Source organism: Ochotona curzoniae, unplaced genomic scaffold (genome assembly GCF_017591425.1).
Source record: "Ochotona curzoniae isolate NIBS_2020 unplaced genomic scaffold, NIBS_Ocur_1.0 contig_3498, whole genome shotgun sequence".
In the NCBI taxonomy this organism is placed as follows: Eukaryota; Metazoa; Chordata; class Mammalia; order Lagomorpha; family Ochotonidae; genus Ochotona; species Ochotona curzoniae.
The window spans coordinates 38,123,567-38,267,745 of record NW_024465885.1 but is presented as its reverse complement, the minus strand read 5'-3'; the positions used below and the strand labels follow the sequence as shown (position 1 = coordinate 38,267,745).

The 144,179-nt window shown below is 39.2% G+C and overlaps 1 protein-coding gene and 1 non-coding gene across 2 annotated transcripts; both read left to right on the top strand.

Moving 5' to 3' along the window:
* Positions 1 to 48,818: 48,818 nt before the first annotated feature.
* Positions 48,819 to 48,923, top strand: LOC121156977. The gene has a single exon (XR_005883958.1). It is a non-coding gene; the product is annotated as a U6 spliceosomal RNA (small nuclear RNA).
* A 17,760-nt stretch (positions 48,924 to 66,683) lies between these two features.
* On the top strand, positions 66,684 to 107,299 carry ADAMTS5 (ADAM metallopeptidase with thrombospondin type 1 motif 5). Its single transcript, XM_040980868.1, has 8 exons — positions 66,684 to 67,879; positions 79,180 to 79,312; positions 88,906 to 89,073; positions 98,451 to 98,734; positions 100,948 to 101,131; positions 101,486 to 101,661; positions 103,115 to 103,290; positions 106,712 to 107,299. The coding sequence occupies exons 1-8, from the start codon at positions 66,767 to 66,769 to the stop codon at positions 107,277 to 107,279; spliced, it is 2,802 nt and encodes a 933-aa protein (XP_040836802.1). The 5' UTR covers positions 66,684 to 66,766; the 3' UTR covers positions 107,280 to 107,299.
* The last annotated feature ends 36,880 nt before the right edge of the window (positions 107,300 to 144,179 follow it).

Below are 144,179 nucleotides of genomic sequence, written 5' to 3'. Positions count from 1 at the left end.
AAATATAAGCAAATCTTTAAAAAATACATAAAGACTTAAGAAAAACAGTTTGTCAGCACACTCCTGTTGCAATTCAGGAATCTAGCTTTAGCTTACTACAGAACTCTGGCACAATGTTTTCCATGAAGCTACATTCAAAACCTGGTTAAGTTTCCAAGTTCACTTTTGTAGCTGTTGACAGAATGCGGTTCCCTGAGGACTGGGAACCGAAGGCCTACGCTGTTTGCTGGAGTACAGCCTTTCACACATATATACAAATTATTTTCTTAGCATTAATTAGTTTGTTTCAATTATAGAGTTTTTACTTAATACTTTGTATATTCTTCACTCTGCTAAACTGCCCTCTCTCCTACTTCCTTTAAGTGCCATTGGTGGATATTTGTTTGTTGTAATTGTAAGCCAAATGATCTTAAAAGTCTGACATTCCAAATGGATGACGGTCCAGCTGTCCTGTTCCCTTCCAGGTGAAGTTCCCAACATATGGCCTGGGAAAGCAGCAGAGGATGGCGCAAGTTCTTGGGCCATTGCACCCAAATGGGAGACCTAGAAGCAACTACTGGCTCCTGGCTTCAGATCAGCTCACCTCTGGCCATTCTGGTCATTTAGGGAGTGAACCAGAAGATGAAAAATATGTCTCTCTATTGCTCCATCACTTTGACAATCAAGTTAAAGAAAATCTTTTTCAAAAACTTTTTTCAAGACCTGTAATAAAATACATAAAAAAATTGTAAAATAATGTATAAAAATATGTAGTTAAATATAGAATCTAAGAATATTTTAGAGCAACCTAATACAATCACAAAATAGTATGAAGACGATAATATTTCATTATGCTTCCCTTTACTCAGTCATAAATATCTTAAGAATTTTAAGTGGTGAAAGAATTAAAAACATTACTTTTTGCTAATTAGGTGATTCAATTTTTTATTTTTTTCTTATTTATTTATTTTTTAAATGATTTAACTTAGTTGATTAGGATACAAAGGGTTAAGGGCTACAGGAAAGTGGGTAATACCATTGTTTCCACACTAATTTTTTTTTCCCTGTATCTGGGATCAGGGGAAAAACAAAAGGGAAAAGCCCCACCCAGCCTCCCACCCATCCCAGGTCCCTGATGTGAGGAATGCTCCGAGGGTCCTGCTCAAGCAGTTTTGATAGTTCAATGTTTCTGAATTGCTGCCAATCTCGCCGTTCCAATCATAATGAAACCTATTCAGAATCCACTGGCTGTCTCTTTGTGGTTGGGGTTCTGAGATCAGCAATTCAGTTGGAGGGATCTCCAAAGAAACTTCATCTGAGATGATCCCAAACCTGATTCTTGTGTGAATTTGCCAGTACAGGGTCTGGCACAGTCCGTCTCCCCAATCAGCTTATGCACATGCTGGTCGTTGCAATTGCTGGGTCAGTTCTGTTTCCAGCCCTGTCATCCACTTGAACCAATGGGTGTTGTAATCCAACTCAATTCTACATGATTCAATCTTAAAATGGAAAATATTTCACACCTTCCCTCAGATGTTGGAATAATAACGCACTTGAAAGATCATCCTTTGATTGAAACTAAGGAAATGTCCACATTTGATAATGAGAGTTCATTATCTCATGGAATAGTTAAATTCCTGAGCTTGTTTCTGAAACACTTATTTGGAAGAATAAAATGTTCTTTGACAAACTCACAACAAAATTGGCACATTAAAGATGACAGCTCCCACACAAAACATTTCTGCAGGAATTTCAAAGGCTCTGTTGAAATGTCTGGCATTTCTATAAAACTATACTAGATATTCTTGGTATGATATAACATTACTTCAAAGAATTCCACAGGCTGCACCTCCCCACAATTGTCATGCCGGTAAGTTCCTGTCAAACATGGGTGGTAAAATACTGCTATGAGTGAACCAGCACTAGGTCAAAACTGATGAGGTGGGCCAGGCATCGTAGTCAGGTGGCTGAAGTCCTCCCTCTGCTGCATCTGGATTCCGTACAGGTGTTGGTTCTATCTTGGCATCCCACTTCCCATCCAGCTCCCTGCTTGTGGCCTGGGACAGCAGTCAAGGATGGCCCAAAGCCTCGGGACTCTGCACCTTCATGGGAGATCTGGAGGAAGCTCCTGGCTCCTGACTTCAGACTGACTCGTTTCCAACTGTTGTGGCCATTTGAAGAGTAAATCATCGGATGGAAGATCTTTTCTGTTTTTTCCTAGTTTCTGTATATCTCACTTTCTAATAAAAATAAATCAATCTTTTTTAAAAAAACTGATGAGGTAAAGTAGGCATTGCATATTACACTTGAGTCTCCACAAAGGAGCAGGGAAGGTACTGTTTCAGTTTCTTAGCATTCAGATACCAAATAAATTTGGGAAAGTGAGACAAGATACTACAAGATTTACAAAGCCAGTTAGTGTTACAACTTGTTTCAAAACCATGCTGTTCAGGCAGCTGAACAATCTTCCCCAGAGATGCTCATTTTTAAAACACAAAAGAATGTTACATACTGCAGGTCCAGGGACATAAATTCTAATGATTCACAAGAAACAGAACATTATTTGGAAGTGTCTTCAACTGTGTGAATTTTCCAACCTGTACACAATATCCAGATGTCTGCAAGTATAAATATGCCTTATAATAACATGACCATATAAAAAGGAAAGGGGGCTATAACAATATAGCCTGCATAGGCTGCACACATAGCTTTCAGTCTTGGTAGACTGAGGTATCCTCCTGATTAAACTTGTATCTAAGTTTTAGAAGCAAAAAGGACAGCAACCTCTGTGCTGTGTTCTTTCCTAAATCAAGCAGGAATGTGTGATCAGGTTTGAGTGACGGGAGGGACAGGCAAATCTAAATCTAAAATGCCATGCTTTTTGAAAAGAATCTTTACCAAGGAAAATAAGTATTTAACTCATAAACTAAGTTACTCAGCAAATTTTTTTTCCAACCATATAGGCAGCAAGCTGTGAGAATAGAAACCTTAGAAAGCCCTAGGCAAACCTGTTGAATTCTTTACCTCCTGACACCACAATGCATTTTTAAAGATTCATTTATTTTATTGGAAAGTAAGCTATACAGAGAGGAGGAGAGACAAAGACAATCTTTTGTCCAATGATACACTCCCTAAGTGGCCGCGATGACTGGAGCTGAGTCGATCGATAGCCAGGAGCCAAGAGCCTCTTCCACGTCTCCTGCATGGGTGCAGAGTCCCAAGGCTTTGGGCCATCCTTGACTGCTTTCCTTGGCCACAAGCAGGGAGTTGGATAGGACATGGGGCTACTCGGACATGAACCCAGGGCCCATATGGGATCCTGGTACATGCAAGTTAGGGGCTTTGGCCATTAGGCTACAGCATTGGGCCCTTAATCTTTCTTTAATATAACAAGGTTTGACGTTGACATGAGGCACCAAAGTTTTCTTCTGTAACTCTACGTGGTTGGAATTACTTTTATGCCTCCTTTCTCTATCAAAACGTCTTTATTATCTCGTTACTTCTAAACAAATACTAGAAAGAAAGCAATCTGACTGAATTTCAGAGCATAAACAAAGCCTTTGTGACAAACACGCCAGAATTGGTTTATCCCTACCCCAAACACATTTGTAATTGCAGAGACTATGAAACTTCCAACAATACAGGTTAGCATTTCTAATCTTAAAATATGAAATGCTCCAAAATTTAAAAAAGAAGTGCTCTGAGCACTAGTGTGATGTTTTAGGTGGAAAATTTTACACACTTGATCTCTTGTGATGGGTCACATTCAAAAGGCAGGCACACTGGGAATACTGCACGGACTTACCTGGAGACTACACGTCTAAGGCATGCATGAAACATATTTGTCATAACAATACTTGCATTACATTCCTTATATCTCTCATTACGTACATGCAAATACACCAAAATCTTAAAACCGAAATATTTCTGGTTCCAAGCACTTTGAAAAAGTGTTATTCATCCCATGGTGGTGGGAAGGGCCTTGAGATTACAGTTGACCACATGCTTGCTCTCCCACACAGCTGTTTCGAATCACTTCCCTTGTGGCCTTCAGAGCTGTCCTCCTTAATGCTAGGTTTCACGTCAGCCAAGGAAAGCCAGATAGCAGGAATACTTCCTGTTCTGTTTTTCCTCTTAGGCGTTTCCTCCTTTCCAGGCATGGTTTGCTTCTGCATGTTCGTGGTGGTTACCTGCTTGCCAGCCTTGTGTCTCCTGTGTTGTTCTGGACCAGTCATCTGAGCAGATGTCTTCACGTTGGAATCTGGCAGCGCTGCCCACTCTTAAAAGTGATAGCATTATACAGAGTTTCACTGTTGTAACCTTAAGCTGCTTATAAGAAACGACAGCGATTAATCAATTTTGTTTGGAAGATAAGGCAGCTGAGAGGATTCACTTGTCAGGATATAGATTTTCTCAAAAGAAAAGTAGTTAATGAAAATTGCTTCTTTGAGTCCACATGTTTCTCTAGGAAAGTTAAGCAATTTTATCTGTTAACTTGCCAATATAGACATGGCTAATTAAAAGCAGTCATCTCATGAAATATTAACAACTATCAACTTGAAAACTATGAGGGTGTTGACCTATCCTCAGAGTGTTTCCTCCCCTTGGATATCCTGGAGAAATTAAGAAGAAATATCAGTTCTTACTGTTACTCGCTGTGGAGAGCAACTTATGTTGGATAGTCAGCCAAGAATGTGTTGTTTTAAGCAAGTCACAAGGAAAGCCAAATTGATGTGCATTCTCCCTAGTTAAGTATTTCTGGTTCAAATTATTCCTTGCAACAACCCATACTGACGGAAGGGTGGGATTCTATTGTACTGGCATTAGATGTTGGGAATTGGGGACTGTTTTTAATTCCAGCTGTACTTAGGAGTAATTAGGTTCAGTGGAATGGATCTTTTCAGAGATAAGGCAAATGACTTACCCTTCAAAACATTTTTAATCAGCAAGACTGTCTCCATCACCCATCTCATTTGTGTGTGTGTGTACAATTGTGTGTGTGTTTTCCACTTCCCAAACTGTAATAAATAGTATTTGAAAGCTACATTTAAAATAGACATTTCTTTATATGTGAAAAAAGGTGTATACTTTTTGTTTATAAATCAATGTTCCAATGGAAAGAAGATTCTAGAATTTTGGGGAAAAGCCAGTTCAGTTGTAAAATGACACATAAAATAACCCATATTTATGTGATTCTTCATGATCTTTTACACATACAAATTGTGTAATCTTCAACACAGAATCAACAAATCTATCTCCTCACATGTTCCAACTTTGTTTTGGAAGTGTAGAACACCCTTTCTACATTTGTTTTTCACTTGTTAAAAAAATATACACCATACCATCAAATCTCTCATTCCTTCACAAGGCAGTGAAACACCAGAGTCTTACTGCTGTGCAATTTGTAAACCTTTCTTACTCTCTATCTTGCTTCCCAGTTTTGGGTAACCACATTCTAATCTCAACTTTCATGATATCAGACTTATTGCTTTGTTTCATTTTGTTTTGTTTTGTTCAGTATTATTCGTAAGTTCCCTACATAACAGTAGTTCCAAAAGTGCTTGGAAAGTATGGTGCAAAAACTTTTTTTTTTTAATCCATGCCATATTCAAGATCCAACATTTGTTCTTTGTAACATGAGGGGGCGTGAGGCTATGAAAATGGAGTCAGATGAATGGTGTGTGACCCAACATGTGCCATGAATGTTAGAGCGATAGGAGGAAATGCACTGGAAAGGAAGAAGCAAAAGTTCAGCAGTTGTTGTTCACAGCCAGTATGGTCCAAATGTTCATATCACCCCAACTGCCTATTTTGAAGCATAAACTTAGTTGTGGAGGTGTCATGTGGCGGGACCTGTTGTGATTAGGTCAAAAAGTTCACCTGTCGTGGGTGACTTCATATTCATTAATATAAAAGCCAGAAGTAGCTTATTCCCCCTTCTACTACAGAAAGAGGCAGCCTGGATTGGCCACATTCCCTCACTAGACACTGAATATGTTGGTAATTTGATCTCAAATTTCCCAGCCTTTAAAACTGTGAGAAATGAATTATTGTCTTTGATAAGCCACATGGTTTACTGTATTTTATAACAGCAGTCAGAATTAACTGAGGGCCACAGTATAAACACATAGGAAATAGAAAAAAAAAAGAAAAAAACGAGAAAAGTCTATGAACAGGAACCTCCCCACCAAGTATTATTATTCACAAGTACTATGGGAAGAATTACTTGGAAGAAGTGTCAATATGATTAAAAAGCAAAGTCTTAGATTCAGTAGGCCCTTGTCTATGGAAGGATAGGAAATTCAATGATTAGAAGACAAGACTTTAACATGGAGGCGCATAGCTCCCCTCATGACCTGGACTTGAGGACACTGGTTCTGCAGCGTTGTTTTCTGGTCTCCTGCACTTCCCTCCACAGGTCGCTCACTTTTAGGGTTTTACTTGTGTTTATTTTATTAAAATTTATTTATTTATTTATTTATTAGAAAGTCAGATACAGAGAGAGAAGGAAAGACAGAGGAAAATATTCCATAGATTTTTTAACTCCCCAAGTGCCTACAATGGCCAGAACCCAGCTGATCTGATGCCAGATCTGACACAGAGCCTCTTCAGCATCTCCCACATGCAGTGTCCCAAGTGTTTGGCCATCCTCAGATGCTTTCCCAGGCCACAAGCAGGGAGCTGGATGGAAAGTGTGTCCACTGGGATTAGAACTGGTGCCTCTATGGGATCCTCGTGCATGCAAGGTGAGGACTTCAGCGGCTAGGCTATCTGGGGTTTGACTTCTTCCAGGTCCTTTCCATATAGTTGGTGCCTCAGAAGTAGGTCCCTGGTGACAATTTTTTATTTCTGAACCACTTTTAACTTTTCACTTTTCATCTGCTTGGTTACCAACCCAAGTTGTGGCCAGGGCTGATGGCCTCTCTCAAAATTCTAACTGAAAAACAGCTTTGTTGTGATTCTTGTGGTGAGTCTGGCAAAGCAGCATAGCACGCTAAACCTTCATCTACAGTATCAGCATCCCATATGGACAGCAGTTTGAGTCCTGGTGGCTCCAATTCCAATCCAGCTTCCTGCTAACAATCTTTGAAGGCACTGGAGGACAGCTCAAATCCTTGTACCTCTGCACTCATGTGGGAGACCTAGAAGCTCCTGGCTCCTGGATTTGGATTGCTTCAACTCTTGCCATTATAGCCTTTTCAAGAGTGAAAAAGTGGATTTCTCTCTCTCCCCCTTTATCTCTCTGTCTCCCTCCCTCCCATTTTCCCTCTCTCCCTTTATATCTTTCTCTGTCACCCTCTTTCCATAACTCTGCCTCCCAAATAAAAAGAAGCAATAAATATATCTTTTAAAAAAGATTCTTCTTGGGCCCGGCGCGGTGGCGCAAGTGGTTAAAGGTCCTCGCCTTGCACGCCCGGGATCCCATATGGGCGCTGGTTCTAATCCCGGCAGCCCCGCTTCCCTTCCAGCTCCCTGCCTGTGGCCTGGGAAAGCAGTCGAGGACAGCCCAAAGCTTTGGGAACCTGCACCCGCGTGGGAGACCCGGAAGAGGCTCCTGGCTTCGGATCGGCATAGTATCGGCCCGTTGCGCTCACTTGGGGAGTGAATCATCGGACGGAAGATCTTCCTCTCTGTCTCTCCTCTCTGTATATCTGCCTTTCCAATGAAAAAATAATAAAAATAAAATCTTTAACAAAAAAGATTCTTCTTGTGGAAGTATATTTTCAAATTCAGGCCTACTAGATGAGACTCAAAGTTCAGAGGTACGGGACACACTCCCTCTGTATGCTGTCCTGGTTACAGAAGTGAAAGTCTGAGTGAGTGTGGGAAATGACTTGCTGGTCACCTACACCTTCTGCCCTTCCCTGTAAATGTCATTACCTGTCTGGACACCATAGTCAATGGGGAAGTTTGAGATACCTCAAATTCAAGAGATACAAATGCCGAGGGATGGATGTATTTTTATCCTCTTGCTGCACATAGGAAACAGACCATTTTTAGCAGGTACTTCTTCGAGATACATCGAGAAATTTTTCATCCCAGTGCTTAAAGAAAAAAATGCCTGACTTTTTTTCTGCACCACTTCCTGGCTTAGTCAAAGAATAAATGATGGAGAAATTTGACCTCAGTGGGTTGAGCTTTCTATGCCCGGGCTATCTTTGTATTGAAGAACTTCATGTTTGGGACCAGCGCTGTAGTCCTTGGCTTGCACTCACGAGGATCCCATATTAGTGCCAGTTTTAATCCTGGCAGTCCCACTTCTCATCCAGCCCCCTACTTGTGGCCTGGGAAATCATTTGAGGATGGCCCAAAGTCTTGGGACCCTGCACTGGGCTCCTGCCTTTGCCTCAGCATACCTCTGGCTGTTGCAATCATTGGGGAGTAAATCAATGGACAGAGATCTTCCTCTCTGTCTTTCTTCCTCTCTGTATATCTGACTTTCAAATAAAATGAAAATCTTTTTTTAAAAATCTGAGATTTATCAAGAGTCATAGGAAAATTCTTCATTTCTGAAATGCTTGATGGAGATATTAAACAAGTATACATCACTAGAACCTGATTCTGTAGATGGACAGTTGAATAAATCACACATTGGAAAATATGCATAATGCCACTGCTACTGGCTTGCCAAATATTAATGACAGACTGAAATTTTTAGAAGTGACTTCACAAAGCCATGCATTCATTGATCACTTATTACCCAACTGAATGTTGGCAATTGTTGGGAATGTGCTGAATAAATTTGACCAGCAACTCAAATGTAATTCATAGGGAAATTGACAAGTCATACAAGATGTGAATAAAATGCATGTTTATAGGTAATGTCTTTAAAAATTGAGAAATTTTTTTTTCTAAAACTTTGAAGCAGTTATCTTAACTACCACCTTTCCTGGAACCAATATGTTCCGTCCATTCTATCTTTGACATAATAAATGGTCGCATACACTTTGTGTACTCCAGGATTAAATACCTAGAAGCCATCAGTCTCCGGGTTGCACTCCAGATAAGCCCCCAAGGAAATGTGCATTCCACCAGTGGCCATTATTTCAGTCCTCAGAGAAATATCCTGCTGTTGTTCCAGTTCTTTGTCTCTTGTCAGCAATCATTGACCCATACCAATAACATCTACCTCAGTTAGATAGAGCACATTCTTTTTGTTTTAATTTTCTTTTTATTATCATTTTATGATACAGTTCCATAAGCCCTGTGACTTCCTTTATTCCCTCCCCCCTCCCTGAGTTTCCCTATATCATTGCTATACTATAGTTCTTCAGTATAACTTCATGGTGGTTTTTTTTTTTAAGATTTATTTTTATTATTTTTTTATTGGAAAGGCGGATATACAGAGAGGAGAGACAGAGAGGAAGATCTTCCATCCGATGATTCACTCCCCAAGTGAGCACAACGGCCAATGCTATGCCAATCCGAAGCCAGGAGCCTCTTCTGGGTCTTCCACATGGGTGCAGGGTCCCAGAGCTTTGGGCCGTCCTCCACTGCTTTCCCGGGCCACAGGCAGGGAGCTGAATGGGAAGCAGGGCTGCCGGAATAGAACCGGCGCCCATATGGGATCCCAGGCATGCAAAGCAAGGACCTTAACCACTGCGCCACCGTGCCGGGCCCTCATGGTGTTTTTAATTTCTTTTTTTCTTCCTGATGTTGATTTTGTTTTGTGGCTTTTCATTTAAGGGGATGTACTGTAACTGTGTAATGGAGACTATCATCTGGCAGCATGTTATTTAACTTCATGGCATTGTAAATGTCTATTTTTCTTCCTGTTGTGAATTTTGTATTGCGGCTTCTCATTTAAGAGGATGTATCGTAACTGTATAATAGAGACTATCATACCCAGATGTGAGGATACAATGCAGTGTGCATCTCTATTTCCAGACAAAGATGGACTCCCAATGAATCTCTTTACTATATCTTAACAACAGGGTGCTGTACTCTCTGCTCTTGTCCATGCCCACTATGATGGACATATGACCATGTATGAAGAGCCCATTCTTCAGAGGGATAATGTGAGTCAGGCAGGCTAACCAGGAGTTAAGTCAAGTCCCTGTCCAACAAGAAAAGAAGCAGAATCAAGAGTGGACAAAGTGCTTGCTTCCCCCAGAAGAGCTTTAACGTTTAGCTTTATCTTGAGAATAGAATAGATGAGACGATCAATTTCAGCACTCTGATGGATTTTATCCTTGCCTCTGATTAGTTCATTTCCCTGTCCACTGGTTGCTATTCTAGCCTCTGATTGGTTGCTCTTCCTGCTTTCTGAGTAGCTGTTGATTGGTGTTTCTATTTTGTGAGTAGTCCATATGCTCTCCCCTCTCCATTGTTTAAATCTGTGTAGCCATTTGAATCAGCAGCTAAGTCAGGTCCCTGTCAACTGACAGAAGAGGCAGAATCTTTTGAACCCTAACGCTAACTTTTCTTGGAAAATTCTTCCGTTGGAGCTCCCACTACTGACTTCTACGGCTAAAATATTACTCAGTTCAATAAATCTTGTTTGCTCACTGTTAAAATTACAAAGAGGGTGGGGGAGGCCTGATGGTGCTTTGGTTCAACTGGCAACAGTGATGCCTGCATCCCGTATGGACACCACTTCCTGGCTAGGCTGCTCCACTTCTGATCCAAGTCTCTTGATGGTCTGGGAAAGGAGCAGAGAATGGCCCAAGTCCTCGGGGACCTGCATCCTAATAGAAACCCAGAGGAAGCTCCTGGCTCTGATTCAAATCAGCCCATCTCTGACCACTGTGGCCATTTGGGGAGTGAACCAGCAAATGAAAGTCTTTCTCTCTCTGCTTTTCCTTCTCAATCTGTAAAATCTGTCTTTCAGATTAAAAAAAAAGAAGAAAAAAAGTAAACATGGTGGGAAACAAAATTTTAAGCTATCTCTACCACAGGAGTAGTATTCTGCATAATTTGTGGCTTTGAATTTTTTCAGTGTCATCTGTGGTTGTCTGATCATTTCTCCTTGAACTGTAGACAGTGAATTTGAATTATTGTTTTAGAGTTCATATCCTATTAGAGAAAAAACTTAACAGATTTACAAATGAACCTGGGATCATCTAATAGGCCATGATCTTTTCAACATTCCACCATATTCTCTGACATCAAACCAATGGCCCACATTAATTTCTGAATAGGTCATGTTGGAATTTCTGTGTAGACCATCTACATTCTGGTATGCTCTGTATCTTATAGAAGACAGATCCAGGAGATCTTCACTAGGCATCATTTGAGTAAGAAACTTTTGATGCATTATTTCTCTGAAACATTGGGCACTTTTTTTTAACCAAAAATACTCAAAGATAAACCTTGGCTATCCTCAGTAACACATAGCATTGTACAAAGAGGAGGATGTAGAAAAAAATGAATAAAATTCTCACTTGCTTTTTGATCTTTATAGTCTTACTTTCATTGTTTAGTATTCTTGATCCAAAGAAAATAATAAGAGTTTCATCACACTTGACTTGCTATATATTTAGTTAAGAATTTCTTAACAGTTTTGCAATTTTTCCTTCTTATTCATTAGGCTGTGACGTAAGAATTAAATGGATCCATTACAAGAAGAGGGAACGTGTCTAATCCTTCTCTATTTTCTGAAAGAACACATAATTGTATTAATAATTCTTATTAAGTGTTCAATAGAATACATTGGCATTCCATTATCTCTAGAGAAATACTGCAGAGATAAATTTAAGTTGTCAAATTTATACTGGATTATTGAGAATTACTTTTTCCAAGATAATTTTCTAAGTTTGTGCTTTTGAAGATGTGCATCTCACATAAGTTCCTAAAATTTTTCCCATAAAATACCTTTATGTCTGGACCTGGCAGAATGGCTCAGTGGCTAGAACCTTGCCTTAAAAGCACCAGGATCCTATATGGGCACTAGTTCATGCTCCAGCTGCTTAAGGTGCCATCTAGGTCCATATTTGTGGCCTGGGAAATCTGTAGAGAATGTCCCAAAACCTTGCAACCCTACACCCTTATGGAAGACCAAGAGGAGACTCCTGCTCTTGGCTTTAGTTGCAGCCACTTGGGGGAGGACCCAGCAGGATGGAGGTGACCCAGCAGAGTTGGTGACCCAGTAGGCGGGTGACCCAGCAGGTTGGGGGGTGACCCAACAGATGGAGGATCTTTATGTCTGCATCTCCTTCTCTCTCCAAATCGACCTTTCCAATGAAAAATGAATTAATCTTTAAAAAATATCTTTACATCTTTTAAAAATTAATTAAGAATAGAGGTATCTCATGATGCCAAAAGCCTGCTAGTTTTGTAATAATTGAAAGGAAATGAATTTTGTCAGGTTTCATCAATACTATTTATAATAATTAAGATGCAGAATTAATTTAAGTGTTCAAAAGTTGAGTAAAAAAATAAAATGGGATAAACTTACATAATGAAGTGTTATTCAGCCATATAGAAAGGTCAAAATCCCATCATTTATGACAACACGAATGAACCTAAAGGATATCACATTAGGGAAAAGGAATCATGCAGGGAAAGACCGATATCATATAATCTTACTTGAAGGTAAACAATAAAATACTAGATTTCACAGAAATTGATAGAATTCAATTCTGTAGATTCTAGAATTCAATTCATAGAAATTGATTACCAAGCAAATGGAGGGGTGAGGAGTTGCAGAAATTAGTCAGGTTTATTCAACTTATTTGATGTTATAACTGGATAGAAAGATCAAATGATGGCATTCTGTTACACAATAGGATGACTACAGTTTTTAGCTACATATTGCATATTTCAAAATAGCTAGGAAATGATTTTTTTAAATTTTCAAAAATATGCTTTTTGGGAAAGCAAAACAAGAGAGACAGACATATAGAGAAAGAGGGATATGGCCAGGATTGGGAAGGACCAAGATGGAAGCACGGAATACAACACACATTCCCCATGATGTTGCTGCTTCCTCCTGGAAGAACCAAAGTTGGGAATTGAAACAAGGCATTTCAATGAAGGATTCAAGCATCTTACTTGACATTTTTAACCTGTAGGCTAAATGCCTTCCCAGAAAAGGAGTTTTAATGTCCTCACCCTAAAAAATAAAAACTGTGATGGATTGCTAATTATTCTAGTTCGCTTGTTATGCAACGTAAACATGAAGCAAAACATCCAACACATCTTATCCTGCAAATCAATTGTGCAATTCTGTGTCAACAAAAACAAAAATTATCAAAACTTACATAATCCTGAGAAAACATTAGATATTATAATATAAATTACATATTACAATACACTAATGCAATTTATAATAATTAAAAGTATTTTTATATTTTAAGAAAATATTAAAGCTTTTTATATTTTTAATCTAAGTAAATAACATTTTAACATGTCCAATATTATGAAGTATTTAATTTATTATGAAACATTTACTTTTTAGAAGACAGTATAATTAGTAAATACATCAACAGTTATCAATATATACTATTTCATGACAAGTTACTTTTAATTTAAGAATCTGTCAATACCCAATAGCTAACTTATTTTAGCGTTTTGGATGTTATTTAACTAAAACCCTAACTCAATAAGAGGATAAATATTTGGATGACTAAGCAAAGCAAAAGTTTAGTTTAGTTACCTTTGGGGTTTTTTTTCTCATATATTTAGACATGGTGAATAACAAAAATAATATTCTGTCTGTACATATGTAGTGTTACTTAGTCTTTTATTTACTCTTTGAAGTACGTGTTTTTTTTCTTCCTTTTGAATTTACATGAAGAGAAAAAAGGAAGGGACAATTTCAAATTTTGGCAACTAATGAAAAAACAAAGCTCATAGTAGTTAAAAATCCATGCATTGGACATATAATGTGTCTGGTGATTCCTCATTTTGACATGGCTTTCCCCTGCTGCTTTCACCCTTGATTCTATTTATGACTCAGTTGTTCAAATGTTACTGTTTTCACAGATCTTCTTAATTTCCTTCATTCTAAGAGCACTCAGATCCAAAATTATGTTTGTGGTATAATACTTGTTACAATGGAAATTAATATGAAACACTAGGCATGCATATATGTATGGTTTCATCACATTCCAAAGAACAAACTCACTGTCCTAATGTGTTATGTGGAGGGATATTCAAACACCTCCATTGAATAAATACTCGTTTTAAAAAAAATGTTGTATTTTACTTTGAAGAGTAGAAGGTCTGTCTTGTGCCGCCCCAGTCTGAATGCCAATAGGAACTGACTGTGGCTGAGGCATCCCTTCCCACACAAGCCTCAAATATTGGGGCAGCTGTCTCCACGGGAAGTTCCCGTGTCCCTGAAAAAGTCCGCCGGTTCTGCTGGCCAATGTGAAGGGCTGTAGGTTGTGGGAACAAAAAGGCGCCAGGGGCACACAAGTCAGGAAATGGCTTGGGTTCCATCCAATTTGGAATGTCCCACTCTAATTCTCTCAATCTTTCACAATCCTGAGCAGAGAGAAGGAAATCTGACATCAGTGAGATTCTTTCAAGGCATTGTATAAAAATATTCCTCCTGGTCACTTCAGATATGACATTCTTTTAAATGTATGATTTGCATAGGGAGTTAAAATCCATCTGCATAATAGCAAGAGGACATTTGCTCTAGATGTGCATGCCCACACCCACACCCACAGAAAGACGTAAAGCGAAAATGTATTCCATAAAGTTTGTAGGGATTTCGTCTTCTCAGTTAAGAACCAGCAGGATTTTATTACTTTTAAATTGTACTAATATACAAGGAACAGATTTCATGTATTTCATAGGTAAAGCTCTAAGAAAAGCATGTTTCTTGTTCCCCAGCTCCCTCCCTGAATTCCAATGCTTCCTTCCATTATTTTTTTCTTTAATTTTCTCAGACACAATTTTACTGCCTAAGTTGCCTTGTGCAGTTGTTACACTGCTGGATAAAAAGCAGCCAAGAGATTGCAACTATCCTGAACTTGGTTAATGCCAGCTCTGTGTTAACTAAACCAGTGTTCCACAATAGTTGCCAATTCTGTTTATTATTATTATTATTTCAAGATCTGTGAGGAAGTGAAAGGAGCACCCACCATGCCACAGTGAGTACTCTCCAGTCAGTGCCATCCCACTGCCATCCCCACATGGAGCACAGAGCCACAGAAGGGAATAGGGGGTGGAGGGGGGAATGTGTCCATAAACCAGGCCACTGTACACACAGGAAATCCAGGGAGCTGAAATGCGTGGATAAAAAGCAGGATTTAGGAGAGCCTCCCTGGGTCAGAAAAAAAGCACTCTCCCATGTGTGCAAGAGCTGGGACTGAGGGTGGAATAGGCCAGGTTAGGTTGTAGCACCCTCCAGTACTCACTAGAGCCATATAGAAGCAAGTCTGGTATGGGATTCTTGGGGACGCCCTTATAAGCGACAGAGCCCATCAGTGCACAGGAAAGCTAGGGCTGTGGCTGAGCCAGACCAGTCTATGCTACTGACACATGCAAAAACTGGGGCCAAGTAGAATTCTTTGGAGTCACCCAAACTAGGAGACAATACCTGCTGGAGCATGTGAGAGCCAGGCCTGAGAATAGTCCGAGCTGTGGTAAGCTGCAGCACCCATCATTTCACATCACGGCTAGAGGGGGACTGACCAGGCAGTTGCTACATGAAATGAACTGTAGCACAATACCCATCCTAGATTTTTGTGTTTTATATTGCCTCTAACCGCACCCCCCATTCTTGTTACTTATTTACATTTGAATGTACAGATTTAAGTATACTTTCAGTTTTTCTAAAAATCCTGAGCCGTCACTTAGTCACTCAATAAACATATTTATTAAGGCACATATTATATGTTAAAAAAAAAAACTCTCCTAGGTATAAAATAGTGTCTCATCAATTTTCTGTCAAATTGAAAGCATGACAAAGATTAATTAAGGAATTTTAGATATTACAGAAAATAAATTAATCCTCAAGATATCCAATGGCAGAAAGTCAAGAATTTATTCAATCTTACAGTCATGGTTTCCCCAAACCCTAATTTCTCACACCCAATTATCACTGGTAACTACATCTTAACATTCCAAAGGGGTTAATTCTTTGAAGAACAGGCTCCACAAGAGTGCTTTCCAAGCATCCATGGAGTATCTGTGGGCCAAATGTCAGAGATTTTCTGACTTGAATTATGTTAAAGACTTTGAGCAAATATGGTGCAGAAGTAGGAGTGGAGAAGATCTACTAGAACCGATGCTCCCATTTTGCTTTGCTGTTATCTACAGCAGTTTAAGCAAACTGCTCTTCAAAGGGCACACTGGGAAGGGATTCCAGTGAAACACAGGAAGGACAGGAATCAGGCAAGGGAAAGGAGAGCAGCCATCAAATACCGAAGAAGAAGGAAGACAAAGGAGGAAGAAGGAGGAAGAAGAAGAGGAAGAAGAAGAAGAGGAGGAAGAAGAAGAGGAAGAAGAGGAAGAAGAGGAAGAAGAAGAAGTACAGCAATGGTATAGAGATAGTAGCAAGAAGGAACTCTCTGACCCTCATAACAACTGTTATCCAAGCAGTCAAGAAAATCCAATGCCTACTCAAAGAGCAAATAGCTAATGATCCCCTCTTGGGAAAAGCTGAACTTCCAAGGTGAACATGAAGTGACTGATACTCAAAACAATGGTGAATAGCTGGCTACATGCTGACTGAAGGCTATGCATATTCTAGGAAAAAGCACCTTGCAGCTCTTGCTTGCATATATTCCTGTTTCAACTTCAAGACAGAAAGTCTCTGATAAGTGCCATTTTGCCACCAGATCTCACCTTAGCTAATCAACAACACATGATTTCCTGCAAGCCTGTATTTCTTGTTTGCATAGCAACCTGGAGCAGGAATCTGGGCAGGAGGTCTTTCTTTGTAAGATAGCCTTTCTCTGTGTTACTTGGGAAAACCAAGCTCTGTGCATTCCTAACTGCTTCTGAGATAAAGCTGCCTTTTATGTTAAGATAGCTCTCATGAATCACCACTGACATTAGCAAGCATCTATATGAAACATATGCTTAGTATTGAAATTTTTTGCATTTACTGTGAAAAGTCTGGCACCTTCAAAATGTTAACTGTGACAGAAACTATTCCATTCTTTAGGAAAGATTTTAACAGGGCCTAATTATCTAAATCCATTTTATATAACCAGTTCCAATACAAGATAATGTTTCCAAATATGAATAACACTGAAAAAGCAAAGGCTATTCTAAGATGGAACTCTGAGAGCCTTGAAGGAAACTAGAATGAAAGTAATTAATAAAGGTCTGTCCTGAGTTCTCAAGGGTAAAAGGTTAAGGTGCGCCTCTGGTGTGGTGTGTAAGATGTCATTTGAAACACCTGCAGCCTGCTGGGGTCCGCGCAGTGGGTGTGGATGACACGAGGGTGTGATGAGAACAGCTCCCCTGTGCGGCAAGGCCCGGGGGAGTTTCCAGCTGTTTGGCAAGGCCCGGCAGAAGTCTCTCCGACCACCTTGATGCTGTGTTACCCCCTGGCAGCATGGACACTCAAGCACCCCACTAAGAATTCTGGTGTGGTGTGTAAGATGCCATTTGAAACACCTGCAGCCCACGTTGGAGCATCTTGAGTTGAGTCCGAGCTCTGCTCCTGACTCCAGATCTCACTAAAAAGCACCTCGGCAAACAGCAGGAAATGGAGTGTATTTGCAGAGTAAATCAGTAGATGAGACCTCACTCTCCATTTCATTCTCTCTTTCTGTCTCTCTCTGTCCCTGTCACAGTCAAATAAAATAAAGGAATATACCAATTTAAAAAGAAATGTTAAAAAACGGCAAGTGCATGGAGCCTCAGTGCATGCATAACCTTTAGCCAGCAATGCCTCACGCATACAATGGTGGTCCCATCTAGTTAAGCGACAACATTAAAATATTGCAGCACAATACATTACTCATGTTTTCGTGGATAATGGAGAAGTAATTAAATCGACACCACTTATATAAGTTGTAGCACATATAATTATATATGTAGTAACTGATATTGGAAAATGATAAAAAAAAACTTGTAATATTAATTTGTGTTTACTATACATGGTATCATTAGATTTTATTCATTCGATTTAGAAAAGTAAAGAAGAAAATTGTGTGGCTAATCTTCCACCTATCATCACAGGCATCTCACTGGGCCACCAGTTTATATCCGGTTGCTCCACATCCTATCCAGCCCCATACTTGCAATGTGGAAAAGTGGTGGAGGATGTCCCAAAGCCTTGAGGCTATGTATCCATGTGGGAGACCCAGAAGGAGCTCCTGGCTGTTTTGGATCGGCCCAGCTCTAGCCATTATGGCCATTTGAGGAGTGAACCAGTGGATGAAAAATATTTGCTGTATCTCTCCTTCTCTCTGTAATTCTGACTCTCCAATAGAAATAATTTTTTTAAAGATTTATTTTTATTATATTTTTTATTGGAAAGGCGGATATACAGAGAGGAGAGACAGAGAGGAAGATCTTCTGTCCGATGACTCACTCCCCAAGTGAGCGCAACGGGCCGATACTATGCCGATCCGAAGCCAGGAGCCTCTTCCGGGTCTCCCACGCGGGTGCAGGTTCCCAAAGCTTTGGGCCGTCCTCGACTGCTTTCCCAGGCCACAGGCAGGGAGCTGGAAGGGAAGCAGGGCTGCTGGGATTAGAACCAGTGCCCATATGGGATCCTGGACGTGCAAGGCGAGGACTTAACCACTTGAGCCACCACGCCGGGCCCAATAAATGTTTTTAAAAAGGAAAATTGTAATTCATACTCAGTGATGCCCTTCAGGACATCTGCTACCAGGTACTATTATCCTAAGAGATGTCAGCTCCATAAATGCTTTTGTCCCTGCGACATTCCAGTGCAAGGAAATGTGCAGGAGAAAAATATAGAATCAACATGATTTTAGTTATAGTTAGGTGTCGGCTAATGTATGTGCTTCAATCTTAGGTTTGTTTTTTAACAAAAAAGCTTTCAATTAAGAAAAACTTTAAGTAGGAAAAACAAAGCTTTATGAAGAAATATATATTGATACAGCTGCATTAAGTATTTGTACTTAAAGAGCTATAAGGTTATAAAATTTGTGAAGTATATACAATAGAGTATGTAGAATGAGAATGTTGAAGTTTATGCACTAAAATGTTCCAGTGAGGCAAGGTAATTTATTGTTGAAGAAACTTTTGTGTAAATTTAGTGTAACTTGAGTGTGTTGTGTTGATAAAATATATACTTCTGCAGATTCCTGTTCTATAAACCATCACACACACTCTCCTCTCATGGACTCATCTCAAGCAATTTCTACTCCCACGAGCACCCTGTACAGGTGAGCCAGTTTTTATCTTTTGTACTATAACTCACTGCATTTTATCTGTATAAGTATATTTGTACACACAAATACTGAGCACTGTGTTGCAACTTACATTATTGGAAGCAAAACGTACTGTGAAAATTTATAGGCTGGAAGCAATGGACTGCATCATAAAGCTTAGACTTGTGGTAGGCTGTATGATCCAGGTTTGTATAAACACATTATGATGTTGACACAACGATGAAATCACCTAGTGACATATTTCTCAGAATGTATCCCTGCTGTTAAATAGCACGTGACCGTGCTTGACTAAGTGTTGCCAAATTGTTCTGCAAACTGAATTCCGTGTGGTGACAGACACATGGATACTCCAGCCAATTAATTATGCACAGAAGTGACACATCTGAGCTTGCCAGGACATGTGCAGTTTCTGCAGCCCCAATTTAAATCCCTACCCTCACTCTCTACTCACGTACTCTGCTGATCTTGCTTTTGTCAGGTGCTTTTCCTCTCCAGGAGCTTAATCTGGCACGGACATAGCTATTTACAGGATTTTGCATTCTGGGATTGCCAGTGTCCACCACAAAGAACTGAGAATGATGCAGTTTAATGCAAACACTTCTTCCTTTTCATGTAATCAAGATCCTTACTTTACGGGCCTGACACGGTGGCCTGGGGGCTGGAATCCTTGCCTTGGGTGCACCAGGATCCCATATTGGCACCTCATTCTAATCCTGGTGGCCCTGCTTCCCATCCAGCTCCATGCTTGTGGCCTGGGAATGCAGTCAAGGATGGGCCAGAGCCTTGGGATCCTGAACCCACATGGGAGGCCTGGAGCAGGCTCCTGGCTCCTGGGTTTTGATTGGTGCAGCTCTGGCTGTTGCAGTCGCTTGAGGAGTGAATCATAGGACGGAGGATCTTTTCCTGTGTATATCTGACTTTGCAATAATTTTTTGTTTGTTTTAAAAATCCTTACCTGCTATTCCTTTCATACTTTTAAATAGATCAAATTGCACAATCACACAAATGTTACATGTCATTTTGGCGAATGGTGTGGATAAGCGATCCTACAAAGGGTATCTGTACTCTTCAGGAACAGACTCCTACAGCTTCTTGTAGGAACAGACCATAAAGCAAGATTACATATGGGAGCTGTTTACAACAGTTAAAAGGATTCTTGTAGAGAAATGGGAATCAACATCCAAAGAGAAGGCAACCAATAAAAGATGGTACTGTAGATGAACCCCATTGAGAATACTCCTGGATTCACTGTGGGTTCACATTTACAGTCATCAGATGAGTGGTGTGGTAGATGTGACATTCACAGACAGAATCAATGTTTCAGCACATTATTCCTGGTCTTCAGTGGCATAACAGAACTCCAGCATCAGAACAAAGCCTGGGCTGGAATGCAGGCACGGTACATTGGTAGCACACAGGTGCATCGTTAGTAATGAGGAGGCAAGGGTTCTCAGAATCTGGCGAACAGCAACTGATTCTCAAGGTGAACAGGAATCTAGGAGGCTCTGTTCAAAAGCAAACAACGTGGCAAGATCAATGACAGTTCAGAACTATCAAAACCACTTGAGCAGAACCCTCAGAGTATGTTCCACATGGGGGACCCTAGGATGACATTAGGTGGCTGTTCTCCATCCCTGTGTAATTAAGCGATTGGGAGATTGGGTGTGGCTGTTCCCCTTTCTCTCCCCTCGCTTCAGAAACAGGAAGAAGAAAAAGGAAAAAGAGTGGTCTCACCCGCTTTCCCCTAATCCTCCACCCTTCCCACCCTAATCAACTATGTAAACATCATCTCAAAGAAAATTCAAAGAAATTAATAAATAAAAGCAAAGGAAACAAGGACTGTTGAGTAGAGTTTCTTTTTTTTAAGATTTTTTTTATGTTTTTATCACTAAGCCAGATATACAGAGATGAGAGGAGTCAGAGAGGAAGGTCTTCCATCCGATGATTCACTCCCCAAGTGACAGCAACGGCTGATTAGCTGCTAGGCCACCAAGCCGGACCCTAAGCAGAGTTTCTTAAGTTCCATTAATGAATAACAACATTGAAATGCTGGCAAAATCCCCACAAAAATGGATAATGTTAATTTTCTTACTTTACATGTGAAAATACTAAAGCATAAAAAGTAGCAATTACTATGCCAAGATTCCACAACAAGATTTTTTCAATTTTTCTTTCTTTCTTCCTGCCTTTCTTTCTTTCTTTTTTTATTTATTTATTTTTTTAATTTTAGGAAATCGGATCACCAGGGCACTGAGACATGATATTCAAGCTTCATTGTTGATTTTCTCACTATATTTTAAAAGGTATCTTTGTGGGGAACAAATATTTAAGCCTATGTATCCTGTGGTCATGAGAACGTTTGGCTTTTGCAAAGTTATAGAAACAAGTAAAACTGAAAATCCAAATGCTGGAGTATTTTATGGTGGGAATATAGTAACCCAAACAGGAAGCATTATCCAAGCAGTGAGCTGACTTATTTAGTATGCTCCTTTCCTATTTTCTCACATTACCCGCAATGAAAATAATATTGCAGGACTCCGACCTTAGAGAATATTTGCCATGGACTGTCCTTAAAAAATTTCCTGTCTAAACCTTACTTTGTCAGTCTAACTATAAAAGTTCCAGTGAATCAGGGGTTCTGTTTTCCCACTCTAAAACTTAATCCAATTATTCACTCATCTTTCTTTTAAAAAGAGACAATGTGAGCTTCTGTTTCCCAGGTTCTTTGGTGTGGCTTTTAAAATATTCTATTTTGCAACCACTGCCAGCCTGTTTGCACAACAGCTCATGGGAGGCAGCTTTTGGCTGCCCTTTTCCTCTGGTATTGACAGTTTATTCCAAAATCTGTTTATAGGATGTGCTATTTTAAATATGATTTAAAGATGATATTCATTATTCATAGTTATAAAATAACTTTAGAGCAGAAAAATTCCAAAATGTTGCAGATTGTTCTTTTTAATAATTATTTTATTTTTGATAATCTTTACATACTTGATCAGGGTACAAAGGGTCAAGGGCTACAGGAAAGTGGGTGAGACTATTGTTTCCACATTATTTTTTTTTTCCTATATCTGGGGTAAGGAGGGGAGATGAAGTGAGAAGTCCCACGCAGCTTCCCACCCATCCCAGGTCCCCAATGTGGGGCATGTTCTGAGGGCACTGCTCAAGTTTCTATAGTTCAACAATTCTGAATTACTGCCAGTCTCACCATTCTGAGCACGATGAAATCTCTCCAGAATCCACTGGTTGACATAGCTTACCTTAGAGTCTCCATTTGCCCAGATATTCACTGCCAACACATGGTTGGGGGAGTTGATTGATTTGTTCTGTCCTCTATCCTCTGTTGTGGTACCAGGAGTACTCTGCAGGTTCTGATGGACTGCATATCCTCCATGTGCACCTGGATATGCTGTCCACTGCTCCATCTGAGCCTCAAATGAGGCTCAGCTTTGACACATACACTCCATGGTCAGACCATAGAACCTGCACTTCTCTTCATGGTCGGGGTTATGAGTCTGGCAGTTCAATTGGAGAGATCCCCGAAGAAATTTCATCTGAAGTGATACCAGACCTGAATCTTGTATGTGCATGCCAGTACAGGGTCCTGCACATCCTGTTGCCCCCTGATCAGCTGCTGGTTGCAATTGCTGGGTAAGTTCTGTTTCCAGCCCTATCTTCCACATAAACCAGTGGGTGTTGCAGTCCAGCCTGACTCTACCCACCACACACTCAGCCCTCACACAAACCAGTGGGCGCTACAGCCTAGTTGGTGCAACCCACAATAACCCCCACCAGGTCGGCCCCTTGCCCTGGTTCCCGTGCTTGCCAGTACATATAACAGAGCACTCCAGTCTGTCCCACATCCCATTCAGCTCTACTATGTGTCGATGGGCACTGGAGCCTAGTTCAACCCAACGAGGCCCACTATTCATCCCACACACATGCTGTCCAACCACATCTGCCCCAGACATTTTCATGCCCTTGTTTTTGTGCTTTCCTGTGGGAGTGGTAACCCAAGAGGGAGGAACCCACTATTTTCCTGCTGGGTCCACTTCCACTCCCGGATCATGCACTTTCCAGGAGGTTCTGCTGTTTTATTTGACAGAATTAATCCCCAGTGCCATCATCTGCCAGCTTATGCTACAGCAAAGCCCAATCAATCCTCACCCATTCTGATTTTTGCTTGCACCAGTAGGGACAGTCAACCAAGCCTGGCTTTTCCCTGATCTAGCTCACATGACTACCACAGGTGTTGTAGCCTTGCCCTGTCTGGTCTGCCCCCATGCCAACTCAAGCTCTCCGGTAGGAGTGGTGTTCCAACAGGGGGACCCTCCACATTCCTCTAACAGCTTTACTCCCGCCCTCCCTGGTTTCTACATGTGCTGGTTGGGCACTGCGGTCCAGTCTGGCATGGCCCCCCTTGCCTCAGCATTTGCCAGTAGGTGCTGTAGCCTGGCTCTGCCTGGCCCACCCCAATTCCAGCTGACGCTTGTGAGAGTTGCAACCTAGCCCAGCCCAGCAGGGACCCAATCCCAGTAATGTGTACTGGTATGTGCTGTGACTGAACCTGGCCTGACCCACCCTCTGTTCTGGTGCTTGGATTTGCCAGCTGGTGATGCGAACTGGCTCAGCCTGGTCCACCCCCGACCTATGCCAAATGTATGCTGGTGGGTGCCTTTCCTTGGCCTGGTCTGGGCTGCTCCCTATTATAATTCTTGGGCTTGCAGGGAATATGTGCTGCCAGAGGGATTTCCCAGGCTGTTCCATCAGAACTTCTCCCAATGCCATATCTCACACATACCAGTGAGTCCATGGGCTAGCCCTACTTGGTCTACCTTCTGTCCTGGCAAGAGCAGTGGCCTCTCCTCACTGGCCTTCAACCCATATTGGTTCTTACTGTTGGATGTCTCAGCCCAGCCAAGGCTTGTCCATAATCAGACACAGTTCACATGGCTCAGTAAGGGCAGAGACCTAACCTAGTCCAACTTACATCTACCCTGGTTCTCCAGAGCCCAGATGGTGCTGGAGTCTAGCCCAGCTTGGTGTGTCCAGTCCCAGTCCACACTTATGCGAAGGGAGGCTGCACCCATATCCAGACCAGAATGTAGCCCCCGCTCCAGCCCCCGCACTTGCCAGTGGGAACCCCAACCCAGCCAGGGTGTCCTCTTAGCTCCCCATCCAGACCTGTTCCCAGCCATTTGGGCCTTGTATGAGCTGGTGAACATTACAGCCTGGCCCACCCCACACACTGTTCCGAGACGCACATTTGGGTGCTGCTGCCTTGACCTACCCAGACTGCTGTTGGTTCCTTTACCCATGAGTGACGGCAGGTTGCATGGTCACACCTAGCTCAGCTCATCACCATCCCAAATCTTGAGCTAACCAGCAGGACTAGCATTTCCATAGGGCTTGGCCCACACATCTCCCCCAGAATCCACTCCTGGACATGGTTCTCTTGTGTGCTGGTTAGCGTAATGTGACCTGTCCCTGATCTAACATTCAGTCAGGTACTAGAATTCAGCCCTGCTAGACCAGCTCATAGCCTTAGCTTTTGCATGGGCTGGTGTGCGGTAGTCAGGGTTGTTTGGTGGTAACAAGTTCTACAGAGGGCTCACAAGTGGGCTAATGTATCAATCTGTCTCATACAGATTGTCCGGTCTTTCTCCTCAAAACCACCAGGTCTCGGTACCCTCACTTACCTTCAAGGAAAAGTCACCCTGTTGTTGAAGTCCCTCAGAATTTGTTCCTCACCCTCAGGCACAGTGGCCTCAACATGGAAGTACCTAAGCAGCAATTTAACATCCCCCAGACCTCACAGCTGGGCAGCCAGCAGGTGAAGGCTAGCGCCAAATGGAGCACTGTTTGCCCAGACCCAGCTCACCTCACGGTTGTGGTGGCTGGAATCAGGGACCCAAGCATGGAATCCCATCTGGCCAGTGGCTGCTGGAGGTTCTGTCCATTCAGACCCCAAGGTCTCACTCCTCTGGAGTTTCCCACCATAGGATATTAAAAATGTTGCAGATTGTTAAAGACATTTTCTGATAAGGCAAATATATGAAATATATGTATTTGTCGTATTTTCCCATAACTGCATCTACACTCACGTGACACAGCCTCCAATCTGGGGCACTCCATATTGACAGCATCAAAAAGCAATTCATCTTTCTTTTTAATTTTTTAATTAAAAAGATTTATTTATTTCAATTGGAAAGACAAATTTACAGACAAAAGGGGAGACAAAGGGAAAGATCTTTCATCCACTGATTCATTCAAGTGGCCATAACAGCAGGAACTGAACCATTGCAAAGCCAAGAGCCAGCAGACTCAAGTCTCCTCCGGGTCCCAAGGCTTCAGCCAGTTCTCTGCTGCTTTCTCAGGCCACCAGCAGGGAGCTGGATGGGAAATACATCAACCAGACTATGACTCAGTGTCCATATAGGATCTCAGCTCTTGTAAGGCAAGGATTTGGCCACTGAGCCATCACACCAGGCCTATATATTTATCTTTTGAAACATCTTAAATTTCATTTCGGTGAAAATATCTCAAATTCTATCTTACTTAAAATGTTGGTTTAATAGAGAAATATTAATGATAGTAATATTTTCTATGATCTCAAATTACAGGCTTTATGTACACGTATGTGACAATGATTTTGTCTTTAAAAAATATCTTATTTCTTTACCCAAAAATGTTAACTAATGTTACTCTATGCCATAGACCTTAGGAAATAAGAAAGTGAAGGGGTCAAGCATTTGGCCTGGTAATAAAGGTTCCCACATGCTACAGTAGAGTGCCCAGGTTCAGTACATGGCTCCAGTTCCTGGATCCCTCTTCTTGCTAATGTCAGCCATCAGAAATACTAGCCTAACTAAAATAATCAGCTTCTGCGACTCATCTTGAAGACGTGGATAAAGTTTTTGGTTCCCACTTTTACCTTACAGTCCATTCATAACCATTACAATAGTTTGGTGGATGAAATGGTGAATAGACACTTGCTCTCTTTTCTCTTTCGCTCCAAAATCAATAAGAAAATCAAAAGAACTGGAATTAAGGTATTCAACCCCAAATCAAATTCTAGTAAATATCAGATGGATAAGTTGAATCTAGGGCTGCTAACTCTAATATTCACATACCTTTTCCCATCTTCCCTATATGCAGAGCTTTAAGACAAGTAAAACATAGACATCAGCCTGACTTTGCAATCTCATGGAAGTTCTTCACAGGGACTGTTTCGTGCCCATTAGCCCATGAGTACTTACGCCTCAAATCTTTCCACCAAGTGACTCATGAGATAACATTTTTTAGATGGGAAAATGTTTTGATAATTAGCAGAAAGAATTTCTGCAGGGGTTCTTACTAATGAGGTGGAAACAGAGTAAGAATGCCAACAAGGCTGACAGCTAGAGGAACATATGAAAGTGATAATCTGTCTCAAAAAGGACGTAGTGGTGGGAGTGACTCAGGAACCAATATTTCTTGTTTATCACCATTTTTCAAGCCATACTGTTAGGATACAGAAAACATAAAAAGGACTAAAACAATATTATCTCTGGTTTCAAGAACACACAGAATTCACACAAACATATTGTGTGGGCATAGTGTTTGATTAATGCATATTTGGCATAGATGAATTTTAAAAATTCAAAACATACTTTTAGATTATTAAACAATAATGGTAATAGACATTGATAAAGATATTTTTATAGATTGCTTTTTTTATACAATATACTTTTAACAAGCAGTGGAAATTAGAAGTTTTGCAGATTTCTGTTCAGTAAAACCTTTTCTAAATGATTCAGAAAACCACAGGGTTCTTAGGTAAGAAGGAGGAAGAAAAAAAATGTCATGTTAATAATGTGGTTATTTTGTGACTTAACCCTAGAAATAGAGTACTGAGCACTCGCAGTGCTCTATGGAAAAAGCTCGCCATCAGTGGACTATACTTCTGCAGGACAAATCATTCAAACACATTTGAAAATCTCATATAATTTTCCAACACCAGTCTTCCATTTGCAATTTGAGGTTCTCCAATTTTCTTCTGACTTTTTTTTAAACAAATGAAGCTATAATAAAATTTTACATTACACAAACCAAGCAAGCCTTGATATTGATACCTAAATTTGATGAGTAGAATGTATTGAATCATGAGTGAAAGTTATTTAAAATCAGGCTTCATCTATTCTTTTTAAAAAAGATTTATTATTTGTTTTCCTGGAAAGGCAGATTTCTGGAGAGAAGGAGAAATCATCTGTCCTCTGCTCTATTCACCATGTAGCCGGAACGGCCAGAGCTGAGCCGATCCGAAACCAGGAGCCAGAGGCTTCTTCCAGGTCTCCCTCACAGATCCCAAGGATTTTGGACCACAAGCAGGGAGTTGGATGGGATGTGGAGCAGCTGGGTCACAAACTGGTACCAACATGGAATCCTGGTGGTTACAAGGTGAGGATTTAGGCACTAGACTACCAAGCTGGACCCATCTATTCTTTTATTTTACATTTTGTGTTAATTCTGTTTATTGTGTTTATTTATATTTTGTATTAATTCTGTCTATTTAAGTGATTTATTTTGTATATGTGAACAATTCCTTGCTTGGTTGTTTGCTTTCCCTAAAAGTCAATGTAATGAGATGATTTCATCAAAGCAGACTTAAAAAAAAATGCTAATCTAAAGGAAACTAACAGTTCTGCTCACCAGAACTGACCGAAAAATCTGAAAAGCATCTAAGAGTTAGGCTCCCCCACATAATTGCATTCATATGCACTAAATGTTTACAAGACACTCTCACCAACAAATAATGCTATAAAATTCCTGCAATATGGTTAATAATGGTAACAGATACATGTTAAGAATAAATTATGAATATTCATATTCTATTGTACAAATAAAAGAACAAAATGCTTATTTGGTTTTATGAAAAATATACATTGAAATTACTGTATCAAAATATTCAATAAGAGGGCCCAGCGCTATCCCATATGAGCACTGGTTCTAATCCCAGCAGCTCCACAGCCCATCCAGCTCCCTGCTCCTGGCCTGGGAAAGCAGTCAAGGATGGCCCAAAACCTTGGGACCTTGCACCTGTATGGGAGACATGGAAAGAAGTTCCTGGCTCCTGGCTTCGGATTGATGCAGCACCAATCATTGCGGCGACTTGGGGAGTGGGTCATCGGACGGAAGATCTTCTTCTCTGTCTCTCCTCCTCTTTGCACATCAGCCTTTCCAATAAATAAATAAATAAATGTTTACAGAAACATTCTAGAAAAAATATAGTATAGAATTGATTCAATAATTACAAAAGTATTTAATAATTTAAGTAGCTATTCTTGCTTTAAAAAATCTTTCTAGAAACACAAATATGTTTGAAAATCATACACTTATCAAAAGTTCATATTAGAAAGAATAATTACCAGGAGCACATGAAGGATGTGACAGCCCTTTAGAACCTGCAGAGGACACCTGGTACCACAACAGAGGAAGGAGGACAGAAAAAAACTGATTGCTCAACTACCCCAGCCAAGTGTTGCCAGTGAATACCTGAGCAAACAAGCTCTAAGTTGGACTATGTCAACCAGTGCATTCTGGAGAGATTTCATCTTGCTTGGAGTGGTAAGATCAACAGTTATTTGAACTAGCAAAACTTCTTGAGCAAGACCCTCAGAGCAGGACCTGATACCTCCAGGAGGCATAAAGAGACTTCCTCCATCCCGGGGTACAGAGGCATTTGGAAGGTTGGGTGTGGATTCTCTCCTTGTCTTCTCCCTCCCCCCAGATACAGAGAGGAAAAAACAGAATGGGAAAATGGTGATCTCACCCTCCCTCCGGTAGCCCTTGTCCTTCTCACCATGTAAAAGTCATCAAGATTATCAATAAGTAATAATTTTTAAAAAGAAACAATTATTCATGCACATGATACAGAAGCGATTTAAGTTAGAAATGCAACAAATTATTAGAATTTTTGGACAAGAAATTCATAAGATCAAATAAATAAAAAATTTACATATAAAGATATATTGTAACATAATTTTCTGCTTAATAGAATATTATCAATTGTTTCAAAAATGTATTAGAAGAAAACATAAAAATATTTGGACAAATTACTAACTGCATGTTGAGTACATATTGTGGTGACAGAAATTATCATTTCTAAAATACAGGGCATGAAGTACTCTTAAGGGTAAATCAAATTAAAAGAAAAAAGTTAAATTACTTGAATTCAAGAAAAATATTGAAATGGCTGACAGAACAAAAAATTGTGACTACCTGGGGAGTGAACCAGTGGATTGAAGATCTCACCCTCTCTTTGTCTCTCTCTTCCTTTCCCTTTCTGTATCTCTGAAATTCAAGGAAAAAATACATCTTATAAAAATATATATGAGCAAGCCCAGCACAGTAGCCTAGTGACTAAAGTCTTCATTTTGCACTCACCGGAATCCCATACGGGCACTGGCTCTAATTCAGCTGCCCTGCTTCCCATCCAGCTACCTGCTTGTGGCCTAGGAAAGCAGTCGAGGATGGTCCAAAGCCTTGGGACCCTGCACCTGCATGGGAGACATGGAAGAGTCTCCTACCTCCTGGCTTTGGATCAGCTCAGCTCCAGCCATTGGGGCCACTTGGGTAGTGAATCATCGGACAGAAAAGCTTCCTCTCTGTCTCTTTCCCTCTCTGTATATCTGCCTTTCCAATAACAAATAAATAAATCTTTTTTTAAAAAATATGTGCAATTTCATGATTAATTGGAGAATTATAAATTATAGCAATAAGATACCAATTCTTTTTCCCTGCTTTATCTTTAAGATTACTACAGTATGAATAGAAGCAGAACAAATTCCATGTAGTTCATAGACACAATTATAAGAATGTAATGGTCTTTTCTTCCTCCACCCAATATTTTCTTAATTTTTTGATGAACAAAAGTCTAAATGATCCACGGTATACACTATCAAAACTAGATAGGAAATCGCATTGCAGTTGGGAAAATGTAAATTGTTATACCTATCCGAAGAATTCCTTGACAATGTATTTCAAACTTCAAAAAATATAAATCCTGGGGCCCAGTGCGGTGGCGCAAGTGGTTAAGTCCTCACCTTGCACGCCCCGGATCCCATATGGGTGCCAGTTCTAATCCCAGCAGCCCCGCTTCCCTTCCAGCTCCCTGCCTGTGGCCCAGGAAAGCAGTCGAGGACGGCCCAAAGCTTTGGGACCCTGCACCCGCGTGGGAGACCCGGAAGAGGCTCCTGGCTTCAGATTGGCATAGCATCGGCCGTTGCAATCACTTGGGGAGCGAATCATCGGACAGAAGATCTTCCTCTCTGTCTCTCCTCTCTGTATATCCGCCTTTCCAATAAAAACATAATAAAAATAAATCTTAAAAAAATATATATAGATCCTTTAACCCGAGGATTTTACTTCCAACATATATTTAATAATTTGCATGAAAGGCACTGTGGGACATATAGGAAGAAAGTGAGAAAGATTTTCCATCCCTGATCTCATTGCTTGCAGTGGATGCAATAGGCCTGGCTCTACCAGCCTAAACCAGGAGCCAGGAACCTCATGCTAGTCTCCCACATGGGTGGCAGGAGTTCGAGTGTGAGAGCCAGCATTTGCTACCTTCCTGGGTATATCAACATAAAGCTAGATTCTAAACAGAGCAGCAGAGTACAAAGTGGCTCTCTTGTGTATGAAGCCTGCATTTCAAGAGGTGGCTTAATGTTCTCTACCCACAGTGCTGATCCCCTTCTAAGCATCTGTCCAACCAAAGCACACAAAGTGATTTATGATGTTCATTGTACTATTACTAACAGCAAGAGAGAGACATGCTGTTAACGCTACTGAGCTCGAGAGGTCCCAGGATGGTTTTGTTGATGAGATGAAATATGTGTGTTGTATTAAGTTTGTGGAAATTTCTGACAGCGTAGTAAAATAATACTTCCTGTCTTTTGCTCAAATTGGTCACTAGAGTTTTTATAAGAAAAATATAAAACACATGCCAGGGTGAGATGACCACTTAATAATACAATTATCTTACAGTATTCGACTGATCTGTATATTCTGGCCCATATTGGTGTAGAAAAAGGCAAAAACTGAGATACAGTTGCCTTGGAAAATCCTCATGAGCAGAATCTCCATTCAGTGTCATAGCTGGATCCCCCACGTTGTCTTTATTATACAGAATTCCTTCCCCCATGTCCAAGGGTGTATCTCAGCCAGGCTGGTTGTGGTGGCCTTGCCAGGTCAATGCTGTCCTCTTGGCTCCATGCCCTAGGTCTCAGGCCCTCAGACCTCAGGCTAGGGGACCAGCAGTGCTGCACGAACACCACATTATACAATAAGTGATGATTTTTATGAGGAAATTCAACATGATATGCTCATGGCTTTTTCTATAACAATATTTTCATGGGTCCCCAAATTCTAAGTGTTCTGTTGAGTGGCATGCATAATATTTGAGCTCTGTTAGTTAAAAATTCTTCTCATGTGTCCCATTCCTATTACAGAATGACTTTAGCCATCCCTCAAAATGTTTTAGCATAGGATTTTAGAACTCTAGCCATATTTCTTTGTCTAAAACCATGTATTTGACATTTAGGTACTGTGGGATTTGCCTAACAGCACATAACAGCCCAGCTCCCTGGAAGGTAGCCTGCAGGTGATGCGTGCTGACTCACCTGCAGAAGCATGTGAGGATAGAAACCTGGCCCGCCACACAGACTGCTGTCTCATAGCCAACAGCTCACTAAACACGGACGTAAAAGTCCAGCCCTCTTGCTTCTAGGCAGAACAGTCTCTACGTTGGACACAATTTCTAGAACATCCAGTGGGGAAATACCAAACATTTTGCTTGCCAGCATCTTTCCTTAGTCCAGATAATTTTTCTTTATTTCCTTCAAAGTTTTTTAAGGATATCCATCAATCATTTTAATTTCAGCTTTCTTCCCAGGAGAATATCATGAAGTAATTTAAAAAGTTCATATAGCATGGATGCCTTGAAAGGATGTAAGGAAAAAAAACGAAAGAAATTGGCAATCACAATGCAAAAACCTAAATGCTATTAGACAAAAAAGTAGATATTAAACACTGAAGTGTAACTATTGAGTATAAGAATCTCTAAAATCTTTTCATAATTTTGATTCTTATCCCTGCCAATATGCGTGGACTATGGCAGTATTTAATTAGGAAATCAGGCATCCACCAACTATATAGGGAATACAGTTCTGAGATAGAAATGGGAAAATAAAATTTATTTTGGAATGAAAAACTCTAATTATGGCCACAGAGCTAAATCAGCCACACATATATATTCATTCCTCTTACACATATATATGACATGAGTTCCAATCAATAGAGACCTGCATTAATCATTATTCACTGATGCTTTATTTTACGATGGAAATAGCTTACAAAATCTCCTTCATAAAATCTTTATAATCTACAATCAGATAAAAGTAATATTTACTGCTGTGAGTTTGATGTTCAAACACTCAAAAATATAAAAGGAAATGTTTGTTTTGAAGTTTATTTACTTAAGACTCATTATTGCTGTATCTTACTTGTATGAAATCTTAAAAATAACTGCTGAATTGTGTCAATGGGATGTTGTCATGGCTAACATTGTGGCAGGATGGGTAAGCTTCTGCTGTAATACCAGTATCCCGTATGCGTGCAGGTTTCAGCCCTGTTGCTCCCCTTCTCATTCAGTTCTCTGATAATCCTCAGGGAAAAACAAAAAATGACCCAAGTCTTTGGGTCCCTGTACCCACATAGGAGATGTGGATGATGCTCCTGGCTCCTAGCTTTGACCTGACTCATCCCTGACCATTGTAGCTGTTTGGAGAGCGAATTGTCAGATGGAATATATATCTTTCTTACTGTTTCTTCCTCTCTCTCTGCAACTGTGACTCTCATATAAATATATACATGTTTGGGGAAAGAATAAAAATAAACTATGAAATTACCAGTTACTAAGCCAGCAACATTTAGTTATGACTGGATTTTCATCAAGTAAATGCTCATTTCGCTCTTCCACAGAATTGGAAAGATCATGTCTTATTTTATTTAAACAGATCTACACCAAACATGTATCAGAAAATAAAGTAAAACTAAAAGTCTTAGTTGACTATATCTGTATTAATCATTTGAATTTATATAAAGATGCAACAGAATAAAGATTTTTTCTCAGTTATATTCCTACTTCCACTCCACCCTACACAAAATCTATGTGTGTAGTATTCAAGATAATGACTTGCTGAAATCCTGAAAGTCAACATCATTAGTGAGCTGAATTTGAGGACAATGGCTTTTATGGTAAATGTTATTCAAGTATACTATATTTTGTACTTTATATTAATATTTGTATTCTTTTATAATACTTGTATATGCTATATTTACATTATATACATATATTTGTGTGACAATGTATACATATACATACATGTGCAAAATATAATGTTGCATACTGTCAATGTGTGCCTCTGTTATTTTTATTACTAAATAAAAATAACGCACACGTGTATCTAATTGTAATTTAAACAATTTATAGAAAATCAGTAGCCTCTCTGTTGAAACTTTGTTGAACACAGTTTGGAGAATATTATGTAAGAAAAAAAGTCTGTTCTAACTGTTAAATCTGTCCAATGCTCTTTGTTCCCTTCATTTGTTTAGCAATATGTTGTGCTCACCAAAAGTCATGATGTCGAGGGCGTACATTTAGCAACAAAGCAACAGTGACCAAGACGCCTGGAGCGGAATACTTTATGTAACTCTTAAAGCAGTCACTTCAACCTCGTTAAGCTCTACTTATCAACTGATTCTGCATATCAAATTCACTTATGTAACTTCGTAAAATGGTGTATAATCATAACCATCCCACATCTACCAAGTCAGAATATTTGTGGTGGGAAGCCAGACAGCTACATCATTTTTAAAACCTCACAGATGTTTTTAATTAAACCTTGATTTGAAAACTCTAGAAAATATTTTTGTAGGTTCCAACGTTTTTGACAATATCATGATTAGTCTCACAATCTAAAAATAAGGGAATGCTGGGTGAGGGGTGATACATAATAAAAGAATGAATGAGAAGGTAACAAATTATGAGTCTTTCTACGGACAGATTCAGTGGATTTGCTGAGACTAAAACCAAAATGTGTACTTCAGTGTTCATACTTTTTATCCTATGCTCTATGCATCAGAAAACATCCTCTCAAATTCGCAAAATATCAAAGTACATGTAATGGTTATACAAAGTATGTCTAATAATCAAGTCCAAAGAAACTTGATGCCTACTAGTGCAAAAATTGTATCTATTCTTTGAAGATATCTTCCTAAATGCTTTGTGGAGTTCTGTCCACAGAGCATTATTTTCCACCGCTCTTGATTGGAGATCTGAGATTTCTCTGACATTACTGATGCCCATTGACCACATCCAACAGTAGATATCAAGCCAGACCAAAGACGTTGCAGAAATAATTGTACGATGTTGTAGCTACCCACAACTGCCCAGCTTAGTAAATTTAGTAAATGTCATGTATGCTCTGTGTTGTCACTAAGGATGAGTTTTCGAAGATCTTTTTAGCATGCCCCAGATGATCTTCTGTTTGATTTTTTAAATCCATTTCCCAACTTTTTCTACCTTGCCTCCTTTCTCTCTTGGGGAAGCCAATCTCTAAGACTTACAGTGAGTGTAATTGAACTGTGGTTTTTAATGGATTTACTCCTTGCGAGGAAAATCACCTACACTGCAGTTGCAAAAGCTGATGCTCTCCTCTCTGTGGTGCTTTCTAGAAACTTTTTCCCACCGGATGTCCAAGTGACATTGTTATTTTTCCAAGTTAACCTGCACTATTCCTTGATTCACTCATATGATGCCCTCTTGTTTGAAAACAATCTTATGACCATCATTTCAGTGTGCTGCTTCCTCATCCTCTTTGTTAAAAAAATAAATATCATATTCTATTACCTTAAAATTCTCGAAGGTGCATAAAGTTTATCCCTTAGCTCAGCTTCTAAGGTTAATCTGTACTTTTTCACAGTGAAGTAGATTTACTTTGTTGGTTAGACATTTTAGAATATATGTAAAGTTAAATTAAGCAATGTTCACTATACCAATAATTTTCCCAAACTTTTATGAACATAAATCTAATATTCTATCTTTGAAATTAATGGAAATTAACTCAGATGTGCTGACAAACACCAAACAATATAAATAATTTGCTTCCCCTGGATTTTAAACATACAATTTACGTGTGTTACTTGTTAGTTGGTTTAATTTATGGGACAGCTTGTTGACTTAGGCAAAAGTATATCACTTAATTCTATTAAAAAATTAAGTGAAAGGAAAAATATATCACACTGAACATTCAGTTTACTGATCTATTGAAGTTACATATTTAGTTCAAATCCTTCATCTAAGTTAGGCTGAAAAAGGGACACATTTCTGAGTAGATCAAGATATGGATGGATGTGGAATAGTATATAGATATCATAAATACAAGTTAGAAACTATTTTTATGAGTTACATATAAATAAATAAGAAGCATATGGGCTGCATTTTCCTGGGAATTAACTGTGATTTGAAAATTTAAGAGAAATAAAATAACCACATTGGCAAAAATTTGACAAAAGTTTGCCAAACCCCAACAGTTGAAAAAATAGCTAGAAACATTTGAGGAACCCAAACACGGATGGGTTTGCTCTAGTTAGAAGGCCTTTTACGGTCAGATGAATGTGGGTAACAGGAGGTAGGGTGAAAAAACAAATCATGAATAACACACGGTTTGGCACTTTTCCAGTCAATTTAAAGGAAACTCACATTAAAATATTCCACAGAATGTACCTGACTCAAATTTTCACACAGGAAATCCTGAGTAGTTGACCCAACTTGAAACACATTTTAGCAAGTTAGGATATCCACATGGCTTGGCACCCTGCTTGGTAAAGCATAAATTACAGATCCTAGAACAGGATTTCAGGAACTTCAGAAAAAAAGGCATGCAAATGGCCACAAACATAGGAATCCTCAAGGAAAAAGTGATAAAGAGTAACAGTGGTGTCTAAGAAATGAGATTCCAGGCAAATAACTTAAAAGCATGTCCATAAAGTTTGAAAAAAAAAATGTTGTTGTGCTTAGAAAATCGGCCACTCTGAGGTAATAACGTCTTGTCATCCATACATTTGAAAAGGACCAACAGAAAATGTCCAAAGTTCTTGTCTTCCCACATGAAAGAGCTGAGATGTATGGCAGACAGTAGTAAGGTGACAAAGTTGAATATGGATCAGCGTGGGGTGTGATGCATTGGGAGCTGACCCCACGCGTATGAGGGGCCTCAAGATGGCAGCTGGCCGAGGGCCAGGAGGCGGGATTTGTCCCACCAATAAGAAAACAGGAAGTCACAGGGATAGGCTAATGCCCCCACTGCGATTATGTCATTGCTACTGGCCTATCAGATAGCGCCAAGTGGAGCCACAAGGAGTGATTGGTGGAGAACTGTATATAAGCAGCCCGCTTTCAGCAATAAACCTTTTCGCTCGCCCTCCCCCTTTTTGTTCACCTGCTTTTTGTTTGCTCGTTCATTTGTGTGTGTGTTCGTGTGTGCTGGTTGTGGAGGTGGTTCCTGTTTTTCCAGGCCCTCAAGATTCCTCGTCATTTTAGTGTCGTTGCAGGACGGCTGCAGATCAGGTAGACATTTTAGGGAAGAACTAAGTGTCCAATCCATTTAAACTGGAGCTGTAGATATGTGCACCTGACCCTGGAATTCTCCTCCACTCCTTCGACTTCTGAAAAATTACTCACTGGGGGAGTTTCTGCTTGTGCAGTTTCCAACATGCTTCCAGAACTTAAGAGCCCTCTTGGTGCAGGGCAAGGGAGAGTTTCCTAAGCTACACCCAGGGAAAGGCTGAAACCCATTTGAAAGGGTTTTCAATAAGAGCAATTATCTTGACATAATTATTGCTTTGCTTTCAGGGCTGGCTTCCTCATTTTTCAGTGTATAAACTCAATTCTTCAAAATTTTCCATTTTTCAGAAAAAGAAGCACTATGCTTATCTTCTTAGGATTGTATCTGTGAATTACATGAATTCTGATTATATTTAATAATTTCTTAATACAGGAAAAAAAATAATGAAAAATCTCCCATTCTCTTAAAATTTGCTTCAAGAATGCTCCATTTTTCCCCTCTTACACATGCTAATGCCTCCTTAGCTTTCAAATCAAAAGAAAGAAATTGAAGAGATTATAATTGCACAAATTTCTAGAATTGAGCACAAAACTGAGACTTTTGAGAAATGCTAACAATTAAAATTAATCACTCACTTTTTACACTCCAAGAACCAAAATAAACAGATGATATGTCTAAATAATTTAAGTATAAACACTAGTATTCAAAATCTTCTATATAATTTTAATTTTCTTAATAAATATGATTCAGTTAAAATGGATGCTTCACATTTGCAAAAAAAAAAAGTCAAAGCATAAAACTGATATTTAATGTGCTTCCTTGTCTAGGATTACTGAATTACAGAAACATAACAAAACAACAGAGAACAAAGTCCCTATGGGCAATCTCTGGAAATTCAAGGAAAACATACAAACAAGAAAATACTGGTATATTACAATTATTTTCCAAGTTGTTGAGAGTGAATAGTATGGATTTTAACTTTGGATGGCAAGCACTTAGAGCACTTGCAGTGTTTTAGAATATTAAAAGCAGTTCACATTCTGAGTAATTCTTGATGTAACTTCACTTTGACTTATTGAAAATTTTATAGGACAACCTAATATTTTGTGTTTTAGGATATGATCACCAGTACATACTTCTCATACTCCTGACAGGGGGGTGAGTGACAGATGAAGAGAATAAAGTAACCAAAGAAAAATGCAGAGTAGGAATTCACAAAAAGGAACAAAATAATCTCACATATACTTAGAATAATTCAAATTGATACATGCTAAGTGTGGAAAGAGACCATATTTGACAGACGTATGTCCTTTTAATTACTGATTACTTGAGACTCAATTAGCCCCTTTTCCTTCTGACACAAAATTTTCTATATCAATAGATGTGATACCATCTATTGAAGAGCAAAGACAGGGATATGCACAGAGGTGAGCTAGCCAAGATTTGAGCACTAGCATTGTCCCTAACTTTGGGACTAACATGTGATTATGGTGGTATCATTTAAGCAATTAGCAAATAATTCAAATACAATAGCGAGCTGAGAGCAGCAGAAGTGTTACTTACAAAGTGGAACAACCATTGCTTATTTATTCAGCATGAATGAAAAGGGGGCCAAATGCCAACTGTGGTCCTCACCATTGGACTATTTAGAGTATCAGTTTTGTGTGTTAGCTTGCCCAGGACATGGTCTTCACTTCCCAGCTGTTCCAATCAAACAATTGTCTAGGCATTGTCAAAATCATTATTTTGCAGATGAAACTAAAGTCAATCAGCTCTTAGTAAAGATTACTATCCAAAATGATTTGCAAAAAGCCTTTCAAGCAGTTTAAAGGGCTTAGGAGAACTGGGATGTGTACGGAAGGGACGTGCTGCTGTGAACATCAGTACTTAATCGTCCCAGGGTCATGTCTCCCATAGGTCTGCTTGATGAAATGCAGATTGACTTTGACAGCAGCTCATACAATTACCCGAAACAGTTCCTTGTAAGAAGCAGCTTAAGACATCTATATGGATTAATCAATTAATTGACACAAAGAGCCTAGCCATTCTGTTTCTCATGTGGAAGTTCAAATGGAAAAAATTTTTGCTCTGGCCAGCAAGCGAACACACAGAAGTGCCTCTGAAACTGGATAAGAGATAGAGGTCTGAACATTATTGAGACATGATGGAACAAACCTGAATTATTTTAAATAGACTACTGGTAGAAACACAGATAATAACAGCTCTTCTGGTAAAGCTCAGAAGGAAATGAGTTTGTTAGTCAGAATTGGGAGAATGGTGCACTATATTTTTGCAGAAAGCAAGAATTTTAAGAAGTGATCATGGTAGTTATCTGAGAAGATTTCAAGCACAATGTTAAAAGTACAGCTTCAGCGTTCTGTTTATAAATTGTAGATGCAAAGATATATTGAAGAAATAACTTGAACAAAAATAAAATAGAAAATACAGCATAGTTTGGGAAAGTTTCAGTTTATCCAAGTTAAAGAAATTAATAAAGACCACTTTTAGGAAAGTGTGTTCTGTGGTCAAGTAAACTTTTTCTAGTGCTGAAGACATCAATCACATAATTCAGTCCTCTCAACAGAAGACATAAACAAAGAGGGGTTAACTGGGAGGACCCTGTTACCCAATATAAGGAATTTCCACGACATACACAGGAGAGCCATGACATTTTTGAGAATGTTGTATCAACAGAAACATACTGACCGAAGTTTGTAAGAATCCCAACAGACGGGCCCAGCGCGCCGTGGCGCAAGTGGTTAAGGTCCTCGCCTTGCACGCCCGGGATCCCATATGGGCGCCGGTTCTAATCCCAGCAGCCCCGCTTCCCTTCCAGCTCTCTGCCTGTGGCCCGGGAAAGCAGTCGAGGACGGCCCAAAGCTTTGGGACCCTGCACCCGCGTGGGAGACCCGGAAGAGGCTCCTGGCTTCGGATTGGCATAGCATCAGCCGTTGTGCTCACTAGGGGAGTGAATCATTGGACAGAAGATCTTCCTCTCTGTCTCTCCTCTCTGTATATCTGCCTTTCCAATAAAAATAAAAAATAAATCTTTAAAAAAAAAAGAATCCCAACAGACTAGAGATAGGAGACAAACTAATGAAACTATGCTCCTACAGACATATGGTACCTTTCAGTAAAAGGGAAGTACAGATTCGAGAATAGAGCTCCTGCCACAGTGAATAATTCTCAGGTCTTGAAATCTGATGAATGTGTCTTGCTTGTATTTTCTAATTGCTTGGGATCCGCAAGCTTTTTCTTTTTCTTTTATTTCTCTGGGGAGGAGAATTTCTATGACTATTTTACCATGGCTGCCCTATCACTATACTTTGTGCTTTGTATTTTGGCCTCCAAAGATATCAGATTTTAATTCCTGGGACCTTCAAACGTTGCCTTATTTGTGAGGCGGGTATTTGAAGAAGTGATATGTTAAGGATCTTGAGATGGGGAGGCTGTTCCAAATTATCTGGTAGAGCTTTCACTGTCATCTCTTGCAGCGTTACAAGACAAATGCAGACATTTGACAGAAGGACAGAAAACAGAAGCCAGAGAGAGGGAAAATGAGTTCATGAGCTATAAGCTAACAAAAGTTTGAAGATGTGTGTTACAGATCTTCCTGTGAAATTTTCTGACGATTCACTAATGCTAACCAAGTGACACCAATTACAGACATTTTTCTTTCAGCACGGTAAAGAGAAAATAACACAGGCACCAAGAGAATGACAAGCATTGCTCCACCAGCTCTATCACTCACATGGTCCAGGAAGAAACACATCAAAAGCCATTTCAACTCTTTCAATGTCAGTAAGTACACAAAAGAATGAAAGATTAGTTTCTCCCGAAGTCAGGGTGTATTTCTCACATTCTTCCCCTGGAATATTTCAGGTTAGTTGAATGCTTCTCATCCAGACAAATAAGAGAAAGAATGTCATTAAACCAAGATGTGATGAGACGTTAAGGGCTACCTGCCACTTAGAGCAGTACTCTGTCGGACTGGAGCAGGGAATGAATGAAGGATAGAAGGAATCTTAGCAGGTCATCTTTCAGGAGGCAAATAATGATGCTTTAAGAGAAACTAAAGGTTTTGGAATTATACTGACAGAATGGAGAACTGTCAAGATTTTTAATGCAATAAATCAACAAGGATTCCTAAAATATGATTGTGTCTGTAGTTTAAAACATTCTTCCTTGAAGACATGTAGAGAAGGAACCAGGGTTGGGTCAGGCAGAGACCAAGGAACTAGTTTTCAGTAATGGCAACACACTAGCTGACAGATTATGGTAAAGTGACAGAGAGGTAAGTGAGGGCTGAAAATTACTTTGAAGGTCAAGCAGCTAATCAAATAAATATTGCAAATGAGAAGGAATCCAGGATACTATCTTACCACAACAGATGATTGGATCTCAAAGTAGTAAACTAAAGGAAAAGAAATGGGAGATTGCCCAGTAGGTATGTGTGATGCTTGCACAGTGTGCTCATTCACTTGATCAATATTTGCTATCCATCTACTTTATCCACTCTGGGCTAATGATTTCTGCACCTTAGGAAATTAAGTAGCACAGGCATAGCACGTGAAGCAAGTCATTCAGAGAATGTTTGACTTTTTTCTTCTTCTAAGTTTTTTGGCATGAACAGGAGTCATGGGAAAAGATAGGCAAGGTGAGAACCATCAAGGTAACGAAGCTGAAAAATTGTTAAAACAGTTGGTACAATAGCATTCAGCACCATTGCTTTACCTTGAGGCTGACATAGAGCTCTGTGGTTATGACACCAATTGTAACAACCAGAGCCCATGTGAGTCTCTGAGTTCAAGTCCAGATTCAGTTTCCAAGCACTGATTCTCTTTAATGAACCCCATGTGAGGTAGTAGGCAGTGGCTAAAGTTACTACATTTCTGCCACCCGTATTGGAGGACAGGATTGATTTCCTAACTCCTGTGTTCAATCAATTGTTGCAGATATTTGTGGAATTGAACTGATAGACACAGGTTATTTCTCTATCATATCGATAAAACGTGTGAGTTAACCACCAAATGACAGATTATATAATATGCATGCATGTAATATATACACACATATATATATATACACAAAAGATTGAACACATGGGATTTTGTAACTTTTAGATTATTAATTGAAATACCTGAACTTTAAATACCAATTCTAAGACCATGAATCACTTCCAAAGAGCACCTCATAATGTTGTCATTCAATAAACTTGTAGCAGAACAGTTTCCATTTACTGAAGGCCATTTGTACCTAGCACTTCATAAAAATGACTTCTATTTCCACCAATATTGCTGGAAAGGGATAGTACTATTTTTTATATATATATGCCGGTAGTTTTCTCTCTTCAATAGATAAGGGAAATATTATTTTGGATATTGTAGCAGATGAGGCATTGAACTGACGGAGTTAAGATTGGGGTCAACCATACAAGTCCTCAACATGTAAAACATGCTGTTCTCAGCAAAGGCTACCTGATTTATGCCACTTAAAACCCATATAATAAATACACATATTTCTTCTTTGTTAAGGATTTATTTGTTTATTTATTTATTTATTTATTGAAAAGGAAGCTTTAGAGAGAGAAGGAGACACAGAGCAAAAGATTGTCCACCTGCTGACTCACCCCCAAGTGGCCACTAAGCTGAGCCAATCTGAAGCTAGGAGCTTGGAACTTCTTCTGGGTCTCCCACATGGGTGCAAAATCCCAAAGCTTTGGGTCATCCTCTACTACTTTCCCAAGCCACAAGCAGCAAGCTGGATGGAAAGTGGAGCAGCTGAGACATCGACTGGTACCCATATTAGATCCCGGCACCCACAAAGTGAGGATTTAGCCACTGAGCCATTGCACGAACTAAACACACAAATTTCTTATAAATTTGATCCAGATTTAATTCCTAGAGAAACCAAACAAACGAAAAGCTGTCTTTCTGTTACTCTAAGTTTATTTGCTTTTAACCAAGGTTCACAATTGACTGTTATATGAGGATACCTCAGAAAGGTCAGGGAAATGTGAACTGAAAGGATAACTGTATGTAGAGGCAAAACAAAAAAGTGAAGTCCATGCACAATGCATAATGTGTACTATGGAGAAAGATACACGAATTTCAATTTTTTGCACCAAAACAAACATATTTTTAATTCAAATATGAGATGGTTTAGAAAGATTTATATGTTTGAAAGTAAGAAGGAAAGGAAGACAGATAGCCCTTCTACTCACTGGTTTTTCCCCCAAAGAGGAAGCTCTGTGGCTGAGTCCAGCTGATTCAGGGCCTCACCTGCACCCAGCTCTTCAACATGGGTGACGGGGACCCAAGGTACATTAGTGCACCTGCAATAAAATCAGAGTCTCCAGGACTAAGACTTAAATTTTGATAGCATCACAAGCAATGTCCTCACCCACTTTGCCACCATGCCAACCCTAATTACAATGAACTTTTTTTTTTAACTATCCTAATCTTTAAGATAGATAAAACCCATTGTAGAGTCATATGCAGGGTTTATTTTTTTTTTAATTTTATAAGTGATTTGCTAGTCTTTCCACACACAGAGTTGATAAAACATATACTCTTACTCTTTCCCTTACTCTTCCAGAATACACTGAAATGAGTAACTAATAGATTTGTTTTCCTAGAGTTCTAGAACCTTCTTTCTTATATTCCTCTTTTTCCTCCTCCAACCTCTAAAATCAATGTCTCTCTCTTCACTTTCACTCAACAACTTTAATTCCTAAATATTGAGAAAATAGGAAAAATTAAGCTTTCTAAAGGTACCAACTATCTCTAAAATTTTAACTCTATTTTGTGCACTAAAAAGAAAATTAAGTGAAACCAATAGGTGACAATCTAGAATCAGACTGGGTGACGATTAAAATCATTAAATAACTGAACTTCAGTGAGAATGTCAACAACCAACTGCTGATGAGAATGTAAAGGAAATGGTAGCTTAATTCACTGTTTTTGGGAGTGTAGACCAGTGCAGCCACCATGGAAATCATTGTAGAGAATGCTCGGACGACTAAGAACTAATCTACCAGCCCTCTATATATAACACCACACCTTATGATAGCAGACATGGAAACAACCCATATGCCTATCAACAGATGACAGGGTAAACAAAGCGTGGTACATCTACTTTATCAAATATTACTCAGCCATAAAAACAAATGAAATTCTACCATTTGCAACAGATAGTCCCAACTGGAAACCATCATGCTTAGTGAAATAAGCCAGTCCCAAAAGGACAAATATCTTATGTTCATTCTGATATAAGATAGCCTTTAGACAAACTACAAAATAAATAGATATTGGCAATCAAGATTAGGCATATATTCTCACAAATGAGCCACATAAGAGAAATCAGCATATGAGGAAGCAATAACCTCACAGTTTATGCTTCTATCCCCCAATAAAAGCAGGACAGAAATTTTGAAACATGGAAATAAATCTATACAGCATGATACCACATTTTCTACCTTTGCCTTTACCTACATTGTGAGGTTATATCTAAATAGCAGAAGGTTAATCTTGCAACTGTTAGTAAAGGACTATGTTACTGTTATATTTCAGAAAATAATGGAGGTGAGGTGATGAGGAGGGAAGAAGGAAAGAGGGAGAGGAGAACCTCCACATCCACAAAATTGTAAATAACAACAATCATGGCAAATAATGAGTATATTAAAATAAATAACATAATTAACATTCTACTAAGAAAAAGGAAATGATTATCAAAAGAAACAGCTAAAACACTTTGAAAATTAAAGCAGCTGCTTCTGTGGAATGAGATAAAATGCATCAGAAGGTGCACTAAGGTGTTCCTTTTTTAAAAGATTTATTAATTGTTATTGAAAACTCAAGTTTACAGAGAGAAGGACAGAAAGATTCACTGGTGCATCAAACCCCCCCCCAAAAGGTCACAGTTGCTAGAGCTGAAACAATCTGAAGTCAGGAGCCAGGAGCTTCCCTTAAGTCTCCCATGAGGGTACAGGATTTCAAGGCTTTGGATCAGCCATACTTCACTTCTTTCCCAGGCCATAAGCAGGGAGCTGGATGGGAAGTGAAGCAATCAGGACGCGAACTGGAGTCCCGTCCCTCGCAAGGAGACGGTTAAACAATTGAGCCAATACAATGGACTCAACTCTCTTTTTGAGACTTTATTTGCTTTAAAGATACAGTTAAGAGAGAGAGAGAGAGAGAGAAAATCTTACATCCACTGAAATGACCACAATGGAGAGTAGGCTAGGTTCATGTTAGAAGCCTGGTGCTTCACATGCATCTCTGATGCTAGTGCAAGGACTAAGCTTTTGGGCCATCCTCCACTGTTTTCCCACACTCATTAACTGGAAGCTATATGGGAAGTGGAGCAGTCAGCAAAAGAAACGGTTCCCACATGAGATGCCATTACTGGATGAAACTTAATACACTATACCACAATGCTACTGGTTTTGCGCATTCAACATTTCAACATGTTTTAAAATCTGATTGTTAAAAAAAAAATACAGCTGAAAAAATGACCAGATGAAAGGTTAAAAGAAAATACATGAAAATTTTACTATTTTAGCTTTACTTTTAATTTGGGTGATGACCACGTTTCCTTCAACTTTATCTTTTCTTTGTTTATTCAAAAATCAGAGTGACAAAGAGAGGTTAAGAGAGAAAAAAAAGAGTCATTCCATCTGCTTGTATACCCGCCCCCCCTCGTGCCACAACCGCAGGGCTAGGTGAAGCCAAGATCAGGAATCTCATTGTTGTTTGTCCTTGGCAGGATCCAGGTTCTTGGACCATCACCTGCTGTTTTCCCAGGTTCATTGCCAGGGAAGTGAACCAGAAGCAGACTAGCTGAGATTTGAACCAACACTCTGTAATGAGATGACAGTATCACAAAAGGTATCTTACACCTCAGTACCACACTGATGCCTCCCCAGCTTTTAAAACAATGTCATCATTCGTACAATATGTCAAGATATCTTCATGAGGAATGAAACATTTCCTTCAAAATCCAACTCTATGAATGGATCTGTATAACGTATATGACAATCAAGAGTGAGATGTAACGCTCAGTGGTGTGAGTAGCATTGCATCTTTCTTACCTTCTCAAGAGCACAATGAATCTAATGACGAAGGGATTTGTTATCTTCATCTCTGGGACTACTCTTGCTCATATTCTTTTCCATTAAAATCAATTTTATGTTTGATTCATTTGTACAAAATTTTTAATATTTTCCCCTAATTTTTATTGTTGTTTGTTTGCTAGGCAGAGAAAGAGAGAGCTGGAGGAGGAGAGAAACCATTAGGCCCAGATCAGAACCAGGAGACAAGAACACAGGACTTCCACGTAGGCTGGAGGAACCCAATCACTTGAGCCTACATTCATGTCTCCCAGGTCCGCGTTGACAGAAAACTGGAGGAAGGAGCAGGAACCAGGTGCTCCTATGCATCTAAAGTGCTAGGAAAATTGGGTTAAAACTGTTAGCTCAATAGTGATCATAGGGGGAGGTCACAGATTTCAATACTATATAGAATGTGCTACATAAAATTCTCAGATAGTAGAATTAGAAATTAAAGTAATTCAGGTGCCAAAAATTCATGTATAGTGCTTCATAACATGTGTTTCAAATATGCAAAAAGTGTTTAGACCAAATTAACTTATCTTAAAGAAAAATACTTTATTTATTTGAAAGGCAAGTTGAGAGACAGACAGAATCTATCAGTTCACTTCCCCAAATGACCTCATCAGCTATGGCCAGTTTATGCCAAAGAAAGGAGCCTAAACTCCATCCTGGTGTCCCAGTAACTTGCAGCAGTCAAAGCACGTAAAGGATCTTCTGCTGCTTTCCCAGTTACCTTAGCAATGAAGTGAAGTAAGAAGTAGAGCAGCTAAAACTTGAAATGGTGTTCTTTATACGTCAGAATTTATGCCAGTCCAAATAATGTTGTCTTTCAATTTCATTTTCCATGAAACTTTTGAAGTCATCTCACATATTGCATGTCAGTACTAGCAAAGATAAGGATTTATTCTCTGAAAGTGTCAGTATCGGACTTCACACATGATGAGAGCAGACAGAAGCATTTCGCAGGACACGAGACTGCCAACTTTATCAGCAAATGCAGTGTAACAAGAAAAGCACAAATCAAGAAGGCTTTCACCATTTAGCTAGACCAAAGACCACCATTTATTATCTGAAAATCTAATGAAAAGACCTGACACTATTAAAATGTATGGGGCTGATAGAAATCTCTCAACATTTTAACAGAGAGCAAACTGACCTCAAAAGATATTTCCATAACACCTCTAAATGTTAACCCCCCCGATGCCATCAAAAGACGCCCTCTGGGAAGATGACTTTGAAATTCAAGTAAACAGCGAGACTTTTAAGTCTGATACGATTTTAATTTCACACTGTTTGCATCCAACAACCAAGAGTATAGTTCCTCTTCCGAAGATCATCTGCTGTTCTTTTGCTAGACCTTTCTTAGACAATTCTTGAATTTCTAATTAATCACTTTAACTGCACATGAACTGACTTGGATTGACTGGTTTCCATATAGAGGCAGTGTTATGAAAAACAATTTTCTAATTAGTAACCTGATATTATTTATAAGTTAGAGTTACGATATTAGATTCCCACCTCCAATTTCTGAGTCTGCACACATAAAAATGCAGACCACAGGGAAAACAATGATGCTCGAGTGATTGATTGCCACCCAGAGACAGAGTTCTGCATCTCTTTCTGCTTTGGACCACATCCTGCTATTCTGAGCACTTAGGGTATGAATCAGTGCTTGCGAATCCTCTTTCTCTTATTCTCATTCTCTGTCTCTTCAATTAAAAATAATAATGATAACATCTATATTCAGATATATAACTTAATTATTATTAAATTCAAACACTTAGGTAGAATATACTATATTTTCACAATGTTCAAAACTTAGTTGCTTTGTTTATCAGATGCACAAAAATGCATAACCTCCTGAAATTCTAACTTGTATAAATAATGTGTGGTTAAAAGTTAACTAAGTGTCTTCTTGGGGAAGATCAATGTTATTCCTTGGAAGATCTTGGCTGCATCTTAGGGTCTACATTAGCAGAAAGTTGGAGTAAACCCAGTCTCTGAAAAGGATTCTGAGCATCCTCCACTGGGACCTTTTCCAGGATTAAATATACTTATCTACTCAGAATGGCTCTTACATCGACCTGTGCATAGTAAATATACAATTAATATTAATGAGTATTATGGGCTTAAAGTGAGAACATGCTCACGAAGGTTAATAGTACAACTGTGTATGTTGCGTCTTACAGTAATTATTGATGCAGGAATACTGACATTAAGTGCCAGAGGAAAAAGCGTAAGAGGCCGCTGGGGCTATCATGGGGTCATGAGAATTCAGGAACCAAGACCCAAGGGTCTGAACTTTTCGGTTATGTTAGGATTCAGTGCCAATGATGCAGCTGTGTGGCCTCCTGCCAGGGCTCTGAGTAATTGGCAGAGCAATGGGTGTGTGACTCAGTAAAAGTCAAATTGCTGGAAGTCAGAACTACCTGTAGTTAGGACAAGTGCTTCATTCAATCTAGTAGAACATGAAAAAACTCCGGGTAAGAGCATTTTGTTGGCAGCAGACTGCTTGGTTCTTAACCCCGGCTCCTGGTGCTTTCTAGGAACTTCCTCTTGCCACATGCCTATACCTTCTCTTCAGAGCTTTTTCTTGAGAGCAACCTTGCACCTAAGAGCCAGAGATGCTTTCTTTACAGTACTGTGAATAATGGGGTATGCTATAAATAAGTATAGAAACCATAGATTAGAAAGTCTCATCTGACCTACATTATTCTGAGTTCTGTCCTACATATAGGCACGCAAGCTGAAATGTTTTCTTAGCCAAAAGAGTGCCACCATGCTGGCTTCACCAGCAAATACACTAAAATTGGAATGATACAGAGATGACTACCATGGCCCCTGTACAAGGATGATACGCAAAAGAATGTCACCATTCACAAAATTCATTACTCTTTTTTTCAGCTGGGCCAGGAAAGTTTTCTCTTTTTTAGAGTTACAGCTAAATCCTGCTTGGATTTTGCCATACAGTTTTTGACAATTTGTCTTTCCCATCTTCACTGTTAAAGCAGTGTAAGTTCCTTAAAACCCTCTGCTTCTGCAGATGGGTCTAAGCCCCTTTCATTCTCCTCCCTCTTATTTCTCTATACTTACTCCAATTTCACTAAAAAGAAAGCCCTGTCTTCTCATAACTCCTCCTTCTCACTTGTCTTTCTTAAACTTCTAGCAACTTTAACCCTCCTAGTCTTTCAAGTGTTTATTTCATGGTTGACTCAGGTCATGAGCTTTTTGAAATGGGATGAAGGTAGTGAAATCAATTCTCTGAAAGCTTGGGTATTTTGTTGTTATTGCTGCTATGGTCACCAGTTACATCCTGTCAAGGATACTTGCTTGACTAATTCCACTCGTTGCATCCCCCAGGATCCTGTTTGGGTACTGATTTGTGTCCCAGCTGCTCTACTTCCCATTCAGCTCCCTGCTTGTGGCCTAAGAAAGAAGCAGAGAATGGCAAAAAGCCTTGAATTCTAAAGAAGCAATTTGCCATATTATGTTTTCTTCAATCTTGAAAAATAATAAATCTTGGACTAAAACTTTAGGCTTCTAATTATTCCTTTATCCCTTTCCTATGTGAATTCACTATGCTCTGTTACATAGGATTTCTGACACAGAGTTTGTTACAAATACCTTTGGTTGGATATCCCCTATACTCTGATGGATATAAGATGCCCCCTCTTGTAAAGAGGCATAAAAATGATTCAGAAGCAAATTATGTTTATCAATTAATGTTGATATTCACAGGAAACTTTTGATTCAATGAATTCTAGAAGAAAATATGAATAATCCAATTATGTCCTTTCAAGTAGGCTACACATATACTGTACTTTTATTTTGCCTACGATATACTCCACATCAATTCTACAATCGCTTATTTCAAATCACTCTCTTCAAATATATGCAGTTTGCAGAATCAACTGAAATAGTTTTTTTTTACATATTTTTTAACATTTTTATATTTGAGTTCTCTTTATAACACTCATCCTTTATTTTACAGTACTCATCATTTTTAAAGACATATTTTATAAATCTTTGCAGAAATATTTGAAAGGCAGATAGTACACAGAAAGAAAGAAAGGCAGAGAGAGAAGTCTTCCAGCGCAGATTCACTCCCCAGATGGCCAGAGTTGAGCCAATGTCATACCAAGAGCCAGGAATTTCTGTCCAGCCCTCCGATGTGGATAAGGGGCCCAAGAACTCCAGCCACCCTCTGCTGCTTTCTAGGCCAAAGTCAGGGAGCTGGATTGTCATTGGAGCAGCAGGATTTAAACCACAGCCCATATTCGGTTCAGGTGCTACACATGAAGAATTAGTTTACCTTAATTATTTTCATAATTTCCAATCCCTTTTAGTAGAAATCATTTCTTTATTTACCTTTTTCAGTTTTCTTGGGTGTTTTATTTAAAGTTTATATGCATTTCTCCTGAAATGGCACTATATTTTGATTACTGGAATCATTGGTTTAATGTATTGTAGCACTGGTTTCTGTATAATATCTACCATGCACTGAAATTGAAAGAAGCGGTTTTTTTGGTTGGTGTCTCCTTTTGTGTCACTTGAGATAATCCAGCCTTGCTTGGTGATCATTCATTAAAACATCCTGCTAATACATTATTGTGGTGCTATCGCCAAAGTAGATCCTGGGAATATCACAAATATACACAAAAACCGACCAAGTCTCTTGCTTCAGCTTCTAGGTTTTGATCTTGGTCTAATCACAAACCTGTGCCACAGCCTACAACCCGCTGATACATATAGTGGTTTTTCCTCAACGGACAACCAGGAACTGAGTTTGATAGCAAGATGACTTAAGTTCAGAACGTGAGTAATGGTGATGACAGCAGGCCTCTCCAGCTCTATGGGCTACTTTGGTTTTGCCCCTATTATCCTCCATGGACGAGATTCCGCAATGTCACTATATACTTACAGAGATCAAAGAGCTTATGGCTTCATGAATTAAATATTTTTCTGACACAAAGAAATTATCTTTAGAGAATCCCCGTCTCTTCTATTTCAAATTTGGCCTTGCTTATATCTGCTACATATTCAGCAGTGAAATGCAAAAATGTCTAAGTTTGAAATTTTATAGACTTCTGGGCACAGCACAAAAAACCTCGCTTTGCATGTGCAAGGATCCCATATGCGTGCCGGTTTGTGTCCAGGCTGCTACAAGTCCCATCCAGTTCCCTGTTTATAGCATGGGAAGGCAGAGCAGGATGGCCCAAAACCTTGGGACTCTGCACCCGTTCCTGGCTCCTGGCTTCTGCTCAACTCCAGCTGTTGTGGCCACTTGGGGAGTAAACTACCACACAGAAGATCTATCTTTCTGTATCTCCTTCTTTCTGTAAAATCTTTCCAATAAAAATAAATAAATCTTCTTTTTAAAAAAGTGATGATGGAAAAGGAGCAGTTACTCTCTCTCCCTGCCTCCTGCCAATACATAGGAAGAAAAAATAGTGATATCTCTGAACTGAATTTCTGTGATAAGAATTCTGTTCTTACTCTGTGAAAATTTTCTCTGAAGGATAAAGGGTAGTTTTTCAATGGGTTTCTTTTCAAGACGGCACTTGATATATGTTAAAAATAATTGAATAGGAAGACATGATAATCTAGCTATCTCATTAATAGATTCAGAAAAATATAAAACAATGTCACTCATTTCATTTCTTTTCTTTTTTCTTAAAAATATGTAGTAGCAGGCCTGGCACAGTAGCCTTAGTACTAAAGTCCTCACCATGAACGCACCAGGATCCCATATGAGCACCCATTCTAATCCCAGCAGCTGCACTTCCCATCCAGCTCCCTGCTTGTGGCCTGGGAAAGCAGTCGAGGGCAGCCCAAGCCTTGGGACCCTGCACCCACGTGGGAGACACGAAAGAGATTCCAGGCTCCTGGCTTCAGATTGGCTCAGCTTCAGCCGTTGCAGCCACTTGGGGAGTGAATCAATGAACAGAAGATCTTCCTCTTTGTCTCTCTTCCTCTCTGTGTCTCTGACTTTGCAATAAAAATAAATAAATCTTTAAAAAATATAGTACCTACATTAGCATGCAATAGTTTTATTATCACCATTATTAAATGAATCAATAAATACTTGATTCTTTTTTGTTCTAATTTCAATTATGGTAAACTTCAATATGTATAGTGCCCATGAATGGCCCTCAAGTATCTAAGATCAAGTGCTTTTTAATCATGAAAGTTTGTTTTCCTTATTCAGCTGAAATATAAAAAAAAAAAATGAAGATAGTATGTTCTTCCACTTTATGAATGCATCAAGAAAATGTTGAGAACTCATATATTTTAAATTGCCATCTTAGCACTAAGTACTTGTGGGTAGTTTGAAGAAAAAAAAAAAAGAAGGAACACTTGGCTTTGCTTCATGCTCTTTCTAATGGAATGTCAATAAACATGAGGGAGTTCTCATTTAAGGCCCCTAGTGTTGGGAAATGACAGAATAGGAAAACAAGTGAGTCTTGACCCAAAAATATGCTGCACTGCCACAAAAGTCAATGAGTCAGTTTATCCTTGGCTTCCTTCAATCCTCATGTTTTCTTGCTCATCTCATGGATGGATATTCGGAAAGCCTTTTCTTCCTCTAGAGGCCAGGACTGTCTTTACTGAATAAGCATTTCTCATCTGAGGGCTCCTTCTCTTCAAGAGAACACAAGTGGAGCTATGAGTCAAATAATGTGTTTTTGACATAATATGAAAAGAGAAACAAACACTTCTGGAAGTTTCACACCAACACTAAATGCAGCTGTACTTCCTTCAATTTCCTCCATCTTGGCTTCACCATCCGTAGCTGAATGAAGATGTTTGCAGCCTTCTTCTTCTCATCAAACTCATTGTGGTGGAAGTTCATGGACGTTTTCTGTGTGTGACAAGTTTTGTTATTTTACTACTTTTCCATAATGTTTAGTGGTGAATAAGCTCTGCGTTTATGAACCACCTGGATACAATCTACCAGCTTTTCTGATAAGTGAAATCTTAAGTCATTTAGAAATTCTCTATTTGAATGCATCCATTGTATTTCCTGAAAAATAGTTGCACCATGCAGCACCAAAAACCATAGTTATCCTTCTTAAGAAGAACATTTCTTCCAGAGTAAAAAATAGATTGTGGTTTTAGTTTTTGCTATAATCTCGTCAGTAATATGTTCTGTGAGAATGGGAATTAAAAGCATAAAAAAGAAAACAAACAAACAAAATAAAGAACCAGAAATTCCAGCCAACTACATGTGCTGACATTTTAAATTATGAATTGCTTTGTGTTATGTATCTTAGTTCATCAGGGAGCCACTCAAAGATTAAAATATGAAATTATACACTCCAATCCTGCCTATGATATTAAATCATCGGGTGTGTAGGATAGAGTCTCTGAGGAATCCTTAAAGCGCAACAATGAATATCACAGTGCTGCCATCTGTGCGTTCATCCAGGCAGGGGCTCTAGAATGAAAACATTCTATTAAACTGAGTTATTGATACTTGTGATTACTTTCATAAGCTTTAAGTCTCTATTTTCCTTCAACTCAGGCCAAGAGAAGAAAAAATAAATAAATAAACATAGATTAAATAGCTTTTGCTGTCTCTTTCATCTAAATACTTGGGATTATGTGAGATTGATTTAATGAAAATCAAGTGAGGGAATATTTGTCAAAGATGATGCAGCTTGATGGATTAGATGTTGGAGCATGCATCCCAGCAGTGCCGCATGGAAGTTAACACGTGGCAAGTGTAACAAAATGGTTAGCTTTAATGATATCAGGAAGTATAAACAGAAGAAAAAAATGGGAAATTTTACTTTTCAAATTTTTCTTTATGTCTCACAAAAAAATCCAAAAGTAATGATCATTAGAAGATGTGCCCTTATAATCCTTTGGGATTTTCTACTTCTCAACATGGCACTTCTCTCCCTCCACCTGTAGTATCTGGATCATCTTAAATATTTTTATTGTGCATGGTTTTGGTGATTCTTTGCCAGAAATTCCGCAGGCTTAAGTCAATTTAGCTGGGCATGAAAAACCTAATACCAAATGCTCAAGTATTAAGGAGGGTAACCTCAATAAAAATGGAAATATTTTCATTTTTTATGTATTGACTAATTCTTGTATATTCAAACTGCTTATTTTCTTGAAAAATCCTATCTGGTGGGTGTCACAATTGTTACTTTTTTATAGCTAAGGAACCAGATACACAAGGGGTTCAAGTAACTTCTCTAGGATAAGAGACAGTGTTAGAATTGGATATACACTTGGGTATTTTGACTTACCATTGTTTTGGAAGGGATATACTCAGTCATTGAAAAGCTAGCACCCCGGAAAGGTTGCTATTTATCAGAGAGAATATATAAAATTTATCCTTTGAGGATTGGCTTATTTCACTGAACATAGTGGTCTCTAGTTTGGACCTTTTCATTGCAAGTGACAGAATATAACTTTTAGTGGCTGAGTACTATTCCATAGAGTACATTTTCAGTTTATTTACCCATTTTGTTTTCAACAGGCATCTGGGTTGTTTCCACTTCTATTATAGATTGTGTTGCTGTATATAGGATTGCAGGAATCACAATGAATTTTCTACTTGCATGTCTCACGGCCTGGTGGAAAGATTTTCTAATAATGCTCCATTTGGCAGTTGTACCAATACCTGAGAACTACAGGGACTAATAAATTTTATACGCTATAGGGTCAAGAAGAGATGACACATGTCCCAACATGTCCAGAGTACATATTGAAGAGAAATTACAGGTACTAAAATGGAAGAATTTCATAAATTTTTGTTCATGGAAGCACAATTGAAATTCAATTTTGATTACTCAAAAATGTGAAAAATCTGAAATTAGTGTAATACCCATGTATAAGTTATTGACCTCTTGATACACACTAACATGAGACATGCACAGTGAGGAAAATAGAACAGAAATGTTAATAGTTGGACATGTACAATGCACTTGTGAATTATTTCAGACTAAATTTTCAAGCATAATGTAAAAGATGGACCAATGAGATAGCCTAGTGGCTGGGGTCCTTGTCTTGTCTATACCAGGTTCCCATATAGATGTAGATTTGTGTCCTCACTATTTCACTTCCCATCCAGCTCCCTGCTTGTGGCCAGGACAGCGGGAGAGGACAGCCCAAGGCCTTGGGCACATGTACCTGCACAGACCTGGAAGAGATCCCTGGCTCCTGGCTTTGGATTGGCTTAGCTCCTGCCATTCCAGCCACTTGGTAAGTGAACCAGCGGTTGGAAGAGCTTTCTTTTGTTTCTCCTTACCTCTGTATATCTGACTTTCCAACAAAAAAATAAAAAGGATAAAACTTTAAAAACAAAAAGTCTGCTAGTTAACATCAGATCAATCAGATCAACTAGACACTATCTTATCTCAGTACATTAGTCATTATTGGTTCACTTTGTTGTTTGAAATAAATATTTCAATTGTCTGCTACATCCAAATCATTAAAGTTAGGTCTACACATAAAGGGAAAAGTATTATATTAAGGCAGAAGTTTTCTGTTCTGGGCAACAGAATCCCTAATTAAACTAAAAAACAAAGTGTGTGATTAATATTACTGGATTCAATACGTTAATGATTTCCCCCCCTTTTTTTTTCCTTAGTTCTTTCTTAGTTCACCTTGGTTTTATTATTACACTTTTGCCTCTAGGTTTGATCTCTGAGATAAAAAATGGCCAAGAATGGAAACCAGTTAAATGTGTTATTTGTTTGTTTTCACTCTCTTCTTTCTTCTTGCCTTCTATCCCCTAGCCTATCTACATCTTCCCCAGCTTTTTCTCTCCTACCCTAGGCTTTGGGGACACAAATGGACATGTACATTTCTGCAAAAGGACCAGAAGTACACAGTTTCCAGGATTAGACACTGACAGGAGAACGTGCCCTCTCTTCTACCTTGCCTTTCATCATCACTGTTGCAGACATTTAGCTGAGATGAAGCACAATTGTGGAGTGGGACAAGCTTGAATTCCTGAACGGCTGCATGGAGCTACATCGCTTCACCTCTCAATCCACAATGAACTGTGATATTAACAAAAATATCTTCCGCATGAAGCAACTGTAAGTTGAGATTTGCTGCTAGAGCAGTCAGGCTTGCCTTGTTAATATATTATTCTTGGGCCTTTGGATCCCAGAGAAATATTATATTTATTCGGCTGATAGTTTGAGCAAATGTTGTCAGGTGAGACCCAAAGAACAAAACCTTCTCCAGAAGCCTTCAAAAGGTATGTTTTTATTATTAGAAAAATAATGTGAAACAAAGAAGGCAGGCACCCATCAACAAAACCCACTTACACAATTTTAAAATAGAGTTGAAATACATTCTTTTGCAAACTTGGCATGTGTCTATTCATGCCAGTTGGAGGTGAAAAGTTGTGGGGACAAAAGGGATGATCACAAGCCTGGTCCCTGTGTCCATAAACCATATGTTCTAGGGAGGAAGACAGACAGGGAGGGAGAGCAAGGCAAAGAGCATAGAAAAAAATAGAGAGCTGGGCTAAAAATAATCCTGAGATGATGAGTTATCTTTAGAGTGCAAAAAAAAAAATGTTACTTTTATAGGACTCACCCGACCATAAGATGTCTGTCAACCATCAAAAGCAGCAACAGGATTTATGACAGAAAAGGGAAAACAATGAGAGCCTCAAGATGTTGTTTGGCATTTCTTGGAAAATAAGTGGCGTGTTTGGAAGCTAACAGAGACTCTAGTGGGTTTTGTTTTTACTCTCTTGACTAACAGCAGCTTTTTAAAAGTTATTTATGGATTCCCTGAAATTTCTGTGCTGTTCAGCTCTGGAATACATGTGAGAGACATTCGGTGTGTCTCACTGACCAGCCTCTGTCAGTATCTTCACCTCAAGTTCCATGTGCCCCATTTTCTTTCTTTAAGTTCACTGAAAGATGTGCAATAAGATCATAGACAAATATAATATTAAGCATTTGCTTAATGCTGATCAGAAATACCTGTGACTCTGAGATACAACAATAAAACGGAGCTGGAAATTATATAACAAATGGCAAAAATGCAATTTATAAGGCCCAAGGCAGTAGCCTAGTGACTAAAGTCTTCACCTTGAATGTGCCAGGATCCCATATAGATGACAAATCATCATGGTTGCTCCTCTTCTCTTCCAGCTTCCTGTTTGTGGCCTGGAAAAGCAGTAGAGGATGGCCCAAAGCCTTGGGACCCTGCACCCATGTGGGAGCTTCAGAAGAAGCTCTAGGCTTCTGGCTACACATCAGCTTAGCTCTGGCCATGTGGCCACTTAGGGAGTGAACCAGTGGATAGAATGCTCTTTCTCCCTTTCTCTCCATAAATCTGATTTTCCAATAAAACTGAAATATATACATTTATATAAATGTAAATTATAACTGGTTTAGTAACACAACTGTAGGTAATTAAGCTTTTTTTTTAAAGATTCACTTATTTTTATTACAAAGACAGATTTATAGAGAGAAAGATCTTCTGTCCACTGGTTCACTCCTCAAGTGGTCTCAATGGCCAGAGCTGAGCCTATCCAAAGCCAGGAAGCTGGAGCGCCTTCCAGGTTCCCCAGGTGGATGCAATTTCCCAAGACTCTGGGTAATCCTCCACTGCTTTCCCAGAGCACAATCCAGAAGCTGGATACTAAGTGGAGCAGCTGGGATACAAGCCAGTGCCCATGTGGCACGTGTAAGGCAAGCATTTAGTCACTGAACCACTGTGGTGGGCCAGGTACTTATAAAATCAGCTGTTAGAGGACCTCTTTCAGGTATAAACCAATAGAAGCAGGTTCACAGATTGAACCAAAACTGACATAGACCATCTTGGGTCTGATAGCTTTTGCACTTGGGGCTGATGGGGGAATCCCCTTGCTTATCTTTAAACAATAACTATGCACATGGGGTTGCATGTCATCAGCACTGTAACACCATCATTTCCTCCCCACCTCATGTCCCCGAATGCCAAAGAAATACACTTTTAACACTAACATAGGTGGAAGAGCATGAACAACACTGGAAGAGAAGAAAAAAAATAAGAGTCTGATTCTTAGAAACCAGGAGCAAAATTGGTTCCCTGAACTGTAAGTTAATGCAAGCCCTTGTCCTTTTTTTGCTATTACTTCATGTTCAACTACTCATGTGTGCAAAGTCAGAGTGAGGACCTTCTTGCAACTGCAGCCACATCAGCTAGCAACAGACCTGGGCCTGCACAAGGGCATAAATCAAACCTTCATTACATGAATAAGTAATCAGGATTCACAGTCACTTCCTGTTTTTAAGGCCCTGAAAAACAAGAGCGAAATAAAGTGACTAACAATGTAGTATCTATATATGGACCTATTTCGGGACTGTAAGTCAGAATGTTGGTGTTTCACAAGTTAAAACCTGTGCAGGAAAGGTATGCATTAAAAGGTAGGTGAGATGGCATTAACATTGTGTTGTAGTATGTAAAGCCAGGGATCCCAATGCTGGCATCCCTTTTGGGGGCTGGTTGGAATCCTGGATGCTCCACTTGGGACTCAACAGCAGAAACTGGGTCCCTGCACTCATGTGGAACAATGAGCTGAAACTCCTGTCTCTGGTGTTTGGCCTGGCCCAGCCCTGATCGTTGAAGCAATTGGAGAGTGAACTAGCAGATGGAATATCTTTCTTTCCCTGTCTCTGCCCCCCGCCCCAACCCTTCTCTCTAAACAAATAAAAATAAATCTTTAGACAAGAGAAAGTTAGGTAAGCCCATTAGCAGTCCTGAATAACTGATGCTGTATTTTGACTCCATAGGCCATCTAAGAAATTTGCATGCATCCAGATGTTTACTTGGAGAGGAACATTTTGATTAGAGAACTCTGTGCTGTCATAGAAGCCAAGGGGGATCTAGAGAGTGAACCAACCAATAATTAACAGCTGTGTTTCAACTAAGAGCTGTCTTCTTTATTAAGCATAGTAACCAGCTGATAGACTAATTTCAACTTGTTTTATTGATCAGAGTAAAATAAATACATTCAGTAGAGAGAGACTGAATACATTCCAAGAAGACTAACATTCTGGACTTTTATAAAGGCAATTTTAAGATGTAAATTCATATATACATATTCATATATATATATATACATACGTATATAGTAGGACTAAGGAGCAACAGCTTCAGCAATAATGACTGCAACTGCTACTCATTAAGTAATTTGAAATCTTTGCTTGAAATTTGCCATCACAAAGAAAAGGGAGAGAAAACCTCAAAGGTCTCGAATTACTTTGGGCTGAAATTCCTGATTTTCCACGTGTTTCCAGTAAGGTTAGATTTGAGTTGATTTCTGGAAAATAAAGAAAAAAAGTAACTGGGGTAACTCATAAAAGCAAGTAATATGTGCATAATTGTGAGAAAAGCTAAAACAACATTTCGCAGCTGGTCAACATATAAAACAGACATGTGGGTTTTGCTTTGCAGATAACACCTGCATGTCTTAAATAATACATATGTACATTATTCATTTGAAGGCTTTCATCCAGTGTAAAATTTCTGTTTATAAGAAAAAGGAAAATCTAGCTGACCCCAAACTTACTTGTTATAATATTAAGTAAGCATATATAGATGGCTTGGAATTTTATCAGGATGCAGTAAACATCTCTTAAAAAGATTAAATTCCCTGCAATGCTGCTCTCAGGGAAGTTTATTTACAGTTGATCAAATCCTTTCCCAGTTATACAATTCCTGATGAGAAATGTCTGTCTACCCGTTAGTGCAGCCTAGAGTGAGTGTGTGTGTGTGTGTGTGTGTGTGTGTGTGTGTGTGTGTGTGTGAGGTTTCTCACATGCGAGCTGATGTGGGTAGTATGTGCTAATATATGTGATATTGTGTGCTATGATGCATCTTCTACCACTATTGCATTTGGAGAAGAAGGAAAAGCAGGGAAATGGCTGGATGATGAGCAAAGAATTGTCCCAGTACAGTGACACCCTCTGAACTGTTAGAACCAATGAGCAGCACTGTGGCACAGTAAGTAAAGCCGCTGCCTGCACTGCCTGCATCCCATATAGAAGTCAGTGCAGATCCAAGTTGCTTCACCTCCAGTTCAACTCCCTGATAATGCAACAGAGAAAGCAGTGAAAGATGTCTCTTATACTTGGGCCTCTGCACCCAGATGGAACACCCAGAAGAAGCTCCTGTCTACTGGCTTCAGACCAGCTCAGCTCCAACTTTACAGCCATTTGTGAGTTGGCCTTCAAATGAATAAATAATTTTTTTAAAGAAATCAGGTTCATATCAATATTAAAAGAGTGAACTCATAGTTTTGCCTACTCCCAAAATGTAACTTTTGGTCTTAAAGCAGTCTCAGAGGAACCAATGAAGTTTTTTTGGAAGAAAAATGTCACCTAGAGTCTTCTTAATTTTCTTTTAAGTCAATTTTTAAATTCTATGTCAAAATCAGAGAGGGAGAGGAGAATGAGAGAGAGAAAGCTAAAAACAGACAGCCAGAGGGAGAGCCCCCAATTGCTGGTTCACTTCCCAAATGCCCAAAACAGCCAGGATTGGGTCAGGTAATAACCAAGAGTATAGAATTCAACATGGGTCTTGCATTATCTGCTGTTCTCTAAAAGGTATCTTATCAGGAATCCAGAATCGAAAGCAAGGTGTGAACTTGAACCCATGCATTCTGATATGTTATACATATGTCCCAAATATTGTCTTACCCTCCTCAGCAAATATATAATCCTGATCTAGAACTTTCAGGCAACGTAAGTGGCACAAGCAATAGTAGAGTGAAATTGACTTTCACGGTATCCATATATTGTGGCAGCAAAGGAGATGATGGTAAGAGGATTCAAAATGCAGCAGGGGCTAAGGCAGGCATCTTATTGTGGGAAAGGAAAACACTGACTTGAGACAGATTCTTCTAAGTGGGAGGTAAAGAACAGGTGTTTAGCTGTAGGCTAATATTTTATTGCCAGAAATTTCCTTACTCTTACAAATAAACTCAGTTTGAGGAAAGGAGAGAGGAAGTAACACTTAAGTAAATGGATACTTGAGATATAGTCTACCTACAAGGACACAGAAACCCCGTGGAGTGAAGCTATATTGCAAATCCAGGGGTCAGAGCATCTGCAGAAATTATTCCTCTGATTCTTTCCTCCCATATTTGTATTTTCCAACTTCTATTCTGCTTATCTAGTGCTATCATTGGCTCTCTCTCTGAACTGTGAGCTCCTTGTAAGTGCATTAATCACGGTGTATTCATCGTCCTCACAAAACCTGCAGATCTCACAAAACACTCTGCAGTAACTCCATGGTGAATATTTGTTCAACTCGGTTGATTTTAAGAAGTGCTGTAGACAGAGCACCAAATTAGGTTCCAGGAGAGTGGACCAGTAGTAAATTTTTTTTGCCCTGTAGGCAGCTCCAACCCTGACAGATACAATGATGAATAACATCTTTTCCAATTTATATTCTGGAGTACAAAGTCTTTCTTCAAGGAAATGTAAACTTACATATCAATTTTATTCATGAGCATATATTCTATTAATGAAATGGGAATTTATTACAAAATATACACAAATGAAATACTGGAGTAGTAATTAGTCCACATAAACATTATTATGAGTACATTCTGTCTTTCCACTGTAAAACAAAAGGTTTGGCTGCTTTATTTTTATTTAATTTACCTTTTTTGACTTACGGGCACTATTATTTTTATTGGCATAATTACAGAAAGAAGGAAAGACTGAGAGATTTTTCCATCCACTGCTTCACTCTCCAAATGGCCATGGTGGCCAGACGGAGCCAATTGAACACCAGTAGCCAGAAGCTTCTTCTGGTTCTTCCATGCAGGTGCAGGATATCAAGCGTCTTCTGGTTCTTCCATGCAGGTGCAGGATATTGAGGCATCCTCCGCTGCTCTCCCAAGTCATAATCTGAATTGTTTGTGGAATAACAGGAACACAAACCAGTGCTAATACAGGATGTAGGCACTGCAGGCAAAAGATTTAAGATTAGCCTGTTACATGCTTTGGCCTCCAAGCATTATTTTTTCTTGAACATGGTAGCACATCCTAATCCACTACAGTAATATTTCTAACACATCACCAAATTACGTTTCATATTACTTCTCCAAAAAAAAAGTTACATCCAAAAAGTTTTCTCAATGTGTAAGAATGTGTCTGTTATATTTAGAAGCTTTAATTAGTTGCTTTCCTTGTAAATATGTGGTTCTCATGTGATATTCACCTTGGGATCTTTATTGATTTCCATATGTTCAATATATTTATAATTATCTGAATATGTGAGTATAAAAGGCATTCTGTAATTAAAGGCATAAAGTTCAGATTTGGGACTCATGTGAGAGTTGCAAAATTTGAGGAACAGGAGAAAGACTTCATTAAGAAGAAAATTCAGTTGGAGTTTCTTCAAATTCTGAATATACAATGTGTGAATAAAAGGAATTATGATACACTAATGTAACAGCAGTTACCTAACATGACCGTTTGATACCAATAATGACCAAATTATTAAATTGATGGGCTCAAAGTTGCTTTGAAACGGTTTTTAGTAACAAATATTGATTTTTTCCCACTGGAACTATAATTATTATAATCATTATAATAATCTTTGCTACGGGTAGGCACAAAACAATGGGCATTAGACAGAACAGAGTAATGTGGAGCGTTTAGCTGGAAGGCCTCAGAGGGTCGGAGAACATTGATCCAATCAAGATTCTTTTCCTTCAGTCTCGATCCATCCAGCTGGGGGCTACTGCTCCCAGGCAACTGACCGCTGCTGAGAGAATGAGGGTCGGAGATCAGAGGACAGCGATTTCCTCCATGACCCGATGGATGACAAAAATCTATCAGGGGCCTCTGGGGTGTTGCTGTGAGTCCAGTGCCCACCTAATTTACAAATAAGAATGGGACCCCAGGATGAACGACTTGGTGGCAGTACTCTGGACACTGGGCAATCGTGGCTTGGGAGTACTGGAATATTTTCTGCTTACAGACCTCAAACCAGTCCTTGGCTTTCTAGTGGACCTGCAGAAAGCAATCAGCTTGGAAGCCACTGGGGCGGGGATGGGGTGGGGCGGTGAGGGGCGGGAAGGGGCATCTCTGCTCCGCATCACCACCAAAGAGAAAAAAGAAAATGGACAATGCTTCTTGTGCTTGCGTGCTAGCTCCCTGGGGAGTTCATAGACTAGGGTAAAGAAAAACTGGTAGAACTGGATGCTCTGGGTGCTAAGGCAGCTGATCGTGTGGTATTCACTAGAAGTCAGTCTTTGAGTGTTCTTCTCTGCCTTCCTGCAAGGGATCCTTAGAGGAAGCAAAGAGGAATTGTACAAGGAGCTGCAGTGCCTTTAGCCACAGTGTCGGTTGCTCCCTGAGGAGAACTCATATTTCTCCCCTGAAAGTCAACTTTTCCTCTTAAGAAGAATTTCTGGGGAAGACAGCAGATGAAGGAGTAGTTAGAACAGAACCAGAGTAAATGCAAACACGCATATTCATCATTTCATTCGCATTTAACAAAGAGGAGAAAGAGAAAGTGAGAGTACAAATTATCCTAATCTTTTGAAAAACGATTGAGCCTAATTTGCTGAAAGAATTAAATTTCTTTATTTACTTATTTATTTATTCACTTATTCATTCATTCAGAGAAATCTTCGATCTTCTTAGAATGTATGAGGAAGATGTGAAGTATAACCTATCAGGAACATAACAGGAAACTCATAGATAACAGACTCGAATCAGCATTAGACAATAGTAAAACTACAAAGACATATAGGGGGAATCAAGAATGATCATGACAACCTCTTAACAGGAGGTCATATGCAGAAAGTGGAGGGGGAGGACCTCAGAGTGGAGCAGGTAGACAGAAGGAGGCTTGTATTACAACCCTGAAGACTCCCAGATCCTCACCAAGGACTATCAGTACAGACACCAAGGAGTACATCCCAAGCCAAGGAGACCACGGGGAATTGGACTGCCTTTGGAGGCCGAGAATTCTGAGGACATCCACTCCCATTTGAATCTCCCACATGGGATGGAAGGGGTCCAATTCCTTCCTCGCAAGGTCCAATGTCCTCGGAACAACAGCCAGGAGCCTTGAGTGGTCCACAGAAACGGAAGAACAGTAAACTTTCTTTGGGACTAGAAAGAGGAGCTTTCTCTGGTCCTTACTTAGTTCCAACTTTGGATCCCCACCCTCTCTTGTAATGACCATCTGGGTCGCTCTGGAGGCCCCCTACCCCTAGAAAAAGCAAACAAGCGAACAAAAAAATTAGAATGCATAGACAGAGAACAGCAAAGAAAGCTTAGAACCAGATAGAAAATGGTCAGCGTGGATTCACATGCACCTTACTAGGTAGAACACAAAGATTGGTTACTCCCCACTAAGGCATTGAAGATTTCTCTGCACATCCCTCCTAAAACTGTTCTACAACTCAACTGTTGACATATGCCTTGTTAGAGTTATAAGCCAGTTTAGACTATCCTAAAATCTGCCAAGTTCAGCAGAATTATGCTTCAACACTATAAACTGCTAAATACTAAAATGAAAATAGACACGAGACAGCTGAATAGTACCCTATAGTCATTTTAAGGTCTATAGCATCTGGTTCTATATATAAACTAAAATTGAAATGTCAATGAAGTAGTCACAGGATGCGGTTAAGAACTTGCATTTTTTCTTAACATTTTGATTACTCAATACCATGTCAATTAATTCCATAATGTTGTAAATTCTTGTTGATGCTGTGTTGGGGCTTTTAATTGATCGGGATGATATTCTGCCAGCTCTACCTTCAGACCAGAGAAGGTCTCCCCAAGAAATCGTTGAGTTTATCTGGACAATAAGATGCTGGACTCTATGCTTGGTATATGTTTGCAAAGAAAGAATCTTGACTAAATTTGAACTGTAATACTGTATCGAGGTGGAGGAACCCCTCATGGGGGGAGGGTATGGGGAGGAGTTGGGGGTATCCCAGAGCCTATGAAACTGTGTAACATAATGCAACCTAATTAATAATAAAAATCAATAAAATAAAATAAGCAATGAGCGTAAATTGCTGAAAGAATTAACTTTATTTATTTATTTACTCATTCATTATTTATTTTTAGCAAAGGAAGTTCCGGTGGTCTGGACTTAAGGACAAGTGTTGGCACCGGTGCAGAGCTCCCTGCAAAGGGGAGTTCGGCAGTCGCACACAAAGCCTGGAGTCCCAAGGCCCCAAAGGGCCCTCTGCCTGGGACACCAGAGCAACAAACCAGGCAGCGCCTAAGGCTGTGCTGCTGTCCTGCCGCTCAGCTGGTGGCCGGCAGAAGTTAGTCACTGGGAGCCACAGCCGAGGCTGCAGGATGGCGAGAGCGACCCGAGTCCCGGGGTAGCTGGGGCAAGGCAAAGGCAAAGCTGGGGCAAGGCAAAAGGAGCGTAGGGGCGAAGGGACGCGGGCAGGGTCGCGGGTGGGGACGCTGGGGCGCCTTCTCCTGCTGGAGGAACTTGCAGGGCTACGGAGCCAGAGCGCAACGGCGTGCAAAGGGGAAAAACTTAACCACAGGAACTGCCCACCAAGGGCAAGAAAAGCAAGCGAGAAGCAGGCAGGGAGAGACCTGAAATGTCCCAATAACTTTAAAAACACACCAAAACACCCCTTCAGGAGATGAGGTAAGCGGGGTTAGCCAACTCCGATTGGTTGTGAAATATCAGACAGACCCGGAGCCGCTGTGGCTTTAAATGAGGCCAAGGAAATCTGTTTTTCTTGCCCAAATACTTTTTTTTCCCCTCTCGCTTGCGTTCCCTCCCTTGTCCCTCCTCCTTTCTCGCCAGGTCCCGGTCCCTTCCTCCTTCCTCGGCTCCCTTTCCTCGATCACCCCCCCCACCCCACCCTCCCCCATCTGATTAGGCGCGGACCGGGAAGGGTGGGAGCGGTGGGGGAAGCTCTCCCTTTAAGAGGCAGCGTGCAGTGACGAATTGTTGAAATTGCCCTTGCAGGATGGCATGCCGCTATAAATTCATTGTTCCACCTCCTCGCATCTTCACAGCGCTCGCGCTGCTCTCCGCGCTCGCAGCGGCCGACTGGGGATGACCGCGGGGAGGAAGGCACCGCAAACCAAGGGACTCGGACGCGCCACCGCACCGGCTCGCCCAAGGCCGCCCCCTGCTATTCTGTTTTAATTTTTATGGCTTTTCCTTCTCTCTTTCTCCCCCTTTTCCTCGTTCCCGTAGAGCCAAGGAAACCCACAAAATAAGAAAGCAAGTGGGCCACAGAGCTTGAAACCTCCGCAGCCGGCGGGTCGCTAGCGGCCAGGGGGCAGCGACGAGGCGGCGCGCACCAGTTGCCCGCCCGGCGCGCGGTGCCCTCTTCTTCACTTTTCTCCGTGGCAGCATTTTGTTGTTGTTGTTGTTTTGTTTTGTTTTTTTGTTTTCTCCTATTTACTGGGGCCCTGCCACCTGGCTTTTTGCTCTTTCCCCTTTTTCCCTCGTTTCTTTTTTTTCTCCCCCCCGCCCCCCTTTCCGGAGCTCCAATCCAAAAAATTTTTCCAAACCAACAAAGAAAAGTTCGCACGCTGGCACCGCGGCCGGGACAGGCAGACACTGCTGCCGGTCCCCCTCTCTCCGACACTTGAGTCAACCTTGAGAGCAAGTGTGTGTGTGTGTGTGTGTGTGTGTGTGTGTGTGTGTGCCTCCACTCCCCGCCCCGGTAACTTCCCTAGCGAATAACAAATACCAGAAGGTCCCCCGGTCGCGCAGCCCCTCCCCGCGGGCAGCGCACTATGCTGCTCTGGTGGGCGTCCCTGCTGCTGTGCGCTCTCCGTCTGTCGCTGGCCGCGGCCGGCACCGCTGCGGCACCTGCCCAGGATAAAGCCGGGCCGCCTCGGGCTGCTGCGGCGGCCGCCCAGCCCAGCCGACATCAGGGGGAGGAGGCGCAGGAGCCAGCTGACCCTCCCCGCCATCCGCAGCCGGGGGTGCCGCAGCGCCGGAGCAGCGGGCTCGTACAGAACATCGACCAGCTCTACTCGGGAGGTGGCAAGGTGGGCTACCTGGTCTACGCGGGCGGCCGGAGATTCCTCCTGGACCTGGAAAGGGATGGTTCGCTGGGCGCTGCTGGCTTAGTGCCGGCGGGAGGCGGGCTGAGCGCACCTCGGCGCCACCGGGACCACTGCTTCTACAGGGGCACGGTGGACGGCAGCTCCCGCTCCCTAGCTGTTTTTGACCTCTGCGGTGGTCTGGACGGTTTCTTCGCAGTCAAGCACGCGCGCTACACCCTGAAGCCTCTGCTGCGGGGTCCCTGGGCCGAGGAGGAAGCTGAGCGGGTGTATGGTGATGAGTCTTCGCGGATCCTGCACGTCTATACCCGAGAAGGTTTCAGCTTCGAGGCCCTGCCACCACGCGCCAGCTGCGAGACTCCTGCTTCGCCGCTGGGGATCCACAAGCACCCCAGGACGCACCTCAGCCCTGCCGGACGCTCAGCACCGGCCCCGGCCCCGCAGATCTTGGATTCTTCTGCTCTCTCGCGAACAGTAGACGGACCTGGACCACAGACGTGGTGGAGGAGACAGCGCCGCTCCATCTCCCGGTCTCGCCAGGTGGAGCTGCTCCTGGTGGCTGACGCGACCATGGCACGGATGTATGGCCGGGGCCTGCAACACTACTTGTTGACCCTGGCCTCCATCGCCAACCGTCTGTACAGCCACGCCAGCATCGAAAACCACATCCGCCTGGCGGTGGTGAAAGTAGTGGTGTTGGGCGACAAGGACAAGAGTCTGGAGGTGAACAAGAACGCGGCCACCACGCTCAAGAACTTCTGCAAGTGGCAGCACCAGCACAACCAGCTGGGGGAGGATCACGAGGAGCACTATGATGCGGCGATCTTGTTCACTCGGGAGGTAGGTCCAGCAGGGATGCGTGGGCCACAATTGCCATGGGGCTTGAGGGTGGCTTTGCTGTTCCTACCAACTACCTACCTGCCGCTACGGATTGGCTTAACGAATTAGTTCTACGCGACGTGCAGCCTCCTTCCAATTCTGCTCCTGTGTTCAAATTAGCCCAGCATCAATGCCTGCCTGGAATGACTGCTGTATTGCCTCTGCTTATGCAATTAGCAATCAACACTGCTGGGTGTCCTACCGTCCGAGACGTGGTGGCACAGGTGTGTACGCACGGTCAGAATGCATAGGGAGTTAAAGTGTAAAAGGGAAAAGCAAAGTTGCCTGTGAAACCTTTTCAGTAAGATATAACACTGTCTAACGTTACGCAAGGGGTTGGTTGGCTCAGCCATGGTGGCTGCGTTTATCTTTGTAAATGCTCCCACCTTCTTACTTGGACCAATTCCGCAACACAGAGGAGCAGAGGACAAGCTTTCCAAAAAAAAAAAACTCCTTTCCCAGTCTGACTTTCTCATGGAATTCTGATTGGTCCTTTTTAGATTCTGACTTCCTGAGCAGAAAGGAATGTGGGAGGGCCTGGAGGATATAGCCAATCAGTGGAGAGGACTCCATCTGGTCCTCCTTATAACCCCTCCCTAGCCAGCTAGTGCATCTCCCAAGCAGAAGGAAGGGACACATCCTGTAGGCATGTCTGGGTTTTGGGCGGATCTATGTATTAAGTGCCAGTGCAGATTGGTGCAAAGAGTGCAGGCATGAAGAAGGAATGTTTTCCTAGGGTTTCCTCCCAAGTAAGGACAGCAAGGAATTGGATCAGTCTCAGTCCAGAGGCTGAGGGAAAACAAGGTAGCTATTGATCATTTGTCCACCATGTTAGTGTTGACATTCAAGCAAAAGGCTTGGGTTGATTTGGTGCCTGATTTGTGTCAATCTTTGCAACTCTACCCTCCTTGATACTTTTTACATTGTGCTTCTCCTGTGCCTGGTAAGAAGTGGCTTTGAAAGTTCATTCTAGAAATGTTGGTACTCCATCCACAAGAGCTGAAGGATGATGGAAAGGCTTGAGTAAAATCATGGGATGAAATGGAGCAAAGAGAACAAGGACAGGAAATTAGATGGTGGGTTGAAGGAAACTTTGCAATTACACAGCTTTACCACCTAATCCTGCTATTTTTGCTGCAGCACCTCTGGGATGAAGGAAAAGTGTTGATAAATTTGGAGTAAGAAACACTTGTGGTTCATGGGGTGTGCATAGATGTAAACCACATGTAAACAAAGACACTGCCCAGCAGAAGTTTAGGGAGGTCCAGGGAGCACCCAGTGCTGTGCACATGGAAACTCTCTCCTCATTAAGTGATCTTCTGGAAGCCATCCTTTAATTTCCCTGTGCAGCATTCCACTGTGAACCAGTAGAGCACTCATCCTGCAGCTCTCACTGTGAAGTAAGTTCTGTAAGACGATCCATTTCTAGTTGGTTTCCAAGTACTTAAAAAAAAAATGTAAGCAGCTTTTCATGTCTGGGTTTCCTTGCCTTGTTGCATCACTGGAGACTACCCAGAAAGAGGCTTTGAAGAATTTATGGAAGGAGAGTCTGCAAAGGAAAAGGAAGAACCTTTCCTAGGCACACCCTTCCAAGAAGAAGGTCATTAAAGAGTTGGCTTTCATTTTTAAATACAAATGCACATTCCATAATCTTAGCACAAACATTAATGAGTAGAAAGATCATCACTTTTGCTCTCCTATCGCATAATCTTCCTGTTTTTAAGTAAAAAGGAAATTAGTTAATGATCCTTAAATGATTCATTTATTGCTTTTCCTGTATTTGTTTTTTGTTTGTTTGGGCAGCTAGCAATTTCTGCTTTGTAAACTGAGAAACTGAGTATATTTCAAATAGATAAAAGTAAAGGAGAAAGAAATGAATAATCTGTGTTAATTATATTTAAATGTTGCAATAACATGCACTTCTCAAATTAGTCTACACTTAGAAAACATTTTACATTTGCTTGCCTGGCCTGCTTACCAAGCAGAAGCATACTTTTAACAAAGCAAATCTCATTTACTTGGTGATGGGCCCTTTGACATGTCACATCATGAGAAGTAAATATTAGAAAAGCATGAATATGTGAATGTATGCACCCAATTGGAAAGTTATACTAATTAGAGAGTGAGAAAAATACTTCCAGACTTATATGTAGCATTCATGTCGGACAATTTCAAACTTGTAAAGTTAATCTCTACTTGGGACTTTGAAAAGTACAAAACCAAAATGTCTGTAGGAGAGGTGGTCTGAGCTGTTCTATTTCAGAGCAATGAGCTATCTGAAGGCCTGGATCATTTTCATTTTCATGGTTGTTTCTTTTTTCAATGAGAAATACCCAAAGTTGGCCCAGAATTTTACTTTTTACAACTCTGTTTTGAAAGTAAGAAGCACGTTGCCTAGCAACCAGACGCCAAGGCATCAAATCCATGTTTTGATGGGCTCTAAGACCTGTTCCAATTTTTTTTTTTTTGTCCAGATGTCTTTTCCTGAATTTCTTGTTTTTCAGGCATGAAGCAAATGTGTGAAGATATTTCCACTCCTGTTTACTAGTTGTTGCCACCTTGAACTTTATGTCTGGGTGTCAGCAGAGTAGTGTTAATAATTCAACTATCAAGCTCACAAACTAACAAACTAACACACTTCGCTGTCAGGGCTGCACCCCGGCACTGTATTAATTCATGAAGTTCAGCACTAGTCAGTTTTCTGGCATGGAAGGCATTTGCAATGTGGACTAGCACTTAGGCAGCAGTTCACAGGACTCCAGCCACCAAGCAGTAGAAACTTATCTCCCCAAGACTTCATTCTGCTTTCCAGGATAACTTTTTTTTTCCTGACTTCTTTTATTATTCACTTTTTAAAAAAAAAAGATTCATTTATTTTTATTGGAAAGTAAGCTATACAGAGAGGAGGAGAGGCAGAGAGGAAGATCTTCTGTCCGATGATTCACTCCACAAGTGACCACAACAGCTGGAGCTGAGCTGATCCAAAGCCAGGAGCCAAGAGCTCTTCCTGGTCTCCCATGCGGGTGTAGGATCTCAAGGTTTTGGGCCATCCTCAGCTGCTTTCCCAGACCACTATCAGGGAGCTGGATGGGAAGTGGGGCTGCTGGGTTTAGAACCGACACCCTTATGGGATCCTGGTGCATGCCAGGAAAGGACTTTAGACACTGGGCCACTACACCTGGCTCTATTATTCACTTTTTAAAACAAATAGACAAAAAAATAATAAAAGCCTACCTGCTTGGCAACAAAATTGGACATTATTTAACATCCCCCACCCCTGCGCAGCATTGATGAAAGACTGAAGGTAATATATTGAACTTGTGTCAGCAAAAAGATTCATTCACTTTTGTTAATTGCAAGTGTGACCACTAACAAGCTGCTATCTCAAAGGGAAACCTCTCTTTGAAGTTTTGTCTTAGAATGTTGGGGCCGTACCTCCACACACAGCACTTTTCCTTTTCCACCTGCTCTCTTGTTAGCTATAGGAGACAGCAGAAAGAGAATAAGGGCTGGATGAGGCCAGATGATGTGCTGGTCAATGGACTTGCTGAATGGACTTACTGCCTTAATCACATGTTGGAGTTCAAAGCTCATGGAAAACCACTGATGATCCTTTGTCTAAGAAGTACAACCCATAGGTATGAATTAATAAAAAGCTAACCATCTCATAAACAGGAAGGCTTGTAGCAAAACAAAAGGCTCTAGTGGATATTTCTTAAATAAGTTATGAGGAACATTATGGAAAAATCAGAATTGTTAAACACAGCACACATGGGAATCTATTATATTTCTCACATTTGGCATATGTCTGTCTTCACCTCCCATGTGTGAGACACTCAGTATCTAAAGGTGGAAAAGTGGAAAATGCTATTCCCTGTCCACTGGACTTGTCATTGTACACAGTAAGTCAAGTCATTGTATAAATCACACTGGTGTTAGGAAAACAAAAATAAAAATGCTCTGAGCTGTAACAACAAAAGTTGAAAGGAAAAAGGAGAAAAGATGAATTCTGATTGTGAATTTTTATACTGGTTTTATTGTATTGAAAAGTCAGTACTCAAACTGTGAATAAATCTGGCTTAGATTTAGCTAGCTACTGGTCACATCTTCTCCATGTCCATAAAGCGTCTCATGGTAAATCCTTGCATTAATCTACAACCATCACATCATTATCTTCTTTTGATGGATAAGAACACTCAGGTGAAGAGAGATAGAAATGGCAAATGACAGACAAAAGAAATCATCCTGTCTAATGTTCTCTATACCAAACACGTCATCATAACTGTTATAAGCACCATGCTGTAGCTGGCAAAGCCACCCTCTGTGGCACCCATATTCAATACGGGCATCGAGTTGAGTACTAGCTGCTCCATTTCCGATCCACTTCCATGCTAATGTGCCTAACAAAGCAGCAGAAGATCACACACATGATTTAGCCTATTCACTATTGGGGGAGACCTGGAAGAAGCTTCTGGCTCCAGGCTTTGGCCTGATCCAGCTCCAACTGTTGTGGCCATTTTAGGAGTGAACCGGTAGATAGAAAATCTTTTCTTCTCTGTGTTCCCCTTCTTTCTCTATTACTCTGTCTTTCAAATAAATAAATAATTAAAAATAATAGTAGTAATGATGACTAAGTAACCAAAGCATTGAGTGTTCCTCATAGGCATAGAGAGATTCAGGGATTTATACTTTATGAGGCTCCTTTACTAATAATCTACTCCCAGAAGCAGACAAGGAAAGGAATAACTGATGTACAACATGACTACTTTTACAATAGGTTAATTGAAGTTAGGAAAAACAAGAGTATAGAGGAAACTGCACATCACATCTGTCTGTTGAACCATCATAAGAATAAGGTATAAAAACACAGAATGGATGACTTGAGTAACAGAAATCACTACCTGCACTTCCAGAGACTGACAAAGCCAAGAATAAGCTTCCCAGCAATTTCATCTCTGGCGAGGGCTCTTTTATGCCCTGTATATTGCCACTTTCTTGATATTTGTTCACAAGACCTTGCCCCAGTGTGGTGTGACCAGGGGTGGGATCTGCAGTGGGAGGAGAGAGAGAGAGAGATAGAGAGAGAGGAAAGTTTGATTTCACTTCTTACAGGGACATTAAGCATGTCTGATAAAGGCCTCATTCTTTCCATCTCATTTAACCTTCCTTACCTGTTTACAGGCACTATCTCCAAATGTAATCACATTGGAGTAAAGGCTTGAATTCATGAGTCTGGAGAGAGGATGTAGTTCAAATAAAATCAGTTGCATTAGAAATTAATAATCTTAGATTGAATCAACCAATAGTTATAAAGAGTTTGGTGTAAATTAATGCTGCTAGCAGAAGGAATATTTTGACCTAAGGATTAGGGCTCAAAATATCCAAGGCATATGCAGGAAACAGTGAATAGGCCAGAGCAAGAAAGCAAGGACAGACAGGAAATGTAAGAATTTATTTTATAATGCTTTGAATATCAGACTAAGATAAATGTGGAGAATGAAGGAACCTTGTAAGATCTTTGCTATAAGAATGTAATTGGTCACAGCAGATGTATAGATGTATAGAAAAGTTTTAGGAGGCAAAGTCACAACTACATCTCCAGGCAGGAAGCATTCATGAGAAGAATGAGGAATAGGGAACAACTGCATTGATGCGTAGATACTGATCTATAAAATGTAGCATATGTTTGAGGGAGATATGTACCAATGTCCTCATGCTTCTTATCTAGCATTGTCTTATTTATGAAGTACGCTTTTGCAGTGCACTTCTAATCTGTATTATGCTTCTGAAGGATAAAGTATGACCAAGCATACCTACCCTAGAAATGAAAATTTTGCTATTCATTTGTGCCACAAAAGTATTTTCTTGATTATAACTGTAAAATATAAGATGCATATCAAGAATAACCTATGTAACGGTTGACCAATTTCATGATGATGTTTCACACACTGCAGTTGAAATTTCAGTACAATATGAATATTCAATCCGTTCAAGTACATATAGGAGTTTAGTGTTCCCAAGATAAAGGTGTGGGACATTCAATGCCCTGACCATCAATTCTTTTTCAATTGAGGAGTGAACTACTTTTTATTAATATAAGCAGATAATTAGATAGAACAAGCTCTGGACCTGATGCAAAGTTCTTGCGTTGATAATAATAAGACATTGTCTTAAAGCAAATACATGATATATGCAATGTTTCTTCCCTATAGAGTTAGCAGCAAAAAGCAGCCTGCCTCCCATTTCCACTCTTAAAACCACTGTGATAAGCAACCATTCCTTCTCAATCTCCAGTTTATTGCATCCCTTTTTTCTCACATTAACTTTTTCAGAGAAACTGTTGTATCTTGAGGAGCTCTGTATCTAAACAAATTCCAGCTTGCTTTCAACCCAACAAATTCTTTAACTTATTACCATTCCCCTAGAGTCTGATTTTTACTGTTCCATCATTCTGCCTCTAGTTTTTCCTATTTGAATTCCCATTTCTCTGGGGCTGGCCTGATGGTGCAGTGAGTTAAGCCACTGTCTGCTCCATTGGCATCATATATGAGTGGGGTTCTGACTGCTCTACTTGCAATGCAGCAGCTTGCTAATGTACCTTAAAAACATCAGAGAATGACAAGTATGTGGCCCTGCCACTTTAAGTTCTGAGCTTGGAACAGCCCCCACAGCCCCACCATTTTGGACACTGGGGAGTAAACCAGTGCCTCTCTTTCTCTCCCTCCCTTCCTTTTTTCCTCCCTCCCTCCCTCCCTTCTTCCCAAAATAAATGAACCTTTGAGGGGAAAAAAAAGAAAGAAACAGTTCTCATTCCTGCCAGACTTTCGTATCAACACTTCCCCTGACATTTTTCTTAGTTCCCTTAAAAAGAGTTGATCAGCATAGATAGGAGCGAGGGTAGAGTGGAAAGCGTCACTAAGCTCTTAACTCTGTATTGTGAAATATGTGAAATGTGACCACTATGTGTATACGTGTGTTTAATATAAGTTCATCACTCCCTCTGCTATGCTCCATCAATGATTTGTTCACAAGAGCTTGTCACAATTTGTTTCTTTCTCAACATGCCTATTTTGCATGCTAAATCATGATGTTTCTTAGATGTCAGGATGAGAACTTATTCCATTTGTTTTCTGCAGTGCCAGAATTTACCACTGTATTTGGCATATTGTAGGCATAAAATAATAGTTCTAACAGTAAGTACACCTGAATTTCTTCATTCTATAGTCTAGCACACCTCTATATACTTATATCATCTAGTTTGAATTCAGAAGCATGAATAAAAGCCATTTGTGAGAGTATTTTTGAACATCATGGGAGAATTGATTCAAAAATAAATAAATTTTGATGTAAAAGTTTTCCGAAATATCTGTATACTTCACACATAGTAAGCATTTCTATGCATACTGACAATCTCTCACTACTTGAGTCATTCTGTCGGTTGACCTAATGGTTCTAATTCGTGCAGTCTCTGCTGAAGTGCAACAGTCAAGACTGCCATGATTACTGCACAGGAAGTCAAATAGAGAATAAATATATAAGGATGTGTGTGAGTAAAATACTTAAAACTAAAAGATATACAGTGCCAGATGGGTTCTTCTATCAGGAAACCCTTCACTAAGAATTATCCAGGCAACTAGGCAGATATTTTATGCCAACCGAAATCCTAATTTAGCCCTTCACTTAAGCTTCTTGCTTGTTCTCATCAAGAAACCACTGTACCTTAACTCTTCATTCTTAACTTTACTAGTATTTCCGCAGTTGGGATTGCACTATCTTCCATCTTCGTGAGTGTCTGTTCCTTGTACTTCTTTGCTTCCTAGGCATACTTACACTGCCAGGAGACAGATCTCTGGGTCAAGACAAGAAGTGCTGCAACTCCTGTTGTATATCCTATGTTGAGTATTATTCTTGCCTATTTGTTTAATTTACTCTACCTGGCACTGAGGACGATGGCTTGTGGTGTAGCACTACCTTCTGCACACGTGCTTCTCCAGGCAGCATACATTGCTGCACCAGAGATGAGCCTTTCATAATTCTGGACTCCATGACAAATCACACATCTTGTCATATCCATATTCTTCTAAAAGTTCACTTATGGTAAATAGTCATAATAACAATAACGTTCCTATCAAATCTTCAATGATCTCGCAGACTATCTCCATACTTTATGTTAGTTATTTTTTTGTGAGACAAGACAACATGCATGGAGACAGCCACACAAGGAGCAGGAAGACAGAAGAGGAAGGGATGTTCGGAGGGTAGAGAGAGAACACTACCATGCTCATGCACTCCCCTAAATTCCCACATAATAACTGGGATTGAATCTGAGTCTGGCCGAAGCTAAGAGCCTAAAACGCTATCCCGAGCTTTCTTGTGGATGGCAGAAAGTCAGCTACTTTCACTGTCATCTCACCCTTGCTGCGCAAAGTTAGTAATATCAAGAAGCTGGAGAGTGAGGAGAGGGAAGCAGGAGTCAAACTCAGGCATGTCAATGTGAGAGAGGGCATCCTAGCTGACGACTAACTGCTGGGCTCAAGGTCAATCTGTCATGACATTTTGGTTAGGTATATGTCTAAGTCTTGTGTCCTGACCAACACCGTGCCTTAGGACCAATGCTTAAATCTCTGCATACTCCTCCAACTGTTAACATCTTACTGAATCTTTCATTACGTTGCTATTTACACAATGGTAACAAAATACTGATCTTGCATGAAAAGAACCACCTTCAATTATTACAAAGGCATAATTGCTTTCAGATTCACCTTATACAAGCAATAAATTATTGTCAGCACCACTTTCAATTCTTCTATTATGTAAATGCTGTATGAGATCCACATGTGGTCAGTAATCCAGTATCTCATTTAAAATCTTTGTTCCTCTCCCTCTGTCTCTCTCTTTCATCTTCGCATCTATCCTGTACCTATTATTGACTCAAAATATTCTTACGCGTAATCTGATTTTTTAAAATCCTACATACGTCAGTAAGATTTGTATCTATAAATGTGTTATACATTGTCACCAAAAAAAAATAGATATGAATGTGACATGCTGCAATTGTAATAATGTGAAACATAGTTTTAATGCAATGAGACAAAAATTGAATCAGAAATTTAGAGGCCCATTGCAGATTTTAAAGTGTCATTATACTGCTAAATATTGAAATCATGTGATTGAAATAGAAAGGTTGCCAGTTTGTGTTATTATATCTGCAGATATGTGGAGATATTGATTATTCTGTCAAAAGGTTTTGTCAGTGTATTTAGAAAAATATCAGTGCTTCTATTTAGAATCTGGTCACATGTGCACAATTTTATGGTGAAGGGACAAACAGATCTAATATAACTCAAGATGATGATGCTAAAGAGCAACTGATGAACAGTAAGCAGATTTTCAGATTTCAGTTTAAACACTATTCAAAACAAGAGGGCCATTTCCTTCTGTTGTGGGTGTTTCTCCAAACTTATTAGTGAGGTAAGGAATAAGAAGTAAAAAGTTAAGACTCAGATTACATTACTTGAAGACAATTAGCTCTAGATTGTGAAGATAATTGTCTTAAAAATATATGTGTTCAGAAGATATGGTACCTAGTAACTTGGGTTTTAATCCTAGAACTACTAAGATTTTGTTGGAAGAGGCAGGAGAAATGAAAAATGTATCGGGCTATATTATTATCTCAAAGACTGATTATTATGCAAAAGAATATTCCAATTTCAATTTTAAAAACTACTAATTTGTTCTCAACGGCTGTAATTTGGGATCCCATGGGATGACATATGAGGATATGCAGGAGACTTTGGAAGGCCATTGTGGGTTTGGTGCCTTAGTTCTCCAGGCAACTTGGCTGAGATTTCCAGTGTCTGAAGCTACAATAACACAGTGGCCGTACTGTAATTCATCACAGCTGGGAAATCAAAGTACATAGAACATAATAAAGACCTTAAAATTAGTAAAGGGAAGAGAATAGGGCATATCTTTTTTAAAAAATATTCACCTGAGTAGGATTTTTGTGCAGCAAACCAGGGAAGGCGTTGACGAATCAATGGCTTTATGACACTGTGTGTATCATCATGCACTTGTCAGTTTAAGGACAATCTGCATTCACTTCAGTTACGTACATGTTACACCCCCAGGATAAACTAGACATTGCAGTCATTGGAGATACAAAGAAAATTGTAATAGAAATAGTACTTATTATTTCAACAGCTACAGGTTTCTTTCATATTAATTCATGTTTTGCTGTTAGTGTTTTTCTTCTGCATTTATTAACATGCTTACCACTTGGCTTATTATCTTGCTATTTGGCTATAATTGAACACATTGTTAGTTGATTTTCATTGAAAAAAAACAAAGAGCCCAAGAAATCCCATTATTATTTAATGCCCTAGTAGCAATTAAAGGGAAAGATTACGTTAAGCATCTGTTACATCAAATCTTTGACTTGGGTTTTCTTTTCATACTTTATATATTAAGGATTGTTGGTGGATCTTTTGTATAAATTGATCAATTTTTTTTGTTAGTGGGGTGAGATAATGTTCCCTTTTAAGATAGCCATAACAGCAGCACAACTTCTCACCAGAAAAATACATGTAATCACTCCATAATGTATTTCATAGAGTTTTTGAAGATTAATGAGCATTAGAAATACTATAGTAAAGATTATTAACGAGAGTGTATACATGCCTAAGATGAAACCTATGAAATTAGAACTTTATTTGGAAATTAGGAAATGATCCTCTGAAGAATTACAGTTCTGCATTAAAATTCAGTTTTCTGTCAAAGTAACCGATATATACATATTCTGTTGCAAATGTGTTGTTGCAGTTTACCTCTGTGAAAGAAATAAATTTTTAGATTTGGCTTCTGATGAATTCAGCATGAATTTGGACAAAATGTAAGGAATTTGCTAAGTATGGCAATATATATGAATCTCTCTCTCTCTATCTATCTATCTATCTATCTATCTATATATATATATATCTCAACTTTTTTTTAGGCTGTGGCTGCTATTGCAAATAAGCTTTGTTCCTAAAACATCTTTTCCATTCAATTGAGTTCTGTTATCTTTCCAGGATTTGGGGCCCACACTTTCTCAGAATAGTAGCTGCCTTAGGCTTGCCTTTGAAACATTTCCAAAGCTGAACAGGTGATACTATAAACATATTCCAGGCTTGCCATTTGGGGCGAGCAAGTGGCTTTCCATGGTGGCTCCTTCTGTATGTAAATTGGTTTTAACGATTTCTTTCTTTCTTTCTCCTGGGCAGGATTTATGTGGGCATCATTCATGTGACACACTGGGAATGGCAGACGTTGGGACCATATGTTCTCCGGAGCGCAGCTGTGCTGTGATTGAAGATGATGGCCTCCACGCAGCTTTCACCGTGGCTCATGAAATTGGTATGCAGTGCCTTTTCTCTTCCCTCGCCAAATCAAACACGTGTAACAGCTGCAACAGAAACCCAAATACTTGGCAATTAATTCCAGATTTCTCCTGGTTCAGATGGACCATTGGGGATTAAATTTGTTTATATTTGCACTTTTGGGGTTAACTAATACAGGAGAAGAAAGGCAAAGTCAGCAGCACAGTAGATGTTGCCTTTTGTCAGTGTGATTTAAAAGTCAAAGACAGGTTTGCTACTGCTGCTGGCTGATTTCTGTCTTTTCAAGCATCCCTGAATGGCTCCTAAACCAAATGTATCATGTTCCTTTACAAGTTATCCAAGGTGGTATTGACTCATCCAAGGTGTGTCTCTTGGCACAGAAATTCAACACCTTTTCCTTCGTTTTGAGTAATAATTCTAACTTCCTGTTGAAGGAAGCCTACCACTTGTAAATTTTCTCATCTAGTTCTTAATAAGGCTGATGAGGCCAAGCCTGCCACTCTAAAATCTCATTTACCCAATTTATCTGTTACAAGAAACGTATCTTCTACATTGATCAAATTATGTAGTGCGGAGTTATTTCTAGAAAACTACTCTACAAATAGGGAATCTTACGTGCTTCTTGGTAACCTAGGCTGCTATGTGTATGAGAAATTGACTTAGGAAGCAGGATTTGGTCATGAGAACTGAGCACAAGTCTTGCAAAAATAATTTCTACCTATGTCTCATGGATCTGATTACTTAAACTCTCTAAGATTAGGTTTCATATCTGCATATCAGGGTAGTAGTAGTAGTTGGATAGGATTCTGTTAGCCTATGTGATTTATAGCTTCTTTCTTACATAAGTATATGGACCAGCTCAACATCCTCTTTTTGGAGGCAAAGCATGCTTTGTTAATTATCATACTTATTTTATAAGATAGCTTTTTTGTTAAAAGTAAAACCAGAATTCTTCAATGGTCATTAAAACATTTGTTTTTTTATTCCTTATAGACAGAAAATTTGTAACTGTGTTTTCTTTAAGGAATTAAAGAACTTTTTTATCAAAGATATAAAAACATAAATATATTGACACATATGAATTTCAATTCTTTAGTCTGGTGGCACTAATTTTCCCAATGGAAATCCTTTTTAGCATCTCAGCAAGGAAACACAAAACTTGAAGATAAATAGTCATCCAACTGCGTTACTAATAATAACCCAGTGCAATCATTTGTTGTTACCTGGCATCTTTACTTATGAAAGCCAAGATCTGAGATGGAGTCCCAGTTCTATCCTTGTGTCCATTTTTGCTGTCTCAGTCAGAAACGTTGACTCCCCTTGCTCCCCACACTACAAGAACTGATGTCCCTTTGAATGCATAAACTACTTGAACTTCAGGGGCAGGATTATATCTTCATGTGTCTTCTGCCCCTATCAATGAAAACATTTATTCTCATCAGGATCTGGCTCCTTACTTGTCTGGCAGCTGCACCTGTTCAGCAAGGACCCTAGGGTAACCGATTCAGGTAGGCTGAGAAGGTTATGCTGCAATAAAAACAACTGGTAAAGGTGCAAAACAGCTGATAAAGGTGTATCCCGGCACAGAGCTATAATCAATATTTGTTACAGTTCTTAGTATATGTGTGAGTGAAACACACAGGAGAGCTGTTCAAGGTAACATTTTGATCCTGCAGTCCAAATACTCCAGAGGATTGTAATTAAGGAGAGGAGTTTTGAATGGTATGCTAGTCATCAATCACTTGTATTCAGAGTGAAGGCAATGCCAAAAGAGCGGTGCTAGATGTCTGGAACAGCAATGGCTCGTGAGTCTGTAAGCCAGGTGAAGTTATAGGAGATAAGCAAGAAAACTGAATGTTGGCACCCTCCGTGCACAGGCTCTTGAGTTCTAAATCTTGTTCTTGGAAGAATGAAACTGTTCATTCCTTGCGAGATTATTTACCCCTGGCCTCCGAGGTGATCTGTTGTCCCACATTAGGCTCATCTGTGAGTTCTTCCTCTGTGATATTGTGGCAATGAATACAGCTTCTCCTGGGCTGCTTTGGCTTCAAAGAAATGAGATTGAATGGAAGAACCTTACAGCGCAGTCTTCTCAGCCCACCTGAATTGGTAACCCTAGGGTCCTTACTGCACAGGTGCAGCTGCCGGAGAGGTCAGAAGCCAGATGCTGATGAGAACAAATGTGATATTAAAGCTATATTTATCTGAGTGTACAATAAGAAACTTTCTTAGAATGTTAAGGATATTGGATAAAGATACACAAGAGAACAGTGTATAAGTAATGCAGGTGTTCATGGACAGTTTGAAAAATTAATAAAAATTTGTATTATGAAAAGTTATGCATAGATTTAAAATATTTGCACACAAATGAATTTCCTTTTATTTTTTCCATGATATTTCTGAGGTGCCCTCCTGAGCAAAAATAAAACCTGAATCTTCAACAGATCATTATGCTCTTGTAGTCTTTCAATTTCTTTGCTGAATCCTCTCTGTTTACTTCATTTAAAATTCTTTGTAACTTATTCTGCATCATCCAAGCCCTACCTACTTGATTTCCCTTTCTACATTGTATATGGTCCATGCTATAATATTGACCAGCAGGGAAATGAGAATTCAATTCCAGATATATAAAGTACCCTAGTTTTCATTCACTTTTGTCTACTTTGACTTTGCTTTAGCACAAACGATATGAGCATATATTACAGGTTATCTTAGTCTTGCTGTACAGCCAGTGAGAGTCGGGTCAGGCAGCTCACTGCTCTGTTTCATGAAGCTATTATCCACACTAACCAAACTCTGGATTCTAATCCAACTGGATTATTTCTGTGCATTTTCCCAGCACTCCATCCTCTGCTTCTGTTTTACTAGATACTTGCAACTTTTCATATTTGAAAGTTACTTCTACGAGCTGTGTCAAGTGATGAAAACAAGACTTTAAAACCTACTTCCAGAGTGCCCTGAGTTTACTTTAGCTGCAATCCACAATATGCATTTTTTTCATTCAAGCAGTGTAAATTATTGCTGCACTTAAAGCATAAATTGGGAGAATATTTCCAAGCCTGTGTCATAATCTTTTACTTCATTTCTTCTATATATTTGCTTAGGAATACAATTTTCAGGAATTGAAATGTAACTCCGCATATAAGTACCCAAGTGCTCTCTCTTTTTGTGAACAGAGATTTAAAACTCAAAGTTGAGTATACTTTTCAGGGAAAAAAATGGATCAAAACTTCCCATTTTTTTTTTCTCTTACTCCTTGTCTTTGAAAATCTCCTCCACTGAGATTCGATGAGTAAGACAGAGACAAAAATCAAAGACCCTATTTATACTATTTCCAGCTACAGGATTAGGTTACTTAAACTCATAAGGGTAAGAGACAAATGAATAGTTCCGAAAGTTACTCTTTTCATGAATTGCTTGATAACCATAACACTTCTTTTTCTCTGCTAATCATTTTGAAAAAGAACAAGATTTTTGGAAGTACATATCTAAGTGATGACAATGCAGGCTTCTGAATGTTGATGTTGACAGATGTTGAGTTGTTTTCCTCCTGATTTTAATAGATGCATACATTGTTAGGACATTTCTGAAAGGTACTTTACACATTGAAAAATACAGTCCTCATTCATGTATGTTGAGTGGAGGCAGGAAGGTATCTGCAGCCCTTTACAAGCCAAATGTGAACTCGGATATTTTCAAGTTAATGTTGAATTTATAGCCTGAGTTTGTATTTTTAACCTGTCAGATTTTTATTAACAACTTGTAATAATAAAGATTTCACCTGCTGCACACATGCTTGTTAAAACTATAGTTTTATTGATGTAGAGCCAGCTTCCCAGACACTCAGGAGAACAATCTGATTTTATTTAGATTAATGAAATTCATCATTTGCAAACATTCCAAAGTTTTGCTTTATTTCAGTTAATTATAAAATGTGCTAAGTGAATCTCTGCAGAATGAAAGGCTTCCGCGTGCTTCCTGAGCTAAAGCCAGGCAACTTCAAAAGTCAAGACCCTGTATTCAGCTGAAACCTAGGAAGTGGCTGAGACACAACAGCAGGCTGCCTGTGTTTTGCTGTGGTTAGAGGCTGTTCTCCAGTTGTGCTGATCTTCATGGGACTGTGCTTCCATGGATGATTAGATTAAACAAGGCCATGTTTGCAAAAGCTGCTGAGGCCCTCAAAGCACCACAGACCAAAGCACAATACACAGAATCAGAGGTTGGACTGGATACGAGATGTGAGGTCAGAGGAAGCTGGGATTAAACTTGGGTATTTACCCACAAACTCATGGCTTTAATCAAGATGATCTGAGCACTTTTTTCTTTCCAGTTTGGAGCAATGGCACACCATGCTTTGCTGGTGCTGTAGATGTAAGGTGGAAATATATGACGTTGCTTTACGGCTGACATCACTGAGAGATTTTGTGTTTACTGTCAGTTATTTTTAGAAGTCAAATTTTAATTCGTCTTTCTCTTGGAGAAACTTTCCTTCCCCTCCCGAATGAAGTTGTTTAATAACACTAAAATGCATTCAGACTATTAAGTACTGGCATGTGACTAGGGAAATTAGTCCTAGGAAATCTGGGAGGACACCAAAGCTCGTGTGTCCTAAAACCCAACTCCTCTACATTATTTAATCCTCACCAATGCCCAGAAATAAGTGTTTATAGATCACCCAATAGAAGAGAAAACCAGCACACCCAGAAGTTTCTAACCTTGAGATCAACACTGCTAGCTTAAAATTTGAACATAATTCATCTGGCTTTGGAACCCAGGACTTCTTCCCTGTAAGTATTTTTATAGAATATCCCGTTAGATTGATTCAAAAGTATATCGATGCTGCGAGGGTATGCTGTGCAAAAAAAAAAAAGTTTTCTTCCTTCCAAAATACAAAATTGGCTCCAAGCTTACCACTCACATTTAGTGTTTTGAAAGGAGAGTGAATCACCTTCTGGATGGAATGCATGTTGGAGTAGACATATTCAACTCAATCACTGGGATTTAAGATGGCCTTCTTCAGGTGATTCCAGATTCTGGTCTCACATAAGCTGTTGACTCACTTTTCACCCCTTGCAAGATCGTCTTGAACCTCCATAATCCCAGCTGGAAAATTAGGTAAAATAAAAACATGACTTCATTAAGAAACAGCTGCTTCAGCCATGCCGTGCTGTCCCAAGTAAACACATTACAGAACTCCTTGGGACTTTTTTAGGATGTGGTACTGTGTCCCCTTGACCACTGGTCACTTTGGAATCAGGAAACAAGACTGTGAAATTCTGTTTAATTTTCACACCAAAGTTTAGAAAAACAAGCAATTTCCTTCCTGAAGTTAATGTTCTAAGTCATACCTACTTGTACAGTAATACTTGAGTTGAATTAGAAGCTTGCCTGTGGAGGAAATGTCTATTTTGTCTCAGGCTTTCTTTCTAACACTAGATTCACTTGTGAATTTAAGTAAGCAACCCGTTCTTTCCATCTATGTTGGACTTTTCAAAGATCACATTTATTATACGTCACCTATTTGACTTCATTTTAAAAAAGGATCATCATACTAGAAACATTATCAAGTAACTGCTTGCTATTTATTTCTGTGCTTTGGCTCTTAATTGCCTCAGCATTATACATGAGAAATTTCCAATTGTATCATCAAGCAATAGAAAGTTTTGTAAACAAATTGCTAAAGTTGGTTTTCCATCTTTAGCATGTCAGTTGATAACAAATTAATCTAAACAGGAACACCGATTTGTCCTAAAGCAAGACTTTAGGAACTTTGCTTTAAGTCCTGGCAACACTCCACCACCACCACAACCACAACTCGCCACCCCTCTACCCACCTGCCCACCTTCCCTCTCACCAGGTCTCTACACATCCTGGTTTGCAGAAAGAAAGAAGGAACTTGCTTGAACTGCTGAAAATTTCTTTTTTTGCCCTTTAGAGTCAGTTGGAATCTTCCCCACCATTTTCTTTCTATACTCTGAACTGCCAAGAAAGAAATATTTCTCTATCTTTCCAAAACAAAATGGAAATTGTTTTTGTATTTTAAAATGTAATTATGTGTTTGAAAGGCAGCGAGACAGACATGGAGAGAAGAAGGCTTTGCCACCTGCTGCCTCACTACCCAAATGCCCTTAACAACCAAGACTGGACCAGGCTGGAAGTTAATCTGGATCTCTGGCAGAGATCCAATTGCTTGAGCCATCATTTGCTGCCTCCTAAAGTGCACGTGGGCGGGAAGCTGACTCAGGATCAGAGCCTGGAATAGAACCAGGCACTCTAACAAGGAATGCAGGCCTCCCAACCAGCATCTTAAGTGCTGCACCAAGCACCTGCTTCAAGAATTTCCTTTCTCCATAGGTTTCTCAATTTCATTTCCCTGGCTTCATCAAGATTTCATCCTTCTACTCACTGTGTTGTTATTTGCAGCTGGAAAACAATCAAACAGAAAACATTGCAAAACACAATTACATGAAAATGACAACCTTCTTTAGGCATTGTAAACATTTTCTCCACCACGTTTTGGTATTCTTCATTATTCTCTGGGGGCATGACTGGTTAACTCCATATTTTGGGAAAGCTGCTGGGAGCTATTTTTCTCAGAAATTCTTAAGCTGCAAACCATACCATTGACTTTCATTATCTCTATAGGTAATTTATGAACAGAATCTGGAAAGGCAACTGCCACCAAAGCCAAATACGGTGCTCAGTTCTCTGTAATTCCCGCACTGTCTCTCCTTGAAATACGTAGCTGTCTGCTGTGACCTGATGTTAAATTTCCTAGATTCTAGATTTTCTTGAACTTTTGTGTCATAGTGTATTGGCTCCAGTGTGAGTGTCCCTTTAAAAGGGTTGATGCTTTTATATGTGCCTTGCCAATCAGGGCTGAATGATATGGACAAGTTATAGATAGACATCAACTGTTTTAGCAAAACTGTTTGGCAGCTCACATTGGAAAACCCCCACTCCATTGGCTGTGCACGACTCTTAGTATGTGTGTCACATCTTTCCTAAAGAGCATCCAAGCATCCCTCACTTTGCTCTCCACTTCCAGGTCCCCTCCAGCTTCTGAAGGGAAGTCATGTGGGCCTCTCCCTGGATCCTGGTTCCAGACACTCAGGAACAGGCTTTCTGCTTTTGTGGATGCTGAAATGTTCTTCCTTTTGCACATGCCCCTCAGCCAGCTCACAGTCTTTCTCCGTGAAGAACAGGACGTTTGTTCTCCACTGAAATGTTGATATTGCCCAGCTGACTCTCACACGGCCTGTGTCTTCCTGGCACAGAAAACTAAGAAGAAAGGTTCACACCCCCTCTCATTCTGGCTGAGGTGGAGCTAGGAGCTGGACATGCTCAGAATGACAATCTTCGGTGGTGGCATTTTGTGTTTATCTGTGGTAGCAATTCACTTATTGTGGTAGCAATTAATAAATTCAAGAAGCATAAAATTCATAATATTATGCCCAAGAGCATGCCAAATGATTCATAAAATTATGCCAAGATACTTGAAAAGGAAACTGTTTTACTTACATAGTTTGGATCTTGAACATTCTATGGCTTGCCTCTATGTATACAAGAAAAAAGTGAGATATTCTCATAGGCCCTTCAAAGTGTAATTGGTATTTGCCATATGGCCTGCATTTTAAATCGGAATCTCAAAATCTTCTCTCCAAATGAAGTGAAAATCCCTTGATGCAATAATAAAAATACATATGAAAAGTGTAATTTATATAGATTTGGAAGAAAAGACCATTACTCCATTAAATAAACTTGACTGTCTTATGAAACAGAATGCAAGATTCTAATGTTTCATTGGAAAAATGTAAGCCAGGATTCAAGTAAGTATCATGTTACGAAGGTCATTTTGGGCCGCTTTCTCTGTTTTCTGTGCCAGAAGGATGTGGGGCGAAGCCTCCAGTGTGAAATTGCCATGTTAATCCCACAGCCCTAAATGATAGTTTCTACCTTAAAGAAGTTCACAAAAGTCAGAGGGCACACGCACCAAATACTGGACGTCATTTCAGCAGTTTTTAAAAGGACATGATTGAAGAATTTTGTTTCTCTGCACTCTGAGTTCCCAGAACACATCACTCAAAAACTAAAGGAGCTTCTGCTCATCATTTGTATGTCATTTGAGACATACATGCTACTGACCCAACAGAAGGTGAATGGGCTTCCCAGAGAAAATTTGTTCATCTAGTAAGTCTTACTGAAGTAAATAACTAACATAAATAAATCAATCTTTAAAAAAACACAAGAATGGGAAGATTTGGAAGGTGACCGAGCCCTAGCTATTTAATTGGAGCCACAACAGAAGTCAGCTGCTCAGTGAACAATTCTGTTATGAGGTGTCGGTGATTTAACGAGTTGGCCAAAAGTAGTGGGAATGCAGCATTAAGGATTTCATCTCTGCTGGATTTCATTGATGTGTGCTGAACTCCTCGTAGCCTGGCCAGAGTTCTTGAATTTGGCATCAAGAACCCAAGGAAAATGCAGTAATCAATTGGCAACACTACTTTCCACATCGTTATAAGTGGTTTCCTCGTATTCTAGAAAGCTTTACTAAAAAGACACCGTTAGGGTGACTTATTGTCTACTTTTCAGAGTTTTCAACAAACTGCTGAGACTTTAGTAACTTTAGCAGCATTTTGGATTTATTAAAGAACGTTATTTTATCTTTAGAGCAAAAGGAAAATGATGTTATGCAATGAAAAGCAATTTACTTGGATTATAAATCAGCAGTTATCCACTATGTAAAATAATATTTACCATGATACAATGGAAATGACATCTGCTGGAATTGCCAAGAACATGGTTGGGAAACTGAAGCCCAAAATACCACCTAGATGAGTGCTTTTAGAAAAATCCCTTCACTTGCAGTATCTATTTTTCTCCCAGCATTGAAACTGACTCCATGATGGGTATATTTGCAAAATCTTTAGTTTGGTTGGGAGACCAGTAACCACTCATAATTCACTAAATGACAAAAAGCAATGAAGAGGAAGAGCACGTTTACACTTTCATGAAACCAGAAAGTTTTTACTTTCACTTCTCTTATTTTCCTCCCCACGTCATCACAAACAGGTAGCCACTTAATTTCTTGATGAAGAAAATAGAAGTCATTGATCCATAAAAGTTGTTTATTAAGTGTTTGCAACTTGCACGGCGTTAAATTAAATACAGGAGTTTCAGCAGTGAAGGAGGAGAGAAGCACTTTGATCTCGTGGGGTTTGTGGTTCATCAGAGAAAACAGAAAATTCAACAATCAGCATAATATGTAGTGAGGGCAATGACACACCCCACAGTTGTTTCACAGATTCTGGATTCTAAATAAGTGTTTGTGTGTGTCCCAGAGCATATGCGGTCCAAATGAGGTAGGCAAACATCCTCTCCTGAGTTGAGCTTTTCTGGCTTCATTTCAATGTTCACCAAACGTAATTGATCCACCAGTAACGCACAGCTTTTATTTCCCAAGGTGTCCGGCATCTGGGTGAGAAAGTTCGTGATCATGAACTCATCTACTACCCAGTGGAAAAAATCATGTGCTCCTGTAATTGTGTAGAAAAACAAAAATGGAAAATCACCTCTTATTTTCACTTCCTCTATTCCCTCCCTTAGGACATCTCCTTGGCCTGTCTCACGATGATTCCAAGTTCTGTGAAGAGAACTTTGGCTCCACGGAAGATAAACGCTTAATGTCATCCATCCTCACCAGTATCGATGCCTCCAAGCCCTGGTCCAAGTGTACCTCAGCCACCATCACAGAATTCCTGGATGACGGCCATGGTATGTGTCATTCAGGGCAACATGGTACCAGAAACAAAAACTGGGAATTTATGAGTGTTCCACTTCATCTTATCCTCCACATGACATCTAGCTCTGACACACAGTGTTGTTTTGACACTCTGAGAGAACAAAGCAAGCACACTGATCGTATCTTGGCACGTAAGGCCAGCATCCTTGGTGGCATTGTAGCTATGGTATTTTTGCTTTGGAATTGAAAAGTTCAAAAGAGAAACAGTGTGGGAGACCACACAGAATGCCTCACTGTGCCCTAAAAACCTGGCTTTTATTTCTTCTTTCACCACTAGCTTCCTGTGAGAACTTTGGCAGACATCTTGGCTTCCCTGCTATTAAGATGAGTCTCAGAATTATTTGTTACATGCTTATTACAGGGGTGTGGTTAAGGTGTAGGTGACAGTTCCACTGGATTCCCTTCAAGACCTAAGAAAGTCTGGGAAGGACGGCTAGGTTGAAGAAAGAATTTGGTTTCATATAGACAATAGACTCTCCTGAAAGTGAAGTAAAGATAATTGAACAGATTTAAAAAAAAAAACAAAAACCAAAAAAACAACAGCAATCTGATGAGGAATCACATCAAGAATTTAAAAGTAAAATGTTTGGTTTCATTCTTTAGATATAATTTAAGAGCAGAGCACACTTTATTAAACTCTATGAAAATAGATATCATGCAGTAAATCAAATACAAATGTCAATGAAGTTGCCAATTCTAGACATAGGAAATTTTGGTACCCCAATAATCTTTACAACAAACTGTTACAAGTTTCCTAGAATGTTTTATTGTTTTGACACAATAGAAACCTGGGAGGAAAATTACATAAGAACTAGAAGAGATTTTTTAAAAATCACACAGTTCAAAGTGTCTCATCCTATAATATAAGAAAATTATTATTTCTTCTTTACTCAAAATTTGAAAAAATGAAAAAATTTAAATATGAAAAAAATCTTAATCATAATGGTTTCCCTTAAAATTATTCCATGATATGTAATTCAAAGTTGGATAAAAAGGTTTTATGATAATTCTTTTTTCCAGTTCTAGCATGACCATATGTCTTACCGTTGGTCAACTTGAACTCTAACTACATCATGTCACTACAGGTGATTAAATCCAGGTAGTTACTCCATATTGCGTGCTAACTCACTGACTGCATTAATGATGAACTGGCAGTACGTTAGCAGTATGATCCTATTCCCTTTTCCCAGAGCAGACTTTGGCTTAGCTGTTAGGATGCCACTTGAGCCACCTGCATCCCATATCAATGTGCCTCGGGTCAAGTCCTAGCACTGCTCCTGATTTCAACTTCCTGCTAATGCCCACCATGGGAGGGAACAGTAATACTTCCAATCATTGGATCCCTGCCATCCTTGTGGGAAAGCTGATTGCAGATAACAGTTCCTGGCTTTGGTCTGACCCAGCTGCCACGCTTACAGGAATTTGGGGAGTGAAATAACAGATAATTCAGATAATCCCCCTCGTTGCTTGATCTCTTTGTGTAATGAATGAATAAATAAATAAAAACATTTCTTTTTCTAAAGGCAATCAAGAGCCAAAAATCCAAGTTGGCTTGAAATTTTTCTCGATTAAAAAGGGTTCTTCACTAGTAAAAAGAAAGAACTTGCCAATATTTTAAAAATTTACAACCAATACCAAAACTGATTATAATAGGTTTTTCCTTCCCAGCAGTAATAACATTGTGCTTTTAAGTTGGGGCCCATTATCAGTGTTGATTCAAAGCTGCTAAAGTCCTGAAACCGATGTTTATCAAATTATATGTATCTGTAGTGATCAATATGGAATGAATATTTAATGAAGATATTCTTGAACAAGACCATAAGGCTATGCTCCTAACGCTGCCCTTACCGTTTTGTTTTGTTTTCTTTGGTTTTATATAATGAAAAAGTTTCATATTTAATTTAAAAATCACACATTACACATTCCAAAAGCTTGAGCTAAACCTTGAATCACTAATTAAATGGATTTAGCTGCTAAGGCAGGAAATACTTATTGCTAAATGGTAAAAAAAAAAAAAGTTTTTTTCCTATGCAAGTGTTAGGTCAACTAATTACAATGCTGTGCATAGTTTTGTTCTTTATTCCCATAATTTGGAAATAATTCATGTTTTTCCTGGTTCTGGAATTTATGGCCTTACTATCTGTGCAGTAAATATGCTTCTAGGATTGTCTTAGTTTTTAATAACATGTCTGTATTTAAACAGCTTCATGCGCTGAGTTTTTGAAAATTTTATAACAAATAACTTATTTGTTACATTTCAGTTTCTGTTTAAAATTTCTGAAGATATAATTTTAGTGTAAATAGACCTTATATGTTTGCCGGACTTAAAAAAAAGTATTTGAGTATATCGAAGAAATGTAACTAACATTTTTATGTTTTATGCTATATTTTGCCAACTCTAAACTATTTCTCTTTTTAATACTTTAACTTGATCTTTCAATCATTTATGTTGACAGAGAAAATCATTATTTCATTAATAATCTACAATGAATAAAGTAATGTTAGAATATTGCAAAACAAAGAAGGAAAATGTGTTAGCATGTCTGATTTTATTTGAAAACGGTATACAGACACCGCACTCAAAGTTCTTAAAGCAATATGATGTAGCTATAAATTCAAATCATTTTGTAATAGTCCATTGTGACCAGAAAACTGAAGTAAGTTTACATGACAGTCTGACCAGAGAAATTAGCAAACCCGGTTGTGAGAAGGTTGGTGTACAGACAGTTCAACTATAGAGCCAAGGAAAGAAGTAAAAAAATAAAAGCCCAAGCTGATGGAAAAGCAATGTAATGCATCTCTTAGAACACCATACCCTTAACCTGAAATCTTAGCATAAACCCTTCCATTTCACTCACTGAGAACTACTTAGGCTTCCACTGAGAGACCATTTATTTATATTTCTAGTTGTACTCTTTGTTCTGATTTTCAAATCAGATTTTCGAAGACGTATGTACTTTAAAAGCAGAATGACAGATTGAGGGAAAGAGGAGAGGTCGTGTGTTAGGGGTGAGAAAAAAAAGAAAACCATCTTCCGTCTACTCCTAAATGGCTACAACAACTAGGGTTCTGCCAGGCTGAAGCAAGGAGCCAGGAATTCATTCTTGGCCTCCCATTTGGGCTGCAGAAACCCAAGTAATTGAGCCATCTTCCAATAATTTCCCAGGTACATTAGTAGGAAGCTGAATCAAAAGTGGAGTAGCCAGGAGCGAAACCAGCCACCCAATATGAGAATGTGGGGTGCAATTTGGAAAGTTGCTACGTAAAGCACTGCACCACAATTTCTGCCCCACATGAGCAAGTTTAAGCCACAAAATAATCCTAGGGATTGGAAAGTCTTTCACACAGATGTGCTGAGGACAATAAACGGTATCCTTTGACAATAAGGGAGAGGTGCTTAACCAACTCCACCTGCAAAATGAAAACCCTTGAAATAACACAGTACTGAAGCACAATTTTCCACAAGGTCAAAAACTACTTTGCAAAAGCAGGAAAGCCATTACTGTTTTAAAGTAGATATTCTCATAAAACTTACGCAATTTTTGAAGTCACCTAAAAAGTATGCCATCCAGAAAATCCACTTCTGTGTGTTATTGTATCCCCACCCCTTGCTGCCCATCTGCAGAAATGCTGGAGATTTGAGATCCTGGAGCAAAATGAAGTTCCAAGTATTTGATTTATTTTAAAAATTATTAGCCATAAGTAGCTGGACTTTGGTAGCACTTGACCACTGCCAAGTTTAAATTCATTAGTATTACGAGTGTTTCCTGACATGATTCCAGCTAGAAAAATGCATCAATTAGGTTATGGCTGAAAAGTCAGAGTATACACTCAAAAATAACCATCTGATTCCAAAAAAAGAGAGAGAAAGAGAATTGATTCCTTACAAGACTCTCCACCCCCATCAGGCCATCCTGGCCAAGATTCTGGTCGACAAGCTGTCCTGTTTACTCAGGTAAGCATTGGCAGAGAAATTGTGTGAGGAAAAGCAAATTACTGAATTTCCCTTCTCAAATGTTTAATAAACATAAGGAGAAAAAAAGATAGCTTTATCTGCTGTATCCCATGTCCAGTGTCCCATGATGAGTAAGGCGACCACCTGCATAGGCACAGTATGAACGTACCTGCAGCCTCAGCTTCTGGAGAAAAAACTGCAGACAGCTTGGAAAAATTAATATGTAGATAACTGAATGCTGGCTTTGCTTTTATTTTACAGACTTCTATAGTTATCTGTGAGGCATAGTTACCAAGAGGCAGAGGTAAGAAAGGAAGACAAAGAAAGAGATCCTTTATCCACTAACTCACTGTCTCAAATGGCGACAGTGTCCAGGGCTGAGCTAGCCAGGAAAATCATCAGGCTCTCCCTTGCAGGTGCAGAGGCCCAAGCACTATGGCCATCTTCTAATGTTTTCCCAGGCACGTTAGCAGGCAACTGGATAGGTAGTGGAGAAGTCAGCTCTCGAACCATCTTCCAAATGGGATGACTGACATGCAAGCAGTGGCTTTACCCACTGTGCCATACAGTCAGCTCTGAAAGAGCTCATGTAACAGCCACTCACTGCGCACACACCTTTGACATAAAATAATGTTGGGAAATTAAGTAACCTGAATCCTCTACTGCGTCTGGACTGCAATGCTTAACATCAATCTGTGAAATGGAATACAAAGTGTATTATAATTGTGTCTTGATTTTCACAAGAAATGCAGTTAGAGGACTTGTAAATGAGACATATATTCTAAAGTTCTGTGAGTCATGATGAAGATCGCTTTTGATCAACCCTGTTGGGAGTTCTGTGTCCCTCCTAAATGTTATTTCGCAATTCTTTCTCCAGATTAGGGAAAATTTCCCTTATTTTTAATTTATTACAATTTTAATCCCAGTGATCTCTCTCTGCGCCTTCTGGGACTCCCATAACTCTTCTATTTGGCCTCTTAATAGTGTCTTTCAATTCTTGAATATTTTTTTTTGCCTGATCCAGCTCTGCTTCCAGCTTTTTGTTTGTTTCCCCGGTGACAGGAAATATCTTCCAATTCTGATATTCTTTCTTCTGCTTGCTTCATTCTATTTTGGAGACTATCCACTGTACTTTTAATTTGCTCCACTGTATTCTTCATTTCTAATGTATCAGCTTTCATTCATTTCCAGTATAACACATTCCTTAAATTCCTTGAACGCCTGCTTCATGTGCTTCTCCTTGTTGATAAGCCCATGTGGGTACCAGTTCTGGTCCAGGCAGTCCTGCTTCCCATCCACCTCCCTGTTGTGTCCTGGGAAAGCAGTTGGGGATGGCCCAAAGCCTTGGGATTCTGCACCTATGTGGGAGACCTGGAGGAAGCTCCGGGCTCCTGGCTTCAAATTGGCTCAGCTCTAGCCATTGCAGCTGCTTGGGGAGTGAACCATTGGACAGAGGATCTTCCATTCTGTCTCTTCTTCTCTCTCTATGCCTTCCTTTCTAATAAAAATAAATAAATCTTAAAAAACAAAAAAGATGCTTTGGGTGCAATTGGTTAGGAATATTCATTGATTTCTTAAGGCTGAGAATATTTGAACCAACATATCATTTTTAGATATGGACAAGGAGAGTCGACTGAAATAATTTCAGGACTAGAAATAAGGTAGAAAGGGTAAGGAATAATAACCATCAACATTGATTTCCATGAATTAACGCATAGCCAGAAAGATAATTAACTAGTTAGAGAAGCCAGATTTCTTTTTAACTCACGGGTTTTTTTTTTTTTTCTGTTCTGTTTTCTGCTATACTTTCCATCAGCACTGGTGGGTTTCAAGGGCCGTACAAAGAGACTGCCACATACTTTCATTAGTTCATTTCAAGTCACTGTATTTCCCTTTCAATTTTTTGCCTTAGTTTAGGTCCATTGCTACACATGAATAAGAAAAGCAAAGATGAACTATTTATTCTGCCTTTTGTTTTATACACTGTCCTGTTGTATATACAAAATGTTACCCTCAAAGAAAGAAAGGGAAAAAGAAAAAAACAACTTAGCAAGTTGTGGAAGAAAAAAGACAAAATGTTAACAAGGAAACCCAGATAGCATTACAAACCAGGACAAACTAGAATACAAGTGAGGTTACTTTGAAGACGTGGCTGGGAGTCAGTGCAAGGCAAGTAAACAAAAGTCAGCTGTAATTTGAGTCTCTTTACAAATCAACATAAATGATGTTAAATTTGCTCTTCTTCTGTCACTCCACCCTCAAACCACACCCATTTTTTCTAAATGAAAATGCATAGCCAGTCCACTATTTAGACTTTAAATATCAGACACTGCGGGACTCTGAATCCGGCTGATACTCATTTGTTCTTGTTAATCTTTCTTGGCATGAATCTCAGTCGGATGTTTACTATCAATGTCTGTATCTGGTTTTTGGTAGGATGACATAATTCATCTTGAAAATGAAATAGATAGAAATTTCAGGAAAAACAGAAATTGATGCAGCAACAATTTACCACACTGAGAACCTTGAAATAACGAATGAAGGGAAATTCTGATATAAATCACTTTGTTTCAACTAAGAAAATCTTCACATCCTGCCCTGTTAGATATATATTCTTACATATCTGACTTTTAATAGCAAAGCAAATGTGTGTTTAATTTTTAAAAATTATACCTCTGAAAAGAAATTATACTTCTGGAATAAGCTTTCTGAAGAGAGATTGCACAGCTGAAGTCTGCCTATTGCACGCTGATTTCGAATTGTGTATGTTATCCATTTCTTTTCATTCATTAGCAGCCAGTGCAGTAGAGGGACCATGCATGGCTGTGTGTCCTTAGTGAGGTGGTAGGTTATTTTGGCTGGAGATAAATGAAGCAGACCCCAGCAGGCCACATGTACCCACCCAGGGTAAAGACTTCCCAGCTAAGATTTAGTTATCCACTTCTTGCAGTCTGTGCTTTTCAGTAAAATTGTTAAAAAAAAAAAAAAATTCTAAGAACAGCAGTTTTGAAGGATTGGAAAGCATTCTTGCTGATTCAGAGGTTTGTTGCGGGTCTCCTAACCTCAGCAGTGTGCTAAGCACTCCCGGGTGTGCACAGCATGGTGTCTTTGTTATGTAGCACTGATGATAAGGTTTCCCCTGGAGTTCTAAAGTGCCTTATCTTACTATGTCCTGTAAACAAAACCTAGGGAAGTTTTACTCTCATTCTTTCCTATGGATTTGATGTTAATGTTTTTCTTTTAGCGTTTTCCTCCTCAGGTTCTCTTTGGCTAGAAGCTTGTTTTGAATGCTTTTGCTGGCTTATGTTAAGAAGTTTTACCTCTTCAAGCACTCTGGCACAGAAATTAAATCGGAACTTTGGTCTTTACTCATTTTTCTAAAATCTATCCATCCCAGTCTGACAACTTCTAAGGTATTCACTTTGAAGAAACTTCAGTGTAGTTGTAAAAACATTTGTTAGCACAGTTAAAATGTGGAGAGTATTCTATTCTCAATGAAATTAAGGATTCAACTACTTCTCTGTGGATTAAAGAGAATAACTGGTACATTTCTAAGTTTGGTAAATATGCTGAACACAGGATCAATGACTGTTCCTTAATCTTCGTCTTTGTTTCTTTGTTAGCTAATTTCACCTTGATAGAATCATAGTGAGAAGAAAAGCACTTCACATGTGTTGAAATTAAATTAGGGAAAGATTAACTAACTTGACTAAGAATTCTCAGCCACCTAGAATTTGATCAGGATTACATTTTATACCAGGTGTGTCTACCATTAGGCACAAGAATTCCCATTTAAGGAATTCTTAATGAAACCTGCCCTTCAGACGTGAAATAAAGCAGCTCTCCACCTGCTAACCAGAAGCAGTAAGGTCTGCCCTGAGCAGCCTGACTCTCACCACAGTACCGTAATAGCCTAGCTTTGGATAATTGATCTTTATCTTCCATGGTTTCCTTATCTGTAAAATAAATAAAATGAATGAATCATCTCATGAGAATTCAGTAAATTAACTCCAAGATCAAACAAACAAGAAAGTACAGAAACTGGGACTATGTATATATGTACATAGAAGAGAAAATCGATGATGGCAACTCACTGGATAAGGATTTTTTTGTACAGGAAGAGAATGAACATTTTAGTTTCTGATTGTTTATGACGCCTGTCCTAGTTCGGCATGCTCCCCCATCACTCCTGTTGGCGCTTGACCTCATATCTAGAGAGCCATCACCTTGGTTTAGAAAATGTACTTCCCACTCTCAACAAAAACCATTAACAAACAGAATGGGAGGAAGCCGGTGAAGAATGTCCTGTTCCTAAATTATCGAAAAGTGTTGCTTTTCTTCTCATATTGCTTACATTTATTCTGACAATCTTAAAAGCTATCCACCATCTTTTTCAACCTGGGAAAAAATTCACTTATCCTATATACCACTCTTTCTTGGAAGACCTTAAAGGGTAGATCTGGGTCATATTTTGTATTATTCATATTTAATGTGCTTTTCTGTAGCATTGTGTGTCAAATGTTCTGCAAGTGCAGCAATCAGTGGCTTAGCTCCCTGGTCATTTATGCAATTAAAGGGGAAAAAAAACACAAACATATGACTAGTACACAGGGAAAAAGGTTGGAGAACAAGGTGTTGGAGAATACCAAAGACAAATTTTGTTTCTGAAAGTTGTGGAGTGCTTCACTGCTATTATTATTAAGCTCATGGCTGATTTCTGCTAGACCCACTGAAATATCTTTTATTGCCTCAGCCCCTTGTATATTCCACAACTAATGCTTAAAAATTGATTTATTTTCATCGTAAAGTCAGATATACAGAGAGGAGGAGAGAGGAAGATCTTTGTCTACTGGTTCACTCCCCAAGTAGCCGCAACAGCTATAGTTGAGCCAGTCCGAAGCCAGGAACCAGGAGCTTCTTCCAGATCTTCTTCGTGGGTGTAGGGTCCTAAGACTCTGGGCCATCCTCGACTACTTTGCCAGGCCACAAGCAGGGAGCTGCAAGGGAAGCGGGGCTGCCGAGATTAGAACCGGTGCCTGTATGGGTCTTGGTGTGTTCAAGGAGAGGACATTAGCCACTAGACTATTGCGCCAGGCAATCACAACTAATTCATAACAATAATTTTGTTTATTCCTACCAGTTCTGGTCACATCTCCATAATTTTATAGGCCCTAGAGATATAGATCACCTGCGAACAATGAATAATGGAAAGTTGTGGTGTAAGGTGGTACCAAGTCTGGCCTCCAGAGGAATGCCTTATCCAAGGCCTCAGTCTGCAGGTCTGTGGGTGTATGACGCATCAACACTTGCTGAAACGTTGCATTTTTCAATTCATGATTTCACTGGCTTTAAACCTAAATCCCAAGCAGAGATCAATGTTGGTTATTCTTATAGGTAACTGCTTGCTAGACCTGCCACGGAAGCAGATCCTGGGCCCTGAAGAACTCCCAGGACAGACCTACGATGCCACACAGCAGTGCAACCTGACGTTCGGGCCTGAGTACACCGTATGCCCTGGCATGGACGTGTGTGCCCGCCTGTGGTGTGCAGTGGTGCGCCAGGGCCAGATGGTGTGCCTCACCAAGAAGCTGCCCGCTGTGGAGGGCACACCCTGTGGGAAGGGCAGGATATGCCTGCAGGGCAAATGTGTGGACAAAACCAAGAAAAAATATTACTCAGTAAGTGCTTTTCTTGTCACTCAAGGATTGGAGATCCAAGTTGAAAAATGCCTTCCTGGGATAAGTATTTAAAAAATAACCTTATGTTGGTGTAAAGAATGTTTTGAAATCATGCATATATTTTTCATCATGTGTATTTTTCATAAACTCTCTGAAGACTCCTTGTTTGCATTGATTTCAAGACACACAGCACCACAATCAACTTATCTAATTTCCATGAAAATATTTATCTATTTATATGTGTCTTGATTAGAAATATTTTCCCTTACAGATCCATTTACAACTTCAAATTTGGCCCTCAGTGGCTATTGTCACGAATCAAATGCTGGATCAGAGTGGATTTCTTCACAGGCTTTTGCCTTTCACTAATCAGTGGTGTAACTCAGGTTTTGTCTGATTAAGACCCCAAATATGGCCCTTAAAACTCTTGTGAAAGTTTGTTTTCAAACCTCCCATTCTGAAGTACCAGAAAACATTTATTTGATTTTCAAAATGTTCTTGAAAAGAAGATAGTTATGAGACAAAGGAAAGGGAGACGGAAAGCCTCCATGTGTTGGTTAACGAATTCCCGTAGCCATGGGCACTGGGCAAGGCCAAACCTGGGAGGCGGGACTCAGAGTCAGTCTCTATTCTCCATGTCAGGGCATGAACCCAAATGCTTGAACCTTCACCTCATGCCCCACAGAGGGTCATTAGCAGGGAGCTGGATAGGGAGTGGAGCTAGAACTCAAATTCAAATGTGAGCATTCTGGGAGGGGACGCATATCTCCCATAGGAATCTTAACTGCTGCCCCGAATTCACACCCCGCAATACTTGCTTTCTGTAACTCAATAGTAGCAGCACTGACACAGTCTACATACATAAGTGGTCAGCCCCCCAAATGGTGAGTTTTCCCTCTGATCACTTGAGCAGCCAAAGTCACGTGTGGCTACCCCAAGAAAACAAGTGTACCACTCTACGCATAGTCCAACTGTAACTCCACAACTGCTCCCTCAACCTTTAAGGTGGGAACAAAGGATGGGTTTACTCTCACATGTAACATTTGTTTGGGGAAGGTTGCATCTATGTGTGTTATTCTAGGCTCTGCCGATACCCCCACCATGCTTCTACATTCATTCCTTTGGCAAAGCAACTTGTAATAATCCCATTTTAGATTCTCATGGTGTTCTCCTGCACTGCACCCACAGGCATAGACTTGAGTGTTTCCTCTTTACGTGTATATGTGCCTTAAGTATCTGTCACATCAAATTGTTTAACCAAATCCAGCTCAAACCCTTTCACACATGGAGCAGAAGGCCTCTTCCAGACAGGGTGTGTAAGTCAACAAAGCCACCAAAGAATTTTACTGTCAATGAGAGAGAAAGAGATGCAAATATAAGTAATGCCAGTCATCATGCAAAGCTTTCATCCATATACATGGTGGCAATCATCAAACATTCTCAGGGAGAGAAGGAAGGATTGGGCAGCATTTGGCATACAGCAGTTTGACTGGCGCTTGGGAGGCCAGCATCCCGGAATTGAGTGCTACATTGGAGTTCTGCTGCTGATTGAAGCCTACTGGTAAAGATTCAGTAGAGGATGGCTCATGTACTCAGATCCTTGCTCCCCACATGGGAGATTCGGATTGATATCTCGGTTCTGGTATCTCTCTCTCTCCCCAAACTTTATCTCTCTGTGTTTCAAATTAATTAAATAATTTGAAAGAATTTTAAAATCTAAATGGACAAACGCCTACAGTGATTTAGAAATTGTTAGGATTTTAGCAGATATCCACATGACCAAAGAGCAGAATGTAAAATGACTTAGAGAAACTAGGAGGCGACCTTGACAATTTGCTCAGGACTTACTGAGCAAGATTCTTTCAGATAAACGTGCTGGAGGGAGGGAGATGTGTGTAGGATGAAACGTGCTGCAATTTCAGGGTATGCCCATGTTCAATTCAGTAAAAATCTAACCACAGCAGGGCCCTTCGATAAGGTAATGAGAAAAATGAATTAAAATATAAATTCATTTTGGTGCAATGGATTCTGAAGTTTTGAAGACTTCTGCATGCATCTATCTCAATATGTTTGCACCATTTTTAATTCCATTTTCCAGGGACTGCTTGAGATGCTTTTCTGTCTGTCTCCTCCCATGCAAGCGATTTCCAGAGGTATAGATTGGAAGCTTTCCTCCAATTTGAGTTAAAAATGTCTTCTGTTTTCTGTTGCAGACATCAAGCCATGGTAACTGGGGGTCCTGGGGTCCCTGGGGCCAGTGTTCTCGTTCATGTGGAGGAGGAGTCCAGTTTGCTTACCGCCACTGCAATAACCCTGCACCCAGAAACAATGGCCGTTACTGCACAGGGAAGAGGGCCATCTATCGCTCCTGCAGTGTCACACCCTGTCCTCCCAATGGTATGCTGCTCTGAGTGTCGGTACCCAACCTACGCACTTGCACGCGTTTTCTAACATTACTAAACAGGAAAGATTGGAGAAGTACCATTAATGTTATAGAGCACAGTTGTGCTAATGTGCAAATCAATAACAAATATGTGAGGGATTTTAAATTGATTAAATTATGATTTGGATATTCAGACAAGCAGAAGATAAAGCATCATTGACTATAATATGTAGATAAAATTCAACACCGATAGAAGAAGAGGCTCCATAGTTTTGAAATGTTGTCATCTCCTGCTTAAAATTAATTATTTAAATGCCCATCTAATTTTCAGAACAGTTGAAGTAATAACCTAATGTGTTTGTACCTAGGTAAATCTTTTCGACAAGAGCAATGTGAGGCCAAAAATGGCTATCAGTCTGATGCAAAAGGAGTCAAAACATTTGTGGAATGGGTTCCCAAATATGCAGGTGTTCTCCCAACAGATGTGTGCAAACTGACCTGCAGAGCCAAGGGTACCGGCTACTATGTGGTCTTCTCTCCAAAGGTCAGTACACCCTGCCTGTCCACAAGCAGGAGGCATCCTTGGTGGAAATTACTCAGCAGAACAAAGCCTGCAGATACAAAACACAGACAGAATGCGTTTGTGAATGGTTTATATTTAGAAGGTTTTTTAATTTCTATGTTTTTATACTGTATGCAACAAATACAATCATTTTATAAACAGAAAAAGTGAATGTTTTAATGGCTGTTTTTGAAAAGCACAACACACTTCCAAATAAGGTAAAATGGAAAAATATGACTTTACTTTCAAAACAACCATGCAAATAGCTAGGCTGCAGGAAGGAGTACAAAGCAAGAAAGCTTCCTCTTGTTCTCCCATTTGCCTAAGCATCACATCACACGATGGGTGTCAATGTCATCTTCTGGATCAAGAATTTTGAATCAATATAACTTCCTTAAAATTAGTGTCTACCTAGTTATAGTCATATATATGTATAACTATATTTATATATAGTTATATATTTATATATTTATCTATGTATGTATAGAGTGTCTCTCTAGACAAATATATATATTTTTTGAAAATATATATATATATGTCACTGTAGATGAAAAGTACTGAAAAAGTTCATGCAAAAATGCCTATCATGAAAAAAAAAAGCTATATAGGGATTTCAAAAATTTTGCACCAGATGAAGTTATTTTTTTATTCCAGTTTAATCAAACTTTTGAAAAAAATCTTAATGGTCCTACAAAGGTCATGTCTTTCCTACTTGTTTATGTATTGGCTCACAGGCTCAAACCATGGTCAATTAAATTACACAGTATCCTACAACTGGCTTTTTAATCACAGCATTGTGTATTCTTTCAGTCAGCCATTTGAGTCTCCTCCAGTAAATCTTTTGCTGACTTCCTCAGACTCGTCTTCCTACTAATCGGTCCCTATCTAGGTATCTGAAAGGTCAACACTCAAATAGGCAATGCTTTCTGACCAGGACAAGGTTTTGAATATCATGTCTAGATTTTCAGATGTGTTATTCTAAAAATAAAAAACAAAAAAAACTTATGCAACAGCAACAACAAAAAATGACATTAGCTTGTTGAGTAGCTTATACTCATTCCACAAGAGTGATCATCGCAAACACTAAGTGTGGAGACCGTTGGTATCAAGGTAAGGAGCGAAGAGTCTTCTGTGGGAACAAGCTAAGTATATAGATAGGGCGATGAGTATCCCACGTCTCCTAACACATGACGAATTAAGTTGAAGGAGAAAGCGTGTAATTTAGAATCTCCCAGAGCTTCTTTCTGCAAGTATATGAAGGATTTTTCTATTACAGACCTGTGGAAACCATGTAGTTTTTGCAAGATGGCTGTTGATTCTTCCATATGTTCTCTGGTCCAATAATACTTAAAACTCTAAGGTTCAAATGTTTTAGTTTACCAAAGAACCTAAGTATTGTCTCACCGCTGATGTGTGTGTGTGTGTCATGCTTCAGGTGACGGATGGAACTGAATGTAGACCCTACAGTAATTCTGTGTGTGTGAGGGGGAGATGCGTGCGAACCGGCTGTGACGGCATTATCGGATCAAAGCTTCAGTATGACAAGTGTGGAGTATGTGGAGGAGACAACTCCAGTTGCACAAAGGTTATCGGAACCTTCAATAAAAAAAGGTAACATGATAGAACCCTTGCCCTTATATGAATTCAACAGAACTTCAGACTTCTGAAAAATTGATAAGGGGGATTTCACATTACATCGTAAGTTCTCTGTAGGAGGATGTCTAATGTGGCTCCAGTTACACATTATGAATATGAAATGGGAATGAAGGGAAATGAATAGAACTGTGGTTGCTCAGTGGCCACTCACGGCACCTGCGAAAGCAGATAACCCATAATACCCTTGAGGGCCAAGGTCTTGCAGAGCTGAAAACTGAAAAGAAAAAGCAGGTGGCATTCCACTTCAGTGACGTCTTACACTGTATGATTCCTGAAATGCAATTCATGAAAGAATGGTTGGCTTATATCTTAGCTATGCTTTTTCAGAAAATATGTTGTTTTACAGAAAATATGTCTCCTCACAAAATATAATTGCAGTGGTGTGCAACAAATTTTGGGTTTTTTTTAATCATTATTTTTCATGATGTAGTTTCTTGGGCTCAGGGATTTCTTTTTTCACCACCCCCCCTCACCTGCCATCTCATTGTTTTCCCCTATATTGTAACAATACTTTAGTCCCTCAACAACAGTAACAAATTCATCACTCTGCCATTTAAGTGTATCCTGACATTGTAAGTATAGAGAAAGGTATAAAGTACAGTGTTCTAGTGTCAAGATATGTAACAGTGTCACTGGGAGCCCATCTTTTATATAGAAGTAGAGATGCACCGTTCTACAGATCTCTATCACAATCTAGTTGCCTTAGCCACCATGACTGTGACACTCCATCCAAGTGATACTTCTTCCCTGGCCTAACATGGCTATTTCTTTATTGTCTACTGACTTCATCCCCTCACGTTCCTGTCAACAGCAAGGAGAGTTATCACTGCTTATCTGAATTAGGTCTTGGCTCAGTGCACTCCAATGGCCTCCATCTCACTTAGAGGCAACAACCAAGACAGTTTCATAACTCAGGAAGTACTAGAAATATTTTCCACTACCCTGTCCTGTGTGTCTTTACATGTCCCTCTCTCTTCCCTCACTTTACCACACTGGATGACCTGCTGCCCCTCACACATAGCCACAGTCAGATGCATGCTGTGTCCTCTTTCTGGCTCACTTTCCCTTAATTAATAATCAGTGTTGCCTTTGGAGTTCCTTTGGGTCCCAGATAAGTGTCACCCCCACTAATGGCAATTCTGAATGAACAGAAGAATATCTTTCCCATCTCCATCGTTGCATTCCACTTTCTTATTATGCTCTCCTTTTCATAGTTTTTATCAATCAATACCATCAGAAACTTTGAGGTGTTTTTTTGAGTGAGGGTCTGACAGCCTCCACTGAAGTGTTGCTTCCATAAGTGCATGTTCAATATATATAAACAAAGTTGTTCCTGTATGACGGGCACTGTTACTGGTCCTGTGCAGATAGCCCTGAACAAAATCAGGTCCTTTGACTTACCGACTGTCCTTTATAGTAGCTCTGTGAAAGCAATGGGATTCATCTGTGGTAGCCATGGAGCCAGTTATTGTCTGGAGTTGAAATGGTACCATCAAAGGTATAGAGAAAAGGAACCAGGAATATAGTCATTTTTTACTGAGGGGCTGAGAAATCAGGACACTAGCTTCAGACTTATTGTTGTTTCAAGAAACTCAATTTGAGGATCCACTGCAGTGTTGATATTTTCAATGACTTTTATCCTTATGAGACAAGCTGTAAGGATTAGTATTAAAAATTGAAAAGTTCTCTTCCCCTATTCAATTGCCTTTCATTCATTTTACCCCTTATCCTTTCTATAGCTTCCCTGCTTGTTAACACTTAAGCACGGCATGCGACCAGAACTTAGTCCATAAAACTGCTATAAAACCCAGCTGGTGGTATAAGATCTCATGCATGGGAGCTCAGTGAACGAGTCACAGGTTGGGATAGAGAGGTTTGGCAGTTAAGCCTCACACTGCCACTAATGAGCTCTTGAGTGAACATGATCAAATACCTTTATCATCACTGGGTATGCTTGGTTTATAAGATGAGCAATTGTCTCCAACATTCCAATCTTGACTTTGAAGCCTCTGTGAGTTTTTCTATTTACTTATCATCTAAAATGAGAAGTGAAACATGTGGCTGGTCGTCTTATGGTATGGCTTATACAGGCAAAGATCCTGGCAAAAGATGACTCCTCACTGCTATAGTTCATCAGTGTTTAGTTACTGTTTCAGCCTTAGCACTCACCAGAGGTTCATGGAAAGTAGGTATTTACACCTTGACTAATTATAAGAAATTGCTGGGTCTTGCGAGACCTATTTTATTTGTCACTCATGGTAAAGCATTATGCAGTCTATTGAGGTGTCTCATGAACACTAAGCATTTATGAAACTGCTCAAGCACTAAATTTTTTTTCCTCATCTGACTATCTCAGGAATATCTTATTAGTAACTATAGAATCTTTTTTCAAGGAATGCTCTATCACGCAAAATTCAAATGTCCAGTAGAAATGGAGGCAGAGCCTCTATCCTGTCTTTAATGTAAGACATGATTAAAATCCATGCTTACAAATTGATGCACATACTGGAAAAACATTACCAGTGCTGAAAATGAGTATTTAATTGATATAGTATGTGGTTTTGCAGTGCTTAAAATAACCTTAGGTAAGTCTACTCTGCAGACAAATTTGAAAACATTACAAATGTCTTTAATTTTAATAAGGACAGATTTGTCATTTTGTTTTTATATAACATATCTAGTGTGTGGAAGAATTTACACTTGCTTTGTAAAGATGGTAGGCATTGATAAAAATGTCAATGGTTGTACAAATTTTTTAATGCAGCTATTATGGATTTTAAAAATAAAAATCAATTTCTTATGTTACCCTAATTTTAACATGCCAATAAATATATATAATAGCCTAACTGTAACTGTATTATGTCATAAGAAAATCCAATTTTTTAAAATACTTATTTATGTTGGAAAGGCAGAGTTACAGAGAGAGAAAGAGTGATAGAGAGAACTCCCATTCCCTGGCTCAGTCCCCAAGTGGCTGCAAAGGTTGGAGTTGGTCTGATCCCAAACCAGGAACTTTTTCCAAATCTTTCATGTGGACATACCAACCCAAGGACCTGGGACAGCCTCCTCTGCTTTTCTATGCCACATAAAGGAAGCTATATTGGAAGTAGAGTACCTGGGACCCAAATTGGCACCCAATATAGGATGTTCACACCACAGATAGGGGTTTATCGCGCTATGCCACCATGCCAGCCTTCCCCCCTAAAAATCCATGTTTAAATCCAAGTTTAAACTACTCTCTACAATGCATTAAAATTTGTGTTTGGGACACTTTTTATGAGAATTTCTATTTGTACACCCATTTATTAAGTGTTGTTTGTTTTCTCTCCTTTCCAAACTACTCTGTCTCCTCTGTGGGCATCATTCCTGCCACCAGTAAGGGTTATACTGATGTTGTGAGGATTCCAGAAGGGGCTACTCATATCAAAGTTCGACAGTTCAAAGCCAAAGACCAGACTAGATTCACTGCCTACTTAGCCTTGAAGAAGAAAAACGGTGAGTACCTTATCAATGGAAAGTACATGATCTCCACTTCAGAGACCATCATTGACATCAATGGAACAGTCATGAACTACAGTGGTTGGAGCCACCGAGATGACTTTCTACATGGTATGGGATATTCAGCCACCAAGGAAATTCTAATAGTACAGATCCTTGCAACAGATCCAACTAAACCATTAGATGTCCGTTACAGCTTTTTTGTTCCCAAGAAGTCCACTCAAAAACTCAACTCTGTCACTAACCATGGCAGCAATAAAGTGGGATCACACACTTCACAGCTTCAGTGGGTGACAGGCCCATGGCTTGCCTGTTCTAGGACCTGTGACACAGGCTGGCACACCAGGACAGTGCAATGCCAGGACGGAAACCGGAAGTTAGCAAAGGGATGCCTTCTGTCTCAGAGGCCTTCTGCTTTTAAGCAATGTTTGCTAAAGAAATGTTAGCCTGTGGTTGTGTTCTTATGATTCATCACCGATATATTAGTGGACAACGAGAATTCTACCTAATACATAGAAAGTCGTGCTTCTGTGTCAATGTCTACAGGAGCTGAATCATGGGTGGAATCTGCTCTCTGCGACCAAATGAAGATGTATACTGGTTCATGTGACAACAGTAACCCTGCAATGCAGAAACGCTTGGGAGTTACTGACTGTTCCCTGGCCTACTAGAAGGAGAAGAAAAAGAAGCAACAATCCATGTTGATTCAGGGGACATTTGAATTTGGCAGAACAGTACCCCCCATTGTCACCTACCTCTATAGAATGCCTTTAAAGGCATCATAATCATTGTCACACATGACACAGTCGCTTATTTTTACTGTTTGTAAATATGTTCTCCTTTGGTATGTCACTTTATATCACATGGTTCTATTACATATATATGTACATATATGTATAAGTATATATATGCACACACATATAAATATATTTCTATTAAAAAAGTTTGACCAAAGTAGGTCTGCAGCTATTTCAACTCCTGCTAGTTTCCAGAAAGAGCTGTGGATGTTTTACTGGAAATTAAGGACTTGCTGCTGTTTTAATAAGATTTAGTATACTTTCTGACTACAGGAGATAAATTTTAAGTCAAAAATCATTTTAACAGCAAGCATCTTCTGAGAAATTTTGAGGGAGGATCTCAGTGTATCTAGTCCTTCAAATATATAGATGGGTACGTTTACTCTAACTTGTGACTGTCTGTATTTTCAGACAGTTAGCCAAATTAATGAATAATGAGGATGTAGAAGTAGCATTGTGTGTGTGTCATCAGTATTCAACAGTCTAAAATTATGTTTTCTTACTTTGAAATTTAAGAAAAAACACCCATTTTACCATGTTTTCAATTTATATTTTCACAGTTGCTTTTTCTGTGTCTATGGGTCCGAACTGATATTTTATAGAGTATAACACAGGTAGATATAAAATACACAACGAGGAAGTTTCTCTCACATCCAACACTGGTCTGTCTCTCACAAGGAAGCCTTCAAGCTGTCTTTGTTTTCATGTGTTCGTGTTAAGAGATTCCATAGATCTGTCATAAACTGTACTTGCTGACATGGTTTAATAGGAATATTGAATATCACTTGGTGGTTAATCACATCTCAAATTGGTTAATATCATCAATGTGATTAAATGTTTGTGGTTAATATAAATAAGACTGTTTCCACACCATAGGCAATAATTCCTCAATTATTATTACTACAAGTATGTTATTCTTACTGCACTAGTAATTTTTTCCCAAATTTAAAGCATTTGATTGTACCAGGAAGTGCTTTAACACATAACTATATGCATTAAAAAATCTGGAGTTTTTGATAAATGCTTCCCTCCCATCCTGTAAACCAGAAAAACCCAAGGTGGTTAATTTTATCAGATTACCTTTTCTTTGAGAAATACCACAAAACCATTTTTAAAAATTAAAATTTGACAATAAGAATGCCAAAGGTGCCTAAAGATTTGCATATAATGTTAAGGAATCATCGCTTTGAGTTCCACTGAACTCATGGGAGTTTTTTTTTTTAACCATACGAGACTTCACATTTGTAATTAAGCAATTATTCTTGCTATTTTAAATGCTTAGTTTTCTTTAAAAATTTTACTAAACGATATTCTCTTAAGAAATTATTTTGCCAAATGTACACTAAGCCAGCAGTTATCAATTTTATTTTTATACACTGCTTTGTTTTAGACGTGGTGTAAGATCCACGCAGGACTGATGGCTGTATTTGATGGAGCTAGCCAGATGCCCAGGGCAGGGAGCAAAGCTGATCTGGTCGAGCTGCTCACCAACAACAATTGAACAAAACAACACGAACCTTTTGGGCTGCACAAAGATAACAGAGAATCCAATCTTACTTTTTCTAACGTCGAAGATGATTCATCTCCAGTTGTTTACATTTGCCAACATTCTTATGTTTCATGATGATATTCCCAACAATTTTTAAAAATTGAAGAATGAACATGACTGTATTCTGCTCTACTTCTATAGAGTCTTCATAAAATTTATCAAAGATACCTTTTTTTCCCAAAGGAATGATGTTGCGCACTTCTCATTGAAACAATCCTAAAAAGCTTAGAACCAATAAACTCCTATTCCATGTTTTTAATAAGTTTTCTCTACTCATTTGTTGTGTTTCTCACTAAATTAACAGAATGCATGTCTGATTTTCTGAGAAAAAAATGGCAGACACTTGAACTTGAAATTGAAAGAAATGGAATGATGAATCATGTAAAGAATGGTGGACACTGTAAAACTTCTCTACAGCTCAACCCAGTTCAGTCCAGCTTGACTTAGCACTGTGTCTTTCCCCTTCCCCCAGTTGCATCTTGAATTTTTAGAAAGTTTCCAATTCAGGATGATAGGGGAGACTTTCTTAAAAACAGTTTATCTGAAAATGCTCAGGTTTTTAAGACTCTAATCTCAGTTACAAATGGACTCCAGGAGAGCTCCATGTTTATTTCTTCTAGACTGGAGCAGAAAAGATTCAAGTATGCCTTTCCGTGTTTTTTAGAAGTATCAGTCCATTATTAAACTTCATTCAGCACATTCAACTCCCTTTGCCTTCCTGTGGAAACAGTTTTATCCCATTAAACTAAGAATTAAGGGGTCAGTCACAAACAAAATAAAGTTGCAGCACTGAAAAGAAAATGTAATTTATTGTTTTTGCAACTTGTATGTGAATTTGTGTGATAAAATTATTTATTCTTATTTAACAAAATTATGTGCAAATTCTTCTATGTTTAAAATGTTTTTGCTATTGTCCTACTTTTTAATTTATGCTTAATGTTTGTGTATAAAGTACACTTTGTGAGTTTACATAGTATGCGGCACTGGTTGCTTTTGTATTTTTTTTTAAAGAAAGCTTTCTGTGTGAAACAGGTATATGTGTATATATTCTTCATGTGTATTTACTGTTACTACCATTTTTCTTCCAAGGAAATTTTAAACTTAATCTTTCATGAACAGTAACGTTCATTACTTATAGCTACACTAATAGTTATTTTCTATCCAATTAACATGAAATTTTTAAAATCACAGATAACAAAAACGTGTATTTGATCATATAAGGTGCAGGTTTTAAACTTGAGTACCTAGATCATCTGGGAGTTATTGCACAGACAAAAATCAGGTTCCCTCACCTCACTGATAAACTTGGACAAAGAGTTGTTGGTGTATTATGTGAAAATTGTGTACACACACCTCTGAGTGATGTAAATTATAATAAAACAAAATGCTGTCTTTTGCTGCTTTTTGAATACCCCCTAATTTGAGTATCATTTCCCCCTAATATCTGTAGAATTCCAGATATTATCACAAACAGATTTGTGTCACTCAGACGCTAGTAGTCATAATTGTTCTTCCAGGTATGGTGTATCCATAGAAAGAATGTAACTTTATTATTATTACTGCTGTTGGAAGCTTTGGAGCGATGATTTGACTTGGCACATTTCTGGTAATTCCAGCTTGCCTGTGATTGCAGGAATAAGGCAGAGCACTTTTGGACTCACAGAACAGGTGTATGGGTCCATTTCCAGTTCTGATGCTCTCCTTTTTCAGACATGCTCATTATAATGTTTTAGGTGAGACCAGCAACCATATTTAGAGGTCCAGGACTTTTGCTAGTAGTTTCAAAGGTCACCATTGGCAAAATAGGGTCATAATTAAGAATGACTGGCTGCATGTGAAATCTCAATGACACATGGATCATATATGCATAAACAAGCATCATGCCCAACAAATACTTGATTTTTTTTTGAACATTTCAAAGCCACAAAATATAGATGGCCACTGAAATGGTCCCTAGAGTTATAACAAAAATTGAGAGTATTGTGGAAAATTGCAATAATAAAAGTTTATCATTTAGACACAGTAAAAATCTTGGATGTTTTCTCTATTACTTTTTTTGTCATTTCATAACAACATGCAGTTTTAGATTATCGAGGTCAGTTTAGTTGCATAGCAGCCATTTATTAGCATGCATTGCAGAAATGACACAGTTTTTACTCCGTGATGTCTGTAATATGTAAGTGTGCTCTATTCAACTAAGGAAATAGGAAACAATGTATTTAGTTTACCAAAAATGAGAATATGGGTGGTATTCATCCCACCAAAATGGATTCAGTAATCTGGCAATTTTCAGTTTGGTGTCATGTTATATTTGTCCACACAGGTTTTGTGGGAAAAATAAAGGAATACTAAGATTCTGGTTTTGAAAAACTTTAGCGTAAGTCTTAGAAGTATACTAAGCTAACCCAGTTAATTATATCCCATTAATATTCTAGCACTTTAGAAATGTTTTTACCGTCTCTGATTTTTAATCATATACCTTCATCAAACAGTCTGTGTAGATTGCTTAAGCCAAGTGAAAAAATGAGTAATGACTTACCCCCCTCTAAGTCACTGCCACATCTGAGTAACCCAGCCTCTGCCATGAGGAGGAAACTGTGATTTATAAATAAAATAGGGAATATACTTTCTTGTTTGCTTTTACTACATTGCAGTGGTTATCAAGGTGCTAACATGTTCAGTAATCAAATGTCAAACACCACATTTCTTACTGACTAGCTCTTCCTACATGATTGGATGATTTTCCAAAATGACATCTCAGCTTTTTGTCAAAGCTGGGTACAACCTGATACTTTCAGCTTGGAAAATAAGCACATCTGATAACCATTCTGACCAACTGTGACAAGCAATAAGAGCTGTCCGTATTCTGAAGACAATTAAAACATCATCAAAACTTGAAGAGTGTCCGGTTTGAGTCATTTGTCAGTATTTACTAATCATTTCAGTATTTACAAAGCTCTCACAATTCCATTGGTGCACATTTGTCTTGATTTATTTGAACTTTACAATATTTTGTAAACCTTACTACTGACTGCATTTCATTTATCAGTTTCACAACTTACAATGTATTAGACATATTGCTATATTGCCATCTGTACTGAGAGTATATTTAGAATAGAAATCCCTGTTGTTATGAGGTTTTACAAAGCTAGTTTTGACTAAGAAATACAGTCTTTAGGTGATAATTCTAAACTTTAAAATCAGGCTTGACAGATATTACTAACTCATTTTGACGTTAAAGACATGACAACCATATCATTTTGACCATTAAGACATGACAACCACTGCCTAATTTTGGACTGACCTACTAGAGGATACCATGCAAATACTTTTTAAACAGACTTTGCAGATAACAAGTTGCAGATGTATGCTCCATCTGATGTAAGAAGTTGCACAAAGAGTAGGCTTCTAGGTTAGGGTGTGTGAGTAAAGCAAAATGATACAACTGATTAGATCTAAGTGAAATTTTGAAATCTTGAAACGTGTTCATGACAGAAAAAGATTGAAGATTTTCATATTGTTTGTAAGATGAAAATGCAAGCAGATTCTTACCCTCACGTTTCTGGAATTGTTGGCATGTAACAAAAATATAGAGACCAAAAATCTGGGAAAACTAAAGCAGGTGTTGTTTACAAGTTCTCTTAAGTTTACAAACTTCAAATCTGAACCAACTATGTAGAGCATCAATGTGTTTTGTGGCCTGCATTGCATAACAGCTCTGTGATTGAGGTGAACTTGAACTGAGCTGTGTGGTACCTAGCCTATAATATTTTTTCGTTAAAGCACAACTTCTGTTTTGTAAAAACATTTCCCTACGTGTGATGTGTAAACTGTAAAACTAAACATTGGTTTGTGATATTAGTGAACACAATAAATATAAATTCTACACTAGCTTAAAGTATGTACTGTACATGATGTGTTTCACAGTTGGGCATAATTGTACATTTAGTTTTCATTTGTTTTCACTGCATTGGTAGCACAAAGCCAGGTCTTGAGGAAACCTCCTGTTCTATATGATTTCTAGCATTATTCATTCACTTTATGTAAGCACGCAGCACTTGATCTGATTTAAGATATTATGAATCTACTTCTTCACATTCTTACTAGGTTTCATTCTAAAACCAGCCTAGTATTAATACTCAATCAAATGGTGTCTCTCCCAGTCTCCTTTCAAGGGGCAACACCCATACCCCCTTCTCTCTTCTTTTTCTGCTCACATAGTCACTTTGCAAATAAAGTCTGTGTGAAAAAAAGTCACATTTAAAAACAGAAAGCTAAATAATCCACTGTTCATTTTTATTCACATATATAACTGTAATCTATAAAAATCAACAGTAAAGACAGCAATGCAAGCATAGAAATAAAAGCTAAACAGCAATTCATCAGCAAAGGTCCTTACTTGCTAGCAAATTGGTAACATTAAATTAGTTAAGGACATTCATTATTTTAAACCTAAAATTATTAGCGTTTAGCACACATTTTGAATACTGAATTTCCCTGTTACGTCAAATGTTGTTTTAGAATTATGCTACTCAAATTTTCTGTTTAGTAAGATGTATACTTTTGAAAGAGATTTTTAAAAAGTACTGTATAGGAGTAGGAATTAGTTTTCATGGTTAAGCAGCCAGTTTGATCATCACAATTTATATCAAAGAGGTGATTTGAGTCCTTGTCCAGTTCCCAATTCCAGCTTCCTTCTAATGCCCATCTAGGAAGACAATAGTGCTCACTTAAAAAGTTGGGCCCCTGCCATTCCTACTGGAGATTCAGACTGAGTACCGGAATCCCAGGTTTTCTCCTGACCCAGAAACATAAGCAGAATAAATTAACAATGATGGTCTCTCTCGCTCCATATATATATATGATACATATATCTTATATATGTATATGATATATAGGGAGATATATATATGTAGATATCTTCCTTTCTAAAATACATAAATGAAAATTTTAAATTATAAGCACACAAACTGAGAGCTCTGTCATTAGGCAATTTTATTGTGTAAACCTCAGAGAATATGCTTGTGCAAACTAAGGTACTATGGTGCCACCAGGGAATAAAACATTAAGAAATACTCAGTCTTCTGTACACCACAGTGTTGTTGATGTAGCATAGCTATATTTCTAAACAAACTGGTATATAAATTTAGTCATCACAAAATGGCTGGTGTTCAAATATCTTTTGAGTAGATCTTGTACAACATATATTTATGTTTTGCATTAAGTTTTCAAAATTATAAATTTCACCTAGTTGTAGCATAGTAATCATTAATGGTTACTTAATATTCACTGAGTCCAGACACCTCTGTGACCTTGGATATTGAAAACTTAAATCCAATGCACTGTGAGTATGAGGCAGGCTTGTGAAGTATGGTATGAGATTGGAGAATAGTGGCAAATATTCAGGTGCCCTAATGGATGGACTCCAAGTAACAGCGAGTGTAGCCCTGAAATTTCAATGAAGATGGCTGAAAAATGATGGAGACTCTTACAAGAAGCAAGGCCATAATCAGGAAGTCAGAGTAGGGCAGAAAACTCTTGTTTAAAACAGGAAAGAGAATATGATCTAGAAAGCAGGAAAATGTTTGGGAAGACTTTAAAAACATTAGTATCCAGTTGTCCCAACCACATTTGTTGAAGAGATAAGCTTTATTCTCTGGGCTTTATTTTCAGTACTCTTGTCAAAGATTAGTTGGCTGTACATGTGTGGGCTCACTATTGGGATGTATACTCTGTTTCAATGATATTTTCTGTTTCTGTACCAGTACCAGACTGTTTTAATGACCACTGCCCTAGAGAATGTCTTGAGGTCTGATATTGTGATTTTGATTTTTATTCTTCAGGATAGCTTTGACTATTTGCAGTCTCTTGGATTTCCAGATGAATTTTTGTATCATCTTATTTGTTTTTCTAAGAAAAAAATGTTTTTGTGATTTTGATTTGGATTCTGTTGAATTTGTATATTGCTTTTGGTAATATGGACATTGCAATAATGTTGATCCTGCTTATCCAGAAACATGACACATTTCTCCATCTTTTAATGCCTTCTTCTAATTCTTTCATTAATGATTTGAAATTTTGATCATAGAGGTCTTCTACATCTTTTGTTAGGTTTGCTCCAAGCTATTTAAGGTTCCTCTCCCCTACCTTAAATGAGTCTGTACTTACATGTTTTGTTTTGTTTTGTTTTTAAAGATTTATTTTTATTATTTTTTTATTGGAAAGGCAGATATACAGAGAGGAGAGACAGAGAGGAAGATCTTCCATCCGATGATTCACTCCCCAAGTGAGCACAACGGGCCGATACTATGCCGATCCGAAGCCAGGAGCCTCTTCCAGGTCTCCCACGCGGGTGCAGGGTCCCAAGGCTTTGGGCCGTCCTCGACTGCTTTCCCAGGCCACAGGCAGGGAGCTGGAAGGGAAGCGGGGCTGCCGGGATTAGAACCGGCGCCCATATGGGATCCTGGGCGTGCAAGGCGAGGACCTTTAACCACTTGCGCCACGCCGCCCTTGTTTTGTTTTTTTATCTCAGCATGGAGCTACTCGTGAATACTAAGAACATGGATTTATGTTCATTGATTTTGTACACTGTTACTCTGCCAAGCTATCTTATGAGTTCCCATAGTGTTTTGGTTATCCTATGTATAGAATGATGCCACATATGAACAGAGTTAATTGTAATTCCTCATTTCCGATTTGAATTGCCTTAATTTATTTTTCTTGCATGATAACTCTAGCAAGAACTTCCAATACAGTGTTGAATAGAAGTGCTGTAAGTGGACATCCTTGTCTCATTCCTGATATCAGAAGGAAAGTTTCCAGTCTTTCCACATTCAATAGGATGCTGACATTGGATTTTTCGTGAATTGCTTTGATTGTGTTGTACAATGTTTCTTCTATGCATGCATGAAGCAGTGTTGGATTTTATCAAATGCTTTCCTATGTTTGTTGGGATGATCATGTGGTTTTTATCTTTCAATTTGTTGATGTGCTGTGTCATGATTTTTGATTTCATGTGTTAAGCCATCTCTGCATGCCTGGGATAAATCCTGTCTGGTATCATAAATAATCTAATCCATTCTGTCCTACTTATAGATCTATTTAGATTTTAATTGCCTCATGATTCAATTTGGGAAGAACGAAGCAAGATGTTCACCTGTCTGTTACACAAAAATCAGCTTAGGATGGGTCGAAGGCGTAACTCTTCACCCAGAATCCATGAAACTATTCGAGGAAAACATAGGAAACGCTTTGCAAGATACAGACATTGGCAAGAACTTCTTAGAAAACTTACCAAAAGCCCCAGGCAATCAAAGCCAAAATAAGCAAATTGTATTACATCAAAGTAAGTACAGTAAAGGAATTAACCAATAAAGTGAAGAAGTAACCAATAGAATTGGAGAAAATCTGCACACTATACAAGAGATAGGGAACTAATATCCAGGATTTAGACAGAGTTCCAGAAACTCGGGGAAGTTAAACAAACAACCCTGTTAGGACATGGGGGAAGGAAATGAACAGGCATTTTAGAAGAACAAAATCAGAAGTCTAATATATACATGAAAAAAATGTTCAGTTTCCCTAGCTATTGGGGAATTACAAATGAGAACCACATTGAGACTTCACCTCACTCCGGTGAGACTGGCCTATATTAAGACACTTACTAACATTGCTGTGATGGATGTAGGGGAAAAGGTACCCTATGCCACTATTGGTGGGAACAAAGGCTAGTGCAGCCACTATGGAGGTCAGTATGGAGAGTGCTCAGACACTGAAAATTGATCTGTCATACACACAGCTATCCCACTCCTGGGAATATATCAAAGGAAGTGAAATCTGCATATGAGAAAGTGACCTGCAACCCTATTTATAGCAGCCCATTTCACAATAGTGAAGACATGGAAACAACCCAGAGGCCCATTGAAAGTGGAATAGATGAAGAAGCCATTAAAAAGAGTGAAATTACCATTGGCAACCAAATGGTCTCAACTAGAGACGATTATACTCAGTGAAGCAGCCAATCACACAAGGACAAATGCTGTATGTTCTTTCTGATATAAGGCAACCTTTATACAAAATGTAATATAAACATATAGGTAAACATGTACATGCATATGTTGTCATAAATGAATTGTATATTGAAGACTAACACACCAGAAAATGGAAAAACACTTCAGTAAGCATCTCTACACCTAACTAAAAGCACTCTGAATGAAACTGCTAAATATAGCTCAACAATAAGATACTAGACTTGCTGCCATTGTCTATACCTATGTCATGACATACTTAAAGGGCAGAACGTTGGACTTATAAATGTTGCTGTAGAACCCTGCACCTGCATGGGAGATTCAGAAGAAGTATTTGGCTCTTGGTTTCAGAAGGGCCCAGCTCTGGCCATTGTGGCCATTTGGTAGTAAACCAAAAGATGGAAGATCTTTCTCTGTATTTATCTCCTTTTCTCTGTAAATCTGATCTGCCTTTACAAATAAAAGTAAATAAATATGTTTTAAGAAATACAAATTCCTTCACCACTAATAATGAACTAGATCAGAAATGGTCACAGATCAAAAAAAAAAAATGCCCTGGAGCTAGATTTTACATTAGGAGTGAAATGAACAAAGGAGCTTGTTATTAGGGAATTGTAGATGTTTTTGAATTTCAGACTGATTTTTTTCCTGAATGCTATTGTGTCTTTCCTGATAGTCTACATAATATTTTTAATTAAAATTATATTTTTTCATGGAATGAACCAGTACAATTAGCCCTCTGAATTTTCTAGTCCCACATATCTGTATTCAACTAACTGAAAATTGAAAACATTTGTTGAAAAATTTGTGTAAATTCTGAAGGCTTACAGACTTCATTTGTTATTGTTATTCCATAAAAATCTAACAACTATTTTTTGTAGCATCTGCAATGTATTATGAATTGCATATAACGTGCAGATATTTTAAAATACATAAATTATGTGTAGATCGTATAAGAATGCTGTATCACTTCATAAGCAGGACTTTTTCAATAACCATTGAGGTTAGTTTAAAAATGGAATATTTTGATTAATGCTGTTAATATTATTTAAGGTGAAAAGCATCTAAATCTGGGGCCAGTGCCACAGCATAATAGGCTACGCTTCCACCTTTAATGCCAGCATGCCCTGTGGATAATAGTTTGGATCCTGGTTACTGTACTTCCAATCCAGCCCTGTGCTTAAGACCTGGGAAGGCAGAGGATGCCCTAAGCCCTTCAGTCCTTGCAATCATGTAGGAGACCTGGAGGAAACCCTTGGCTCCTGGCTTCACACTGGCCATTGGGTGAATGAACCAGTGGATAGATGATTCCTCTCTTAATTGCTTCTCATTGTAACTGCCCTACACACAAAAATAAATCTTTTTAAAAGTATCTAGCTCTTAGAAAGGAATAAAGTATATTTACCAGTTATTTATAAGTAGAGTCATTCAAAAAAATGAATGAGCTACTTTTGACAGTAGATCTTCATCTACACAAAGTTGGCAACCATTATTTGCATTTCCAACATGCCTAGCTCAAATTCGATATTTTAAAACATTGCTTCTCTGGTTCTCCTTCTCTCTGTGAATATGTCTTTCCAATAAGTTCTTTTAAAAATGGCTTAGATTATTGCTTCACTCTCAGGCTCATTTGCTGTATTTCTCTGTTCAAATATGCTTCTTGCTCTTTTTGTCTTAGTTAGATTTTTTGGGCATCTTTCAGAGGGGAGCACAGACTTTAGGACTAGACAGGATCAAATTAAATATAGAGAAGACATGAGATCCTGTATAGCAGAACCATAGAGAAGTTCCTGCAGCTCTGACCAGAAAATCAGACAGAATGGTAGTGTCTGAGAATAAATAGTTGATGGTTCTTCTTTTTTTACCTTTCCCACTACTGCCATGTAAGTCAGAACCACAAATGTTTTCCACCTTGAACATCAGTAGATCTTCTAAGGAGGCTCCTTTTTTCCTTCAACAGCCATGTTGGTCATGGAAAACCATATGCCAAATCATTTAATGCTGGTAGAAAAAAAAAATCTCTTTTTTTGCTTTATTTATGTTTTCAGTTTAGAGTTTTGGAGGTTTTCAGTCCAAGACTGGGTGACACTGTTGATCTGTCCTCTGATGAGGGTGGTGGAAGATGGAATGTCTGTGGGCCAGGGAACACGTGGACAGAGAATCCTGTTATTCTTAAGGTCTTTCTTTGTAAAGTCATTATGATTTGGCCTCAAGGCTCTGCCCTATCAACCAAACCTAATGCAATCATTTCTGAAAGGTTCTACTTTCAGACATCATGACTGGAATTATGTTTTCTCCTTGATGTATCAACCTGTGACTTTGAAGTTGATGTATTTGTAGGACATGGGGAACCAAATCTTGTTGAAACTATAGAATAATAAATTTAAAACAGTGCACAATCTAAAGACATTTTGAAAACTAATTACTTCAATAAGATCTATTTATGTGTTTGTTTGGATGGCAGGGTGGTAGCAAGGAGAGAGAGAGAGAACCTGCACCTGCTGGAAACTGGGCTAGACCAGAGCCAAGAGCTCCTGTTTCCTTCATGGAATTTATCACTATTTGAGATATTCTTTAAGTTAGAGACACACCATAATTGAAGAACACAGCCTTTCTTTTAATCACTGCTCTGTCACCAGCTCCTACAGAGGTAGATGGCCCATAATAAAAGGTAGATAAATACTTGAATAACTAAGAGAATGAAAATTCAGGCAGATATTCATCTCTAAGAGGTTCAGAAAAATGGTCAATACTGTCTCAGCAGGTGGGAAGATGTGGTAGAGAAAGTTTTTTAAAACAGAACACTATTTTTAAACAGCTTACATAAAACATGAGCCAGGTAGGGTCAGGGGAGTAGGAGTAAGTAGCAATAACACGGATGTTTGATTGAAAAGCAGATCTTAATTTCCTAGAAGATTTAATTGTGGAAGGTAGAACTTTAATGATGCTTCCTATGGTTTCTATCCCTTGAGTATACCACTAATCCAGGCACTGCGAGGAAGTTGTTGCACTGATGGAATGAATGTTACCAAGCAACAGTCCTTGAAATGGGAGCATTATCCTGAATTAAGCTCCAAAGTAATCACAAAAATCTTCAGAGCAGAAAGCTGGGACAAGCATCCGGTCACAATTGGCTTAGCCTGCTCATGTAATGCTGCAATCTCCTAACTGAATCTCAATTCACATCTCAATTCTTCCTCTTCCAGTTCAGTCCCCTGCTAATCAGTCTGACAGGGCATCCGAAGATGGTTCAAATCCTCGGGCTCCTGCACACACATAGAAAAAATGGACAGAGTTCAGGCCCCTGGCTTTAGTCTGACCCGGTCTCTGCTATTGAGATCATTTGGGGAGTGATCTAACACACAGAGAGTCTTTCTCTGCCTCTCCTCATCTTTCTATGCCACTACCTTCCAAATAAACACGCAAACAAAACATGTTAAAAAGCAAAAACAGAACACAAAGGTCAAAAAAGAAATTCAGAGAAGTAATAAGCATAAAGATTCCGTATGTCATTGCGGACATGGAGAATGGAGAAAGCCACAGGACAAATCAATGTTATAGTTTAAGTGTGCCCCAAAGTTCGTGTGTTGGAAAGCAGCCCCAGTGCAACAGCGATGAGAGGTGTGAGACAGGAGGTGACTCAGATTGAAGAGCATTGCCTTCAGGAACACAGCGATGCTGCTATTCAGGAGCGAATTCCTTTTAAAGGCGGAATCTTGTTCTCTCCCGCTCCCTCTCTCTCCAAGTCTCTCCATGCTCTATTCTCTACAAAGCTAGGAAACAGCAAAAAGGGCCTCATGTAATGCTGCCTTCCCAAGTTAGACTTCCTAGCCTTCAGCCTGTGTCAGAAATAAATGTGTTCCTCCATATCAGTTACTCGGTCTTGGTCTTTGCAATACAACAGCACAAAGTCAACTAGGACAAGCTTGGAGTGAGATTCATTCTCAGCACCACCAAAAGGAACCCTACTCTATTGATTGATTCCAGCTGTGAAGCTGTGAAGCAGAGACCAAGCTGAACCATTCTTTTGTGGGTATATCTGAACCTGCAAAATAATATGAAGTTGATTAGAGCTTCTAATTTTTTATATCTGTCATGGTACCAGTGCAAAATGAATTCGCAGGTGAAACCCATGAAAGGTTCCTATCTGGAGCAGAGTATGAACAAGAGTGTCATGATAGCATGGATGTGATAGCCACCTGGCTGTCCCCACCAGAGCCACTGGTACCCCACACCTGAGGCCACCAATCTTCTTCCACCATACTGTTACAGAAAACCCCCAAGCAGCTTTTCCCTTTCCAAAGAAAAGTTTGCTTATCTGAGAGCACCATTCAATTACCCAAATTCCAAAGATGTAAGTAAGTTATGGGCCCTGGATGGTAGCCTAGCAGCTGAAGTCTTCACCTTGCATGCTGGGATCCAACAAGGTTGCTGGTTCTAATCTCGGCAGCCCCGCTTCCCACCCAGCTCCCTGCTTGTGGCCTGGGAAAGCAGTGGAGGATGGCCCAAAGCCTTGGGGTCCTTCACCTGCGTGGGAGACCTGGAAGAAGCTCCAGGGCCCTGGCTTCAGATAGACTCAGCTCCAACTGTGGTGGCTGCTTGGGGAGTGAATCAACAAGGGAAGATCTTCCTCTCTGTATATCTGACTTTCCAACGAAAATAAATAAATCTTTAAAAAAGTTATAAGGGTGAGAAGTCCTGTACATCTGAAGGGCTGAGATGACTCATTAAAATTATTAGGTGACATTCGCAGCTCATTTAACTTAAGCTTGCTTCCTCTTGGTGAGGAGACACAGTGTGGGGAGCATATCCATGCTTAATTCAGAGGTATGGCAGTGAGAAAAATGCAGTTATTTCCTGTATAAAAAGAATACCTCCCATGAGACACTTGGAATGAAATTATTAGTGTATGATTAGAATAATGCATCTATTCTACATTTTTAAAAATTCTTACCATTGAGAAAAATGAATATCAATCAGTTGGATTGATCAGTTCATTCAATCACAAGTAATCCAAACAGTAGTGTTCCCACCTAACAGTTTCCCAACCAGGAGTTATAGAAAGTTGTTTTTGTATGCCAAGCAAAAAAACAGCTCCAGATGAGTACATTCAGCTTTGGAAAACTGTTACTTAAATAAGCTAGATTAAAAGTTAAATACCTGGCCCGGCGCGGTGGCGCAAGTGGTTAAGTCCTCGCCTTGCACACCCAGGATCCCATATGGGCGCCGGTTCTAATCCCGGCAGCCCTGCTTCCCTTCCAGCACCCTGCCTGTGGCCTGGGAAAGCAGTCGAGGACGGCCCAAAGCTTTGGGACCCTGCACCCGCATGGGAGACCCAGAAGAGGCTCCTGGCTTCGGATGGGCATAGTATGGGCCGTTGCGCTCACTTGGGGAGTGAATCATCAGACAGAAGATCTTCCTCTCTGTATCTCCTCTCTGTATATCCGCCTTTCCAATAAAAAAGAAATAATAATAATAAAAATAAATCTTAAAAAAAAAGTTAAATGCCTTGTATTCTAAGTTGCCAATAAACAATTAGTCAATGGTATTAAGAAGATGGAAATGTAATGCAATTATTGTGTTTGGAAGGTGGGAATGGCAGAAGATTAATGGGAGTTCTCTCCAGTGGACCAATTATAAAAGCTGAGCTTGATTCTTTCTCTCTCTGTTCCCTAGCTTGCCCTAGGATCTTCCTTTGCAGATATCCCCACTGTTGTTATTCATCTCCAAGTCAATGGAGCCAGAACTCCATGAACTTGAACCTCCAAACTGTGATTCAAGCAAAATTTATTTCTTTATAAGGTGAACTGACTTGGGTATTTTATTTTGGTAAATGAAAAACTGATCAGTACAATTGAAATTCGGGGATAAGGTGTGTGCTTTTTTTCTGTTAAGGATTAATTATATATTTACAGCATCATTCATGAGTCATACAAAATCATCAACTTACAAGTTGGCCTGGTAAAGGTTCATTGAATTTTTGGTTGTGTCTATAGTTGCCTTAGCCAGACCAAATGATTTCACTGGCCTTATTTGGCCCATGGGCTAAATGTTCCCTGCTCCTGTAATGTGATCCCAAATAGAAATGAACAATGTTAAATCCCAGTTACTGAAATTACAGTTCAAGGGGAAGCAGGGATAACAGGATCCAAGTTACTATTCCCAACACAAGGTCTTGGAGTGCAACCATCATTTAAGCCAACTGTGGTATTGAGACAGTCAAACTGCTGAACAAGGGACTCATATACTCGCTGATTCAAGCACAAGGCTGGCTAATAACTTGGTGCTGAATGAGACTCTGCAGAGACGGTGGGGACAAGCAAAGAGGATGTAACAACAGAGAAGAGGAATAGGAGTTGATGGAGGTATTATTACTTGAAGCAATGTTTTGCAAAATGAAATTTGCTTGGTAATAAATGTATCCGTAACCATTTTACTAAGTTAATAATGAACAAAGGTATTCTGGCTATATACTGCTTCGAATAGTAAATCCAGAAATTTACAACAGTGTGTAATTGAATTTTTGTGAGTTTGGACTCAGTGAATATTCTTTCTTGTGCATAAGTTTGTATTTTCTTACTTTTGAGATTCAACAAGTTTTAACATTTGCCACGGCATACACCTATCAATGGTGCTGAACCAGCAGATGATATTTCTACTCCATACCAATGGACTGGGATGGGGAGAACTTATTCAGTTCACTCTCACTTTCAGAGTCTTTGCAAATACGACTAGAAAATCAGGCCTTCTTGAGTGTCCTGATGTAACCATTTTGTAGTACAACCTACCTTTCTATGAAATGACTCTATGAACAGGTATTTTCAAAAAACCCAGATTAATCCAAAGATGTCTTGTGTCTTATGCCTTAAGATCCCAGAACATGCCTCTGTAACACAACTAATTAAAAAGGCACAGTGTGTGAGTTAGAAATCAAGGACCCCTTTTTTGATTAATTCCAATATTGAAAAATTATAAAACATATCACTCTTTGTATTTTCAGTATCAACATTTTAAACTTGTTTCTTCTTTGCTAACATTCCATTTCTACAAGCAAAAACAGACTCTCCTTCATCTCAGAAACAATCTTTAGAATTACAAAGGCATAATTGTTAACAATTAAATGCAAATCATGACCCTTTTATTCACTTGAGTACAAAAATAAGCAAGCTGCAGACAACAGGTCTCAGAAGTTGTAATTAACTTGGTGCACCAGCCCTGGCTCTGCACTCTTCCAGGTTGTGTGGGGAAGATGAGTTGATCTTTACTGTCTTTTATTTTGTTTTCCTGTTCTGCAGCTCCTTTTTTCATTGGAAAAAAAAAATCAATGTTTCTGAAAGTAGTCATCATTCTGTGAAACAGAAGTACCCGAGTTAAAAACACCTCCACTTGAAATGGGGAAGGAAGTTTTCGCTAGATGTGTGGATGATTTTAGACAAGACATTTTTATTTTGTAGAATATGTCAAAGCAGCCATACACAATGATGTCATGAATTGTTCGAGCATCTCCAGAGTCATTTCATGAGCAATAGACCCTTTCAAAATAGGATGAGAATGTAGGAAATGTGTTTAGGAAATGTGCATCTTGTCTTAATGTGACAGTAGTTAATGGAATCATGGATGTGTTCCAGGTCCATTGCAGTGACAGACCTTACTCCTCAGCCCTGCAGCTTCCTCTACCATTGATCCCAGATGGAGCCAAAGAGAGATTATGCACGGATTATTATACATTTAAAAGCTACATACTGCTGAAAATGAACCAGGTTATTATAGGAAGGACAGAATATGCCAAATCCTTCTATCGGAATAGTGCGATTATTTAAATTTCAGTAGAGTGTTCTGGATCCCATTATTCTTGTTGCTGCAGTCCATGAGAATATAAACTCCTAAACTGTTTTGGGGAATTTGGCATTGACAGTGCCATCACATAAGCTCAATAACAGGATTAGATATAAAATTCAAGAAAATCATTAAAGATACACATTTTTGTTTGCTGGTTTATTTTTAAGAAAGAAATAAATCTCTTCAAAGAGGTCCTGACTACCCTATTTTCCAGTAAATATGCCTTTATCTGAGCAGTTTACATTTTACCTGCAATTTACTTTTCTGAAAAATCTATACTTTGGAGAAACACAGAAATTCGAAACACAAGATACTTCTTTGAGAACCTGCTGAAAGTCAAGCTTTTTATAAACAAAGCTAAATAAGAAAATCCAATGTAACATGGGCAAAAACAACATGCATTAAGTGGAAATTCTCTAGGAAATAGCCTGCAGGTGGGAATTTTGCTCTGAAGATTCATATGCATTGATTATGCAAAAATACATCCTATGCATTTACATAATATGGAAATGTTCAGACACAATAGCAAACAAGACCAAACTGAAGCTGAGATTCTGTTTCCCCACAAGCATAAAGGGAAACAAGCGTTTGGGCCACCTTTCACTCTTTTCCAAGCTCATTATCAGGGAGCTGGATAGGAAATGGAGTATCAGGCTCTGTAGCTAGGCAAATCTTAAAGTGCATTCTACTGGTTGTAAACAGTGAAGCTTTTGTCCTGCTTTTTGTTGTTATTGTTATTGTTTTGATAAATTGCTGTATAAGTCATGTATTGAGTATACAGTGGTGACCAATTACATAGTCCTCATGTTAGTTTTTTGTTATTGTGTTTTGAGGGGAAATACATTTGGAAGATACTTTTGATTGTTGCTGAAGTGGAGACTATACACTGGCAACCAGTGAGAAAAACCCAGGAAAGTTCCAATGCACATAGCAATCCCCACTGCAAAGCATTAGTCCCCCCTAGATGTCAGAGGTGTTGGGATAAGGCACCCTGCCCTCATGGACCACGCCTGCCTGGAGCATTTCCAGGAGAATATGTCCTACTCTCAGTAGCCATGGATTACCGTGCTTGAGATTCATTTCTCCTGGTGCTACACAGGCAGGAGCCGTCGAAACTGGGAGTCAATGCTTCCATTCTAAGGGTATTGGCATTTAGTGTGCATTTCCTGAGAACCAAGTAACCTCAGGTAAGTTGTAAGCCCTGGGCACTTAGGGACAATTGATGGATTATGCAGGCAAATACAGCATAGACCAATGGTAGGCAATTACTATAAATCACTGTTAGTGCCACTTCCAAAAACATGCAACTAATTGCAACAAAATCTATGGAAAAACAACCTTGGCCCATCATTTTTGAAAATCAGTGTATGCCCAGAGCCAAGTTTACACGTTTTCTCTGAATAATCTAAGTGGAATGTTTTCCATACAGCGAAACGAAAAGAGTTGAGAAGAATAAAAGTTTTGTTTATTTGGGAGCATTTTATTTTAGGTGGGATAGTATTTTTATGCAGTAACTTCTATAAATGAGACTGTTTCAGTTTCTTTAAAATTTTAGAAGGTAAAAAAATCTGATTCTACAACAAATAGTCCTAATTCAGTTCCAATGTGAGTTATTCACTGTAGAAATATTTCTTTAACAAGTTCTTTGTGTAAGAGTTCGTAAAACTGAGAATAAACACTAAGAATTATAAGAAATTTTGTATGTACAGGTCTCTGTATGCCAACATTTTTTTTTCTTAAACGTGGCCATTTAGAATGGCGCTAATGCTGTTCTGATCAACTGAAGATGAGCTTAAGAAGAGAAAAGGAAGAAGAGAAAGTGAGAGAGAAAGAGGAGAGAGACTACAGACATTGAGAATCAAAGCAGTCAGGATCAGGGGAGGACAAACCACAGAATTCTGCTTGCATTTTCATGAAGTTATTATTTATTTTGAGATACATACAGTGTATTCACTACCGGATTCCAATATCCCAACCCAGAAAGATCCCTAAGCTTCCCGTTTGTTTCTGCTGTCTCAATCTACTAACTTCTAGCTCCTAAAAGACTCTACCCCACAGCTTTCAAGTTAGGGCCAAAGACGCTACAGATGCAGGAACTAGTGTACTGTTTGAAGTGATTGAATTTTCATGTGCTTCCTTTCTCTTGTATAGCAATTATCTTCAATCTTGGCTTATTTCAAACCCGACACACAGTGACTGCTGTATCAAAGTGTGTATGCCTTGAAAATGGTGGGTCATCCCTAAAAATGTGCTACCTTGATTCTTACTTACAACGCATGTGACATAGATGGGGGGGTCAAGGATTCATTTTGTCTGTTCAAAGCTAAATTTTTGAGGCAGGGGTTTTTTCCTGGATGTTGAACTCGATCTACTTGCCGAAGTTTACTAGATCAGAACTACAGACTTTCAAAACACTATGGAATTCAGAAGCACAGAGTTCTCATTTGTAGCAGGTATTACACACTTTGCCAAATATTTGCAGCTCATTTCTTCATGCAGGGTGCCTGGCTCTGGATTCCAGGAGGTGATGGGCATACAGAACATTCAAATTCCAACCAACGTTTCCAGCCACATATCCAACCACTCCATCAGATTTTCTACCTCTGTGACTCTGCTACAAAATCCCCTTCTTCCCTGATTTTTTTTTTGTATGTCCATGTCTCTGTGCAACTCCTTCAACCTGATTGTCTTTCAAACCTTCTATCTTAGAAATATCACTTTTGTGTAATTTAAAAATGCACATTTTCCATGAACACTAATCCATTCTACCACACACACACACACACACACACACACACACACACTGCCAGCAAAATTAATTACTCGGTCTTCTGAATGTCAACATTGTGCGTGCCCTCATCATTATACTCTTCTATTTTTAACTTCTTTTAAAATTAATGACATAAATTTCCTTCTTTCCCTTTCCAACTGAATTCTCCATCCCAAATGAACAAGTGGGATAACCAGTCCTTTGAAGTGAAAGGTCATATTTTAAACACTCTTACATTTGCAATCTCTACAAATGTATTCAAATTTATTGTATGAATGTTTCCATTGTTGATTGTTATAAAATTAGCTTTTGGAAAACATTATAGACATTGGTTCCTAATATCAAATCTAATTTGAAAATGCAATGCATATTTACAATGTAGAAGTTTTATTCCTCCAGGATTTTGCATGAATTTCAACTTTTTAAAATGTAGAACCAAAGGTAACGTCTTCTCTTACCTTACCATAGATGCAATATATTGATATAAACTAAATCTAAAGTAGCTGATGAAACGTTGACAGAGCGTAGTGCTGGCAGTGTGATGGACAAGTTAAAAGCATTGACGATGATGTCTGCATTCCATATGGACCCGCAGTTCACCTCCAGGATGCTCAACTTTCCAATAATAACAGAAAGCGGCCTAAGTCCATGGGCCCTGCACTGAGTTAGGAAAGCTGGAAAAAGCTTTAGGTTCCTTTGGCATGGCTCAGTTCTGGTTATTGTGGCAATCTGGAGAGGGAACCAGAACATGAAAAATTTTTCTCCATGTCTGTTTCTCCCGCTGTAATTCTGCCTTTCAAAATAGACAAATAAATCCTTAAAGAAAAGAAGAAATAGAAGAAGAAAGAGAGAAGGAAAGAAGGAGAATCCCACATTTGAAAGAAAGAAAGAAAGAAAGAAAGAAAGAAATCCAATGTTTCTGTTCTAATTGCTAATTAATTTCTAATACTAAATAATAAATAATGAAATATTTTAGCTAATACAATATCTAGAGAAATAAGCTGGCTTGTGGACTATAACCCTAAACTTATCCGTTTTTGAGACAAAGCTAATATCTGAGGGCCAAGGAGTTCAGGAGTAAGTTCTGTTGACACCACACACCTTTACTTCTTTTGTGTGTAATACCAAACCTAGATGTTTTCATCATTTTAAAGACAAAGCTGGAGCCTGAGGCCTGAAGTCTGGTGCGATAGCATAGTGGTTAAAGTTCTCGCCTTGAACGTGTTGGAATCCCATATGGGCACTGGTTCTAATCCCAGGAACTCCACTTCCCTTCCAGCTCCCTGCTTGTGGCCTGGGACGACCCAAAGCTTTGGGACCCTGCACCTGCGTTGGAGACCCAGAAGAAGCTCCTGGCTCCTGGCTTTGGATTGGCTCATTTCCGGCCATTGTGGTCACTTGGAGAAGATCTTCCTCCCTCTTTATCCTCCGCTCTGTGTATCTGCCTTTCCAACAAAAAGGAATAAATCCTTTAAAAAAAAGAACCTGAGGACCAAGAAGTTGAGGAAACAGTCATGCAAGCAGTACATCTTTACTTTTCCGTCAGTCATATCAGACTTCCATCAGGTGGGTTCTCAGGGTCTGAGGCCACCATCAGAGCCCTGTGACATTTCTAATGCCCTGGCCACAGTTCAAAATCCTTGGCATTATAAATTCTGTTCTCAATCAATCTGAACTCTAAACCGTGTTGGATCACAATACTCTAAAATAAAAAAATGCATGCAAAATCATTTTAGATCCTATACAATTTCAAACTGTTTCATATGCTCTTTAAATCCCACATTTTAACAGGACTATTATATTGGAACATTTTATATTAGTGTTGTAAAAAAGTAACAGCACTTCCAAGAAAATGGAAAAGAAATAAGGATTCATTGCCTCATAGAAAACCAAATGAGAGGAAAATATTTTCTGAAAGATATTATTCTAAGGTGGATGTTCTCAATCCTGGCTTCAATAGAGGACTCACTCTGGGTAAATTTGAAAACTACCCACGAATCATAGTCATTGTGGTGGCATAGCAAGCTCATTTGTGCGAAGTGTTGGCATCCCATATAGGTACCATTACAGAGTCCTGGCTACTCCCCCTTCATAACCAGCTCAGTGTCTTTGGCCTTGGAAAGCAGAAGAGCAGGTCCAATGGCTTGGGCCCCTGCTCCCATGTGAGTGACCTGAAAAAAAGCTCTTGTCTCTCAGCTTCAGATCAGGCCAACTCTGGCCATTGTGGCCATTTGGGGAGTGAATCAGCACATGGACTATTTCTTCCTCTGTCTGTCTTTCTCTCCCTCTCTCTCTTTCCAATAAAAATAAGTAAATCTTAAAGAAACCCTAGGAATCAGCAGAAGTGCCCATTAATCATTAGTGAGCAAGTAAAATGTTATAGAACTTTTACAAAACTTAACCAACACTCACTATACGATGCAGCAGTTGCACTCTGCCATGACTTGATTATTAGTTTTCAAAACCCTTTGCTTTAAAGATATGGTTCAAAGGGTTGCAGAGTAATAGATAGGGGAAACGTTAGGTAGTGGGACTTCCTTTGAGGCCATAAGGTATGTGAGGTGTGTTCTTGGAAGTTCATTATCTGGAAGGATTCTTAAGAATACTTCAGTTTAGTCCTAATAATTTTTATGGCTTGCTGGCTCATCATACATGCTCCATATGTACTCCACCACAAAATATGGTATCTTCTCCAAAGCCTGCATCACTTGCTTGGAGTTTGAACTCCTTAAATCTATAAGGTAGACTTATTTTCTCTTTCCAAAGTTTCTTGCTCCAAATATTTTGTTGTAGTTTCAAAAATCATGTATATATTCGATACTATATATATACATACATGATACATATGCACTATACTATATATATACACTATACTATTTATATAGACTGTTTATATATAGTAATTATCATACAGGTTTTTGCAAAGTGTGTTTGCACAAGTCTATGTAACTTCATCGGTTGGAACAAATGTACCATTCTAGAGTGCAGTGACAACAGGGAGGTCACAGATGGGATATGAGACATGCATCTGTCTTCCTTTCAATTTTGCATTTTGTTTCTCAGTTTGAACAACAAAAAACTGCTCTAAAAATGAAATCAATATGCAGAAATAATCATTTCTACTGGAATGCTTGTGTTTTCCCAGTTATGTTACACTGGGAATCAGGCACCCTCAGTTCCTAGACTCTCTGCCTTAGGTTATCTAGAAACATCACTTAAATCCTATCACTGACAAAGCTTGGGCTTTGCTCATTCAATATAATTGGATCTGAATGTTTACTTTATGGATTTAGCAAGTTGTCAACACGTCTGATCCTTGGCTTCGCTCTGCACACTGAGTGTAGCATACCTTTCTGATAGCATAGAAAAATGAATCCACAGAGTCCATTATTTTTCCTTATCAATCTTTTGTTATGTGAAGCTCGAGTTTATGCCGTTGCTATTATGGTAGACCTGTTTGGTATAGTGGTAAGAATGCTCACATTCTGTAACAGGCTGCCTGGCTTTGATATTCACCTCAGATTTTTGACTCCGACTTCCTACTATTCAGACCTAGAAGGCAAAATTGATAACTTGAGCCCACAACCTTAGCCCTGGAACAGCCTGAGTTATTTTTGGCATTTAAGGGGAGAATCAATGGGAGGAAGCAATATCTGCCTTTCAAGTAAATAAATACATAAATAAATAAATATTAAGATTATTTATTTTTATTGGAAGGGCAGATTTAGAAAGCAGAGACAGAGAGACAGATCTTCTTTCCACTATTTCACTCCCCAAGTTATTGCATCAGCAGAAACTGAACCAATCTGAAGCCAGGCTTATTCCACGTCAACCCAGCAAGGCCTTTACCCCCCAAATTCAACATTGTGAGCAAACTATTGAGTATCCAAGACCATCTTAAAAAATGGAATGTTTTGGAATTTCCAATGGGTTTCCCGAAATAAGCCAATCATGTTTATGGTAAACTTCTTGTACAATTTCATTTCCACTTAGATTTAATGCATACGTAACAAACCAACAAAATCAACTTATTACTGAAAGATGGCAAAACATAAAGAATGTGAAAAGCAAAAAAAAAAAAAAAAGAGGAAAGTTGGGATCAGAGAATGCATGTTTATTCTTCCAATTTCTGTAATGAAAGCATAATAAATATACTTTTTTCTCTATAGTGAACATGAATTGTCAGAAAATTAAGAAACTCCTATTTCATTTCCAGTAGACATTTCTTGCAATTATTTGTTCCAGCTACTGCCAAAATATTAATAAATCGATCACTAAGTGTTCAATGTCACAAAGTGAATATACAATTACTTAATTACAATATGAATCAGACCTATCCAAATCAGTGAACAGGCACACAATGAGTTTTCCCCAAAATGCCATTCAAAATGGGATCCATATCTTACACTGAAAAGCCTCTCTCCAGCTGTGGACAATGGCCTAGGTTGCATTGTACCTAGATCAAGTGTTACACTGCTGGGAGAAAAGTAGCTAATCACTGGTGGGCATTCTGGGCCTTGTTACAATCAAATCTGTGTTAACCATACCAGCATGCCAGGATAATTGCATAGTCAATTCTACTTTTTTTTTCCTTTTATTTCTAGGGACATTTGGAAGGTGAGGGGATGCCAGATCTATAAGCCCAGAGGATGGGGAGTCCAGTGGGGGCCAGGTCACCTAACCTGAGCCCTCAGGCCCCCCTGTGCAGTGGATGCTAGGTCCTTGAGTCCCGGGTCTGGGGGGTCTGGCAATGCTTGGGTCTGGGGGCCCAAGGTACCCTCCTCAGTGAAAAATACAGAACAAGTGGTGGCAGGTCCAGATGCACATGGAGTATATTGTAGCCCATTGTTCTCTGCAGAGGACATCTAGCACCATAGCAGAGGAAGGTGAGTAGAACAAATTGGAAAATTACCCCAACCAAGACATGACAGCAAATATCTGGGCAAATGGAGACTCTTATGTGGACTATATGGGCCAATGGACCATGAAAGGATTTCCTCACCTTGGAGTGGTGAGATTGACAGCATTTCAAAACTACCAAAACCACTGAGACAAAACCCTCAGAATACGCTCCACATCATGAACCATGGGTTGATATTGGGTTCCCCATCCCTGGGTATCGGTGCTCTTATGAGTTTGGATGTGACTTCGCCCCTTATCTCCCTCTATACAGATATAGGAAAAAGAAATTTGGAAACAATGGTCTCACCTACTTCCCCCTGACCCTTTATCCTTTCCACGCTAATCAACTATGTCAACATAATTAAAAAATTGTTTTAATCTCTAGAACTTGACTATGTTTATTGTGTTTACTTGGTTTTCAACATTTTCTTTTAATTTTTGTTTGTTTCACTGATTTTTTTGCTGACTCTCATAAACACGCCAAAATGTTTTTGTCAAACCAGACGAATATAAAAGCACCTAGACCTATGTGGAAATATTTTGAAGGGTGCTTGGCCAGCCAGATAGGAGCTCCTTCATGATATCAGCAGAGATTACCGAGGTTGTAATGCATACCTAGCTCTGTTTGGGCACATGTGACTAGGTGATTTTATCAAAGGGATGAATCCATTTCCTCACTGTCTTTGAGCTTTGACTAGCTGTCTGGCAGGGGACTGGGCATATATCTAAGACTGTGAGGTGCCCATGTCCCCCACCCTAGTACAGGTTCCAAAGCACCAGCTGTGAAGGCGGAGTATGCATAAGTAACTGGTGTTGAGAACACCTGTTCTCCTTTCCTGGGTGGTCTAAGAGGATTCCCAGGACCCTGTTTCAGCAATATTGTGTGCAAAGTCTTTGGGAACTCTGTATCTGCACAACGGCATGTAGTGTGTTGGCTGGGTCTCTGAGAACACAATGCAACATCAGAACCTAAGAGATCCCTCTTTGCCCAAGGTAGATTATTGCAAGGTTCTATGCTCACATGGAAGGCTCTGTGCCCATTCTTTGTGTGCTACAAAGGTGCATGTGTATGGAGGTTGCAGTGTTGATCGCATTGGATGAGAGAAAGTGAAGCCTTGACTATGCTAACAATCATGGTCGTTGTGCCCTCTATCCTGGTAAAAGTGCAGATCCTTCATACTCAACTTACATGTCATCAAGACTCCCCCAGTCACTCCAATCCTGACCAGAGTATGCTGTCCACACCCACACAAGCCTCTGAATATCCACTGCAGGAACAGTCATTCCAACAAGTCTCACAGGCAGAGTCCAAAGATAAGAACTATTAGGAGCAGAAAACCATTAAGTACTTCCATAAATATCTAAACATAAGCAGAAAAGTGCAACAAACACAAATATTATAACTCCTCAAAAGAAACATAAAAATTCTTCAATCCCATAGCAAGCATCATATTGAACTGGCAACAGCTGAAAGCATTTCCACCAAGATCTGGAACCAAGACAAGGATGTCAACTCTCACCACCATTACTCAGAATAGAGTCCTGGAAGCGTTTGCTATTGTGATTAGACAAGAAAAAGAAGTCAAAGGGATACAAACTGGAAAAGAAGAAGTCACGTTTTCCCTATTTGCAGACGACGTGATTCAATATATAGGGGAACCAAAAGACTTTACCAAGAGAAGATGGGGACTCATAAAAGTTTGTTAAAGTTACAAGTAATAAAATCAACACACAAAATCAATTGTCTTCGTACACACACACACAAATCTGTGGCTGAGAAAGAACAAATTATACCAGTCCTACTCAACAATAGCTGTAAATAAAAAAAAAAAGATACCTTGGAGTAAATTTACTGTTGGTAGTGATGTAAATTAGTACAGCCGGTATGGAAGACACTACGGGGTCATCTAGGTCTAAACAGAAACAGAGAATTCTCACACTGGCAACAGAAAAGCAGCAAATATTAAATAAAACATCTCATTTTCATATGACTGTAGACATAATAGGAACTTCATAGCACAAGTGAATGGAATGAGACTTTTGTACCACTAGAAAAGAGTGTCCAATCATGAATACTGTGCTCATCAAAACTAATCTTCAGATATGAGAGAGAGAGATTAAGATATTCCAAGGTCAGTTTTGCAGACTGTAATAAGGAGACACTATCAAGCAAGAACACACCAGAATGTAGAAAACCCATTGTAAGATAACCACAGCAACAAATTCAGAATGCTCAGTCATAAACATTGTATTTGAATTCCAAGAAAAATTTTGAGGCAGGTGATAAAAAATAAATCACATTAACATGAAAATTTCAAATGTATGGAAAAATGGAGCATAAATATAGAATATTTCATTAGGGCTTTATTTATCTCTTTTACCATTTTTATGTTTAATATTAAGTTCTTATAATTTGAAGAGAGCTTGTTATAGCCAAAATACATTTTTGTTATTCTGAAGGTTAGTACAAAGCAAAACTTAAACATAGACTTACAAAAATAATCACTAAGAAATCAAAGTGTATGATTAGAGAAAACAATTTGGCTATACGTGATTACAATAATCTAGGAACAAAGAATACACGGAAATATAATAAAAACACAAGGCAAGTATCAAAACTGAAGTAATAGAATATAACCTTTCAATAATTACCTTAAACATAGCCAATTTAAATTCTCTAAGGATACATAAAAAGTAAAAGTGAAATAAAAAAAAATGGACAAGGATATTCCATGCAACTAAAACCCAAAAAAAAGCAGAATTAACCATACTTGCATCAGATAAAACAGATTTTAGGATACAAAGCACAAAAGAAGTATCAACAGGCTTATTCTTCTAAGGAAGGTCATTGTATAACATTAAAGGGTTTAATTCAGCAAGAGAAGATAACAGCAAAAGATACATACACATCAAATTGTTTTTTTTTTTTTAAAGATTTATTTTTATTATTTTTTATTGGAAAGGCGGATATACAGAGAGGAGAGACAGAGAGGAAGATCCTCCGTCCGATGATTCACTCCCAAAGTGAGCCGCAACGGGCCGATACTATGCCAATCCGAAGCCAGGAGCCTCTTCCGGGTCTCCCACGCGGGTGCAGGGTCCCAAAGCTTTGGGCCGTCCTCGACTGCTTTCCCAGGCCACAGGCAGGGAGCTGGAAGGGAAGCGGGGCTGCCGGGATTAGAACCGGCGCCCATATGGGATCCCGGGCGTGCAAGGCGAGGACTTAACCACTTGCGCCACCGCGCCGGGCCCCATACACATCAAATTGTACAGTTACTTATACATCCCCAAAAATCCTATTTCTTTTTCGCAGAACTTAAAAAAGTTGTACAAAAATGTTTATGAAACCACAGAAAATTATGAATGGCTAATGTGCTCTCTTTTAAAACAAGCAAAGAAACATTCTTATTTGAAAGTCATAGTTGGAAAGAGAGAGATCTTCCATCCACTTGCTCAACCTCCGGATATTCACAACCGAAGTCAGGAGTCAAAAGCTTTGAACTTATGGGCTCCCCAGGCTGACTCGGAATCCCCAGGAAATGACCGCTCTCAGCTGCTTTTCCAGGAGCGTGTAGAGGGAGCTGGGTTGAAAGTAGACCAGCTAAGATTCAAACAAGTGCCCATAGGGAATACTGGTACTGCGGGCTTCAGCTTTATCCATTACGCAAGGTGCATTGCATTGTGTGATTTTAAAACTTATTAGGGGCCCAGTGTGGTAGACTAGCAGCTAAAGTCCTCACCTTGAAAATGCCCAAATCCCCGACTGGCACTAGCACTAATCCCAGCAGCCCTGCTTCCCATCCAGCTCCCTGCCTGTGGCCTGGGAAAGCAATTGAGAATGGCCCCAAAGCCTTGGGACCCTGCACCCGCGTGGGAGACCCGGAGGAGGCTCTGGGCTCCTGGCTTCAGATTGGCTCAGCCCCAGCTGTTGTGGCCACTTGGGAAGTGAACCAATGGAGAGAAGTTCTTACATTCTGTCTTTCCTCCTCTATATCTTATAAAAATAAAATAAATCTTTAAAAAATATTAGAAAATTACAATAGTTCTAACAGCTAGTACTGGCATAAGAACAAATCTATAGACTAAGATAGAAGACCCGGAGTTAATTCCATGCATCGGTTTCCAATTGGTCTTTGATAACAATGAGGAGTACAGGCATTGGAGAAAGGGCCATGATTTAAATATGCGGCGTTGGAAAAAATTAATATCGTCCGAAATAAGGAAACTAGACCATTGTCTCTCAACATCTACAAAAATCAACCCCAGAATAGATTAACTCTTGTTATTTGTGCTAGCCTAGCCCACTCAGGACTCCGAGACGCAAGAGCTGTAAGCACAGGGTCTTCTAACTTTTCTCTGGTTATTTCTTTTGTTTCTTTCATACACACCCCACTTTCTACCATTGAAAAGAAGAAAATTATATAAATCAAATTTCTATGACAAACAGCAATAAAGTTATATCTTGACATTGTTTTTTGGCAGTTGGAAACATATTCTTCTGTTTTTAAATAAAGATCAAGATTTATACTCATGAGTTGAGTGCAGTTTCATAGGATCTTTGTTTTTGTTTTTGTTTTGTTTTGGCAGATGGCTAAAACTGGCTTCAGATTCATAATTTCCATTTCAATGTTTCCTGAAATTACCTCCAGAATACACAGTGTTGTTGCTAATAATGGTCCAAACTGAATCAGTTCAAGATATTTATCCAAGGTATCACATTGTATGACCATGAACAAATGATAGGCTGAAAGACAAGAAAAGATGACCAAGAAAACACTAAAATAACCCCTTATGAGAGTTTAACCAAGCAGAATCATTAAGAATTTATTACCAACATGCTATTCCAAATATTAGAAACCAGTCTAGAGTACAGTGGTATGGTACAGTGGGCTAAACTGATCACATTGCCTGCATCCAAGTTCCAAATGCTGCTTTGAGGCTGGCTTTTTCTGTTTCCAATACAGTTTCCTGCTAACTACCTGGGAAGGCAATTGATGTTTACCCACCTGCTTGAACCCTTGCTACCCAAGTACGAGACTCAGTGAGGCTCATGACTCCTGCCTTCTTCCTGGGCCAGATTTGCTGGCTGTTGGAGAATGAATCTGCAAATGCAAGAGCGTTCTCTCTCTCTCTCTCTCTCTCCCTCCCTCTGTATCTCTTGCTTCCTCTCTGCCAATCTGCCTTTATAATAAATAAGTATATAAACACATTTATCTTTTTTTAGAAACATATATAGAAACCATTGATGTGATAATATCTCAACATTTACCTCAATTCAACTCTCCTTCCCAGATTGAAATAAATGGATACCAGACAAATAAGGTTAGTTTGTGTCCTGGTTAGTCTCCACCCAGCTAATAATCTCACTATACTACAAAAACTAGAAGATGCCGAACAACAACAAAATAATTAAAGTGTTTCAGTAGTGTTAGTGAAATGTGTTTGGATAACAGCACTATGATACTCAGCTGAGGTTTTCCCCCAAGGGTGACTTGGCACTATCAAGATCATTGGGTCAAACTTCATTAGAGCAGCTGATTCTTTTGTCATTTATTCATAAAACAGAGAAATATGTTCATATTGGCACTGGCACATACACATATGTACTTATGTGAACACACATGTGCAAACACAGAGACACTCCTGGGCATTTGTTCTGCTCTCTCCAACACTGACAGCCAACTGATGAAGGTAAATTGCCTCAGTCCTCTGTATCCACTAACATATATAAATGCAAGAGGTCCTCAGATGCTCATGAAAATGCACGTAATAAAAGCAATACGCATGGATCTGAAAATGTTTACTTTTGCTCCCATAGTGTTTTGGAAGTGTCTCAGTTAGATCACTTTTTTGAAATGTAAGGCTGGCAGATGATTCTGTAGTAGGGAACTAGGATTCAGACCTAATGAGTCTTGCCACAACCTTGACCACAACAGTATAGCAACTCATTTTCAGAGAAAATTTAGGAACTAGACTAGTTCAACACACCAGTCACAATGTAATGTATTCAACATCATTCCTGACTGTGCATGAATCCTACTGCCAGTAAACATAGGAAAATTTATCTGAAGCAGGAGCAATAGTCAGATCTTTCTTCTGTGCCACACAGTAAAGAGTTTAGTCCTTTATTAGGCAATTCATCTCTCTAATTTCCAATTTAAGCTCCATTAAGGAATTGTCCCTCTCATCTGCTGTTCCATAACTGTCTTTTCTACAGAGAAATAAAAATAACGCCTACTCTCCAGAAGCTAAATAATAAATATAAGTGGGGAGAAGTAATTCGTTTTTATTTCATGGAACATCTTTTTGGGTTGGGAAAAGAAAAGTAGAGAAACTGTAATCTACAAACTTCAAATGATATAGATTTGCTAAGGCAGTGTGTGGCAGGTCTAATCTCTATTATAGGGCCAAAAAAATGCTAGTTGGTTTCCAAAACAAATTTTTATCTATCATAATCAGTGTTTCTTCTCTATTTTACCTTATGTGGAACTGGATTTTCTCAGGTTTCTTTGCAGAAACAGCGATATTGCCATTTTTTAAAAGAAGTATTAAAAGTGGAATAGGCGAAAACTGTTATTTCAGATATAGAACAGTTTAAAATCTCTTTCATTTTCAGATTCAGTCATAAATGGATCTCCTTTCTGAATGTTCTCAAAAGAAGTCGAGTAACCCTTCAGCAAAACTTCCAACAGGATCCCAGTTCCTTTCCCACATGTGCATAAACATCCTCACAAGGATTTGACTTTGCATTGCCATGCCTTTTTGGCACAGCAAGAAAAACCAGACCTGGCTTAGGTATCTCCTTTGCTCTGGAGCGAGATTAGAGATGGACGAAATCTCCACATCTACCCAGGCCTGTAAAGTAAATTGAAATGTTCTCCCGCCACCAAGCAGCCTCAGCCACATCTTAAAAACTACCATTAGGATGATGGATTCAGGCCCCACAGTCCTGCAGTGGCTTCTTGTGGATCTCAGTCCTGTAATTAGTGGCGGGTGTTCCCTCCGGATGCTCCAAAGCTGGAGATTTGGTTTGGATGTTTTTCTGAAGTTTATGCAAATAATGCTGAATGTTCTTCTGCATGTGTCCCCCCCCCCCCTTCTCTCTTGATTTCTTTCCCATTATTCCATTTGCCCCCATAGGATCTCAATACTAAATCTCTCAAATGTAGATTCTCCTATTGTGTCTTGTTAGTAAAGTTCCGGTGTCCAACTGTTTTCAAAGTATCCATTTTACTTTTAGAAGTTAACTTAAAACTTAATTTTCTTGTTCAGGAAAGTAGCTGAAATGAAAAATATCCAAATTCCTTTTATACATATTAATTTCCAATGTCCATACTTCATAAAGTTTCAGTTTTGTATTAGAAAATCCTCCTAGACAGAAAGTAGAAAGTAGTCTCCAATTCCTTTCCAAAATGGCTTGCTGAAGAGATCTCTCATCTGAAAGGACATGTCCTATGGTTCTTATGCCATTCTCTGCATCTATTTTTTTTTTTTGTCCATTTCTAAGTTGGACTCTTCAGACGGTCTACAAGTGCAAGAAGTCCCCATCAGTGAATTACCACAATTCTCATTCTCTCACATACAGTCTCTTTCTCGTGCATACGGCCCAATAACACCAGCTGATATTCAACTAGAACCCGCCAGATTCACTTATCTCCAGTCAGTTCAGTGAAGGCTAGTGATCACAGTTTGTAAGATCAGTACACTTCTCACTGCTACGGAAATCTACACAAAGAAGCGAAGACATCAGTTTATTCTCAGAATATGATCCGCATTGATCAATCCACATACAAAAATCAACCCACATACAGCAATGACAATCCTCAAGTATACACAGAACTAAACAACAACAAAAAACCAGTTTTTAGTCAAGTAATAACTTTTTGGGTTAGGGTTACGATATTTGTCATTTTCTTCTTTCCCCATGTCTAAATCAGTCATTCAGCTCTGACTTCCTCTTCTTTCTCACAATGAATCCACTGAGAATATATAAATGAATTTAAACATGAATATTAGGCTGTAGACTATGCTAATTTCATGGTCTACTTCAAAATGTCATAGAGAAGAGGTATTAAAAGATAAGTGCATTTGGTGCAAAAAATAGAACCATTATTTTAAAAGGATGCTTCCCACAATTTTTGGAAGACTTCCTATGTCTCTTTTCCTTTCCATCCCCAAAACCTTTACCTTAACTCAGCCATCATTATGAGCTAAGTACCCCAGGTTATTACTTGGCTCCTGTGTTTCCGTCTTTGTTTCTGGTAGCTTTTATACTCTGAGACAGAATTGCTGTTTTAAAATTGCAAACCCAATTGTGTTGCTTTCCTTTTGAGACTTGTCATCATTTGAACAAGACTTCCCAATCTTAGTTTGGTATTCATTTTCTCTCAAGGTACTTGAAAATCCCACTGGGGTAAAGTGACTTAGAACTAAACCAACAGAGGAACAAGCTAGGTCTCTCAAAATTTGGTTCTTATTTGTCTTTCTAGCTTCATCTGTCAGTATTTTGTCCTATAAGCCTATTGATCAACTTATTGGTCTTTTTTCGGCCTGGACAAGATTGTCATTCTGCTTGCAATGTACTTCCTGCTCCCTATCCCCTTCCAATACTACAAACTTTACTCTCTCCCCTCCCAAGCCTGTAAGAGTAGTTCTTTGTTCAAGTTACTGAAAACGGGCACTATGTCACACCTCCTTTCTAGGAGGCAAATTTTGTTCTTCAGATTTAAAAATTGTACCCAATTCATTTTTGAAATTCACATGTTTCGTAGAAAATCTACTTTATGAAAGTATCCAAAAACTTTGTGTTGTCTGCCTTAATACATAGAAACATTTCCTGAAAAAAGACATGGAGTATCTTTTCTTACAGATCTAAATAATAGACAAGGACCGGATAAAGCACATCTTAAAGAATTCTATTTATATTGAGATGACATAAAATTTTCATTCTTTATTCTGTTGATAAAAAATATTGTGTTCATTAATTTTCAGGTTTGAACTAATCTTGCTTCTCTTGGAAAAATCCCATTTGAGCATAGTGAATGATCTTTCAAATGTACAATTGGATTAAATTTGTCTGTATTTCATACAGAATTGTCATATCTATATTCGGCAGGGAGATTGATCCATAGATTTATTTGTTGTTGTTGTTGTTGTTGTTGTTGTTGTGATTGTTTAGGTATCAAGGTAATGCTGACCTTATAGAATAAATTTGGAAAAGTTCCCCTTGGAAAACATATTAATAGTGATATGTATAGGATTTCAAGGCTATAGTGATGCCATTTTTAATCATTTTGAATTATCAAACATATTACAATATGGCATATCTACTCCCTAGATATAAGGTTTCTATTGATTCAAATCACCCATATATTTGACATAAGTACTATAAAAGTTATAGATGTTAACATTATCTGGATTTGATGGAACAAGGCCCTTTTTAGCTCAAAATCTTATTAGACTCATTTATTTTTACTTGAACGAATTACAGAGAGAAGGAAAAACAAAGAGAAAGATCTTTCATCTGCTCACTCACTCCCCGAATGGCCACAATGTCTGGAGCTGAAGCAGTCTGAAGCCAGGAGTCAGGAGCTTCTTTCCCTGTGTCTCACATGAGTACAGATTCCCAAGGCTTTAGATCATCTTATACAGTTCCCCAGACCTTAAGCAGAGAACTGACTCAGAAGTGGACATGAATTGGTCCCATATGGGATACCAGAGATGCAAGGTGAGACTGGCCCCAAGATGGGACCACTTTTAATATATTGATGCATGATCCAATGCAATAGAGTTGATTTTATAGGCAAGTAAAGGTAAAGTAAACCAATTTATACAGGCTGAGAAGAAATAAGCAGTATTTTATAAAAATTATCTTTGAATGAATGAAGTCCAACCAAAATAATTAAGTTTTTTTTAAAAAAAAGATTTATTTATTTTCGTTAGAAAGGCAAATATACAGAGGAGGAGAGACAGAGAAGATCTTCCCTCCAATGATTCACTTCCCAAGTGATTGCAATGGCCAAAGCTGATCCAATCCGAAGCCAGGAGCCAGGAGGTCTTCTAAGTCTCTCTGCGGGTGCAGGGTTCTAAGACTTTGGGCTGTCTTTGACTGTTTTTCCGGGCCACAAGCAGGGAGTTGGATGGGAAGCAGGGCTACCGAGACCAGAACCGGTGTCTATATGGGATCCTGGTTCATGCAAGGCGAGGACTTTGATCACTATGCTATCTCGCCGAACTGCAAAATAATTTCAGATTTTAAAAGAAAAAGGTAAAGATTGGGGTATTATAACAGATGCCCTTCAAGGGTGGAGTCAACTGGAATGAAACTGATAAATGCATAAGCATGGTTTCATAGGGATTTGTAACAAAAAGAAAAGTGCTGTAGTCACCTTAATTCATTCTGCCTTTCATCACTTATCCATCCATTGCCATGTCCTTCTCACCTGGTGTTTTGATCCCTCATACCTTCTGTCCCTCTCATTGACTGGGTTAGTAAACGCATTTGTGTTGTTGCAAAGTATCCAGCACATGCCAGAATTCTCAGATCATCCTTCAGACCTATCCACTTCTCCTTTCTATATTGCCAGTTACATTGTTTATCCTCATAAAAGATCTCATACATATTCTCAGACTGATTTCATACTCTGGATTCTTCACAGCTATGAAACTTCATCCCATGCAATGCTGTAACTTAACTCCCCTTCTTCCCTCCAAGCCGGTTTCCTTTCCCATATTTTTGCTCATAATCCCCTGCTCAGTATGCCTCCATGACTTCCTCTGCTTTCCCAAGTCTGATCTGCCTCTCAAGTCTTGCTCTAATCTCACATTTATAGATTTATGGCTTACCACAGTTTCAACATTAAATCACTTTCCTGAGGACAATAGTGTTTCCAAGTTAATGTTACCAAAAAAAGTGTGATTTTCTTTCAATGTCCAGAATCTGAATAGCTGTATTAGTTCCAGATAGATTAATGTATGATTGCTGAAAATAGGTGAGTATAAATGATTTCAGAAAAGCTTCTTTTAGCCATACATGCTCCATGTGCATCATCAGGAAGTTGCCTTGCCCTGTCCTCTAGAGATATCAGCAACACGTTTCTCCAATGAGGGTACTTGATGGGAATACAAGTCAAAAGATAAATTTTGTATTTATGACATACATAGAATCTGTCCTCTCTACATAAATAAAAAATAAAAAGTTTATTTGGTTTCGAATCCAGACAGGTTTCACATAACAATAATTTTCCGTGAAATTTTTGAAACTCCTTATATTTCGTGCTGCAATAGCCCTCACTGCAATGAGAAATGATAAGCGAAACTAAAGAATTGTTGTGCAGGGAATTTCCACAAATGCTGATCAAAACTGCCTCATTTCATTTCAGCTTACATGGGCTTTCCTAACTGCAGTGGAGCCATAGCATTCAGAAGATTGAACAGAACCCTAAAGGGGTACGATTGTCTGC

Bases quoted from the DNA above. Each gene is read 5' to 3' on its own strand.
- ADAMTS5 (XM_040980868.1), top strand. From the start codon at position 66,767: ATGCTGCTCTGGTGGGCGTCCCTGCTGCTGTGCGCTCTCCGTCTGTCG. The intron at 98,735-100,947 runs GTAAGTGCTTTT...TTTCTGTTGCAG, and splicing joins CCAAGAAAAAATATTACTCA to ACATCAAGCCATGGTAACTG. The intron at 103,291-106,711 runs GTAACATGATAG...TCCTGCCACCAG, and splicing joins GGAACCTTCAATAAAAAAAG to TAAGGGTTATACTGATGTTG.